General features: G+C 47.2%; 1 long non-coding RNA gene and 1 pseudogene across 1 annotated transcript; both read left to right on the top strand.

Annotated features, from left to right (window-relative positions):
* The first annotated feature begins 51,326 nt into the window (after positions 1-51,326).
* Positions 51,327-54,243, top strand: LOC125757242 (uncharacterized). Its single transcript, XR_007415165.1, has 2 exons — positions 51,327-51,438; positions 54,011-54,243. It is a non-coding gene; the product is annotated as an uncharacterized LOC125757242 (long non-coding RNA).
* Positions 54,244-63,101: 8,858 nt separating this feature from the next.
* Positions 63,102-121,181, top strand: LOC119383806 (uncharacterized; annotated as a pseudogene).
* Positions 121,182-144,179: the final 22,998 nt, after the last annotated feature.

Here is a 144,179-nt window from a genome sequence, read left to right as displayed (position 1 = left end):
CAGTGTGTAAAATATGGAGAACATGGCAAAAATACAAGTTTACGACGGCTTTAAACATATGATATTACGAAGATTCGTCTTAGTGCCCTTCGGAGGTTCGCGTTCCGGCGACCAAATATAAATCCAATGCGAAAATTTGCGGTTGTTTATTGGTAAAGGAACTTGGAGAGCCCATATGTATTGAGCGGAATACTGTTTTTTTATGCTTTATTGATATTTTCAGCTTTTTTTCCTAGTTATGTTTCAGTTCTTAATTATCATTTATTTACAGTTACTTGTGTACGGTAACAGCCACTGCTGTTGTTGACGTACAAACAGTTGCAATTTTTTCCTCTGCATATCCTCTTCAGACCCCGCGTGCATTAAAATGCACATTTGTTTTTTTCCAGTTTTCCAAATTTGCGCCACTATTAGAGCCAACAATCTTGGTGCAATCGCATTCTCTATCATGTGGTGCCGTCTGGTCAGAAATACAGGAAGCACACTACAGTGGAAGCCCCGTTTTCCCTCTTTGAAACATGGCGTCATTCTGGTTTTCGACGTTCTCCTCACGGCGTCCAAGTAATTCACAAATTGCTCAATAATGATTGTGCGATATTTCTTAATTGTTGTTTAAATCGCCTTAGGAAGGGTTTAGGGATAATTTCCGCACGTCATGTAACCCAAAGGGCGAGTATTTTTGTTATCACAAGCTGTTTTCTTCAAATGTGCATTATAATGCACACTCGGTTTCAATGAGTGCTTTTTCCTGTGTATGTTAGCCAATCTCATGTGGTTCGTTACTCTTTGGCAGTAAGCTTTGGCGTTTGTTTCACCTAGGAATCAGTGATAAAGAAACGTGTTCTTGATTCAATGACCAGCAACGACACTTCGGACCTAGAATTCTCATACGATGAGGCTGTCCTCCTAATTACCTGTTGCCGGAAGACAGGTGTGGTGCAGAATTTGACAATAGGCAGTTTTCGAATAGCGCTCGCTAAGTTACCATAAGCGTTTGCGGCCCGCTATTTCCGTCACTTAACGGGAGCCCGCAAGCGGAAGCGTACGACGCATGCGCGGTTGCGCGAAAAATCAATGCAAAGCTTTGTGTACGCTACTCGAAAGCTCCCTAATGAGTCACCACGGAAGCTGCTAAAAGCCAATGTCGGGCCCATGCCTTCTGAGCCAAGAACTGTGCAAGCAAGCCACATTTGAGAGCTTGGGAACTACAAATCCTGCTCGAGGTGCCGAAACCCAGGATATTCTCAGCGCAGTAGGCGTGCTCACGGAGGGGGGGTTGCAGGGAGTCGGGCGCCCCCTGTGGTTATCTAAGAGGGGGGGGGGGCGCAAAATCTGCCCCATACGTTGACACCCCTAGTCACCTAAGAGGGGGGGGGGGCGCAAAATCTGCCTCGTACATTGACTTAGTTGGGGGGGGGGCACTGCGATGAGCCTTCACACCCCCCCCCCCCTGATGAGGAACTCTGCGCACGCCTGTGCTCAGCGCACAAAGTTACGGTGTATCACGTGCAACATAGTTATTTGCATCACATCTGCGCGAAACTTCTCCAGGCAGTTTCACAAGAAATAGGCGTGCTTTTCGCGAGCAAATGTAAAATTTCGTTATAGGCGAGTGTCGTTCGTTTTCCGTGCATTGAGACCCAGTGTGCATTACAATGCACGCACTGCTGTGCAAAAACTGTTTGCCGTACAGACGCAATCTTTTTCTGGTTTAATACAGCATGTGTGGGCATTCCAAAAATGTGTTCTGATTTCACCTCTGTGGCCACAAATTCGCTCAGGTCTCAGGAGGTTATTGCTAATAATAAATCAGTCAATTATTAGGCATTATTAAAAGTAAGTGCTTGATGAGCAATAACCAGTGTTGTATGCGTTACCTTAAAAAAGTAACTGAATACGTTACTCGTTACGATAAAGAAAAAGGAACGCCGGACCACCCTGGGTTACCCACAAACAAACTTAACGCGTTACCGTTACAGTTACCGTAAAAAAAGTAACGGACGTTACTTGTGACGTTACCACTTATTCAGAAAACCTAATCAGTATGTCTTCGGCACAAGAACCTACGATAGTAACCTTATGAAACCCACATTTATATGTCAAATTAAATTGGTCGCCTAAACAAAAATTTTATCCGAAATACTGAATTAACGAGGACAATTGGCACAAACATGCCGTATCATCGCAGCACCATGGTGGCCTAAAGTTGCTTATATAGTGGCATGTGGCGGCTTCTAACTCTGGAGCACATAGAGAAGTTATTTTTTGGAATGGGTCAATAAACACAAAAGGATCGATTTCATCATCAAGGCTCTCCACAATGAAAACATCACAGAACAAGGAAAGGAGGAAAAGAAAAAAACAGCGGGACAGGGAGGTTAGACAGTTCTCAGACCAACTGGCTACCCTGTGCTGGGGAAAGGGGAAGGGGGAGTGAAAGATTATAGAAAAGAGATGACGGCGTGCTTCTACTACTAAAATAAATGTGCGAATTTTGTAGCAAGAAATGAATGCTTAAATGGAATAAATCTGTGGAAAATCATTTGCGCATAAAAACAAGTCGTTTCTCTTTTTATCAATTTGACCTGTGTAATTGCCGCAAACATTGCAACTGCGTATGTGAAAGTGTTCAAGGCTGCCTCGCTTGCTTAGGAGTTCAATAATCAGAAACGTAGGCGCAATTGCAAATAGCAAAAGGCAGAACTAATTTTGAATATGAAATTTAAAAACAGTGCTAGAGTAGTGCAGGAACAGTATCCTAATGTAGGAACAAGCTACTGAATCTAAGCGACAGCTGCGTTTCAAAGCTTTTATCAGACAGCTTCACTCGCTGCTTAGCGAGTACGTCCGCACCTACGCTAAACATGAACTCGACGTATGCACTATATGGTACTCCTGTATTCACTTTAAGGCTGGTGAACGCGCTGAAAGTTTTCCTTGAGCCCGCTCATGGCGATGACATACGGATATCAAAGGTACCGAGACAGTCGCTCATCTTCAGTTGGCGATTACGTTCAGAAGGCCTTTCCGAAGCAGTGATCCTCCTTATAGCTGGAGCTCACACCGAGTCTTGATGTCCACAAGACGAGCAGGTCTGGACAGCTGGCTTTTGAGGGTTGCGAGGACCGCATCACATTGCGATTGATCGACAATGAACTACAACTTGAACCTCGATAGCCAGGTAGCCGAAACTATAGCAGATTCATTTAATAAATTTAGCAACTTGCCCCCATTGCAATTTCCCCCGCGCAAAAAAGGACCCCGTGCGGGGCGCTTTGTCAACGCTTGGCGGGCCGACAGCTGTCGGCCGCAGCGACAAAATAACGTCGGGGCGAGCTCTGAGAAAGGCGCTCCTACAATAAGAATGAATTTTGTCTAAGACTGCGAGGACAATTGGAATTAAAAGTAAACAGTAACGACACACCTCACGTTACTGAAAAATGGTAAAGAAAGTACGTTACCCGTTACAGTTCCAAAATAGTAACGAGTACGTTACTAAGTTACTGAAAAAAAGTAACGCGTTACCGCTAACGCCGTTACTTCTAACGCGTTACCGCCAACACTGCCAATAACTTGCCATATTTATCGTTTGTGTTACGATGATCTAGATACTTTACAGGAAATGTTTCTTGGTTGAGCCCTCGACGTTATTACAACTTCGAAAGTGCACTTTCATAACGAACGAAATAACAAAGGCGACCGTATTTAAGAAACATTCTTTTCATTCCACTATCTTACTTTTTTTTTTCTCAGGAAGCGAAATGGACGTCATCCTCAACATGATAGCCACTGGTTATCATTTTGAAGTGTGGAAACTTGATGCTTTAAGCGAAAAGCCAGAAGAAAGGTCCTGGAACGAAGCCGTTGTGGAAATCGGGCGCTATCCATCGGAAAGCAGCGTACGAAACGTTTTTTCTTTTCGATTCGATTGTTGCCGCTGCTTCTTTCGAGTACCGAAAGTGTGACACTAGAGATTTATTTTATGGCAAACACTACAAGGGTTAGTATTTAAAACTCTCCAGACTTTTACAGCCCGTGTCACGGCTGTCTACAGTACGTGAGCGGACCGTGATGATGATGAAGTTCTTATTGGAAGCGCGCTCATAACGGGGCGACGACAGACAAATAACAACTTAGACTATCTCTTGTTTCTTGAACACTAAGGAGCTGCTTCATCTGTTGGAGTCCAGCTTGCTTGCTACTTTTTTTTCTTCGTACCAGCGTCTATATATAATGTGCAGTTACCCGCACCTTAAATGTCTGCCTCTATGCACCTCTTTTCTGCGTAATTATGAACCTAGCCGCTAGGGGCTTAAGGTTATAGCGCAGAGGTTCATCTCTGATGACACACACACACACACAAACATTTACCGTTTCGCCGCAAGGGCGAAACAAAGAACGCGATAGTAACATTGTAATGTTATTCAAAGTAAGGCTAGCGGCCATGCTAGCGGCTAACTCTTTTGGATCCAAACTCGCGTAACTCAGCAAAACACTGGTATAAGTGAAGGCGGCCTCTCCAGGGAAAGATGTGGTTTTCACGCTGTCTCTTCTCTCAACGTCAGGTAACCGGTGAGAGAACAGCCCGTACAAGGGCATGCGAGCCATCTGCTGATGTCTGTCGAGGTAGCTCACGCGCCAGTGCCTTTTGCATTATGGTACGCAGTCAGTGCTGTAGCCCTATGCCCCCCTTACGCCGCCTATACTGTTTCACCCGGCGAAAGACAGGCGGGGCGTTCATCTCTGCTTGTGGAGCCATGGGTGGCATGCTTTGCAAGCGGGGCGATTTATATGCGCCCTCCTTGCGACGGAGATGGCAGTTGAGGCAAAAACCAGTCAAAAAAAGACGCCGGACAAGGGGAAGAAGTGACACACACAAGGACTGGACTAGCAACTGTGCTTTATTAGCTGACAGCACCTCCCAGAAGAACCACGGCGCATGCGCTAATCACGTAAAACCATGACGCCAAAACCCAAAACAAGAAAAAGCAAAAGCAGAAATTGGCCTACATAACGGCCGAGAATCTACCGCCAGAGTGAGTACAATGTGTTAGTAGACGCAAATACTCAAGCAATTTTATTCCGCGAAATTGAGCTGGTATTGATCTTTTTTTTTCCTTGCCAGATACAGGCCACATTATATTTTAGACAGCAGCAGCAACTGTTAATAAGGTTTATATTAATATATATGATCCATCCAGATATAATGTTCCACACAGATATCATGTTCTATGTTTACACAAGAGCACTACAAGACAGCAATGTTTTATTTACTCGCGTCATATCTGCTTCAGCCGCATTAGTCGCCAACACTCGCGTGAGTAGAGCCTACGGAACGCGGCGCAATGTTGTCGATTTAGACTTTATACGGAACATGACGGCGACGACGACGGCAAAACCCCGTCGAAAATGTCCGTACAACTGCTATTGCAATAAGAGTTGAAACGAAAGTCGGAAAATAAGAACGCTATAAAGAAACGGCGCCTCCAAATCTTGCCTCCTGCCTGATGCGTTCCTTCTTCAACCACTGACATTCTTGTGAGGTAGTACAACTGTCACTGTAACCTTCAACATTGTCCACCATACAGAGCAGTAAACAAAACATTACTTTCTTGTAGTGCTGTTGTATAAACATAAAACATGATATCTGTGTGGAACATTATATCTGGATGAATCATATATATTAATATAAACCTTATTAACAGTCTCTGCTGCTGTCTAAAATATGATGTGGCCTTTATCTGGCAAGGAAAAAAATGATTAATACCAGCTCAATTTCGCGGAATAAAATTGCTTGAGTATTTGCGTCTACTAACACATTGTACTCATTCAGGCACCTTATCAGAAATCAAACAACTAGTCCACACCAAAAATTAGACACATATCTGGAATAATGTTCGCGGTACATGCTATAACAATAAGCACCAATTTGTGCATGTGTCAATAAAAAAAGCAGCTGTTGTTTTTGTAAATTGAGGGGAAGAGAGAAACAAGTTCATTTTGAATTCGGCAAGTTTGGGTCGTGAGCCGAAACAGGCCTAGGCGTCGGCCAGAAGCGCTTGGGTCCTGGCGGCATCTTTGGCCTGTTGGACAGGCAATAGTTCGTCGTCGGGATCCGAACTTAGGAGCTTGCGGTCCCTCGCTGCTCCCGGTCCGGGTTGCGACACGGCTAGGACTCCGTGGAAATGCCCATAGAATGCGGTAGCTACTGTAAGCATGCCATATCATAGAATGCGGTATAGGTCAATGCTACAATTAAAATTTTGCATTTGTCTGAATGGCCTGGGTAGTAGATACTGCAGGTCATTGGGCTGAGGGATGTACCGGTTTGTAACCGACGCCATACGACAGCCTGGCGTTCATTAGGTTACTTATGCAGGGGAGGGTAGGTTCTGCTTTCTAATCCGTAATGTTGAGTGATGTATCTGTGGCTACCCAAGCGACCCCCCCACCCACCTCCACTCGGGCCCGCCTACGCCAGAGTTGCGTACGAGATGGTTCGAGGTTTTGTCAGATCGTGAAACTACAGTTTTAAAAATGTTTCCCTTTTTCAGTTTTACTTCATCAGTGGTCAGTACCCAGGGTCACGATCTGTGTTCGCCTTGGACGAAATCAGCTACAACTATTGCGCATTGCCAGGTGAGTCTCGCGAGATAAAGTATGCAGAGACTTTGTGCAAAGCCTGGGGGAAAAGATGAGACTAACCAGGCAGGTAAAGTGACCTGTTTCTCAATCAAAGAGCGAAGTCGGCATGTAAGAAACTCATGGGCGATGGACTTGAAACACATAGAAGGATTGCAAATATTGCAATCCTGGTATAAGCCAAGCTTTGCGCGAATTAGTTCAAAGTGGCCGCATTTTTTTTTCCCAGAGTGAAATAAAAAATGAAACAAACTCGATATTTATTCCTTGCAATTTCTCTGCTTTTACTCTTTGCAGCTCACGGGAACAATTGCTCTGATACGGATTTCCACTGTTCCAACGGAGCCTGCGTAATGAAGGATGAGGTGTGCAATTATGTCGACGACTGCGGGGACAACAGCGATGAAGAACACTGCCGTGAGTTGGCAAACATTTGCGTTGTGCTTCTTTCCATTAAAAGCTTTAAGTGTATCGTTGTGCGGCCCCATCATCAAAATACGGTATGCGAACAAAGTGGTATGAAAATCCACGTGGCAGACGTCACTAATACCGTCATGCTTCGACGTCATCGTTTGTTTTCCTTGTCAGTGTCGTATAATGCTGTGTACCCTTAAAATGCATCCAAGCAACTAGCCTAGAAACATGTACTTTTAGTCATCCAGGCGGCACAGATCTTCGGAATTTGTGGCGTCATAGTGATTTCTACGCATGACGTCATATGATATCAGGCGTTGTCATCAGTTGACTTCGTCCCTTGGCTAGAGGTAGGCCAACCGCGGAAGAAGTCTAACAAGCGAGAAGTCTAACAAACAAGGCTTCAAGGGTGGGGGGGGGGGGGGCAATGCAATTGACTGAGAGATGAAGTGTGAAGCTGGGTTTCGCATTCCAATGCTTCGGAGAATGTAGCAGTCTAGAGAACGTCTGTTTCTGTAGTGGTGAGTCCTTTAAAATAGCAATCGCTCTCATTACCACTGCTCATGCCTCATGGGATCGACTTTGGGAACTTTTATGGACGGAATATACCGCGATGTAATACACTTTAAAGCAAACGGTCCTATTTTTATTTGAAACAACGCCGACAATTTCCGCGAGAACTTTAATTTTTGTATGCAAGTTCACGCACTGGCGTGAAGAATACTTTGCGACGTCACTTGAAGGTTTCAGATAAGTGGAACTACTGCTCATGATTGTTGCTCGTATTATATAGACAACGTATAGCCATGTATATAACAGCAAAGCTGCTGTTCACACAAGTGGAGCAGCGTGCTGCTTACAACGCGGGACGTGTTTTCCTTTTCCTTACTATAGAAAGCTTCCTGTTTGATTCGCTCAGCATAAAGTTTTTATGTCCATGACTGCGGGCACACGAAAACGCTCCGTGTTCTGAATGGGTGCGGCAATATAGGAAGTTGAAAAGCAGAACAAAAACAATATCGGTGCAGCAGCGATAGGCCTCACCGGATTGTTTTGTGCCTGCTGTTAAAAAGAAGCGATTTTCGCCGGTTATCGCGCACGCGCCCTTCAGCTTTGGTCTCTGCGCTTTCGGTGGGGGCGCTCGTTTACCGAAATGTTTTAACACCTACGTTTGTTCCCGGCGGTGTAGAAAACTGTCGGGAAACTATCACTAATTAAGGTGTCTAGCCTTCCGACGCGCAGCAAGGCAATCACCGGAGAGAGCGTACGACGAGGGACAGCGCCATTGAATAATGCGAAAGCCTTAAATGTCTCATAAGCGAAGGGACCTTAGCGCGAGACCCGGCGATACTTCGCGAGAATACAAGAATGGTGAAAAAAGAGTGTTAGGTAATTAAGGTGGATCAAATGTCACGCGATACTCATGCGAATGTAGGTGTGCCGTCGGTGCACCGAAATTTACAGGACCTCAATGTCACATGAGCCCACCAGTGTTTTTTTGTTCTGCTACGTCATGATGACGTCACTGAGACGTCACTAAATATAACGTTACATGACGCCATCACATGACATAGCCCGTCGGTCAAGGGTGGGCTGATCCAGGAGGAAGTGGGACACCACGTGAGGTGCAGAGAGCTTGAGGGTGTTGCGGAGGGTGGCCAGGATAAATTTACGAGAAAAGGAAGATGGCTTGTGCCTTCGAGTCTTGTTAGGAGAATGCATAAGGGACTTGTGACTTTTTTCATTCTAAGGGAGAGAGTAGAAAAGAAACAACTGGCCTACTTGCAGGATCACTCCATTGACCAGTAATGTGCATTGTGTCGAAAAAAATGTTGAAAGCATTAACGTTACGAATGTCGCCAGATTTCTGGCCCCAGAGGCCTCACAGGACCAAATCCAAGTGAACCTTTGCAACACATATGTACCTTTACTTTGACGATAGCAGGCGTTACTAATTGTTGAAGAGCTTTATTTGGCTACACGGACAGGACTACGAACGTTGGGCCAGCACGAACACAAACTTAAGGCTCTACATGAAAACACGTCAAGAAACAGGTTTCAATACGCTTAGTGGGTGGTACTGTGTTTCTGAAGACTGTGTGGTCATCACACTACGATAACACAACTGCACCTCAAATCAGCTTAATGACACCACGTAGATGTTGTAAGTTGAGAACTTTGTTAAACACTTTGGTGGGACTAAATTATGCGACGTAAATGTAATGCTCTAGTACTTACTAAAAATAACATATTACTGAATGTTCTTCTAGTCCTCTTCTGTCGTTTAATATTTTTATAGTCATGTTTCTGTTTTTTGTTGATTAAACAAAGGAGTCCCAAGATTGGCTACTCGCTCTATCACCGACGAGTTCGGTGCGTTGATGTCGACGTATTATTAGATGCGAGGCAGCTTTTGCGCTGGGCTTTGTCCGTAGATCCATTGGAGACCGTCCGCTTTCTGAAACCTACCATAGCCATCTGTAACATACTGAGCGCGCGCTCGTGCCAAGAAGTCTTCGTCTTCTTCTTCGACCGCCTTGATGATGATACGTGCACAGCACTTTAAGGGCCCAGGCTGCCGTATGGTGTCCTAGCTTGGCGTAACGCAGACAAAACCACGTGTGCTGGCACGCTCAAGCGCGTTCGGGCCTGTGTAATGGGCTGGGTAAGACGCTATGACCTCTTCCCCTTACACTCTCTCAGCAATCACGGGATGGCGTCGGGGAACGAGATTCTGCAGACGCGCGATGAACCAGCGTGGCGTGCTCCAACAAGAGTTCGGGACGAGTAACAGCAACAGCAACTACAGTAATTTCCATATGCAAGCACGCGTTAACATCGGACAAGGTGCCCGGGATGAACGGAACATTAAGTCGACCCATGCGCTCCTTCGCATCCCTACATGGTTCCCTTTAGATAGAGATGGGGTATTTTTTTAGTATTCTTGCACTTGCCGTTACAAGCGCCGTTAATAATTGCGACTGAAGGTGCGCGTAGACGTGACTAACTTGAACGAGAAAATTCAACGTAGTAAACTGTCAATTGGCAAGAGCACCGCGAAAAAATACCTGCTCAACTTTCAGACGACTACAGACTGAGCTGCAACTTCGACCACTCCTTCTGCGACTGGATGCCGCAGCCCTCACCTGGTGGAACAGCAAATGGCAACTGGCGTTTGGATCATCCGTCCAGTTCTCTGATACACTCACCAACGAGAGATCATACCACAGGGTTGCCTACAGGTACGTAACTCGTGCGCATATCTTAGTGTTCGCATCAATTTGCGGGCAATATTTGCGATCTCTGAAGCTATTACGGGAGCGTCCCATATTGCCAAAGTTTCACATGACCTAAACAGGAGGAGAAGGAAAAAAGTGAAAGGAACGGTGGAGATGTAAGCAAAGCATACGTAGGATTTGCTATGCTACTCTGGGGGAAGGAGCAACAAAAGAGTGTTCGCACGTACCAGCTCTACCAGAGCGCAGCACGTGCGGGTGTCCAATAATCATAAAAATGACCATTTCTGCTTTTTAGAAATCAACTGACCTCAGCGAAATATCGTACTCAGGAAAGGACGCATGAGCGGCCATTTAAAAGAAGTTTGCAGAGTAGAATAAAGCGGCCACATTGTAATATGTTAGGAAGAAGGTTAGGAAGGTTTCGTTATTTGGCCTTTGGTACCGAAACCCGCTGTTCCAACAAGTAGGCCATAGGCGCGTGCCTCGTGAAGTGGAATAAAACGCATAAAATGCAGTATAGGCAAATAGATACTTCCTGGCTGTTTCGCACGAAACCGATTCCCACAACGAGTGAGATCAGCGGAAGTTTTTTTAATGCAACAGCAATTTTTTAGCTAAAACTGGCCGACAGCGTCGTCGTCGCCATGGTGGCCGCATTTGTATGCCAAACAGCTCAAAGCAGTGGATTGTGTAAAACGGTAAATGCACAATTAGAGACATTAACTCTAAACACGGTTGCTTTGCTGATAGCACTTTGTTCTAGATTCCTCTTCAGACATTGCCCAAATTCCCAAATCTATAGGACGGTCGACAGGGCAGGAAATGTGCAAAGCACTACAAATATAACCAGCAAACATAATGTTCACAGATGTTTCGGCAACGGCATAAGAAAGCTTAAATGTTAAATATGAGCCACAGATAAAACGAATGCTGTATAGCCGCGATCCAAGGGAATCGAACAATATCTAGTTGTAAAGCTCAAATGAGAAATTAGAAGTTTCAGGATGATTCAAAGTGCCGAGCCGTAGTGCATGCTCGAGCCAATCTAAGGGTGTCTTATTATTGGTATAAGTTGTTAAAGTAGAAAATGCGCCGATGATGCCTATTTGTGTACAACAGTTGCAGATGGCGCAGAAAATATTCGCCACGTTTTCTTATCATGCCAAACCGCCCGTGCAGCTTTAACAATGACCTAATTACCCTGTGTAAGGTGCCGTGGTTTAAAAGTAGTGAAATGAGAAAAGAAACCTGCCGATATAAAATTTATGTTGAAGCTAATGCATAGTCAATTGGCCGAAAGCCATCATGATTGTTAATTGTCTAAAATATTAAAATGCCTAAAATTGGAAAATGTTTCAAATCAGGTAAAGGCAGGCACTTCCCTTCCTTTGCCTCAGTGACTCAAAGCGAGACCCGGGCCGGGCCCGGTGACTCAAAGCGAGACCCGGGCCCGGCCCGATCTCGAAAAAAGTTTCACCTACCCCACCCGGCCCGGACCGACCGCAGATCACGCCCGACATGGGCCCGACCCAATAATCTAGGTCGTGTTGACCAAACATGGAATCGACAGCAACGCATTTTAATTAGCAAATATTTACGTTTTCTTGGCGCATGCTACGCTAACAAGCATGCTTTAATCTATAGCAATTCCTTCTACGAAAGGGCGTGACTGTGGTAACAGCTGACCGGACATGCCGGATATGATGAGCGGTTATTCGGCAGTGGTATATTCCCATTGTATATTTCTTGCAAATACAATGGGAACCGTCAAGAGCGTTTGGTAGCTAGCAGATCTTGTAGCAAGAAAAATAATTTGCAGCATGACTTCAGTTTCAACTGGGGAGCGCAATAAGAACAGAGGAGAGAGGGAACTGAACGCTCTCTTCATTTTGCTTTTATTGCACTCTCTACTGAAATTTACAGCATGCTCTAACGACAAATGTAATCGTGCACCCTTCTGGATATGTGGAAAAAAGTCAAAATTTATTACCTGTGTTGTGAATACGCTAATGTAAACAAAAATTATAATGAGCTCCGTGCATCACGTGTACTTTTCGATGATATCTGGGGTTTAACGCCCTAAAACCACGATATGATTATGAGAGACGGCGTAGTGGAGGGCTCCGGAAATTTCTACCAGTTGGGGTTCTTTAACGTGCACCTAAATCTAAGTACACGGGCCTCAAACATTTTCGCCTCCATCGAAAATGCAGCCGCCGCAGTCGGGATTCGATCCCGCGACCTTCGGGTCAGCAGTCGAGTGCCATAACCACTAGACCACCGTAGCGGGGCCATCACGTGTACTTTTTAAAATGCCTATAAACAACCGAAAGGAAGAAAAAGCGATTTTCATAGCGTTTTTTCCATATATCGCTCCCCTGCTAGTATACACATTCTGTAAGTTCTGGCATAGTTTAGAGTTCATTTCTTCACGTGTTATTGGGCGAAAAGTGAAATTATCAAGAGATTGTGGCAGTAAGCACACCATGCGCTGTTACGTCAGATATCCTGCCGCGCTAAAGTTTCCCGAACTGCTTGCGCTAGCCACAGGGGCGCACAAAATCTCCCTTGCAAATTGCGAAGGCGTCGGCAGTCGCTGTTCTCAGATTTCCACAACTGGAGCAAATTTCGGACCTCTGTTCAGACGTATGCGAAGTGAACATAAATGTCCAGCTCTTCCTTCATTTCTCTGGTTCCCGAACGTCGTGCTATTTTTCAATATAATAATCAATAAAACTCCTCTCTGAGGGCTTCTCCTTGCAGGTTTCAGCAGTGTATGTTATGCACGGTTTGTACTATGCTCTTTTTTCATATTACAATGGTTTATGGCTTGCTAACGATATTGGATAACGCGGGTAGGACTGGCAGAGTAGGCGAAGAGATTTCGATCTATTTTCGGGGTTCGTTCCAGTTTGGTAATAAAGGCGCGAATAAGCTTCCCGATAATTACTCATTAGCTGCATATGGTTCGAGGTAAAGGGACACCTCCCGACACGCAATTTTCTTTTTTCAAGCGAATGTAGTTTTGCTCCTGCCTTGTTTAATGGGCCTATGCTATTCTTGCCCATTCCAACGCTGTTGCAGCAGTATCATGTAGCTCTCGCCCCATTTAGCGGTACAAGACGAAGGCTCTTGCTGTCGACAAACAAAATAGGTTGTGCATGTCCATGTCGCGTTACTTGACCACTGGGAGCCGTGACAGAGCTACGGAAAAAGAATGTGTCTTTATAATGATTCTATGTAACGGAACTGCGCGCAGACCTTTCGATTTAGTGGACTACTAAAACTTTCAAGAGCGTTGCCACGCTTTGGAGTTCTGTGATCGCTCTTCCGATAAGTTGTAGAAGTCAATTTATTATAGCACATTTATTACTGCGATTACAAAATAGCATTTGGGACACAAAATAATGGCAAATATAATTAATAAAGCACAGGAAAGTCAGATGCTAACTTTATGAACGCCTAGTCTGCTTACTTTCAGCTCGCCCATTTCAGATAATAAAGTAGACCCATGAGCAAGAAGCAGAAGTACTTCAGTACTTATTTGTGCATCACAAAATTTCTCCAGCTAGCTTGACCCTGTTAACAACAGAAAACACAGCGCGCGCTAGAAGAAGAGAGAGACGAGAAACAGCAGCGTTGGGGACGTGCTGCTCTATCTCTTCAGGCGGTTCATATTAAACGAAATGTTCGGATTTTACAGACCCCACATAAAAAATTGTTTTTTTCGAGATAAGATATGTAGAACATATATGCATGCACAACGTATATGGAACAATCTTAAGAATTGAGCAAAGTCCAAGCCCGGTCCGACCCGAGCCCGCCACCTCAAACCCGGGCCCGACCCGAAGCCCGGAGCTTCAGGTCCGAGCCCGACCCGGGGCCGCCATGAAAACTACTTTAGCCGGCCGGGCCCGGCCCACGGGCCGGGCCGGGCCGCGTTTTCGGGTAGGCCCGAGCTCGTGCAGTTCTCTGCAGTAGACTCCTCTAGAGAGAAGCAGAGGAGCAGCGGCAGAAGATGAGGACTTTGTTCTTTCCAAGGCCTCACCCAATCCAGTGTTTTAGCGGTGATCCTTCTATAGAAACGCCTCACGCCTAGGCACAATGTTAGATGACAGCACCTTAGTTTTTGAACAGTCATCAGCTGTGGACAAAGGAGATTGGTGCCCGTCAAAACAAACATCAGCTGGCGAAGAAACGATTTAGAATGTTGCTACATTATAGAAACTACCATGAATATACATTTGAAGAAATGACATGCTGTACCAGCAATTCGTCCTGTATGGACATTCAGCTCTGTTAAGTATTGCATGCCATAGTTTCAACAAGCAAGGGTACGTTACAGAGGATTTATATTTGCTGGTCGTCCTCAGCGATGGTATTAAGCGTGAGGAAATAGCACATGATATGTTTCGTAACTACTTGGCTTTTCACTAAACATATAGCAGTGCATTCACAGAACGTTCGAGCAAGTATCTGTTGAAGCTAGCTAATGAATTGTTTTCATATTCATGAATAATCTCATAACGCGCTATAGTTGAATCCCACATAGAGGCTTCAACTTTCCGCTCCATCTGAAACCTTTGTGTTGTGTATTAAATGCGAAGCATTTCTTAGCGAACTTCTGCGACTTTGAGCGTATCTATCTATCTATCTATCTATCTATCTATCTATCTATCTATCTATCTATCTATCTATCTATCTATCTATCTATCTATCTATCTATCTATCTATCTATCTATCTATCTATCTATCTATCTATCTATCTATCTATCTATCTATCTATCTATCTATCTATCTATCTAGCCGCCTACGACTTTGTGCTCTCCTGGCCGTTTCATTAATCGAATGTATACCAAAATTGGTGCGTCATAACATGGCCTTATTGCGAACATAAATGACAGGTCATATCATGAAAATCATGACACGCATGTCATGAGCAGCATGATTTACATTCCATGACCTTAGGCTCTTGCGGCCGTTCCGTTAATTTCATGTGCACCAAAATTGGTACAACATGACAAAAATTCAGGACGAACATAATGACTGGTCCTAATATGCAAATCATGACGCGCATGTCATGTGCAGCATGATTTACATGACATGGTCTCTGGGCGCTCGCGGCCGTATAAATGAAGGGATATATGCGGAAACTGGTATGACGAGACATTTCTGTATGACGAACATAACTGACACGTGGTAACATGAAAATCATGACATGCATGTCATGTATGACATGATTTACATGCCACGCTCATGGCGCACTCGCGGTCGTTTCGCTATATTGATATATACCAAAATTGGTAGGTATTGTGCTATGTGACTGTATGAAGAACATGAATAACAGGTCGTAGCATGAAAACCATGACATCCATGACATGTATGTCATGATTTACACGCCACGCTCATGGTGCAGTTGCGGCCGTTTCGCTTGCATGATATACACCAAAATTGGTATTGCGCGACACGACCGTATGACGAACGTAAGTGAGAGGTGGTAACATGAAAATCATGACGTGCAAGTCATGTACAACCTGATTTACATGCCACGCTCATGGTGCGCTAGCGGCCGTTTCAGTAGATTGATATATACCAAAATTGGTATTGCGCGAAGTGACTGTATGAAGGACATGAATAACAGGTGGTAACATGAAAACCGTGACATAATGTTATGTATGTCATGATTTACATGCCACGCTCATGATGCATTCGCGGCCGCTTCGCTAGCTTGATGTACACCAAAATTGGTATTGCGCGCAGCGACTGCATGACGAACGTAAATGAGAGGTGGTAACATGGAAACATGACATGCAGGTCATGTACGACATGATTTGCAAGCCACACTCATGATACATTCGCGGCCGTTTTCCTAGCTTGATATATACCAAAATTGGTATTGCGCGACGCGACTGTATGACGAACATGAATAACAGGTGGTAACATGAAAACCGTGAGATAATGTCATGTATGTCATGATTTACATGCCGCGCTCATGGGGCATTTGCGGCCGTTTCGCTACCTTGATATACACGAAAATTGGTATTGCGCGAAGCGACTGTACGACGAACGTAAATGAAAGGTGTTAACATGAAAATCATGACATGCATGTCATGTATGGCATGATTTACATGCTATACTCGTGGTGCACTCGCGGCAATTTCGATCGTTTGATATACACCAAAATTGATATTGCGCGATGTGACTGTATGACGAAAATAAATGAGAGGTCTTCACATGCGAATCAGGTTATGCATGTCATGTACGGTATGATTTACATGCCACTGTCATGGTGTGCTTCCGGCCGTTTTGTTAACTGCATATATACCAAAATTGGTATGGCACGACACGAGTGCGTGATGAACATATGCGACAGGTCATGCAGTGTATATACCAGAATATGCGTTTCATTGGCATGGTTTATACTAGATTGTACATGCATGCGTGCATGGCAAACATGCGATATATGGTGGACTAGATGCCATGGCATGAATGATTTCATTTGGCTCAAAGACCAACAAGGCGATGTATGCAGCTTTTGCTGGCTGCTTCGCATTACATCGATTCCCACAGTGCGTGGGATCTGCCGAATTTTTTAACCGAAGAGCTCCGTACGACTTAATTCAAATGTTTTAATGTGAGGTATAATTAAAAGCCAGAATTATTGTTCCTGCCTTTCAGGAAAGTTTATCATCTTCGAGGCTACCTCGAAAGTTGCGAACGCCACCATCATAGGTCCAACTCTCGACAACTCCTCACATTGTGCCGTGAGTATGAACATGTCTATGAACGTCCTCCTCTCATTGCCGCGATTGATGGTATTCCCGACCAAGATTTTCAAACGACCGTCATCGGGATCGCGCACCGTATTGTCGCCCAACTTTTCCCGATGTCCACTTCTGGAGGCCTCCACGTTGCCGTAAATATCCGCCTTCCAAACTGTTATACACTGATGTGGTCGCCGAGAGAAACTTGCCCAGCCACTTGCCGTCACCTCAGGGCGTTGGTCGGCAAAAAGTACGGAGCTCACTCACAGAATATATTTCGCAGTCAGGGCTCACTTGGACTCAGAATCACAAAAATTTTCCTCAGCTGGACTCACTCATACTCAGACTCACTAAAATTCTTCTCACCCGAACTCACCATACTCCTACTCACACAAATATTGCTCACTCAGACTCAGACTCCGGACTCAATCTCAGTCTTAGTGAGTCGACTCATGAGTGCCTTAACTTATTATTTTTATTTATTTATGAATACTGCGACCCTAACATAGGGTTTTGGCAGGGTGGATATACATTTGCTAAATTTACAAATCGGCAAACAAATAAATATAGAACAGGTAAGGTATGTACACGCTTTCAGAAGAAAAGAAAAGAAACAAGGAAAAAACAGTGGTTTGCAATAAGAAGAGCTTGGGTGGGGGCTAGTTGGAACATACTGTACAAAAATTTTTTTAGCGCTGCAAAGTTGAGGACGAAAAAACTGATAACTCGTCTGTGTTGTCCATGTTTTTTCGTCCTCAACTTTGTAGCGCTAAAAAAATTTTTGTACAGCTAGCAATAAACCGGCATAGTTAGCTTTTTGGACTAATGTCAATGCTCGTTAACGCCAATATCTCGCATAATCAGTGCTCTACTTGGCGCCTTTTGATCTCGTATTTTCAATTACTAGTTATCAGTGGTTGCAATCCAGTGAGCACATTTTTATTAAAGAGATGACTTACAGGAGATATTTCTATCAAGAGCTCTCCCTGAAAAAGTTGGCTGGGGGAGAGGGAGGTCAACCAGGGCGGAGGAGGTCAAGCTACCTCCCTCTCCGCCTCCGTAGCTCACGCCTCTGATGATTAGAGATTGAGCTGGAGTATGAACGCTTTGTGTAATATGTGCGAGTCCACGTGAGTACAAACGTGAGCCGACATAAGGCTGGTAGTAGTGTTGAAGTTGAGTAGATAGGACCTAGGGCAGCAAGAAAGTTGAGCTCACTCAGACTCACTGATGAAATATACTTTGCACTTGGGGCTCACTCGGACTCCGACTCACCAAAACTTTCCTCAGCCGGAATCACTCGGACTCAGACTCAATAATTTTTTCTCAGCCGGACTCACTCGGACTCAAACTCACCAAAATATTGTTCACCCGGATTCAGTCATAATCAGAGCTCAGTCTGAGGCTGAGTGAGTCGACTCATGAGTGAGTTTGCTGGCCTATGCCTCAGCGTCACCGGTACCACTCCCCTCAAAGCCGCCTCTCACCGTGTCCCGCTCATTCTTGACAGCTCCGGATGACTAACGACTGCAGCTAGTGGAGGTGGCGTTGCACAGACGAGTAACTCCAGGCTAAATTTACTTGGTGTCCTCGTCGACGGCCTGACCGGTAATGCTCTAGTGGACACTGACGCTACATATCTGTTAGGCGCTTTACGTGTCGATCCCTCTTACAAGACGCGCTTACACCTGCTGTATTACCTAAAGCATTGGAGCAGCCAGTGGGAGGGGGTTCAAAGAAGACTCCTCCCCCCAGACTTTTTTCAGTTTTGCATATCTTTATATAGACGCACGCACGAACAACCATACAGCGTGGTTGAACAGCCCTCCCCCTCGTCCCCCAAAAATGTCTGGCTACGCACCTGACCTATAGTGCGAATAGCTGACGGAAGCTAAAGATCAGTTCAACCCCGCGCCTCCACGAAAATGTTCCTACGGGTATTATTTATTCGGCAGTCGCCGTGCCGTACTGGTAGAACTAACACTTCACTAGGCGCACAGGTTTGCAGGCAAACAGGGCAGCTCCATACTCAGCCCTACAATAATCTCACCGTCGTCTTCCGCCATTGAGCGGCATTTCAATGCGTATGAAGGAGCCACGTTTCGATACAGGTAGCAATACTAAAAGGAGTCGGAAAATTTTTTCGTTTCCAAAGTGTAAACGCAAGTACGTCTGTGCAGATTATGCTATTCCCTTTGGCAGCTTTCACTAGTGGTTGCATTCCAGGTGTTCTTGCATTCCGAGATTGCTTTATCTGGAGCACCAATATTGTAAAAGTGCACATACATTCCCAATTCGCTATTCTTCCTTACCACTCTTCAAGTTCGATGCGGTTAGTTCGCCAGAACTGCTTTGTATTGACGTGCACGGTTTCACATTTGCACATGTCGTAACAGGTGCTTCTTCAGTAAGGTAACGATTCGAAATAGTAACGCGTATGTCCCAACTTCATGCTACCTTTAGTTCCGAGGTATAATTGATTCCTCCTTATTAGTGTTTATAGTGATACGAGCAACATCAAATGACATCATTACTACCACTGTACGTCGGAATACATAGCGTAAAGAGAACAGTAGACACCAATACGAAAAAGAAGCGTGGAGTGTACAAAGGCGTAATGCTATTGAAGCACCTTTCCGTATTGGTGTGAAGGTTCGCTTAAACTCTCCATTCCGTGGGTGTAGCAGGACGAATAATGAATCCAAGCAAACACCCTGAATAGAGCAGTGCGTAAGAAGAGTGCAACACTCATCATGACTAGTTTTCTTTTGTAAATGAGATACGTACACATGAAATAAATCACCAACACCTCCGGGCTAAATTATTTTTTTGTGTGCTCACTGAATGAAAGCACAAGCGAAAATATTTTAGTGTAGCTTTCGTGTCACTACGACATTTTTTGACCGTGTAGGGTGCCAAACGTTGCCATGCCTTCAAGACCTCCCCATGGCATTCGTTGTATGCCATGCTAAATTTTGTTTCTCGGTTTTCTTTTACATCTGCCACAGGTGACGTTTTTCTTTGCGATGCAAGGAAAGAGCAGGCCAAAGCTTTCGCTTGCCATCCGTTCAACTAAGGATGGCCCCTGGAAGACAGTGTGGAAGGAGTCAAGTCCAAACAACATCTTTCACTTCGTCGGCGTTAGCAAGGAATTAAAGAGTGCCTCTCCTTATCAGGTGAGCACAACAACGTGACCTCAGCAGACATAAGGATCCGTTTGCGCGGCAACATTAGACATTTTGGTTATGCAAAAAATGATGATCGTTACCTTTATTGGCAGGCCCTGGTAAATAGCGCGTCGTCTGTGGTAGAGCATGTTTGTTATAATCAAGTTTTATTGCATCTATTGTGCTCTAGCATTCTTGACTCTTTCCGTCGGATATTTTGCTTGTCCGTTCAAGCCTTTATGTCTATATTTATACTGTCGTCCACGCCTGTCACCTTACGCTTCTCTCTCATCTGCATGTTTTCCTTATCTCAATTACCGTCTAGTGAATACTCCCACTCACTTCCAAACCCAGCGACCCCGAAAGCTCGGTATCTACTACAAGAATTGCTCGGTAGATATTGTGACATTTGGTTACAATGTGCTGAGAAGTTGCCGGATTCTTCTTGAAGCAGGCATACGTCTCATATTACTGCAAGCACTTTCTCGGGGGTATGTTTGTCCTCGGGCAGCTGGTTCGGGTTTCAGATTGCACACCTAGCTCTTCCCTGTGTGTCACTGGACAGGGCTTTTTTATTATCTTTATGTCGATTTAAATTTCGGTGATCCTTACTTTCATCTTCCACCACCTTTGAAATTCCAGTATCTTTAGTTCTCTAACAAACCAATATGAATGTTGTTTCAATATACCACTCTAAAAAGGCCTTATGCCACTTCAATTTAAAAAAAATCATAGCGGAAAAAATATTCGCATAACATTGTCAGAATAACGCTAGATTAGGTTATTGTCTTTCAATATACTCACTTTAGCATTTCGCAGTTTGCTGGCTACGAAGTACCGTCATCTTTAAAACAGCGAGCTGCTGCGTTGAAGTCCGTAGAATACAGTTTTATTCCTTTTGACTTTTCTTCTGACCATTCTGTACATTTTACTTCGATTGTATGTATTTAAATAAATACGGAAATAAGTACGGTGAATGACTAGGAAAAGCACTTGAACGACTTAACGTATGTCTTGCGCTATGTCAGGTGGCTTTCGTTGGAGAACACACAACCCCTGAAGAGCACGGCTACATTGCTATTGATGACGTTCATTTCTGGGAGAGCTGCAATGCAACAAACGCGGGTGAGTTAAAGTTATTACAATGTTGGTGTTTACTAAACCCACACACAAACGAAGACAGCGTTTCAGAATTGATTATATCTCGAGAAGTTTCATCTGAATGACTGCGAACGCAGAAATGTTTTTCCTGCTGACTAGTGCACCCGTACTGATGAGGAAATGACGACAGCGTATCGTAAATGTATCGAACCTTTTAGCTGGGCCATGTATATATATATATATATATATATATATATATATATATATATATATATATATATATATATATATATATATACAGGGTGTCCCAGCTATCACGCAGCACGATTTAAAAAAAGAGGAACGGCGTTACGCGAATCAAACCTACAGCATATTGTTCCTAGTATACTAGAGTAGCCACTGCTATTTTTTTCGTTAATTAGGTTTAATTATATAGTCATAATTATTTTTCTAACTCGACAAGTACTCGCCTATTGTCAAAATGTCAATGAGGCGTATGTAGGCATGTTCAAATGGCATCTAACTGCGCTACTTTCAACAACGTGCTAATTGCGCGCTCATTTTTTCCGGCTGATAAAAAAAGCCCGCTAAGTATGAAAAATAACACGTGACTACGCTCCCACCCGCAAAGGAAACCAGCGCCCTCAAATAAGCTTACTGCAAACAACCGCTTTGCCTGTTGCCTGTTGCGAAAGACAGCGTTCCGCATTTTGGCAAGGGTACAGGTCGGGCGCCAGCGATATGCGTGCAATTTCACTGGAATTCAATCCGTTCGATAGTACGCCGCAATCATCCATATCTCACGGCCGACTGTTCCCACTGATAACGCGGCAGGTGTTCCGATTATGGCCTGACTCTGTAAAACCAAGCGGTGCGTTTCTAGGCCGGGGAGCGGCAGATAGGGCGATACGTTTTTTTTTTTTCTTTCTGCATTTTTTCCTTGATACTGTCTGCCTCATAGGGAGCCTGTTTGAGGGCGCTGGTTCCCGACGCGCGCAACACTATAGTCACGTGTCACTTTTCATATCTCGCGGGCTTTCTTGATCAGGCGGGAAAAATGAGCGCGCAATTAGCACGTTGTTGAAAGCAGCGCAGTTAGATGCCATTTGAACATGCCTACATACGACTCATTGACATTTTGACAATTAGGCGAGTACTTGTCGAGTTAGAAATATAATTATGACTAATTAATTAAACCTCATTAACGAAAAAAATAGCAGTGGGTACTCTAGTGTACTAGGAACAATATGCTGTAGGTTTGATTCGCGTAACGCCGTTCCTCTTTTTTTTAAATCGTGCTGCGTGATAGCTGGGACACCCTGTGTGTGTGTGTGTGTGTGTGTGTGTGTGTGTGTGTGTGTGTGTGTGTGTGTGTGTGTGTGTGTGTGTGTGTGTGTGTGTGTGTGTGTGTGTGTGTGTGTGTGTGTGTGTGTGTGTGTGTGTGTGTGTGTGTGTGTGTGTGTGTGTGTGTGTGTGTGTGTGTGTGTGTGTGTGTGTGTGTGTGTGTGTGTGTGTGTGTGTGTGTGTGTGTGTGTGTGTGTGTGTGTGTGTGTGTGTGTTAAGGTTCACTGTAGTGAAGTGAAAAAAATCAACTGCAGTACTTTCTAGCTCGAAACTCAGCTGAAAGTGCTCTTAATTCTACGATAGAAATATTAATGGACCCGATCCGATGAAACTTCAGGATTCTGGCGCAGTTGCATACATATCATTTTTGAAGCACGGATAATAAAATAAAGTTTTGTTAATCTTTCAGCTATCTGAGATGCGCTGCGGATTTCTTACGCATTTCTCGCTTTATTAAGCTCTGAAAGACGCGGTTCACAACAAAACTTCTGTGCATGTGTTTTAGTGCACACATGAATGAGTAAACTTTAAGCGTCAGAATATTTTCCGTTACCAGTTTTGTCTGTTTTCATGAAAAGTTTGGGTTTCCAAATACCTATGTGGTTTCAATTCGTCAGATCAAAGGTTAAAATTTTCTAATCGGTTTCCTTAAGTTGATTTCGTTCATGAGCGGCTTTATTGAAATTCAGTGTTTTTTTCTAGTCAATGTATCGAGCATTTCCCTGAAGATTAGCTTTTCAAAGAAATACATTTCATTGAGAAATCTGGAGCGGTTGAATTAGATAACAGAGTGATGAAGAGAAACATGCAAAGATGCATATTTTCGAAGAGAATTTAGTTCCCTTACAACTTCCAGATTTCATGTACCAATATTGCGATTTAACATTAAAATAAAGGTCTTCATATTATATTTCTAATCAATTTCGGCCACCTGAGAATCTTTGAATTGGCCAGCAAATCTAACTATGAATTGATTTTGTGTTTCGGCTCCAATCAAATGTGCTCGTCGCAACTTAAACATGCCTTTTTTAAGGTTTTAACAATCATTAGAGATGCAGACAGTTTCCTATCTCACAAGGCTTTGCCGTGAAGTAGTATGAAAACAAGAAGGTAATGAAAGAGAGACTGCTTTACCAGTGGAGCTATCTTAGTTGCCATACGGCGAGCCGCTATAGTCGGGGTCTTCATATGAGTCACGAAGCAGGAACCTCCGACATAGATTGTAAACAGAAGAAATTCGAAGTTCACGGTATTTAACTCGATACCACAGTGTTTCCTCTGTGTGCATTAGACACAGTGTCATCGAATGACTTTAGTTGTGTGCGTTTTGAAGTAACCGTAAATATAGAAAAAATGCATGGAGCCCACAAAGTAAGACGAAAGAAAAACACGAATGCGACGGCAGTCGGTATTCTCGACTCGCACTGCGCTTGGTATAGATTAGTCGTTAAGAATTGACAGTGGCTCTATTTTAACGCCACAGCGTTGAAGACGTCGCTTCGCAGAAATTTCAGCGTCGTTGGTTGAGAGCGAAAAATCAGCGTTGTTCGTCAGGGAAACTTGCGGAAGATGCAAATAAATAAGTAAGCATCCTCACTGATATCATCTACAAAGTGAGCAGATGCGAATGTTTGCGTGTTGCCTTACCGACGCGTAGTGGGTACTTCACTGATTCGGAAAAAGAATAACCGCGTAGTGGGCACTTCGCAACTGTACTTGCAGTACGCATTCTAGGATACTTTGAAACGACTAATCTTACGCGCGCTGACGTTCCTTTGCTCGCGGCACGGTTGAGGTGTCCACCGAGAGCCGAAGCCAGGCTAACCATTCAGAAAGCGATGCGAACGGGGCCCGATTACGCTATCGCGTTCTACCCTTGAGGCGAAGCTCAAGTGTCCTCCAAATTTTTTTAATATGTTTCGGCTACTCAAATAGTTGCGCTTGGGTATACATCATTCAAATTTTGTTGTTTAAGATACGGCCAGCCCTGAACAGTGCCTGAGAAATTAAAGATATCATAGAAATCGATTTCGTTGGCAAAGAGGGTTCTCATAAAAGAATGGTGGTGTTCCTTTGCATAAGACTGACTTCAAAGTCGCGGGTTCGATCCCGGCCACGGCAGTCACTTTTTGATGGAGGCGGCATGCTACATGCTCGTGTACTTGTATTTAGGTGCACATTAACGAAGATAGCCTTGCTGGTCGAAATTTCCGGAGCTCTCCACTGTGGTATGTCTCATTAACATTTCGTGGATTTGGCACGTAAATCCTCAGATATTATTATTCATTTGCATAAGCGCCGAAGTTAAGTGTGAATTTCGCATTTCTTCCTCTTATCACCGCTTCGATCAGATCTGCCAGTGGCATCTGCCCCAATCGCCCCTTCTTTCAAGTGTGGTGAGAACGAGTTTCAATGCGGTGCTCTCAACGAGTGCATCCAGAAGTCTCAGCTGTGCGATTTCAAGACGGACTGCTCTAATGGAGTCGACGAGTCTAGATGCGGTGAGTGATTTTTTCAGCAAGGTACGGTTAACCAATATTACATGCAGCTGGCATAGAAAGTGATATGGTGCTATTCTACTTGTATGATTTATGGCGGTATGGTGAAGGTAAAAACCTCGAGGCACTGCGCCGACCAAAATGAAAGTTAAAACACACAGCAAAGACGTTTCGGCTCCCACACGGGAGCCTTGTTCACAAGTGAAATGAAACACGTGTCAAGCAGTTCGCCTTATGTACGCTTGAATACGTCACGCAGGCAGCGCGCATAAACTGGCGGCAGATTACCATCGCCCCTGTTGAGAGTGCGCGGTGTGGTCTGTATCACGAGCGACTCAAGATGAAGACGCCGTGACAGTCCTTTTTCTCTAGCGAGAACACGTGCCCTCCCCCAGTCGATTGTGTGTCCACCTGACGCATGCTCAGCCAAAGCACTGGATTTCACGTTTCCCTTCTTCACGTCATAATTGTGCTGCTTGAGACGCCGTTCAAAGTCACCAGTCTCACCAATATATACGTCGTCACAATCCGCGCATGGGACCCACATGTATCATCCCGACCAGACGGGCTTCCGTCAAACATTAAACTTCATTTATGGCGGTATTTAAAGCAGAAGACAAGGCCTAATCGGACGCTCTTCGCTTGATTTAGTTCAGAAGAAATGAACAATAATTTCCTAGTAAGGTAATACATTCGCGTTTATAGTGGCTTTTCCTCTTTGGACACTCCAGCTTAAACAACATATCGTCATGCTTTTCTACCGCTACCCTCAAATTATACAAAATTGAGCACTTTCCAACCCACAGTCACAGCTGTATGATCACCTGCTATTCGTATAGGTGCTATTTGAAAATCGGCGCTATTGTTCATCCAATAGGAGAAGACTCAAAACTGCTTGTCTGCTCTTGAGAGCTACTAACCACGTGCTAACGTATATGACAGCATTAGCCGTTCACGCGAATGCACACGTTGGTAGTGTCTATCCATAACTTGTGGTTTACGTTGTTACCGCAACACAGCCTTACATGGTAGTGCCAGGCAGCCAACTAGACGCAGTTGCGCTTAACATTCTTGTCTTTTCCCACTAGTTTCCGTTATAGTAGAGCAAGTCCACTATGTTGACAATGTTTGCTAATAGTTGTTTTCTTTAGAAGACTGTCCGGCTACTTTACGTTTGCGAGCACACGTTTTTTGAGCCTGGGTACACTACACCACGTCACTTGCTACCACTCAGGATTCTGCGGCTTCACTGCGGACTTGTGCGGCTTGGAGAATTCTGATGCCAGTGCGCGTTATGGCTGGAAGTGGACGACGGTCCGAGAGGGCAAAAAGAATAAGGGCTTCCCTGCGACAGACAGCCACTCAGATGAACAAGGGACCTATGCTGCCTATTCGTTGCTTAATCCAGGTAAGCGACCCGTTTTGCTCACCTGACTCACGTTATGCCTCGAAGAATAAGGGTCATTTATTCCGCTTATGTACAGGGTGTTTTTTAGACACTAGATCTTTTTTTTTAAATTGTATGAGAGTGACGCTTTTGTCGTTTTCGAACATGAACTCTACGTCGAGGCGGAAATACTTTCCCACAGATTAATTGATGTAGGCGAGACTAATTAACAAAAACTCGCTAATTAGCTATTTAATTTTTCACTTCATGGCAGGTATTAATCTTACAAAGTTGTAGAGCGTGCCGATTTACGGCATACCTATTTTTTAGAAATAAGAAAAGTTTCACGCAGTTAGATATTCATCAACTAATTTCAAGGGTGAATTTGAAACTTATCGTGGCAGGCGCGCAGAAAGCGTGGCCGAACACCGGAACGGCATGTGGCGGGGAATTCAATGAAGGCGCGCCAAAGCAGAATCTGGTAGGAAAAATCTGCAACTATTCTGAAATACACAAGTAGACAGGTTAATGTTTGCGTACAATGGGTGGTGCCTATCTCTTTATTTCTTAAACTATAAAGGAGCGCGAAAAGCTATTTTGCCTGTCTTCAAGGAAAAGCGCTGCAGTGGCGGCCTCTGAGTTTTATGCTTCCCGGAAAAAGGAGAAGTCCCAGACAAATAAAAGGCCGATATTGCAGTTTCCTTATGAAAAATTGGAATAAAACAGGTAAGCACCAAACACTAGTAGGCGCAAAAGTAAGGTGATGCGCGGGCACCAGTGAGATGTTTTGAAGTTTTTTTATGGAAACATACGGCCGCAGCGCACTCTCATTCTAACTGCGTCACTCCAGTGTGATGGGTAGTTCCGCTCTGACGTAGCAGAACGGTCGCGATTCTTGCACGCCCGGCGCGATCAGTTTCCATTTCGCGCCTGAAATTCGATGATGAATGTCTCGAACTACGAGCAACTTTTGTGGTTTCTAAAAAGTAGGTATGCCATAAATTGGTACGCACTACAACATTGTAATATTGTCACGTGGTCGTGACGTCGACGAAGACAGCAGTCGGCGTTTTCAAAATGAAACTTTATTTGGCCGAACTTGTGGCCGGGAAACGGAAAGTTAGTTTACAGCAATACACACGTTATGCACTGATATCGGCGAACAGAGCGTCGACCGTCGATCAACTGAAAAGCGGTGAAGCGCGTCGGCTTTTATACAGGCGCTATCGAACTTTCCAGCGATATCTCTGGTGGCGGCGTTGTCTCTCGGCAAAGATGGAACATTCGAGTGCGGTGCGAAATCTTAACAAAACGATCTACTACAATCGCGAAGACTCTGGAACACTGCTTCGCGGACAGCGTCGAGCGTTGATAACCATGCTTGCTGGTCAAACCCGAATACATCAAAATAAAACAAGTGGGCGTGACAATATAAACGCCTGCCCCAAGTGAATAATTTCAAAATTAATTAACGAGTTTTGGTAATTTAGTTGCAATAGTGTCATTTTAACTGTGGCAAAGTATTTCCATCTAGACGTCGAGTTCGTGTGCGAAAAGGGCAGGAGCCTTACTGTCATATGATTTTTATAAAATTTGGTATTGTCTAAATGAAACACCCTGTATACTACCTTGCTCAGTTACGAAGTCCATGTCTGGCTGGCGGTGACGCCGTTTTTGTGACCGCTCGTACGCGGCGTTGTACACAAGAAGACGGACAACAAAACTTTTGTAACTCTTGGATAAGCGCTGACTGATGTAAAGCGTTTTCACGGTGCTTGTGAATTTTAGTCGCTTGCTTCACGCAGTGGGTTAATCTGCGCCTTAGTGTTATTTGATATCTCTATCTAACCTGTTCATCCGTTGCCTTGATCATTGTGTTGCAGACGACGTTCAGACTAAATGATGGAGGTTGAAATGCAATCTTGGTCGCTACGCCTGTACACATGTTAGCTCGGTGCTAACCACCACAGTAGGAAATTTTCATACACTTCTGATATCACCTTAAATGAGGTGCCAAAAGTATCGAAAACAAGTGCTAACAGCGCAATAAAGGCTCTCAAGCCAAATTTAATAAACGGCTCTGTGACGTCAGACAGTATTCGGTGCATGAAGAAAACGTTGAATTCGATCGCGGAACGTTTTCACGCAGAACGTCCACTTAGTAGACCCAGAGGTTCATTAGACCTCTCGTAACAGCGTTTTCAAATAAACGACATCAAAACAAACACTGATGTTAACGCGTTCATCACCCTTAAAGACTATGCATACTCAAACGAAAACAATGCAAAATAATACTTTGGAAAGCATAAATAAATGTTTTGACAGAGTAAATTCATGGTTAAGTTGTTCATGCATCCGAATGTGACAAACGTGACTGGCCCCCACGCATTTTACAGATTTTGTTGACGGAACCCGTCTGATCAGACCTAGCGCCGATACCAAATAAAGTATTGCCTTTTGAGCAAAGCTAAGAAATGAATGAAACTATTTGGAAGCTCCAGAAATACGCGGCGCTCTTGATTCTCACAACAATTGTCTAAAAAAGCATATTTGATTGCTGTCAAGTGCGATCGAATGCATGGCGAATCCTGGACGCAGCACAAGTGCATGAACGACATTGACATTAATTCAATGGAAGTTGTTAAGCTTGCATAAGTGTTTTTTTCTGTGGCCATGAAGAATACTGTCCAAACGCGTCGTGCGCGAGCAACATTGTTTCCTCTTGCCTTCCAACCAACCATGGCTAGCGCTAGTCTTAGCTTGATGAAGCTGCAGCTCTCTTGACTTCAGCAAAGCATGAAAAAAAAGAGAGAGAGCTTCATTTCCATGATTTTTGCCAAGAATAAATATTAAGGATTAACCTATTAAATGACTGAAATATCGGTTGGTTTGGTTTATATAACGCAATAATTTTAACAGCGAACACGATTTTACTTTTTTCTGTTATGGACCGCTTATGTCTGGCAGATTCAAGGCGCTAACTCATAAGAAGGCCGGTCGCGCCATTGGAAACTAGCGAAATGCATAGATTGTGTTGGATAAAATATTATTACTCTACAGACTGCCCAATGGTGCGTGCAGGAAAAAGATGCACAAAATACTGCGGATTCTCCTTCTGTTAATTACCACTCGTCATCGGTAGGAATATTTTTCAGTCCTTATCGTGAAACGTGAAAGTCGGCAACTGGTAAAACCAAAGAAGCCTATTAATTACCAACCCTCATCTCTTTAAAGCCTTTCGGTTTCTAGTGCATGAAAAACAACTTACAATTGGTGATGATATCTAGGTTAAAATGATCAAGTAGGCACGCAAATAAGTGCAACGAAATGGAAATAAAGTTTCCTGTGGTTTCGTTGGTGTTTTCACTGCAGTGGTTTTTGCCATAGAAAAAGAGTAATTTCCGGAAACAAAAAGAGCGAGGCCAGTAGGCAAAATGACTTGGCGCATGGAGCTTTGAAAGAAGCTGCAATATTGCAAATGGGAGGAAAACATCTTCGATTTGTTTTTCAATGCAGCTAACAGAAAGTACCAGAAGATTTTTAATTAAAATTATTATCGGCTTTTTTGTGATTTTGCCTGAGTCATACTCTCATTAAAAAGACTTCGTTGCGTCATTCTGGATGTCGATCATGTGCAGTCTAAATTATCTGTTTGGGTATACAAAGCACGCTGCACAACAGAACGCTCCTCAGCCTAATCGCAAGCGATATGAAACTTTGCAGCCCATACATATTAGGTTGGCTGGCTTTCTGAGAAACAGAAATGCAATATACCTATGGCATTGAACAGGTCGCCTAACCCGTGATTGGCATTCATGTCAATGACAGGTCGTTGTAATGTACTGTCATTAATTTGCGGGGGAATATATACGAACGATCTCACTGGGTTTTAGTAACATCTTTTGTTGCCGAGAATAAAGCAATAAACAAATATGGCCAAAACCACAGTAGCGGTTGAAATTGTAATGACTTCCATAGGTACGGGATTTCATGTAGGCGCTTCCATTCACAGTAGACACAGGCGCACCACATGATAAACTACAACGCTCTGCTTCGTAGCAGTTATACTTGACCACCATTAGCGTCATCACCACAGATTTTTTGCGCAACACATTTTATTTTTCGGTACGCTCTTTCTGTTCCGTTGTGGAATTTTCTGTGCAAAGTTAATTTTTTTAGTGTAATGTGTATCACACGTGTGGCGTTGAAAAGAAGCGTCTTTAATCACTATTGTATTACACATTATTTAACATTATTTTCCTATTGCATATGTTTTGTAATATTGCAGAAGCACCCGAGGGCACCGTCACAGCTCTGGTTTCGCCAGAAATTGGAGAAGTTGCGCACTCCTGTGTTGTAACATTTCACGCGTACGTTCCCCGGAAACGTGAGTAAATGGTTTTATGCTACGAATATTTTATGACCTACATATTTGATGTAAAATGTCGACGCGAAGACGGAATAGCATAATTCTATTAACACAATTTCAATCATTGCGAGAGCGCTTTTGTGTAACCTTGAGAAATAAAAAGGTAGTAATTAGGTGCCTCATTTAGTAGAAGCAGCTGCCTAATGACAAAGGCAGATCCTAGCTTGCATAAACAGAACAAAATAGCACAAATGAACAAGAACGTATTTTCTTGCCCTTTTGTGATTGGTAGGACGCTCTTGCGAACGAGTTCTGTCATCCTGTCGGCGATATTTTTACTGGTTAACGCTGCGCTTTTTTTTTTTTTCGTTACTCGCTGATACGTTTCTGGGTGTGTCCAGATAAGATCGAACACGAGGTCCCGGTCACCCTTCACGATTTTGATGAAATTTGCTGTATGTCTAGGCATTACATCCAGAACAACGGTTTCGAAGTTAGTCTTGCGAAAAAAAATTTTGTTTGCTTTAAAAAATATATACAAATTTTGGCCACAAAAAACACTTTTTCGCCAATTTCGCGATTTCTGTATTTCGAGCGCACCCAGGGAAAGAAACGGTGCACTTCTCGGTCACAATATTTTATTCCCCTCAAAGAACAAGATAAATACAATCTTATGAGTCTATTATTTTCCTTGTTTGTCGAAGCACTTTTGAAGAAAAAAATCACAAACTTGGCATGTCGCACAAAATACCTGTATTTGAGGAATTTATTGCTGCAAACAAGTTAGAGCGAGGATAATAAAAATCGGTACATATTAACTTTGATACCTTCGCTCTCTTTTACAATAATTTTCGTGGTTTTATCACACTTGATTTTACTCGATATTTGGGCTGAAAACATAAGTAATTTACTAAAAACGCCGAACTTTGAAAATAGTTTTCTCAAAAAGGCCATTTTTAATTTTTTTTAAATCCCTCTGATTGAAGTCAAGGACGTCATCTATCATTCTGCCTAAAAAAACGTTGCATTATTTTGGTTGCTAACAAGTTATACTGCGTCAAATGTGACCAAGTCAACCTAGCGGCCGCGTCGTTCCTTATGTGCTGAAACTCAGATGTACGGTGTTCAAAATACTTATACGTGACATAACCACAAATAAGTAGCTCCACACCAACAAATGCGCAGCCAGGTGTCATGGTTCAGCAAGCTTTGTCTTGCGATCAGCCACTTGACAAACCCGCAGTAACGGCCGCTCGATGCTGCGGGCGCTCACCTTACGTGAGTGCCGCCTCGACTGCGGATGAGCTGCGCTTGCGCACCGAACTACGCTCAGAGGACGAAAGAGAGAAGCAATGCATCACTGTGAAAGATAACGGCTGTTAAGTGCCAACAAATGTCATAATATGCAACGAAAACTCTGCCGGCAATTTCGCAGTGCGCGCCTTCAATACAGCATGCATGTATTTTTTTCCCTCCTGTTATGCCCGCAGCCGCAAAATATCGTGAAAAACGCTCGGCTTGCGTTGAAACTATCTGCGGACGCACAACAATACAGTATTGTAAAAGCGGTTCTTTAATGAAGCAAAGGACTTGCACTCACTTCTTTTCACAGCCGGCTCACACAAGTGTTCTGGCAAGAGAGATAGAACAACTGCAATTTGAGTTGTTCGACCATCGGAAGCACGTATCAGATATTTTTTTTAGATGTCAATGGCTTGCTTTCGTGTCATATATTGCTGATAGAGTGAACCTAATTATCTGTTTCTGGTTCCATTATTATAATGCAAACTCAATTTCTCTATTTTCCTAAGCGGTAAGCACAATGTTTTGTACTGTATGCTCAAGCACGTCCACATAATTATATATTTGTTTTCAAAATCGCTTTGGCAACGTGTAAAGCAGTAGTAGAAATAAAGCAGACAGAAGAATAAAGCAGAGATCTTATTTTGGGAGCGCATTACAAAAGACCTACTGCAGTGACCAGACCGGACAAACAGTACAGAGACCTAGGTAATGTATGGGATGCAAAATGACAGCTAAGAAAGCACTTGTGCAAATAATGACATTATGATTTCATAAATCCTTTGAACAAATGTAGCAGGAAGTGAAAAATACGTTATGCCAAGATATTTTCACTTAGATAAACGCTTGCTCTTTTAGATGTAGCTTCAGTACCAGCGGCGCTAATCTTATTTGCATATAAGTTAATTCACTGCATGCAAGTCAAGCTTACATCCACGAGATCCTTCCAATCGCTGATATGTAAAATTCACACGATGCAAACTAACCCCATTCTTGCACGCATCACATTTCGATACGGAGAAAGACGCAAGACGCAAGAGAATCTTTAATAACGACACTGTAGCAATATCAAAATTTGCGTGATAGACGCAGCGCGCAGTGGAGTACGCGGCGAAGGACAGTTGCTAAGAGCAAGTGTCGCGGCACTGCGCAACTCAAAAGAAAAAGAGATCGAGAAAACAAAAGGTACGTGGGCTAGGCGTAGACGTCCGCGCGCTTGTCGTCCTTATCTTCTGCCCTCACTGGAGGACTCTGTCGGAAAAATAAAATTGCGTCATTTCCCCAAGACTTATTCAGACGGCTTAGTGGCACCAGTACCAGCTTGAGAAGCGGATATTGGCCAGCGATAATTGTTTCGCACGGTTGTGTTGCGATAGAAGTATCTTGTATCTTAAGATACACGATACATTATCGAATGTATGGAAAATACAGATACAGATACTCGTCTTTCGAGACGTATCGCGATACAGATACAAGATACCCACAGAGTATCTAAGATAGTATCTAAGACACATGTATCTTCGATACTGCCCAGCACTGGCGCTAACACTCCACGGTTTAAATGCACATATATACCCCATAAAGTGGACGGGAGGATGACCGCCGCCGTGACTCAGTGGTAGAGCATCGGACGCGTTATTCGAAGGTCGCAGGTTCGGTCCTTGCCGGCGGCAAGTTGTCCTTTCGTCCACTTTACTTTCTTCACATTTATATTGTAAATACTACAGATAACACCCCCTATACTTTCCTTGGCGCCATTGTCTGTTAGTTCTCATTAATATTGTGTCTAAGCAAGAAAACGAGCCCTTAAGAGTCATCTTCTTTCCTTCATTCATAGCAAGGGTCTTGTTCTGGCAGACTTGATGCCTTCAGGTAGTATGCGAGGTATTATTGGTAAGCTGCCAGCTCGTAAAAATATGACGTGCTACGTGACGCCAGAAAGGCAGAAAAAGAGTGTTCCGCACTCGCCGCCATGGCTGCGATTGGCGCTAACTAACACTCCAAGGTTTAAACGCACATATATACCCCATAAAGTGGACGGAAGGATTGGCGCTGGGAGGATTGACGCTGACAGCATGACTTACGTGCCACGCTCATGGTGCGCTCGCGGCCGTTTCGCTAGCTTGATATATACCAAAATTTGTATCTCGCGACGTGACTGTGTGACGAACAATAATAACCGGATTTCATGTGAAAATCGTGACACGCATGATATGTACAGCATGACTTACGTGCCACACTCATGGTGCGCTCACAGCCGTTTCGCTAGCTTGATACAGAAATAACAGGTGGTAACATGAAAATCCTGACACGCATGTCATGCACAGCATGACTTACGTGCCACGCTCATGGTGCGCTAGCGGCCGTTTCGATAGCTTGATATACACTAAAATTGGTATCTCGGGACGTGACTGTGTGACGCACACAAATAACACGAATTCACATGAAAATCAAGATATCCATGTCATATACAGCATGACTTACGTGCCACACTCATGGTGCGCTGGCACCGTTTCGCTAGCTCGATATGTACCAAAATTGTTATTGAGCGACATGACTGTGTGGCGAACATAAGGAACAGGTGGCAATACGAGAATCATGACATGCATGTCATGTAGCGTATAATTTAGACGCCACGCTCATGGCGCACTGGCGGCCATTTTATTAACTGGATATATAACTAAATTTTATGGCATGACAGGAGTGCGTGACGAACATGTATAGCAGGTCACGCATCGTATATATGTAGCAGAATATATGTTTCATTAGCATGGCATATACCAGATTGTACACGCATGCATGCATGGCAATCTCGCGACATATAGCGAACTAGATGTTACGACATGAATGACTTCATTAGCCTCAATGACAAACAAGACAATGTATGCAGCTCTTTGCTGGCTGCTTCGCACAACATCGATTCCCACATTGCGTGGGATCTGCCGATTTTTTTTCTGCACCTAAATACTGCACGTTAAAATAGACTTTTTAGCCATACATACGACAACAAAACATCTATTATTGCTCTTTAAAACTCGCTGCTCAAAATTTCATGCTCGGGCCTCGGTCGGGCCGGCTTGGGTCAGGTAGGTGAAACTTTATCGCGGGCTCGGGCCGGGTGCAGGCCTCATTTTGTGTCGCCGGGCCGGGCTCGTGCCGGTAAACTTCAGCGAGTGGCGGGCCCAGGCCGAATATCACGGCCCGTGCAGTGCTCTAGCTAGAAGTCATTCCCTCTTTTCTCGAGAAATGAAGGCATACGCTCAAATGACCGCGCCATATACCCAATTTCACGGCCATTGGCTGATTTGAGCAAAGTGACTGCCTCATTACTGATATGTGTCCGCTATGTGTCCACGCGCGCGCTAGCGATCACACTCAAAGTAAGCCGCACGTTCGAAGAAAAAAGAAAGAAAAAGTGCACAAGGCGGCTCAAGGTCATGACGTGCTCAAGGTCATGACCTTCATTTCGCCGCGCCATTCCTCCCTGCTTAGCTTCCAGCGCACTCGTCGAGGCTAGAGAAGAGAGAAAAACAATTATGGCGAGCGAAAAATCTCTGTAACTCCGTCGTACTTGATGGATTCTCAAAATTATTGAGGCAATACACTCCGTTAACGATTCGTGAGGACACTCCTTTAATGAGGCCATTCCGTGATAAGTAAATGTGCTGCAGGGCCTCTTTACTTACAACCGCTGGACAGCTGGCGGACCTAGTTATTTATTGTTGGCACTCCATACGGATGACTTGAACAGTGACTTGCAGAGCTTTGACCACTGCGAAGTATTTTGCATTTATGTTCGCACTTGCCTCACACCAAATGCGCATATCTATTAATATGTTAAATTCGTGCTGCAAGCGAAATGTGCTCCGCTCTGCGCTGCACTCGTTGCAGCGTTCTACCTCTTCTAACGTCTATAATGAATTCTATAGAAACTTAGAAGTGACGGCTAGTGTTTCTTCGTTATCTCTTTTGCAACTAATAGGCACTACAACTGTTTTAATTGTATGAGCAGGTCATTCCGGAAGTAGCAGGCGTTTTACTGCCATGTGACCATGTCCAACTTAGCCACTAATGTCCTATGCTCGGCCTATTGGTGCTGCATCATAACACCCAATCGTATATCGCATCCACGGCGGCTGAAGAAGAAGGCCACATGAAAACGCGCACTAGCGCTTTGTTTGTGTTCCTATGTCGCCCGTTATGCCCCGCCCCCCTGGATGCGGTATACCGCCAGCCAATGTAACGAATTTGTCTCAATGTCCACTCACAGTGAGAAACATGTTCGAAATTGATATCTTCATAGCAGAGGTCATAAATTACGTTTTTCACATTCCTGTTCACAGGGGGAGCGGAGCTAAAGTTTGGTTTTCAGTATCGTCCGGTTAACCGCACCAGAAGACGTGCTATAAAAGTTCTGGCCACACTCAGCGCAGCGGAAGGTGCAGGGAAATGGGTCAAGCTTCAAGTAAAAACAGGAAACTGGAAAGCCGGTGTCCGGGTAAGCGCAGCGCAAAAACCCGCGTTTCGGGTAGTTCGGTCGCTGCGCTCTGGTCGACTATAATAAAAGAGAGTTTTGATCAGATGGTCCTGTCAAATATAATTCACTTGTTGAATGCAACTTTGTACGCGTTGTTAAATTATTTGGCTGCGGTAAAAAGAAACTTTATTTTTACTGCCAGCAACTTTCATGTTACGTGTGCCATGAGTCAGTGTTAAGTTTTATTGCAATATGTTTTTCTCTACTTTTACATTCACTTGCTTGAGATAGCAGCACATTCAATGTTGTGCCAGTAACGGCAACTTTTTTTATTGATTCAAGACATTCCTACAGCCTGTTCAGCTTTCTTTAAGTATACTCATATGTATGTTATTATCTCCAGTTACTCAACACCATGTGGCTCTCTGCGTATTATTAGAGAACAATTTTAAATTGCGTTATTTGTAATAATTCGAAGTATACCGGGTGGATTTAAAAAGTTTAGAACTATATTTCCCACCAAAAGCAGTTAATTGCTGAAGGCTTCCTTTGGTGGAGATAAAAAGGGCATATGCACTTTCTTTTCTACTGCAATACCCATGTGTATGCGTGAATTATTTCAGCCCGCATGGCGCGTTAGCTGTTGGCACGCGGTCTATGAATGAAGGCGGGGGACGTAACCGAGTGATTCATTTTTTTCGGAAATGCACTAGAGCACAAAAATGGAAAATGTCTAATACAAATATCCGAAAAATCTGCGTTTTATTCACATCCGAAATGGCAGTGGCCTCTTTGCAATGATGAAATGTTGAGACCCTTAAATGCTACCTCAATTATATATGTAACTTTGCTTAATATTCTGGAGGTACTATTATTCTCTGCTTGTGTGCACATTATCACTTCGAGAATACCAGCACTTTCTGAGTATGCAAGATTCGCTGTTTTAAAGCTAAATCAATTTTCTCTGCCTTCCTTATTCTGTCTGAAGTCAACGCCTTGAAATAGTTCAGAAGCTATGAAAATATCTTTCAGTTAACTGGTATGACATTTCGGTATCGAACAGCTGCCTAAGTGTATGATGCGTGTTTGTCTGATTCAACAATGACAGGACTGTCGTTATATTGCAGTTCCTGTACGCGGCAAATGCTGCTGGCGTGAGTATAGACAACACAGAGAACAAGATGTGCCACCCCGATACTCAAAGTGACGGATGTGAGTGCATTTATTATTCTGTGTCACTATTGCCAGGGTTGCGTATTTTTTGGCTGGGAGTGGGAAAATATTACTTTAAAACAAATTATTATTTTTTCCTAACATTACCGGTTGAGCAGTCATGCATGTACAGTCGTATCTGTGAGGCGAGTTCACGTGTGGCGAAAGCTGCAAGACAAAGCCAGTTTTGACAGTGATTCCCTGACGGCCATGGCATGACGCCCTCTTGGATTTTACATGTACGTGCACACACACACACACACACACACACACACACACACACACACACACACACACACACACACACACACACACACACACACACACACACACACACACACACACCACCTGTACCCCCCACACGCATATATAAATATATATACATATATGTATCACGCGAACATAGTTACGCGAGGCGCACCTTTTGCACACTGTTCCCAGCATTCTGTAGTAGCCACTACTAATTTTTTGTTAATGAGGTTTTGTTAATTAGTCCTAATAATGTTTCGAAATCGACAAATACTCACCTACTCATTAAAATATCAATGAAGCATATGCAGGCATGCTCACATGATATCAAATTTTCTATATCTTATTTTATGGACAATGTGTTCATTGTAAGCCCAGATGCATAGGATTAACAAAACTTGAAATTCGGCGAGATGGTGCATAGCTGATGGGAAACTTTGTGTGCAAAGACCAGATAATTCACTCGACGAGATAGACAGGAAGCGCCCGTCTTATCTATCTGGTCTTGTGAATTGTCTTGTTTTTGCTCACAAAGTTTCCCATCAGCGATGCATAGGAACCCGCGCGTTCAGCAGGTTGCTAGTCTGCGCACGAACAAGTCAACGAACGCTGGTTTTAGACTTCGTTTCCATAAAAATGACGTCTGCTCTGTAACACGAGCGCCGACGTCACGTCGGACCATTAGCTACCTTTCAGACGCCAGTGCAGTCGACCTGCCTGGTAAGCTCACGGTGTGCTCACAACTACTAAGTTCACACAAACAGGTTGATCCACCTCGTAAGACCAGGCGCAAAGCCAATCCACGAAGTGAACGCATATCCACGGAGTGAATGATGAAGAGTGGGACGAAGCTTGGATTGTTCGGCAACCGTGAATCTCTCGTGACATTGCCCACCCTTCATCGTGTAAATAAACGACAACGCGTGTATGAAGTATATGCATTTATTGGCCATAATTAGTATGTCGTGTTGAGTTCTGGATTTGGTTTTCATTTTATTATCACCGCTTTATGGTCCGTGAAATGTAGAGCCAATGGTTCTTCGATAGAATCTAACCTGAAGTTATCAAAGACAAGGTCTACGCACGTGCCCCTCATGGTTGTTGGCTGTTTACAGTCATGCGAAATGCATCGTAGAACCTATCTAGATGTCACGTACTGCAGAAAACTGTCATTGTGGGTGATGTCGATGTTTAAGTCACCGAGTAGCACGAAAGTATTGTTCGTGCACTTTGTTTTGGAATCGCTCATTGCTAGATTGATGTACCTTTCTACGTTGCCTCGTGAGAGATTCGGAAGCAGGCATAGTGTCATGACGAAGGTTCCGTTGGATAGCTTTATTGCAGCGTGTTCTCCGTCGTGAGAGGGCGTGCACCGCAGCGCCCTCGCGTGTATATTTTTTCACAGATGTTTTATTTTTTATTCAGTTTTGATATTTGCTCAGTGTTCGGTGCACCCTGTCGTGTATTTTTTTTTCGCAGATATGTTTTTGTTTCGATTTTTCGATGTGCCCTCTCATGTATTTATTTTTCTTTTCAGATATATCTTTTTCGCTTTCGGTTTCGTGTGCCGCGACTGACGCGGACGGCGGGCAACACTAGGTCTTAAGGAGCTTTGTCCCTAAAAAATCAGCTCAGATTTACCTTTTATAAATCTGCTTATAACGAACGAAATGTATGTTTGGCTTGAATTTGCAAAGACTATACACACAGGCGGTAGCTGCAGTAGCTTCAATCCTGGCTCGCTTCCGCGCTTAGCAAACTTGTCTATAACGTGCTAATGTGAGCTATCTTCTTCTCCGGTGTTTTAGCCGGTAACTGAGCCGTTGCTCGATATTTCGCAGCCTGCCGTGTAGCTATATCTACTGGTTCATTGGGTTCAGCCTGTCGCTTGCTCTCAAGCAGACGGCCCATCCGACGCGCCTTCCACGGCGAGACTGAGTGACCAAGCGCCGGCGAAGGAGCCTTTAAAGGGGTGCAGACAAAAAAACTTTGGTTTGACGCTTTTTGATTGTGATACGTTGCTGGGGCCCTGTTAGTACTAACATAGCGCTTCCCTTGCTGCAGGGCGCGGCGGACAGCCAATCACAGTCTGTTTATTACCGACCAGCCTCAGTTTCAGTTTGGCAGAGCTCCGAGAAAGAGCCATTGGGTGCAACTAACGCTATTTAGCGTGTGAAACGGGATACAGGAATGTTTTCGCAGTTTCGAGCTGCCTGCATCATCTGCAGGCTTTTTTTCGACGGCCGCATGTGTTGCGCCGTCATTGTCGTCTACGTCGTCTGGTGGCAACGACCTTCTTGAGGCTTCCACACTTTCCGAACGATGGCCGCGGGCAAGGATTCGCGAGCTGCCGCTGAATAGCAGCCTGCTGCGCAAGCGCGCCAAGAACGCACTGAAGACCATTGTAACTGCACTGCTCGGAGCTCAGCCGCAGTGATGCCGTCTCGGAAGACGGGGGTCACCTTCACGCCACCTTAGATGATGCCAATGTCACGAGGTGCGGCATACAACGCTCTTTCGCGCACGTGAGCTTCAAATTTCACATGAATTACCTCTTAAGCTGCGTTCGCTGTTGAGGTTTGGTAGACGATATAGGCTTGTTGACGGGAATCGATCCCGCAGGCTGTCACGGCCGAGAGATTTGGCGTCAGTAGCCCTTCAAAACCGTCGCCTAGTGAAGCGGTAATACAGCGGCCAGGCTCCGAACGAACGCAGCTGCTACGCCTCTCGGCAGCGGATCACGCGCTGCGATCTTGTGCGAGAGAGATGCAGGAACGACAGAGTGGCAGCTGCGGCAGCGGCGTCCGAGCTGGACGAGAACCAAGAGCGTGCTCCTATATCTATGGCTTCAGCATCGAGCCATGCGACTCCTCTTGTTTTACAACGACGGGCCAGACGTGCCTTGCTCTCCGGTGATTCAAGGTCATCGCGATGGTATGAATGACCTTGAGAGACGCACCACTACAGCTACTGCCCTAAAGATACACACATATCTGCTTGCTGACTGCTTTGCCGAAATTGTGGGACCTGCTGGAATCTTTTCAAGCGAAATACTTAAATGTCGATGTTTCAAGGTCATCATAGCTGTCTTAGCTCTCATAGAGTCGCTAATTATGACATCCCAATCAGGTAGCCCCGATGCGAGGGCGAGGACAGCTTCTTCGGCGTCGCCCGCCGAGGTGGTCTTGATTGATGCTCAATGATCAATGTTGCCCTTATTTTCATGACCACTAGAGCGTGTCGAAGTTTATTGGTGTAGGCGGCGTTCACGTAGTTGACTCCTCTTCTTTTACAACGACAGGCCGGACATGCCTTGCTGTCGGGTGGTTCAAGGTCATCGCGATGTCATGAATGACCTTGCGAGACCCCCTTGAAAAAAGAAATAGGCGTAGGTGTAGATGGAGAACCTCTTCTTCCTGCGGCGCTAACTAGGCGTTTGCTTTCACCTTTGCAAAAAGTTCGAAGCATACCCCGTAATTTTTTACTTCCCATTCGCGTTGTATAACAAAAAATAGAAGTTTACAACTAAAAGATTGAGAACTGATATAAAGACACATCTTTTCACTTTTATTAGGGGAGGCTGCTTTTCACGTAAGCTGCGACTTTTCGAATTTCATGGACTGCGGCTGGTTCCCAGAGCACCTTGAAGACGGCACAAAATGGCTTTCCCATACTGGAGATCGCAGGTATCCTGGGCTCCCATGGTGGCCTACGGACAGCGAATCCGAAAGAGGTGCTTAACAGTGTTCCTCACATATATGCTATTTTGTTATGAGAATTTCACTTTAGACTCCTTCTGTTGATATGATGTTGTTTTGTGTATTAGGAACATAGATGCACGGTCACGCTGGTGCGTGTTTAGGTTGGTATACAACTACTACGAAACATTGATGAGTGCGCAGTAGAGAGAAGGGGAGGGGGTGCGTCCGCTTTCCTCTGAACAACTTAAAGGGACACTAGGTTTTCCCCATACTATTAGGCATAACCGTAGCAACGTAATTTTTGGATTGCATAACACAGCTGACTGTGCTTAAATAAAGGTATGAATATCAAACCACTATTTTCTGTGCCCATACTTAAGTAATTGTCATGAAATAGTTTTCTGCAGGCTACTAAAGAGGCGAAGTTTTTAGGAATTACTAGTCTATTATGTTCTTGCTATTGTAGCACTATGCAACGAACGCGCGCAATTAATTAGTGAGACATTCCTCGTGTTTTGACTGCGGCTGTATAAATTGTTCAGACGGTGTTAATGTTGGTAGCTCGGGATTTATTTCTCATTTTAGAGTAATTAAGCGCTTCAACAGTATAGACCTGGTTCAAAAAGTTTCATTCTCAGCAGCATAACATATCCCCTTCGGAAAATCGTCATCGTGAGAAAAGCAATAATTCTATAGTGTCAGTTTTAATGTTCTCTCAAAGAAAGCGTGCAATTCTTATAAAACAGACTTCACGCGAGAAAGTAACTCTCGGTTCTTTTCAATTATTACAGTTGTGCGCTCTTCCTCAGTGTGTTAGCCTGCGATCGTGCAGTTTCAAAGCGATAGCATTAAAGAGCCCGTGTCCAAGAAATTCTGGTTTCGGCGCTTGTGGTGGTGTTCGCGAGCCAACAGTACGTGAGCGAAGAATCTCGATGGATGCAATCAATAAAAATAACAGAACAGGTGGAGTCGAACCCGGCCTTCTGGGTAGCAATCAGGTGTTCTGCTTAGGAGCCACACCTGTCTTTTTTTAACCCGAAAATGTTGTATGCCGGGGTCCACCACGGCTCCGCTGACGCATTTCTGTCACGGATATGACGTTGTAAAGTATAAAGACTAACATATGGCAAAGAAAAACTTTAAGAAAAAGTTCCGTCACCGGGAGTCGAACTTACGACCTCTCAATCGCCAGCGCGCAGCGCGAAACGACTCCGCCACAGACGGCATGTTCTCTGCTATGCTAACGGCGAGCTGTTTATGTACACCATTCGCCGGTGGCGGTACTCGGAGATCGGTGGTATAGCGTGTTTTCGTTATCACTAGCGAGATGGCGCGAAAGGCTCGAAGAGCGCGCTTTAAAAGTCGTCCCCCACGCGAATTAGCGCGCGCCTCGACAGGGCGTGGTCGCTCGTGCGGGCGCTTGTCTCGTGATCTCGGTTGTTAGTACGTCTTGCGCTCTGCCTGCAAGTTTCCGTTGAGACGACGAAGGTCACCTCGCTCACTCCAGCGGCCGATTTTGCGGAAGGAGCGCGCTGCTCACACAGAAATAAGTTACAACTGTGACAGTTCGCGCTCATCCTGCCTATGTTCGTTCCGCGCGTCGTTTCTGCTTGAGCAGCGCATTGCAAGTTTCGAGCGGCTTGCCGTTCTTCGCGTAACGTTATAATTTGATGCTGTAGCATCCATTCCTTCGCGCTTGGGGCGAAAAAACGCACAACAAACGCTCAACTACGTCTGTGAAGACACGTTTCACTTTCGTGTTATACCAATTCCTATGACAGAGGGATCAGCCTTGTTTTTTTCATCTCGTGGTGTTTATTCGAAACAGAAATAGCCCTTGCAGTAAATTATATACAAACAGAGAAATCATATGTGAGTGTGTCGCGATGTGAACATAACCACGCCTGTGCTTGAAATCGCTTCGGAAATAACTCTATACAGGCCTAATGTAGATGGAGGAGTCGCGTGAATGAATGTAATATTGCGTGGCAGAAGCGTAGTATCGCACCAGGGGTCACATGTTCCGAACTTCGCTAGGAGTTGGCGGTTAAAAGGCCCACCCGTTACAAACAGTTCAGGCATGATTAAACATGAGCAGCAGCAGCAACAGCATCCATAAAGTGCGCAGAGGCGTAAGTGCGTGTATTGCCTTACGTCGACGTAGTGGGTACTTCGCTAATTCACAAAACGATGACGAAATGGACGTGTAGGACACTTCGCAACTGTACCTGTTGTGGGCATGCATTCCGGGAGGTTTGAAAACGGCCACTGATACGCGCACAGACGTTTCTTTACTAAGGGCCCTGTTGTGTCCACCGAAAAGCAAAGGCTGCCTAGCTAATTAAAAGACAATCCGAACGGGCTCGAATTAGGCTGTCGCATTCTACTCTTCAGGGCAAAGGTCAAGCGAACTACAACTTTTTGCCTTGTCTTTTTCTGTTGCTTGTCGCTCATCACTGGAATTTCATTGGTATCAGTTTATCGTGTAGCGCGAGACGTAGCTACTGTGCGTAATTATTACAAATGAGCTTTACGGTTGCCATCTAAGTACGACGTTTTACTCCAATGGCGGATTCAATGCTCGCCCTAATGACGACAATTTTTTAAAGGCAGAGGAAATAAATACCCGTTGAAAGGGCATCCGCTGCACGTTAATGTGCTGAAACATAGTCTAAAGTTTACAGCTAGCTTTTATCCATTGAGTAATTATAAGGCATTATAACAGTTTGCTGCGCCTCTTTGTATAACACCATTGAAACGGTCTGTACGGCATTCGAATAATCCCGCACGCTGCATTACGGAAACCATCCATCTTCACATGTTTGCATTATTTCCATAAGGATCCTGCGGAAAAATAAGAAATTATTTGAATGACGTGCGGACCGTTTCAGTAGCAAAGGATACTCATTATTATTTTTCAATGATCCGAGGTGGTCATGAAGTTTCGTTATTCCATACTCTACGCTGATTGATGTTAGCATGCGCTCGATATTGTTTTTCGCAACATTGAAAATGACGCAGCCTCCCTGATCCGTCCATGCATCCCTGAGCTTTTCCAGCTTAACGTACTATTGAGAAGTAAGTGAAAACGTGCTTTGAAACGTTTATGAAACGATGCTTTGGAATCTGCCTGATTTCGTTGCGCAGGAGCCTACCTCTACGCCATGAACACAGCACCGATGGCAAGAACTGCCCGAGTTGTTTCCGTCAGAATGAGTCCAACTCCAGTCCCCGGCCGCTGCTTCTCATTTTGGCAAGTCTATGTTCGATGTATTCATCATTCCGTGGAAAAAAATCAAGGAAAAGCTGTCCAGCACTGATCCACCAAGTGTCAGTAATTATCAACCGTACGGCTTTCATGAAAGCTCAAGTGATATCGGAGCTACCCATGAGTATTTTTTTTTCTCTTCCCATAGTTTCAGGGGCGAAGCTCCTTAAGGCGGCACCCGTTCGTCCCTCGTAGTCGTAGTAGTCGTAGTGCGTAACCAGTCGTAACGCTAGTACCAGATCTTGACCTCCAAGGTGGTGCCGGTGGGAGATTTTTCCTGTGCGTTGTTGAACAATAAAAAATTCGCAGCGTGCGCGTTAACTAAAAGCCGAATTCTTCTGTCTCTCATTCCCCATTAGCAGCCATTGGCATGTTCCAGTAGGAAACGTTAGTACAAGTAGAAGTGTAAGTGTTAGCTAAAAGCCGACTTCTTCTGTCTCTCATTCCCATTAGCAGCTATTGTTTACCTCCAAGGTAGTGCCTGGTGAGATTTCTCCTGTGCGTGATTAAACAATAAAAATTTTGTTCAAAACGCCGTTGATTGATGAAATAAACCAACGAAAGACGCCAGATGGTTTCTAAAAGCAAAACGAAAGAACGCCAGATGTTTCTAAAGCAAAACGAAAAGACGCCAGCTGCTTAACGAAAGACGCCAGATGTTTTCTAAAGCAATGGTTTTCTAAACAATGAAAATTCACAGCGTACATGTAAAATTAAAGTGCGCTGCAAGTCGTCATAACTCATCGAACCTTTAGTATAAACGCGCCCGATCTCACGTCGGTGATGATGTACTGGGCAGAATTCACGGAAGATTCACGGTTTACCGATGAACCTCCGCAGCTTCGCCCACTCATCATCATTCACTCCGTGGATATGCTGTGATTTTTTTTGGTTAATTAGTACTGGTGGCTAGGACACATATACGAGAAAGAAGTGCAGGATTCAATAAAATATTCGTATATATACTTGGGCCTGCAGTTTTAGATAAACTGAACTTATAAAACACTTAGTTCCCGCACCGAGGCCCTTGCAGGATACAACGGTCCCCAACCGGCTCTTTCCATGGCTTTCTTACCATCTCAGTCTACCACTGACGTAGCCAGGGGGGGGGGGTAAATTTCCCAGAATTTTTAAATATCGCTTATGTACATATACACGCACACACATAAACGCACGCCCGAACATACATAAAGTGCGGTCGAGCCTTGCTCCCCCTCCCCACCGAAAACAATTTCTCGCTAAGCTACTACAATCTACCTCCCCTTACTATATATTGCCGGCAACTGTACTAGCCGATCTTATACTCGTGGCATATATATATGGGTCATTCCATGCCAAGTGTCCCAGACGTGGCGCTCGCACAGCGCAGATTTTGCTAATAAAATTTGTGCCTTTTTCCTGTGCCACATAGAGTATGGTGGCAAAACATTTTTGCTTGAAAAAAATTTGGCGATCATGGCGCCCCCTCGAAGTTCGCTAGTTTTTATAAAATGTGCCTAAAAGAAAAAAATGTGTATAAAATCTATTTTTGTGTGTTCAGCTTCTAAACCACGCTTGCGTTATCGCAGAGGCTCTGTTTATTTGTCCTGTTCACTAATTCCGAAATTTCTGTGTTTCACTACCAGCTACGTATCTTCAAAAACTCCAAAAATATTCAAAGGTCGGCATTTTTTCTTGAGCTATCTGGAACCCTCCCTAACCAATATTAATAATGGTACACTTTTCAGGAAAGTGTAGTTTAGTAAAAAGAACGTTCAGGGGTAAAATAGACTTCAAACCTCCCCGAAAAAAATTGTGAAATTAGAGAAAATAAGCGATTTGCCGCATGTTTGAGCGTATTTTTCATACTTATGTTGTCCAATTAAAAATCCTCCTCATGCGGCGTTGATAGAAGACTTCATTGTTAAATAATAGATAAAGTCCGATCAAATCATGTTTTTTGTTTTTGTTTTAAGGAAGAAAATCATTTTTGAATTTGGCCCTCCGAACGCGCCCTGCATTTTTTTTGTTGCCATTTTGCCGCAAAGCACGTGGTCGCCCTTGCAGCTGACCCTCGTCACAGGCGGCGGCAAGATGCGAGATGTATGTCAGTGGCTCCTGAGTGCTCGAAAGTCTTGCCGTGTTGATTTCAGGGCGACGAGTAATGAATTCGCGTTACAATGTGAGCTTGCTTGGCGGGCCCAATGCGAAGTATGGACGCCCGAGAGCAGCCTATGGCGTCGTTGGCACAATGTACTAGAGGGCCGTCTGCACAAGTAGCATACACATACTGAAACAAATAATGCTCATTGTATACATTTGTTTCTCTGGGTATACGTGTTGTGCCACGCCTACTAAAGTGCCACGCCTACTCGATCACAATTACGTGTCATTTAGTTGTGCGGTATACAACCATATTCAACCAGTTTATATCTATGTTTGCTCTTCAAATATGCAAGGCTAGAAAAAGTACGCTCGCGTATATATGTCATATAAAACTGCCACAAAAGCTTTACAAGCATCTCATGGAGGATGAAGATAAAAGACGTGTCATCTCCCCCGCAAGGCAAAATATTATGGGGTGAAGCATACCAAAAATCAGAAGGGGCCGGTGTCACTGGACATAGTGTGCCTCCGAAAAGCGCGTTTTTGATTTTTTTTAATATTTTATGGATGGATATCGCGGACCCCCAAAAACGGCTTCGCGGAGTCCCTGGGGTACCATGGAACCCCATTTTAGAACCACTGGTCTGGCGCACCAGAGCCGTCGTTGTTTTCACACCTCTTGGCGAGCTTTGGAGTGAAATATTGGTTAATGTTTGCATTTCTTGTTTATCTCACGGACTGAAGTCATAACGAATATTCAGCCTGCCGAATATCGACCGCAAGTTGCAGCGACAATCCCATGCTCCCGCTGGCACTATTGCACATAAATGTAGGCATCACAAAAACACTAATATATAGGCCAGGCATAATGTCGCTGAGAAAAACTATTATTGAGTAACTGAGATATGTTTTCTTCGCACGCTAGTTTCGTATGTCTTTATTTTGCAATGCCTGTGCTCAATGGCATGCTCAAATTGGCTCATGACCATATTTATTGATGTTTTCGTTCGTATAAGCTCCGCATTTTCATTAGCCACTATTCAATGCGGCACTTGCGAATTTATTCTCGAATGTTCCGGCCGTCTCTCGGAAAGACCAACACGTACCGCATAATGCTTGAACTAGAATAACCATCTACAACACACTATACTCTGACGAATCTGGACCAAAACCTCGTCGTCTTTGATTCCTTGTACGTTGCGCTTTAGCCGGTTGTTCACATAAAATTATGCCCCGTTTGTCCAAGCTTTGAACATTGCAGTACCCTTAATAGAGCTATAAGGTGGGCTAGTTCGTGTTCATTCACGAAAAAATAAACGAAAAAATAAAGGACACACGACTTCGAGCTCGACGTCACGTATCCTTTATTTTTTTTCGTCCTGCGCTATGGCTCCCTTTACTTAGCGCACCTTTTAAGGTGATTGCTGTGCCCAACTGGATCAAGCCATCCCCATCTTTGAGAACAGCGCTAAGCGACAGAAGACGTTTAGTTATAAAAGGCTACAGAAACACAGCGAAGACTAGTGACCTGTTTTCGACTCAGCGCAGTCTTTCCTATTGTATTGAACACCACCGATATGACCAGCGAATTGTTATATAAAACTGAAGCGATCATTTTCTTTCCAGGTACAACATTTGGCACCCGAACGTTGGCACTCTAAATCTTTTGCGACGCGTGGATAACGTGTCCACTGATCTGCTGTGGACGCGTCAGTCACCGCAGGGTAGAGATTGGAAGCAAGGTCGGGTACAACTCCAATCCGAATATCCTCATCAGGTAAGCCGCTTGATTTTGTTTACTGTGATTAACAACTTTGCATAGTTTAATGAAAGAACAATTAGCCGGGGCGTTATTTGAAACGCGATAGCTGTGCCGCAAAACAAACTGCATTCTGCCGTTATTCAAACGTACCGTGATTTTCGCGATGGCAATTGTTTCAGCCTTCTATAAAACATTTAATGCCTGCAGGTCTGACAATAATGATTTGTGAAGTTCGCTGATTTGATTTAACTTGCTTGACTTAAGCGGTCTCCGTTGCACGTTATGTACTCAATAACACGCCGTAGGCCACGAGCAGTGGTTACCTAAAAGCGCTTAGCGTAATTGGAACGGGTGTTTGCATTCAGGTAATTATTTTCTAATGGGGCCTGACTTATCAGTGTACGTACGGCTAGTACTTGTGATAAATGGCTGCTGTGATAGGAAGGCAATTACTGCCTCCGCTGACGATCTCGGACGAATGTCATAAGTTTTAAAAAAGTTAGCATTATGGGTACATATACGCACAATTTCGCAGTATGTGCTATCGTCAAGTGTGATAACTTTATGGTCGTAATGAATTCTTACCTCTCTTGTTCTATGATTAAGTTCTCACTGGTTTAATCGTCTCATGCATACTTCATGCAGCTTGTCTTTGAAGCCCGGTTGAATTCCGGAACACCCGGTGTGATTGCCGTGGACGACTTCATCCTAAGGGATGGCCGCTGTGACAACGAATTATGTACGCCATGAGCTTTTTTAACATTATGAAAACACGCGTCTGTGCTGATTTAGTCTAATAATTTAAGCTTTCAAAACACTAAGCCGCCTGCAGAAGCAACAATATTGCTCGCATCTACAAGCTATGAAGCGACTACGTGTATACCAAATGTTTCACGTAAGAAGAACCGAACATTTTAAAAAGGCTTGTTAAGTTCAACTGAATGAATCCAACTACACATGGTTTACCGTCATGCGACACTCGTTAAGGTATTTTGATATTATGCCTAATTAGTTAATAATTCAGATAATTTGTTTCAAGATCTGTAATATTCATTCTTGGGCAAAGTGCGTTTCGTTATGTTGTAGAGGGCATTCCAATGTGACAGATTCATTAGTTTTCTTAGAAACGTCCATGCTCCGTAGCGGTTTTTTCTGGCGCTTAAAGAAAGCAATAAAATATAAAATAAAACTACGTGACTTCGCTGATGCGCTGCCATACTGAAGCGCTCTAAATCGTGCTTCGAGCAAAACAACCACACGCAAAAGAGTTCTTTTCATCAACCATCACGCAATATTTCAGGAGAGGCTACATAGGAAGTGTTCTCCTTTAGGTTCGTTTTTTTTTTTCTTTTTCAAAGTCGGAGGATCGCCTTCACTATTAATGCTTTCAGAGAAGGAAGAGCAATATTTTCGTTTTGTAAGCGTGTGTGCTAGGACCAGCGGTTAGGACAGTTCTCTTCTGAACGTGAGGCCATATGTTCAAACGTCACCGCCACGATAAAACCTATTTTGTTTTACACATTTATTTCTTTATAGTAATCGTTTTGCGTCATGGAGGGACGGTCAGTCTTGGCGCTAATTATGGCGCAATCCAGCCGCGGCGGTTAGCGGTAAGACTCGCCCAGTCGCGAGGAATGCGTTGCGTAACTCGATCGTAACGTCCAAAGAGACGACTGCGTCCAGTGACATGGGGAAGTTCAGGGCCGATACACTGCGTGGAAAAATCGTTTAGAGGGATAAGCGACACTTGAGAAATTTTGCGTATTTCTACATCAGACGTGTTGAAGTAGACATACACGCATTAGAAACAGTCTCTAGAAAAGCATGATGTATTTGTCGAAAACCAGAGCTACTAACGCGGTAATCGCGGCGGAGAGATTTACGCGGATAGCGAGGATGCGTTGCTGGTATTTGGGTGTAGATATCATTGCGTATTCGGAATTTCCTGTGGTGTTCAGCAACATATATTTGGCAAAAAATAGCAACACAAATTTTACGAGCAAATTACCAACATGATATTGCGCAGGTATCAGAGACGTCTGTACAGAAGCTCCAATATAAGTAGATGTAAGTTGAAGAACCACTGCTCTCAGCAACCACTCTAGCAGGTTTAGTTACACATATATACGCGCGCCGTACACACATTTGCAGATACGCACGGATACACATGAGCGCTGTCACGTTTTCATGATGAATACTTCACTTTACCAGCCTACTTACATTTAAGCGTTGTTTATGGGGTGAAGTTTACTTATCATTTACTTTTAAGAAGAAAACATCGTTTGTTGAAATTGTACTGCCTGTGTCTTCGCTAAAGCCTATCGTTCCTCCTGTGTTTAGATCGAACGTGCAATTTCGAATACGACACGTGCGGATGGCAGTTGCACAACTGGGAACGTGTGACGCCACAAAGCGTAAGCCTGCCTAGTGCTGATCACAGCACTAGGTCACCCTCAGGTAAGCTTCATGACATTTACCGTACACCGATACGCGTCGTGCAAGCTGTGATAAATCAGTGTACAATACACAATCGACTCCTCTTGTAAAGACCTGGTTCACTTTCGTGGTGTCCGTCAAAGGAATCAGCATAGTTCGAAAGTGAACCAGGTCTTTACAAGAGTAGTCGATTGTTTATTGCACAGTGATGTGTCAGAGCTACGTCACCGGTATATAGCTATAGCTATAGGTGCACCCATGCAAAGCCTTAAAAGCTATAGGTCCACGCATAGCGTAGTTGACTTGCCTTGTACGGCTGCGTCACACGCTCTTTTACTTCATTTACACAGAGACGTCAATCCGCCTCGTAACGCTTAGCTGAAAGTTAAACAATGGGGGATTAGCCATCTCTAAGTGACTGCTTAGCACCGCATAGATCCCCACAGTGCGTGGTTTGTGCCGCAATTTATCACTGCTGAATTGGCATGAAGCATGGCTATAGTATTCGACGCTGCTTGCTTTCCGTGAAAAGAATGAACGCACCGGAAATCGCCCCACGTGTGCTCTTCGTGGGACAAGAGTCATACCACCATGTTAGTCAACAATATTGTGGGTGTTGGACTCAATTGTATGAAAGACTTGGCGAAAGCTAATGTTTATTCCGCAAAGATATATCCACACATGTACAAAGAAGACAATCGAACCAGTTCCACACCTTGAAAACTGCACAAACTGCAATGCTCAGCTGACGATTCCCCTGCCTCTGTTGACGCTTGGCTTGTGCTTGTCTGAGTCGAAGATGCGGGTTCGCCTGTCTTTGTTGGTATTCTGACTGTGTCATTATCACCCGAAGCAGAGGGTGACCTCGTATTCGCTGGCGCTTCGCTTCCGCTCCACTCCTCCGTAAATCTGCGTCTTACTCCTGGCGGTGGCGTTTCGCTATCTTTTCGCTGCCTCGGAAACACTAATTAACGTTTCGGCGACACAGGCCTTCGTGGGAAAGCGCCACTGGCGTTGCAAATGTGCAGCCTGGTCGTCCTTCATTGCGGGAAAGGGAATCCTTATTTGTGATGCATAGGCGCCCTCTCTTGATCTCATTCGATAATGAGTTGACCTGTAACGCCATATTATGACCTATTTAAGTACTTTGAGCGTGACGCCAAGCGACAGTATGAGACGAGAGCCCGGGCTCCTCAAGTGATACTCATGTAAAAGCGGAAATAGGGAGGGAACAGACCAATCTCTGCACCGGGTGATAGTGAGCATGCACGGAGGCACCCACAACGCCTGCCTGGTCTTTCGCGAAGGGGAATAAAAAATGGTTGAAGGTAGAAAAAATTACACCATTTCCCGCTAAAGGGGACCATGAGGCGATGCGAAGCCGTAGCACTTGCAAGATCGCGTTCCGTTGGCGTTCTTTGGGCACGCTACCGACCTCGCGTCGTGGAGCGCGAAGAGGAACGCTACGCGCGTCTTGTCTTCCCTCTAGCCTGGCCGTTAATTCTCACAGGGCGAGCGGGGAACGCAGTCGGCAGGCGTGCGAGGAAGAGGGTGTTTCAGAGGAAGAGTGGAAAGGGGAGGGGAGAGGAGAAGTGGAGAGGGGAGAGGGAAAGTGGAGAAGGGGAAATGGGAGAGGGGAAGGGAAGAGGGGGGAAGGAACGTGGAGAAGGCGAAAAGGGAGAGGGGAAGTGAAGGGGGAGGGGAGTGGGTGAGTGGAGAGGGTATCCGCATGCGCAGTAAGGGTGGTCACGCCGCACACCACCACCACCACCGGATTGAACTCCGCCATAAGATACTTCGCATCTAAAAGAAAGATAGAAAATAAAACGAATCAGCAGGAAGCACAGCGAGAACATGCAAAGAATCACTAAGGTGCGTCTGCAGAGGGTAGGCCCTTGCTGAGGTCAATTTCCTGAAGAACCAGAGACAATGAGCGTGGTCACACTTAGTGGACAACCTATCCAGCATTATGCAATCGGCGGGCGTCGTAAGCCGCACAACAAGAATACTCAACTCGCTTAATAGTAATGCACCCTGCGGTATGAATGTGTGACACTGCGATATAAGGTAATGAAGCGTCACTTGGGAGCCACATGCAACATACGACTAAAGCTTTGTGCGTGTATTGGTGTGAGACAGCCAATAATCTCTTATGCAGCAAATGTGACAAGCGGTCGCATTCTATTCTAAGCTGCGATTTTTAGTACGAGCCCATTTTTTTTAGAGCGGTCATTTTTTGAACCCCCGTAAAAAGCACTTCCGCGTGCTGTTCATGCCCACTGGGACTTCATATTCTTGTTCCGAGTTTACCGCCACAGAATTTAACGCTAAAAACCGCTCTATGGAAAACCTACCCAGCTGTAAACATTAAAAACTTAGTTGCCATATGTATTAGGGAGAGAATTAGTTTCTATATGCATCAAACAATTTTAGATTTGAGTCTATGTAAGTAAGTTAGTATTTATTAATACGAATAATTGATTAGTCCTTAGAAGCAAGTAAATCATAATGGAAAATGTTATCGATGATGTAACAATCGCCTTCTGGGTACTGATAATTGTTCGTTACCGTCACCTGATACCCGCACTCTTAGGAAACTTCGCCCTGCTAAAGGCTCCCGGTGGCCGCATGGTTAGCCCCCTGAATTGGTACGACGTCACTAAGCACAAGTGTCTCCGATTCTGGTTCTTTATCTCGGGCACATCGAGGGAAACACTGAACGTCACCAGTGTGGTGGACGAAGATCAGGAGGAGTCTCTTTGGTACGGCACCACATCTGATGCTTTGAAGCAGCAGTGGTTCTCAGCCTCAGTTAACCTGCCTGCTGCCACAAAAACACCCACGGTAAGTGATTCCTGGTGTATTCGACGTCCTCAAAGCGGCTGCTTATGTTTGTAGTTATATTGTCGCCCGAAAGGAGAACCACTTATACCGATAGAAATGTGTCTTAGACAAGCAATCACATGGTTCGTAGTTATGTTGACCCCGTTTACCCACTGCACACGCGGAACTGAAGGGGTTATCGATGAGCTCCCTCACAAAATCTCGCGGTACCACCGGGGAAGCGTTGTGACGGCGAGGCGTCGCGCGAGCTTCACTTGCCCGGCCGTCGTCAGCGACATTGGCTCGACGGCGACGCGCACACTTGCGTTTCTTGGCGCGCTGACGTTCCTCGTATTGTCATTGTGCCTCTTTGGAACGTATGACAGACGTCCGATCCATTGCGACTCAAAAGATCAACTGAACGTGTCGCTAGCGTGATCTCTTACGGGACGATCCAACGCATAAACGCGACTAGTTGACGAGACGCATTGAATAAAGACTATGAGGTGTTATTGTTTGGTTTTTGTTATTGTTATGTTATTTTTATGTCAGAAGAAAAAGCTAAGTTCCTGCGAAAAGCTCAGTGTAATGTACGGCGTTTACAGCCGCAAATTTCAAAACGCCGCTTACCCAGCATAGCCACATGTGGCACCTCCGGGCTACGACACTGGCTTCGACAAAGTCTAGTGGTTCTGTCGGGCGTGTTGCCACCTTAAGAAAGAAGGAAGGAAGAAACAAGCGGAAAGAATATAAGGTTAGTCAGTTCTTAGACCGGCTTGCTACCGTGTGCGGGGGGAAGGGGTAATGTGAATAAATGATGATAGGAAAGACATGTTACAAAAAGAAGGAGAGAAAGAAAAGGAAAGGATAATACGACATTCCTTAGAGTTCCTACCAGAAGTTTCGTCTGCATCAGTATGCTGTGATTCTAACACTAGACAGCTTCCCTGAAAAAGAGAGCAAGCGCATTGCTACTCGATCTCCTTTTTTATTTTATTTTTTGAGATGGCGCGAGCTGTAACATTAGGCGCGCAGATATCTGAAGATGACGGCGCAGACATCCACCAGAGGGCACGCCGTCCCACTTCGCTTCACCTTTTGTTGCACCGCAGATTATTTACAAAACAAGTGGCCCGCACCACACTTCACGTCGTTTGGAGTGTGGAGCAAAGACCTTACCGCCTCAGGCCGGGCTGATTTAGGAAAACTCAAGTGATGAACCTGTAACCGCCTCTCTAGTGCGTGTTAAGAGGGCACGCACTCTCAAATTCTTGCTCTCTATTCCACAGCATACCACCCACCTCATATCATCCTGGTTTGGGCACGTAATACCTCAGAAATTATTATGTCTCTATTTACCTTGTACTACACATGGACAAAGCTAATAGCGGAACACCGAGCTTTGCTGACGAGTTTTGAGAGATCTGCGGACGAAATTTTACTGGTATGGGAGCAATTTGCCAATCGCTTTCTTCTTCCGCCACACAGATCGTATTCGACGCGGCGACCTCTGGCGACCTAGGCAGCGCAAGTAGCAGTGGACGATATCAGCCTGAGCCACACGCCGTGTCCTCCCCCGGCAAGCTGCTCCTTCGAGGAGGACATGTGTAACTGGTACAATGCAGGGGACCGCAACAATGCGCAATGGTATCGACACCGAGGGGCAACCGTTTCCAATTTGACTGGCGTCGAGAAGGATCACACGCTAGGGCTCAAAAGATGGTAATGAAACCATTTTATATATAGGCTTTAGTCTTACAGGTATTTGAGGTTTTGGTTTACGCAGCCCGCAGAAAACGAAGTCGAATAGCTTACGGTATTGCATGCAATCACGTGTTTTATATGCCAGGCCGTCTATTAGAGTACCACGCCGCAATATTGGAGTGGTGATATTGAGGCCAACCACATTACTCGCATAATAGCAACACTACCTAGCACTGGCTGACATTGGCTACTACTGGCTAAATTATGGCTAATGGCGACTAGTGTTGCAGATTATTGTCTAAATATCACCAATGGCGGCTGATGCCGGATACAATTGTCTGATGTAGGAGGAATGATTATGTATGGCTTTGTGAGTGCTAATGTATACTAGGGTTGGCCTATTAGGTAAAATATGCATGATTCTGGCTACTGTCGGCTGTTCTGGCAGCTATATTTTCAGCATTCAGTCTCAATGCAATGATTTAGTTGTTGGCTGTTGCACTTGCACAGAAAGAACATCAGTTGGGTCTACTTGAACTTTAATAATTTTTCATCTCGCAAATATAATTGGAGCGACGCAACGTGACAGGTAATTGGTAATTGTTTTTCAGCTCTTCCTTGAAGCATTCATTCTTCAGTAAATTGATCTTCAAAAGCGCTTTGTTACGTTCTTTATTATACTTTGTTAGTGAGTTAAAATATCCTTATGATCACCGTACACGTTCCGCAGGCACTGTCGGGATATTTTTGGATGCATTCCTCGAGCTGCAGGCATCATTGAATATTTACGTTTCATGATCACAAACTTCTATTTGCAACAGTGAAGCGCACTAGGGAATCAAGGACACTACGGCCAGCAGCATCCTTGGTAGAATACCTTAACGCGTGATAGGATAAATCAATACATCGCATTGTAACTTTCATGCTCGCAATGCACTCGCATGGTTCGCTCGCTCAGGACATGTATTTTCAAGGCACCGGATGTAATGTTGAATCTGCGCGATTCACGATAAACGTTCCCATTCTTCTTACGATATTAGGATCACGAGAGTGTCAGAAGTAATTACCGACATTGAGTTGTGCAATTACATTTGACGAGTTCAGTGGAAAAGCTTAGATGTATGCTCTTTAAAAAATGGTGAATACAATGTTCAACAGACACTGCTCGGCGTTGCTTCTTCCTACTACTACTGACGAAACAATTCTGAAAGGTTTTCATTGGCACAATAGGAATAACCAGCTGAAATCACTAGACTGACGCTGAAATGTATCGTCAATTCTGTAAATATTTGTGAAACATACGAGGTAGCTTTCCAGTATCTAGCTCCACGGGGATAGTTTGGTGTGTGGGCAGCGTCTACAAGCACAATCTGATGGCTGGAGCTTGCCCGTAAGCTAGTATCTGGTCAAGCTTGTGAGACAAGTTCTGCCCAGAAGCACCTTCCTTTGGCCGCGAGTCGAGCCTTTTGGGACTGTGGAACACCTCGCTGAAAATGTAAAAAAATGCAAAAGTGCTCTCCGAATTCGCACTTTCTTCCCAACGAACACCTCTGACGAGTTCAATGACAAAGGTCTCTCCCGAGCACAAAGAGGGCTAGCTTCGCTGTGTTTCACTAGTATTTATACAACGCAAACTGCTAATAAGACAAAGATGAACTCGAAGATGTAAAACTCGAACTACTGCCACTCAGGAAATTTCTAGATTGTCTCGTCGGTCATTTGCTGAACTTTAGCAAACACTTGTGCGAAGGGCAATCTATAACGTAAAGAAATTTCACATCTTCAAATAAAAATACCTGCCTGAGCTTCAACAAGTTCCACCTGACAAGGTCAAGGTGTTGCTTTCTCCCGATAGCCTATATATTTACGGCGCTAACTCGTAATTGTCTTGATGCGCTCACTGAAGGTTTTGGGATGAACCAAACACTGCCTTAATGAAGCAGGAAGACTACGCAAATATACACATGCTCTGCTTCGACATTGTCATCGTCCAAATCGGTGGTACTGTGGCTACGGCGCTCGGCTGCTGACCGGAAACTCTCGGATTCGATTCCAGCCGCGGCAATCGCATTTCGGTGGAGGTAAAATGCTAGAAACCCGTATACTATGCGATCCCAGTGCAGCTTAAAAACACCAGATGGTCGAAATTTGCTGAGCAGTCCACTACGATGGGCCTCATATTTATAAGGTGGTTTTGGCACGTAAAAGCCCGGGTATTATTATTATTATTATTATTATTATTATTATTATTATTATTATTATTATTATTATTATTATTATGCACCCACCACTCAAACTAACACTCTGTATTTCACCAGAAAAACCAAGCTTTCCCAGAAAAATTGACAAAACGCCCAGATTTGCCGTCAAGCGAGGTGAATACGTTGGCTTGTACCATGACTTGTCGACGACAGATTGGTCACTGGTAACTGACACCCAATGTTGATGATCAAGTCGATCAGTTTACGGAACTTATCTTGATCAGCTTGCGCAAGTTCATTCCCCAGTATACACCTAATCATTGTAAATATCCCTCCTGGTTCTCATCAGAACTTATAAGTGCACTCAAACATAAAGATCGTGCACACAGCAAGTATAAATGTTCTCCATCAACTCATTTGAAGGAAGAATGCTGTCGTTTTCGTACTCTTTGCAAACACCTTTATAAACGGGATCACAGTCTATATCTTTCATTTTTAGATAAAAAGCGCGTCTGACAGACCGGCTGAGTTTTGGAAGTATGTGCGCAAACGGTCGAGCAAAAGTGGCGAGTCCTTCAGGATACTGGACCCAAATGTAGTAGAAGTTCAAGCAGTTGCAGACTGTTTTGCCATGCATTTCTCATCTGTTTATAAGTCTCCAGCCTCTGTAGCTAGTAACGGTCGACAGGTTAAGGCAGTTGGCACAGCTGATGCTGTGTCGCTAGATGAAGATTCCATTTCAGAATGCATTGAGCGCCTGAAACCATCCTTTTCAGCTGGCCCAGATGGCATCCCCTCTGCCATACTAAAAGCCTATGGCAGTATACTTGTACCAGTATTGACTACCATATTTAATAAGTGTCTGCATGCTTCAACTTCTCCTAGCATGTGGAAAACTGCTCGTGTTTTCCTAGTATTTAAGTCTGGCTCTAGAAGTGACGTCTCGAACTACCGCCCTATTTCCCTTCTTTGTGCCGCATCCAGAATCTCTGAGCTTGCTCTTCACAAAATATTGTCTTTTGATGTAAAAAATTCAGTGATTGTGAATCAGCATGGGTTTCTCGCTGGCCGCTCAACTGTCACTAATCTTGCCAGTTTCATGATGGAAGTCTCCACGCCTATTTCGCAGAGAGGACAGGTTGACGCTATTTACTGTGACCTCAGCAAAGCTTTTCACGCTGTCAGCCATTCGCTGCTTGTGGATAAATTTGCACACTTTGATGTTTATCCTTCAATTGTCAATCTCCTTCATAGCTATCTTCTTGATAGGTCATGTTATCTTGCCGTTAATGGCCAAACGTCCTCTTTGTATAAAGCTACTAGTGGGGTTCCTCGAGGGTCGATACTGGGCCCACTCCTCTTTTTAATTTATGTAAATCATGTTTATTCTGTCATTCGGAATTCTTCTTTCCTTTTGTATGCCGATGACTTAAAGATATTTAAGGAAATTCATTCAGTTATCAATTGTCGCTTGCAGCAATCTGATTTGTGTCCTTTTTCTAAATGGTGCAGGAGCATTAACCTCTCCCTAAATATTTCAAAAGCCAAGGTAATGAGTTTCACCCGAAAAACATCTAGTGTGCCATTTTTATATTCTGTCAATTCTGTGTCGTTGTGTAAGGTATGTGAGATCAATGACCTAGATGTTCTTTTTGATAGCACCTTGCACTTTTCTGCTCACGCTAAGCATGTTGCTTTGCGGGGTCTTCGCACCCTAGGCTGTGTTTGCAGAATGTCTAGAGAATTCCGTTCTCCTATGCCTTTCCGAAAATAGTACACCGTGCTATGTCTTCCTCAACTTGAGTATGAATCTGTGATCTGGAATGGCATTCCTAATTACAGCAGCAACGCCATTGAGCGAGTCCAGAAAAAATTCCAAAGCATTTACTACCATCGTTTCGCTAGAAATGACTCTGGATCTCGTTCTAAAGCGGCTGGATTATTATCATTGCCATCACTTTGCTGCCGACGAAATCGCGCTGATCTGTTATTTCTTCACAAGCTTGTGTATGGTATCATATCCTGCCCTGTACTGCTCAACTGTCTTAATTTCCAAATTCCACGTAACCTGACCAGAGAGAATAGACCTTTTCATGTAACCACCTGCCTCCGTGAACATTCGGCCATTGGCAGGATACAACGTCTTTACAATGCTAACTTTTTGGAGCTCGATGTTTTTCACAGCTCCCAGTCGTTGTTCTGCTCCGAGCTTTGCACTGTACTTACATAGCCTCGTACACTGTTGTCTTTTTTTTCCTGCGCATAGTTGTATATGTGCAATTTTATAACGTTTCTTATCCCTGATATTTTATTATTAATGTTGGCCTTTTGATTTTTGTTTTGTTTTACAGCGAAAGCTGTTATGAGATCATTTCACTGGCCGTTTTCCGCGCCGTAGTTGTCCGCCGCCGCCGGTGTCCGTAAGCAGTATTGCTCGAAATAAGAAAAAAAAAAAGGAAACAAGAAAAAATTCCAGGATGGAACGAGGTTCGAACCAGGGCCCTCTGCGTGGGAGCCCAGTATTCAACCTCTGAGCCATGCCGGTGCTTGAAACTGCTTTGCAAAAAGGTTCTATACAGGCTTCATGTCGGGAAGGAACCACATTAGCATATGCAATATAGCGTGGTAGAAGTGTGAAATAAGCACCAAGCGTCGCGCAACGTGAATTCTGTCACCAGGCGTCACACAATGCGAATTGCGCAACGAGTACGTTGTTGAATGCTTCCAACCCATTACAAATTAAGGGATCTGCCATAATTCTTCGTCGTCATCAGGCACAGCATCAACAAAGTGCGCATAATTGCTTACATGCCTTTAGCAGGTACCACGGCTCTCCGCAGAATGATGAAAAAGGGCACAGTTCCTGCTGCCTTACTTCTCAAAAATTACAATGATTTATAGCGCAGTGGGTTCCTCGCAAGTGCACTTGTATTGGTTGCCAAGGAAGCCCATAAGCGCATGATCCATTTCCTCGGACTCTCAGTAAAATTACAATGATTTATAGCGTAGTGGGTTCCTCGCAAATGCACTTGTATTGGTTGCCAAGGAAGCCCATAAGCGCATGATCCATTTCCTTGGGGTCTCAGTAAAGTTCTTGGCGCCCCCCCCCCGTCTCTCTCCCACGTCAACGTATGGTATACAGCATGACGGGAGAGGGAAATAGCGACCGGGCGTCACCCAATGCAAAAAACATAACTGGTGGGCGGTTTAAAACTTCCAACCCATTACAAAGGGCTGAGCCATAATTCTTCATTGTCATCAGTCGTCGCCTCAACAAAGTGCACCTAATGCCTTGCAGACGTGTAGCTGGTGCCTCGCTTCTCCGCAGAATAACGAATAATGGCTTAGTAGGTGCTTCCCAACTTCACAAAAATTGTGATTTATGGCGTAGTGGGTACCTTTCTAGTGTACTTGTATTGTAGCCCCAAGAGAGCTTACAACGGGCTCTAGAAACGCCGCTCTTCGAGCTTTCGCTGTGACTGTGCTACGGTTTCAGCGCAGGCCTGGCGTTTCTTTCGTGCGCGAGTACAGACCTTGCGGTTGTTCCTGAGCACGTTAAATAAACGTTTGATTGAATGATTGATCATTATTATTATTATTATTATTATTATTATTATTATTATTATTATTATTATTATTATTATGTTCATAATAGAATTGAATATAGTCATACAGAGAGAGCGAAAGGGAGAAAGCTCTTTAATGACAAGCAGAGGATTCTGCCGGCATATATGCAGGCGCCTACATGCTACTCCGTATTGGGGAGGGGATTGAGGACAGAAAGGCCCTAGGAGGAGTAGGGCAGGAAAGGAGGAGATATTATGATTGTGGTAAAGAAAAAATAAGGCCTTGCGGTTCCATGCCGCCAATTTCCCACAGAATGGGTGCTCTCACAAGCGACTATGAACTTCGTTCGCCTAGCACCAGGCCGGAAGTGCCATCGTCCCTATTTTACCGGTAGGTACCCGGCGGCAGCAATTCTCGGCCTCCCACAGCAGCGGCGGAGGCTACACCGCTGCGGTGGCTACATGACTGAGCATCCGCTTCCAATGCGGGAGGTACCGGGTTCGATTCCCATTGCCGACCGGGAACCCACCGGTTTTTCCAAAGGGGTAGAGGAGTACGCCTACCTGGCGCTCGGTTGTTAATACGTACCCACCTCGAAAGGTCGCCCCATAAGGTTATGTAAAAAGGCCCCTGGGCGCACCATAACCCACCATAGCCTTGGAGAAATAGTTGAGCATCCGCCGCTGCTGCGGGAGGCAGAGATTTGCTGCCGCCGGGTACCTACCAGTAATAGGGACAAGCGCACTTCCGGCCTGGTGCTCGGCAGAACGAAGTTCATAGTCGCTTGGGAGGGCACCCACCCTGTGGGAAATTGGCGGCATGGGACCACCAGACCTGAAAACAAGGGCATCTTTTTTTTTTTCTTTTTACATCAGCACCAGCGTAATGGTGCTGATGTAGGTTACGTTACAGTTTATCAATTCGGTTAATGTCATCCAGCAATCCGAACAGAAATTTTAAAATCTGACGTTGCTGAGAAGAAAAAGACGCAGGTTCAAGTATTTTTCCTAGATCTAGAAGTGCTTGGCAAGTTGAGCATATACTACTTTGCAGACAAGTTCCGTCTTCTCTGTATGCCTGGCTGGCAACCTAGCAAAATATGTTCTATTCATTATAAAGCACCACAGTTGTCACAGAATGGTATCGGTGTGATCAGCTACTGGACGCGTTGCATTGTAAGAAAACAAAAGTTAAAAGTGAAATGGGACTTAATTATACTGCTCCCATCCCGCCCAAGTAGAAATTGATGTTCCATTCTTGATATGTCACTACAAATTCGCGCCTGCCCGAGTGTCTATAAATTAAGTGCGGCTGCCTATTCTTTGTATCGTTGCTACTGTCTTCCATTTAGAGCCGTCAATATTGCTTCTTTTTTATTTTGCAGGATACTACCTCCTCCTCGACGCTGAAGACACGTCAGCAAGATCACTTGGAAGTGTGCAGAGTCAGGCTCTCACCTTAGGCCCTGCTGTGTGTTTAAGGATGTACTACATTATGAGGCAGAACTGTGAGTCTTCTTGCCAAGTGCTTTTTTTTCATTTTTTAGCATTTTCGTTATTCATTTATTTTGTTTCTAATTTGCCACTGATGTTGTGTAGCACGCCGCGTCTATTTTTGTTCATATCGGTTTTAGTTCTCTTCATCCTGATTGTGTTTCGTTCTGCAGTTGTAATGCATCATCATTATTTTACATTACCGCTCACTTTATCATCTCAGTGTTTTTTTATAATAATGAGAACTAACAGACAAATGTCATCTGTTTTTTTTTTTTACATGTCACACACTCCCCTCTCCAGTGTTTCAGTGATTATGAATAAGCAAAGGGAATAATAAATAAGAATAAATGCGTGTCAGTTTCTCCGCTCAAATTGTGAATTATATTTACACTATTTTGTTGTGTTGAACCTTGCCAGCTTCACTAAATTTCTAAAATATACGGAGTCTGGTTATTAGAAAAATACTGATCAAAACTTTTATGAATGATTTCTTAGCTAAAGAGGCGAGATGTCCTATTGATCCTGATAGGAATTTTGAAGGTACTTGTGAAGGTGAAGGCGTATTATTTTGATATTTGCAATTTTGTATGAAATCAATACTTACATCATGTCTACACTTGCAGCGGGAGCGTCGTTGAGTGTTGGATTTCTGGATGAGCGTCACTACTTGGACGGGCGAGCAACGACAGTGAAAGCCACCACACCGAACCAGTGGACTTTATTCCAAGTGGAAAGAACCGATCTCCCTCCCGTGTTCACAGTAAGCGGCGTAGTTGCCTAAGCACTGCATTTAGTGAACGTGAACCGGTCAACAGAATTCATCCGCGAAACCTCATAGCATGCAGTTAGTCGTGGTCGTTCGAAAAGGGTAAAAATTGTTCTATCGTTTCAATAAAGTTGCCGCCTCCGTTCATACTGGCACTACTACTACTGCTACTACCAATAATAATAATAATAATAATAATAATAATAATAATAATAATAATAAGAAGAAGAAGAAGAAGAAGAAGAAGAAGAAGAAGAAGAAATCGACATAATGAATACAATTAACACTTTTAGTAAGTAGCAATTTGTATCACGTATTCATTACATTTGTCCATGAACGATCCACTGTGGGACAGAAGCGCTTCTTGAACCTGACAACAAAAGCATTTCGAGGATGAGCCCAGTGTTCACAAAAGCGATTACGGACCTTCGGCTTGGCAGCGATTTCTGTTTATGCAAATCTGTTCGCGCAAAGCCGTAGTAAAAGTACATTTTTGGCGCGTTGTGCCATTGCACAACGTCAATATTGCGCAGTCACACTGTTCGCTCTTAATGTGATTTAGGTGGTTGCCACGCAAGAAACCTATGCGTTATTGTGAGTCACCATCCCGCAAACGTTTCCAAATCATACATGATTGGTGCATGTCCGTGTTAATATTTTTAAACAGCACCTGACCAGCTGTCTCTTCCCAACCTTCGCACGATAAAAATAGTATTTTGGCAGGTAAACGTTTTAAGTCACTTTTTTTTACTTAATCGTGAATGCATAATATACACTTGACTGCCATGGCAAACTAATATTAAGCATTGCCTTTGAGTTCATAACATGAACTGCCAGAAAGCATACGAGTTTTTAAACTATTCTTTACATTCCTATTTATGTCCAATCAGAATGCCGCTCTTCATACGGAGATTGCGCTGCAGAAATATTCCAGACCACGCTCAGTTTCATTTACGCATGCGAAAACAGTGCTCCATCTGCTAGGCGTTGAATTGTTTGCACTGTATGGACTACAGCGAATAGACCGTATTTCATCGTAATAAAGGTTTATTCACGGAGGATTGTCCTAAAGCACTGGTGTTTTTCGTGCACGAAACTATGGATTTTTAGTGACCCCATTCATATATAATATGGTGAAGTTGTCTGACGTGCTATACCACCGACGCTTTTTGAAAGATGACCAGCCAAACGTTATATACAGTGTTTTTAAAAGTATCGATTGTTACAACCAGCGTGCTTCCGAACGAGAAAAGATTATGCAGGACTTGGAGGCCAGGTCAACAGCTGCGCTGTTTTTATCTGTAAGCGACATTACCCATCCGCAGTGCGCTCGCACTGCTATGGCTTTAGAAAGAAAGGATACACTTTTTATGCGTCATGCATGAATCGCAAATGTAGAATTCATGCAATATAATTATGATGTGTTTATGCCTGTGTTGTTTGGGCGTAAGTTCATCGAAAGGAACTTAAAATTTTTCACATACGAAGCTAACGTCGCTTTGCCAGCCTACAGTACACTTGTCATCCCCACTAGCCTCTTTTTTAGTTTACGGCTAGACGAAAACCTCCCCTGATGATCGCCAGTTAAACATGCCTTGCGCGAGCTGATTCAATTTTACGACCGTAAAATTGCTGTTTTCCTCACTTGTTATCGAGAACAGAAAATTTCTATCACTGAGGTAGACCTGGCCGTTCTCATAACAGCAAGTATAGGCTTGAGCGATGTCAAGTATTTACGTTAGAAAATCTCACATTGGATGTCATATCAAGCTTAGTCGCTATGGAGTCAATTTCTGAAGGAACAACGAATATGCCTCTCACCTTTTTTTCTGAAAACTTTTTGCTGCTGCGACTGACGACGAAATTCAGCCTCTTTTTTTTTCGTTTGCAATGGGGCACCCATGAACGTGTGCTTCAACGAGCCCTTCTGTTGCACAGGTTATAATTACTGGCCGGACCCAAGATGGTAGCAGTGATGTCGTCATTGATGACATCAACGTGCGCCCCGGCAAGTGCGAAAAGGCCCAGCCTGACACAGAAGCCCCCACACATGGTACGTGGGCAATTCCACGGAGCACAGTGACTGCAAGCGTAGTTTTTTTAAGTAGGAGGCTAGCTATTTCTGAATTCATAATGCGGAATCGTACTAAAATTGCAATGCGAGCTAGTTCACAGATGTTTGTCTTGCTCACTGTGCAGCATTAAGAGAAATAGAGACAAAGAACAAAATGCACAGGACAGCGCATGTGTAGTTCTTCAATTCAGTGTTGCGTGTTTCTGTAAGCGGTGCAGGATCGAGAAAGGAGAAATCGTGTGGAGCTGAAGAACGGAAAGATGAACATTCGAAAACATTGCATTTCAGTGAAAACAATAATTTAGTTTTTTGTCACAAAACGAAACGATGAGCAACTTCTTACATCTTCCGTGTTACGAGTTAGCCCTTTCTTTGCAGCTCCATCACCCTTGTGCTTTTAACGCTGCGCCCGTCTGACACTGTTAATCTGACCGAATCTCACTGCTTGCCTTAGTTGACAAACTAAGCATGTGCATGAACGTGCAAGTGCAGAAATCTGATATATGCAAAATCAGTCAATCTCAACTCTAATAACCCGCACTTATGTGTTATTACACGAAGTAAATGTGGCATGTATACTACGATCACAAGTGTTGATCACACCTCTATTCTTTTTCCTGACCAATGTTCCATATTTAGCGAAGCAGGGCAGCTGGGAGGGGACTTGAGCAGCAGTCTGAGACAAACCTTTCTCCGGCTCTGCTGGTTTCAGTCATCTAGAAGCCGAAAAATGGGGTTCATAATTTTTGCCTCATATTTGATGGTGCCTTAAGTGAAAACAGTGAGTTCGGATGGTAGTTTTGCACATCGAGCAGACTGTCGGTATAGTCTCATGCCTCTAATATTTCTGAGACAACTACAAGGAAATGCATTGAACGGAAGGCCTGCATGAAACGTTGATTTCGTTTTTGGTATGGGCACGGGCAAAATTTCCAATATATCGATCTCATATATGCAAGCATGAAGCCTCTTTTTTTCTGAGTAAAGCAGCGATGTGCAGCAACTGTGTGTACCCTGGAAGCTTGCATCAAGCATGTGGCCAGATAAGACCTAGCACTTTCAGGAAACTCATTTTTACTTCCGCAATTTCTTTTTTTCAGCAACCACCACTCTAGATAACCCTGCTACGTTGCCAGCCTCCGAGCGAATGCCGTCAACGCAAGCAGCTCCATCAGGTAATAAAAATGTTTACCGGTCCTTTATCTGGCGTGTTACAGCATGCAATAAAATAAGACGTGCATGCTGTTATCGTTCCAGATGAGCAGCTTCATTTTCTACAGTCTCTTTCATGACGTCGCTACCACACCCGTGTAGGCATGTAATCGCATGACACTCTTTACAAATTGTCGTGTCCCTCTTTACGGAAAAAAGAATAACCCCGCGCGATGTGCACAGTGGCCCAAACGCGCTATTTGTGTTTCATGTATCAAAAACGCGGTGATCTCTTTATAAAACTACCATCTATTTGGGGCACTTAGCTCAATGGATTGGTGAACCCGCTTCATAATGAATATTTGTACATTACCCACCAAGCACGGACAATCGGAGTTTTTATTTAGAGGAGCGATGGATTGGGCTAGTTGGCGGCTGTCCGTTGTTTTTTCTTGTGCGGCGTACCTAGAGGAGAAAGGGGACAGAGACACGAGAACAAAGATTAGTACAGAAGTACACGTTGCTGGGATAGTCGGTTCAAGCACAAACCACAAAAGTATGGCTGTTTGCGCTAGGAAATAACAAGGGACCTCTTGACCCCTCACTCGTTATTTCCTTGCGCAAAAACAGCCATACTTTTGTGCCTTGTAATTGAAAAGAATAGTACGCATGAAGAAACATTTTTAAATCTACAGCATTTCTTGGTGAACCATAGGCGTTTTGATCGTTTCCGTCCGTCCGTCCATCGATCCACCCATCCATCTATCCATCCATCTATCCACTATCCATCAATCCAGCCTTCCATCCATCGACGTCTTGGTTCTCTCGTTGTCGCTTCATTGACTTGGCAAACAGAATAATAAGCGACGCTGTTATTAGCATGCCATGCACGACATGCCCGCCATGAAATACTTGGCAAGATGAGGTAGTGGTAGTTTCACTACCTTGTAATGCAACGGAGTATGGATCACACTACGTGCATGCATCACAACAACGAACGACTGGCCCGGATATGAACGGCATGACATGCATGTTATATGTACACGTCTGACACACATGGTATGATGCGCATGTCGTGAAGCCGTCGTGATCGCTTTTAGCGTAACAAAGTATACGAAAATGCACGTGCATACGCGATAGACTTCTGTGGATGTATGGCACAACGTTAATGGCATACTAGAATAGACGTAACTGCACTCATCTCTTTGGCAGGGTTATATCAATTTACAGTGCAGACAGATTAAAACGCGAAATGTTAGGGCTAAGCAATGCACGCGATTTCGTTAACACCCTGTTCAATTCGGGTCGCATCGGCATAATTTCGACTCCAACATTTACACGAGAACCAAAATTACATTCAGCGACCAAATTCATTCTAACTACATGTTGCGCTAATCGCGAGCACTTGCGCACACTAATCGTTATAACAAATGCTTTAATGTCACGTTTCAATCCGTGGCGAACTGTACGTCACATAGCATAAGTGGCATACCATTAATGACATTACACAAATTCATTGCTTGTTCATTTGGCTGATACTGGCTAACCGCTAGCGAAGTTGGCTAGCGCTTGATAACGTTTAACTGTTAGTCTTAACTAGAGCTAGCTAATGTTGGTTAGTGTTAACTACCGACGTTAACGCTGGCTAAGTGCAGCCTAGTGTACTTATGCTGGCTACTGCTCGCTGATCGCACACTATCGGCTAGTTTATGCTTATTTTGGCTAGAGGTGGCTGGTTGAACTTCCGGGGGAGCACTTATTGCCGCTTTACGGAATGCTCAGAAAATGTGCTTAAAAATAGAACTAGAAGGAAATTCATGTTTCTGGATCAAGCTGAAAGTTATATATATTACATGGCCATATATTTAACTTAAAACAATGGTAAATTAATGTTAGGACAATTAATGAAAATTGATTGAATAAATTCACAGAAAGAACACATGCTTTTCTTGTAAGTAGCTGGGATCCTTGCGGCACCTGACGGAGCAGATCTCAACCACGCGCCTATTTCTGCGTGCGCTCTGAGATCCGCTTCGGCAGCGCGACGAAAAACAATGTTAAAGACGAATGCCGATGTGTGGGAGCCACTACCAGACATCTAAGTGAAGGATTAGCGCGGCTCCCAGTTTTTAACTACGGGCTAGTGCTGGCTAGCGTTTGCTAGCTTTGGGCAACTGCTAGTTACAGTTGCCATTGCTGGACACTACATAAGCAGAACTGTTAGCCACAAGGCTAGCTGGCGTACTCAAGAGCACAAATTTGGATATTGTGTATGATCTGTTCGTTCACACTGAACTCACGATATTACAGAAAGATCTACTGCACCCACAGAAGAGGTTACCTGGGAATCGACAACGAGTGAAGGTCCGGCTACTTCACAGCCGATACCTGCAATGGTGTGCAAACGTGGCGAGTATAAATGCCGGGCCGAAGACACTTGCATTCCAGGGTCACTGCTTTGCGATGGGGTTAATGACTGTCTGGACGGACTGGACGAGAAGTGCGGTAAGGTTTTTTCTGAAGTCCTTTTCTACGGTGGTTTCTCTCAGCATATTGTGCCGGAAATGTCACGCTATAAAATTGTTATTCGTTCAAATTAAGACATGGGTAATGAAGAGCGTACAAATTAAGCTCCGTTTATTCAGATCCTGCTAATCAAGCTTTGCTTTTTTAAGGTGTTGCGAATGACAACATAGCTAATTAGGAGTTCTTTAAATTAAGACATGCTAATTAAGCCTTTGCTTATTGATACCCTGCTACTAATACCTTGTTAATTGAGAACTTCTTATTGAGATCTTGCTAATTAAGACCCCGCTAATTAAGACATTTCTCTCTCCTGTTTGGGCCAACTGCGCTGTTCTTTCAGGCTTAGCGCCACTAATGCGAAGCAGCCTTATTTTTTCTGTTACTGAAAGGAACAGTACAACCATCGATTCATTGATCGTAAACTATAACCATCGAAACATAAATTCAGCTCAAAGAATATATGTAGTTTGTCATTTCGATATCTCTGCTGTCGCATTACGTTTGCCTCGATTTTCACGTACACTGTTCCGTCGACACGAACAAGGAAATCGCTCGTGAAACACACTTTGAATACCCCGAGTGGGCTTAAGGAAGCAGCATTAGCATTCAACCGTGCCCCAACAACGCACAGTCCTACCTTCCTCCGCATGTACTCAGGGTACTGGGAACGGTATTCTGATACAAAATATGAAGGTACTGTTAAATGGATAAACCAGCGGGAAACACGAACGACAGAGAAGTAATACGACGAAGTAGGCTGGTTTTTATCCAATTCGACATGTACGAACTAGCCCAGTCCATCGCCTTGATGTACTGTTAATATCTCCACTTATATTGGGGCGCAGAGAATAACCATTGTGTTTTAACACAGGTCGACTTTCTCGCGGTCTTAAGATTCCAGTCTCTAATGATGAGGAACTAGAAGAGCAATTAGATTTTTAACAGCATAGCTAGGTGAGCTAGTTAGTATGAAGTTAAACTCTCGTCTTAGAGCCAACCATTCACTTATGGCCTTGCTTTTCAGACTTGTACACCCTTTCGTATTTTCAGTAGAAAAATTTGTTCTCCCTGTGTTTTTTTCTTAACATACAGGAAGCGAAGCACAGTGCAAAGAAAACGATTTTTTCTGTGTTACTCGCTCTCCAAGTGCATGCCTGCCACGTTCTATGCTCTGCGATGGTCAGGAAGACTGCGTTGGTGGTTCAGATGAGGCTTTGTGCGGAGGTAAGCAAGCAAAAAAAAAGAGGGAGTTTAAAAAACGGAAATATGCAGAAGAGAAATTAGTTTTTCTGTATGTGCGTGTCGAAGTCCTGAAATTACAAAAGAAATAAATAAATCGGCTTCACGGCTGCTAATAATGTTATCGACGTTATCCTGCAAGCAACGTATTAGCACATTATATTGCTAAACGCATCGTTACTAACCATTTTCAACTGTAAAATTGATAGTAATATTGATTCGGACTGTTCACAACTGTACATGTAAATAAACCTGGGGAAAGTTGCGTCTTATCGCATTTGTAGAGTTATTCAGTTCGTTTATCAGCATGCACAGCTTTGATTGCTCTCGCTTGGGCTGTAAGTACCAAATCATGCAATGACATCGCCATAACAACTTCTCGCGTAATAACGTACGAAAAGAGCCCATTAGCAGGTTCACATGCATAAGTGTTTTGATGTTGCGTGTTTTAGGTTAGCAACAACTCGGCACTATATATACGGGGCGACTTTACTGAAAGAACAGTCGACACATAAGGACATTCACTCAACGTAGATACCCTTGATACATGCGACAATTTTTTTTCGCAGGCATGTTGTAACCAATGTACCCTGCATTAAACAAGAATAAAGGCGCATAAAGAGAGGACCAAGTATGTCGGGTCACATGACCTATGCTCCATGCGATATCTATGTTTACGTGGCTGGAGGCCTCTAACAAAATTAATTTTTGTGTACCTGCACCCGCATTTTGTTCTCGCCGTACGGTGGTCACAGTGAGATTGACATTTGAAAAACTAATATTAACTTCGACAGATACAGATGTATTTAGCTGTAATAAGTTTTACATCAAGAAATATTCATGCTTCCTATCGGCGAAAAATATATGAGAAAGCTTTGGTATAGTGGGCAAATAACTCCTCTTCGCAACGAATTGCACTTTTTAGACAAGTTTTGATAACTCAAATAGGTTGTCATTCTGTTACTGTGATTGTCAATGTGACTCGCGCATGCGCGTGAAGCTACCTGGAATGCAATGTTCTTTCCAATAAAACAGTTGTTAGTTTGGCACCAGTCCTGTCATTTCTTGTCCTTGTTCCTTTGTGCCTCCAAATTTTTGTCAGACCATGCTCCAGAAATGTGGCCGTGTCAAAGAATTGAACAGCAAAAGAGTGAACTTGATGCCTCAACACAATATACTTGCACGAGTCAAGCAGTGTGGATAATTATCAGAGCTTATGCTGCAGATCGTGGCGCGTATCAAGATGTTCTTGATATTATTCTTTTTGCAAGCACTTTTAGAAATTCGTATGTATTGCATTGTAGAGCTTCAACGAGTATAAGGGGCCACTGCATTGGAAACCTTGTGAGTTGTAAGAGACAGTAAGTCGCTTTGAAGTTCATATGCACAATTTTGTTTTAGTTTCAATATCTTTTCGCTTTTCTTTTATCTGTAATCCTGCATTCACTATGAAATTGAGAATATTGCTTGCGCACTGTCTTTTGCATGTCCGTTCATTTGGAACTACTGTCTCTTGGCTATGATTCGTTACCCATGGACGACAGATGGTGGACTTCAACAGTAATGCCGACCTCGCTTACAGATACTTTTGATTGAGTAATGTTTTTCCGTGAGTCGAAGGCAGTGCTCCTCGATTGTGGCGACCCTAATATTCGTGCACATCTGTGACTTCACTTCGCTTTCTTTGCTCCTATTTACGCAGCATGCCCGGCGTATTTCTGCCAGAATGCTGGTACATGCCAATGGACGGCATTAGCTCGAAGTCCCAAGTGTGAATGTCGACGCGGCTACAAGGGCGTTCGCTGTCAGACGACAGCCAAGATCGATGCAGAGAACAACCTGACAGGAAAAGGTATGTTTGCAAGAAAATAATAAACACACAATATTCGCGTTCCCTAGCACAATTGAATGCATAGCTCGGATAAGTCTGATTACGTAGCTTTCGAACCACGAATACCTGAACGAAGAAGAGCTGTAACCAGTTATTTTTTTTTGTGAGACTCCTAAGTGTTCCCAGAAGCACGTATGAAAATTCAGAGAGGTGTCGAAAGCGGTTGACGCATACAGCCCATGTCCCATATCTTTCGTTCCAGTCTCTTCAGACGTCACGCATTTCGACCATAAACAAACTAAGAGAACTCTCTTAAGGTTTATTGTATTCCGAAACTGCAATAACACTTTCTCAAAAACAAATTATTTTATATAAAAAGAAAACCACGAGTACATTTCGTACAGCAGTGGAGTTCAGTGAAAGATGGAGGGTTGAAATATTGAGAATTCATTAAACAGGAAATTTCGCTGGAGCCAAAGTTTCGAAATGGGTGTTTGTCCTGACGAAGAGAAGCCCTCTTAGAAACTTTGGCTCCCGCGACATCTCCTATTCAATAACTTCTCATCGTAGAGAGCTTTCTTTGCAACATGTGACCCGACCTAAACACTTTCACTGAAGTTCTCGCACAAAAATTCAGGAGAGCGTAGTTTCGCTCTCTCGAATCCTAACGTAAATTGCCCTGTCATTTTACAGAAACTAGTTTAGCAGCAGCTTATGCTATTATTTGTTGCTCCTTATTGGGTCGTTATGTAAGCAGCAGGGTAGTGCAAGCACTTTTGCCTATAACCAAAGGAAACACATAGAAGAATTTGTGGCTAATGTGCGCCCGTTTGGCAAGGTTAAAATGGGCAATACCTTTTTGTGCAAAGTGCACTTAGCGCTGCCACCATTAATCATATATTTCCCAATGAAATCCTACAGAAGCACTACCGTGATAAAGAAATGTTTTATAATATAAGCTTAAGCGTCCTGTCCTTTCGCTTTGTCATTCCAGCGTCCGGATCTGCTGGAGCTGTTGCCACTGGCGTTATAGTAGCCTTTGCTATTATTATCATAGCCGTAGTGGCCGCAATCATCGTAATGAGAAGGCGACGAATGGTGAGGTGAGTAACGTTTTACAGCGGAGCTGCTAGAACACCGTTGAAATGATCGCGGCGTTCGCAGCTTCGCCTAGCGGGTGTGTGCCGCAGAAATTGGGCAAGGTCCTGTGCCCCTCCAGTCCACTAAAAATGATGAAGCTGTCAACAACTAGCCTATTTGGTATAGACTCTTTGCTTGCCTGTAAGATCCCGTCTTTGAGCGTGAGTAACGGCTACAAGTACGACCCACTTCCGCCGTCTTTGCCTTGCCCAACCACAATGAGGTTGACGAACGACTCATTTATGCTCGCCTATACCCTTTTGAGTAAACGTAGGCTGACTCATTGAAGTGGACAATATAGGATACGGGGACAAAATGTGAATGTGCCCATAAACTTTGAGTATACTGCGAACTGCCTTCCCAGACATTTGACTTCCTGCCATGAATATTTTTTTTCTAAAAAGAAAATAACCTGTCAATTTGCAGCCACACTGCAGTGTCTGAACTTTTATTGTAGAACATAACTTTGGTTTTTTGGTTTTTATGCTATTTTATTTTCGTTCTTTCTCCTACTTATCCGCTACAAATCCTCGAACCGTCTCTTACTGAGCTCTGTTGCATACATGTATCCTAAAACTAAACGTTTCATGTAGGCTAGTGCCGAAAGATACACACAGGTTGATATATTCACATTCAATTACAACTTTCTCATTTTCTTGACTTTCTCACAGCAAGTGCACTCGTCTACTTTACTGAATTTTGCTTTATAAATACGCATTTTAAGGCTACCTGGCCTTGTATCTATACGTAAAGCACTTCGGATTTTCATAAAATGCCTCTGTCCTGATTTCTCTGGAGCATCCGCGGTGATTACTCTGACATGAATAGCGGGAAGAACGGCAGGGCGTACTTAAGAAGGCGCACACAGTGTGTGTCGTCTACTATGCGTCCTGTCGTTTTTTTTTCGCGCTATTTGCTTTCCCATGTATAACTAACAACTATCCGCGCTTTTTTTGGTTACGCAGAGCAATTAATTTTTTTTCCATCGCTGCCACCCAATAAACCTGCTCTGCCTCTGGCTTTACGCTTATAATATAGCTCTCTTTGTTGCCTTATTGGCTAGACTGTCAGCTGCATATTGGCAAGTGAGCCTTCTGGTCGTTTCACCACTGTGATTCAACGCTCTTCCTATGCAAAGACATGTACACTCTTTTTTCTGTCCATATCATCTTTTTCATCTTCCTTAGTTTCTTTTTTCACCTAATTTTGTTCTGAACTCCTCTCACATCAAAGCCTGCCCAGTCCATATCGCCTTGTGTAATCTCAATTATAGCCTTCTCGTGAGCGCCCAATGCGAGGCGTGGTGGAGTCATTTGATTCAATGTCAGTGCAGACTGCATGTACCTTTTACTTCTAACGAACCAGTGATTTTTATAACAAAAGTTCTAAAACCGTCACATCTTTCCTCACGCCTCTAATCACTTCGTACCAAATATCAGCGTCATAGCACTGTGTTTCAATGCTTCAGCTTTCTCATTTCCCTTTGGAGCCATGGACTATTCCCTTACATTCATATCTATTGCCCTGGTTCACACATACGCCGGAATACTTATACTTGCGTACTCTAGGTATTTCGTGCAGCTTAATGATACCGCCTGTTCATAGCTGTCGTTAAAACACATCAATCACCTATGCTGGCGTGCATCATAACATCGTTGTTGTGGCTTGTTGCACGATGAAATTAATAAACACTTATGAAATAATGAAATAATATTTTAATAGAAATTAACTTATTTAGTTATTCACTTATTTATTAGCTCATTGCCCTACCTTATTGTCGAATTTAATCGTCTATCTGAAAACGCTTGCCCTAAGGCAGATTTTCTTCAAGAACACCTGTTTTCTAGCACCAGCCGTAATGGCAATGCACGTCTTCGTTTTGTTGACTTGCGCAACTCCATTCAACTGCCTCCTGAGATTGCTAGGAAAAGAACACCTATTACTATTCAGATTATGCTATGCTAGTGACGATCTGCGTATCTTATAAGCAGATCAATTGCGAGCCATTGTTTCTGTAGTGAAAGCTTTTCATGCCACTGTTTTAGCAATAGTTTATCAACGTACAGTTGGAGATAACGTATGACTTAGCGGTCAGTTTGTTTAGTGATTGTACATTGGAACCTTCTTTTTTCAGAAACTCCCCAGTCTGCATCGACAATCCATCGTACGATGCTTCCGCTGATGAAACAAGTAAGCAGCGTTTTATTTTTTTTTCTGTCACTAACAGCTACATCGGAACTTTTAATGATCTTTCCCCCCAATGCGTTGCATGAGTAGTCTGCGTCTATATTACATATACATGAAACTATCGGCTTGCACAATAGAGTGGCGCCACTTTAGCGCCATGTAGGCGTAGTGAGACTTTGTGAATACACCTACATCTAATTATTGACGTGTCGGCAAGGAACGTAGCTCCAATATTTGTGCAAAAATATTGCTTATTACAATTGCTACTGATTCTGTCTGATACAATATCACGCTTTACGCCACATTATTTTCAGTATGTTTTCATTCGCTATGGCTAACCCAACTCTTCCTCATCTCTTTCTTCAACACAGGACTCGTCAACTGATAGGCCACGTGACAGCGCCAAATACAGCGCCGAATTGACGCAATCAACTTGCATGTCTGTATAAAATAGGCTGCGGATATTCAGCATTTGGACTGTTCATACTGTGTTTTCGCGAGTTTCTTCATGCTGAGAATAAAATAAAACTGACTGTGAAACCCATCGTTTCTGACATGCACACATTCGCTACCTGCATAGTATAATAAGGAACCTATAGACATAGGAGGTGGCAGTAAAGACATTCCTTCTAAACGTGTGCGGTTGGAGGGAAATGTGGTCATCAATAGGTAACATATCATTTCAGCTTGCGAAGTTATTTTCTTACTGGGAAAAACAGTCTTCATGAGGCAACTACCGCTACCGCGTGAAAAACATATTCAAAAACATATTGAAAGCATTCAGCAACAATGTATATTTTGTTGGGGTGCTCACACCCGCTGTAACATTGTTTTTACATCATGGCACTCGCGAGTCCTGCGAGCCGGCTTAACCGCGGGATAGATTGGCGTAGTTAGCGTAGTCGCCGCCCCGCGAGGGATGGCGCTGCGGTGGCGCCGCCTGGCGGCAGGGTTACGTGGTCCCATACGGAATAGCGTTCGTTCTCTTAGCCCTGGGTGCTGCTTGTGGACGGTCGGCACGCGTGTGAGGACCGCGGGGCGCTTCCGCGGCTCGTCACAACAGACTCCCTTGCTGTGGTGAGTCGAACGTCGGCGATGCCGCACTCGAGTCACATTGTGTGTTACGTTGTGTGTGTGTGTGTATGTGTGTGCGTGTGTGTGTGTGTGTGTGCGTGTTTTAATGACATTTTATTATCTTTATTTGTCGCGTTACCATAGTTTCTATGATTCTGCTGGCGGGCTCGGTGCTGTGTAAAAGGTGATAATAAATGTCCATATTGCCACGGTGGAGTCTGCGACTTCAAGAATTCGACATTACTGTCGTTTACAAGTCCGGAAGAAAACACCCTCACGCCGACTGCTTGTATCGCGCCCCCGTTGACCCGCCGCCGCAGGAGGACCAGGACGATGACTGCTTCTTGGGAACCAAAAGTGCCGACGACTACGCTCACCGACAGCGAGCCGACCCGGAACTCAGGGACCATGTGGAGTACCTCGAGGGAGGGACCGACGTTGTTCCGAAGGTATTCAAGCGTGGACTGCGAAACGGCGCTGTCCTGAAGAAGAATTTCTTGCCCCTTCGAGCCCACTACCTTCTCGTGGTGCCTTCAGCATTGCGACCAGATGTCCTCCAGGCCCTACATGACGACCCGACGGCTGGGCACCTCGGTGTTTCTCGACGATGGCAAGAATACAGGAAAAGTACTACTGGCCGCGCCTTGCCGCCGACGTCGCTCGTTACGTAAGGACATGCCGAGACTGCCAGCGACGCAAACACCGCCAACAAGACCTGCAGGCTTTCTTCAGCCGATCGAACCACCTCGCCGACCGTTCCAGCAAATCGGGATCCGTTCCCGACGTCGACGTGCGGAAATAAGTGGATAATTGTAGCTACCGACTACTTCACCCACTACGCCGAAACGAGGGCCCTACCTCGAGGCAGTGCCGCCGAGATGGCGAAGTTCTTCGCTGAGGACATCGTCCTGCGTCATGGCGCACCAGATGTCCTCATCATCGACAGAGGTACGGCCTTTACTGCCGAGCTAACGCAAGCGATCTTGAGATAAAGTCAGACAAGCTACCGCCGGACCACCGCCTACCACCCACAGACCAATGGCCTCACGGTGCGTCTAAACATGCTGGCCATGTACGTCGACGTCGAGCACAAGACGTGGTATTGCATCCTTCCGTACGTGACCTTCGCATACAACCAAGAAACGATGCAGATGACGCCATACAAGTTCGTCTACGGAAGGAGCCCGACAACGACGCCGCTCGACGCAATGGTACCAACCGCCACCGACGAAGACGAACTCGACGTCGCCGCTTACTTGCAACGCGCCGAAGAATTTCGACAGCTTGCCCGCCTGCGCATCAAGAACCAGCAGCGGGCCGACAGCCGTCACTATAATATTCGACGACGCCAAATGAAGTACCAACCCGGTGACCGTGTGTGGCTCTGGACGCCTATACGCCGACGGGGACTCAGCGAGAAGCTTCTTCGACAATACGTCGGACCATACAAGGTGCTTCGACGTCTCCGCGCCGTAGACTACGAGGTTATCCCGGACGGCACTTCACTCTCAGCGGCGCCGCACACGTCCTGAAGTCGTCCAGGTCGTGCGCCTTAGGCCGTTTTTTGCAGTTAGCAAACATGAGGACTGTGTTTTTGCCTTAATATTCCACTTTATTTTTGTATGCACTTGTTTACTTTCCCCTTCTATGTTATGTCACAAGCATCGGGACGATGCTTTTTCAGAGGGGGACAATGCCACGCCCGGTTCTTGTTTTATTTTTTCGGGATTGACAAGCAAGGACAGTTAGCAACGCTAGACGCTGACTTCCTCCATGAGCGAAGAGGGCCAAGTGAAGCATGTCCTCAAAGGCATCGAGGACGACGCATTCCACATGCTCCTTGCGCGAAACCCTACTTCTGTCGCGGCCATCGTTACGCTCTGCCAGAGCTTCGATGAGTTGCGTCGACAAAGGGTTCTTTCGCGCAGCGCTATTACACTTGCCAACTCGCTCTCGGGTCTCACGCTTGCCGCCAACCCGGCGTCTGATATGCCACTATCCAGCCAGATTACGGACTTCATTCGTGAAGAGGTGGCGCGCCAACTGTCCATGCTTCCGCTATACGATCGCCCTGTACAGCCTGCCACACCTCTGGCTGATCCCATCAGAAGGGCCATCCGCGAAGAGCTTGCCGAGTAGCTGCCTTTGGCTCAACCATTCGCTCCCGCAACAGCACCTCTGATTTAGGCTGCAGTCGCAGCGCGACCTGCGCATCAAACCGTCGCGTTTCCTGCCGCGATGCGACGACGAACCTCTCCACCTCCCTTGTCGCCCCAAGTTCCACCTCGAAGCCATTTTCAGAACCCCTGGCGCACACGTGACAACCGGCCCATATGCTTCGCTTGCGGTTTCGCCAGCCACGTCGCACGGTTCTGCAATCGTCGAATGCCTTCTGGTAATCCAACTGTGGCAGTACCTGGATACGGCTATTCGCATAATGATACCGGTAATAGCATACGTTCCAACCCACACTTTTCGCCGCTACCTCGACGTCCTTTCGCTAACCATCGACAACCCTCCCCACGTCGTCGCTCGCCTTCGTCCTTACGTCGTCGCCAGTCGCCAAGCGAGGGAAACTAGCAGCTGCAGTTCCGCAGGCACGAACTGCAAGCTTCGCGACTTCAAGGCCTGCACAGTCGCCGCGCAATTTACTGGACGTTATCGTTGAAGGAACTGCCGTAGTAGCGCTTATTGATGCTGGGGCTGCCGTTTCTGTCATAGACGAGAAGCTTTGTAGAAAACTGCATAAGGTCACCACCCCGCTATCTGGCATGCTACTGCGCACTGCAAGCACGCAGCATGTAGCACCGCATGCTGCGTGCCGATATTGGCAGGACGGCAGCAAACAAGGCCCAATATTGTGATGGAAACCTAATACCAGATGAACGGCGGCAAAACGGGCCCTATTGCTGGCCCAATTCAACGGCTCAGCCTATAATGACTCGCTACCGGCAACATTTGAGTGACATTGAGCCTCGTATAGCCGCCGTAAAATCAATATTGGCCCGACGTTGCCTGCTGCCTGCGTAGCTTTCTGCTCAGGTGCTCGTGAAAAATTATGGTGTGCGAAAAGCTTAGTCGACCAGGGTGGTGACCCGTCGCGTAAAATGTCTCGAGAAAACGCAGGCAGCAGTGTGACGATAACTGTTTTCCTGTTTTGCTCGTGCCACATCAACCGAATAATTCCAATTGAATCATTACTCAGAACTTGGAGAGTTACAATCTGCCTGCACAAGACACTACTGCTGAAAAATTACACCATCTCCCGCTAAAGGGGACCATGAGGCGATGCGAAGCCGGAGCACTTGCACGATCGCGTTCCGTTGGCATTCGTTGGTCATGCTACCGCCCATGCTACCGACCTCGCGTCGTGGAACGCGAAGAAAGACGCTACGCGCGTCGTATCTTCCATCTAGCCTGGCCGTTAATTCTCGTACGGCGAGCGCGGAACGCGTTCGACAGGCGGGCGAGAGGGGGGCAGCGCAGGAGAGGAGAGAGAACGGGAGGGGACGCGCATGCGCTCGAGCTCATCGCGGCGTTGCGCAGGAGAGAATTTCGGCATGTCTAGCCCGCGCTTCAGGGGAAGAGTGGAAAGGGGGAGGGTAAGTGGAGAGGAGGAGGGGAGAGGAAAAGTAGAGAGGGGGGAAGTAGAGATAGTGAGTGGAAAGGGAAGAGGTGTGTGGAGAGGGTATGCGCATGCGCAGTAAGGGTGGTCACGCCGCACACCACCACCACCCTCACCGGATTGAGCTCCACCTTAAGATACTTCGCATCTAAAAGTCAACTACAGCACGTGTGGAATAGGTGCTGCAGTGCTAGTTGACCAGCTTAGGGGGAAGCCCTTCCTGCCGCTGCCTCACGGAGTGGTATACGTTCTCAGCTAGTGGCGCCAGTATCGTGTCGGCGGTTCCTCGGCCGCGATGAGCGAGGGGTTCGTTCTTCACGGGCGCTTGGAGTCTCTATGGGAGAGTGTGGGGGCCCACACCATGTCGACCACGATCAAAAACGACAGCAGCATATACGCCTGCCTTATGGCCACATATTAGGAAAGCAACTCTCAGGAGCACGACGTCGTGTGCTTGCGGGTATACCCTAGAGAGGTGGGCGAGTTGGAACTGATGCATTCTTGAAAACTTTTCAGCGCGAACTGGACAGAGCACGAAGAAGAGGACAGAAGACGAGCTCTGGGTATACCGTATTCAGCCGTGTACATTCCTGCATGCGGAGTGCCAGTTGACGAAGGTAATTAACGCGCTCGGTTTCGTGTTGAGAAGGGAAGCAGGGCCAGTGCCGGACTACTACCTAGGCGACGGACGTCTTGTATTGGCAAGTGCCTCTGTGAAATAGCGTGACCTCAGTATGCAGTTTGAAGCAGGTCAACGTAAAACAGAAAAAGAGACAGAAGAAGAAGGGCCTGACCGAGGTAATTCGCCACAATGTTTTAGGATAGATTTCTTTGACGAGGCACCAGTGGTGCCAAGCCTGAAGAGCATGTCGGGAAGGCTGCTTCAGCTCCACTAACGTCGTCGGAAAACTACGTCGGAATGCAGCTTACCCTAAGGTGCTTCTTCTTCTCTCATCGCCCATTAGCAGGGATTTCGCGTTAAGTTGTGCTCGTGTTACACACCGCAACATGCTAAGAAGTATGCTTTACAGGAGACAACATGGCATTTGAAAGCTATATTGAGACGGAATTTAACAATTTTCCGTTAATTAATATCTGATGAAGAAGAGTGGCGTCAGCGGCATTTCTGTGCACCTCAGCGGCATTGCCATCGGCATGAGGTTGTGGTTGCTGCGCTTGGCTAGAGTGTACTCAGATGTTCTGAGTGGGAGGAGCAGCCGGCTCTGCTCCTGCATCGTATCGAAGTGCACATTGTTGACACTTGGTGTGGGGGCGCTGCGCTCGCAGTGGATTGGTGGAGTTCGCTTACCTTCGATCGTCGTATGCAGTCGTTAGCACCGTTGGCTCATAATCTGTGCGTGACAGCTGCTGCAATAAGCATTTGTGTAGTGATGTGTTGTGGGAGCCTTGAATGCCCAATCAGTGAGTGCCAACGACTTTGGCATGTCTAAGGCTAGCCTTCGCCATTGCTACGCGCTGAGCTGCCGCACAGGCTATGCCGACGTCAAAGCAGAACGGAAGCTGTCGCTCTTCAGCGTTCCATAGATGAAGCTTGAAGAAAAGCCTGGGAAAGGAACCTTCATCGCAGCAACAAATTTCTGGAAGAGAACTGTGCGGTGTACGAGCTCTACTACGATGACCGCTACATACAACATGACTACGTCCACGTTATTGACGGCAAAGAAGTGCGAATCGCCCGCGATGTACCCGTACTGACGCCGGACGCAGTGCCTACAATCTTGCCCAACTCTCCAGAATATTTGATTACGAATGTCCCTTCTAAACGCACCCATAGGCGTACGCAGGGTTGCCCATCGGGGGGGCAAAGGCTCATCGCAGCGCCCCCCCCCACCTACTAAATCAATGTATGGAGCAGATATTGCGCCCCCCCTCTTAGGTGATTAGAGGGGCGGCCTCCCACCCTGCCCCCCCCCCCCTGTGCGCACGCCTATGAACGCACCCCTCGTAAGCGGGAAGCACCTACTGTGCGTGCCGGTTACCCAGAATACCAGAAAGCCTTCACGAACGCACCCGTCGACGATGACTTCGAACGTCAAGACGACGTTAACGACGTAACAGTATCGGTGGGACTAGAAAACTTGCGCCAACTGAAGACACCGTGTAAATATTGGTCGGTGCGCCAGTCCCCTGGCAATGAAGGCTCTGTTTACACACTCTCGAATTTAGAAACGTGCCCTGGTCCTGTCACGTCAAAGAGGGTACATTTTGTAGGGCCGAAGCACCTTAGTGACCCGGCTTGTCAGCGTGCATCGTCGTCTGCTGTCAATTTGCTTGAGTGCAAGAAAGGCGCCATCTGCTCCACACTGTTACCCGGCCTTTTTAGATTGCTTGTTTTTCAAGTGTGGTCGATCAGAATAAGAATAAAGGTTACAGCACACTTTCGAATTTATTCGCTTGTTCACATACACACGCTAATTATAAATGAGCGGGCTGCAACGCCATACAGAATGAACGCCAAGTACAATAAAAAGTACAATACAGAATGAAGTGAAATAAAAAAAAATGTCAAGTACAATATAATAAAACACTTGAACAAAGTTCGTAAGATCCGCAGTGAAAATCCATAGAGAAAACGCTACATTAAATGCAGGTTATGATTATTAAACAGAGTTTTGCTCACTTTATGTGAAGTCAAAAAGCTCCTCTTTTCGGTACAAATTTGGCCTGCTCTAGAAAACATTCCTTCACAAGGAACACTTGTCCCGGTAATACGTAGCATTTTTAAAGCGATCGCATACAAGTTAGGGTATATGAACTTCCTACTTTCCCGCCACTTCAGTGGATCGTAGTGCGATTTAAGTACGGCTCGTTGAGATACTTACCTATCTCAACTACGGCCCAAGTTGTAGGGTCTCGTTTTTCGTCGCTTTTCGTTTGAGACGTAGATGCGGGATGTGCTTACAAGCAAAAGGACTATCCCGAAAGCAGCACTTGCGTGCTTCGATCACTGTCTTGTGTCTGTACTTGTCTTATATCAAGCACTTATTTTGTCGTGTGTCACTGAGTGGATGCCTTTCTAGAAGACGTCCCTTTACCCACTGAAAGAAACAAAAACATTGAAAAATGTATGTAAGGCCCATTCAAACAGATTAAAACTAAACGTAGTTTCATGCCATGATAATGTGTCATCATGCACCAGGTCGAAATAAAACGAAGCTCTGTTTCAGCACAACATAATGTTTTATTGACGTGCTAATACTGAACGCTAAGAAATGCACTGGTGTGGATTATATGGGTGACGTTATCATCAATTCTTGTCCCCTCCCACCATATTCATTGTTTCATTCATTGGCTTTATTCGCCGGACAAGGGCGAATGAAAACAGTGGATCCATGCGTATTTACTGAAGCATTGCATTAGAAGCACAGGTGTGCATTCGTTATTTTTGGCGACTCTTCTGGCGCCATATTGAATTTTATTCCATGACCGAGCAAGCGCCCCCCCCTACAAATGTTGTCGGATTAACCTTCACCATAGGGGGGGGGGTTGCTTGCTCGGGATTCCACGGTACACAAATAAAAACCAAACGTAAACTAAGTTCATTTGTTCGTCTTGGAGGAGTTGCACCAGCTCACGATGAAGTGCCACGCGCACCGCAGCAGCGAGCGAGTAGTGCAAGTCTGCCCGCAGCGGCCAACACTCGCCGGCCAGTAACCAAAAAAGTCACAGTTTCGCCGCAAGGGCGAAGCAATGAATGCGATAGCAAGAAATTAATGCTATACGAAGTGAGGCTCGCCAATGGATACTCTCAGTTTGAACAGCGCTCCTGTTGCAAAGGCGGCCAAAGCAGCGAAGGAAACTAGCGTTCTTCAAGTGTCGAGCTGTGACACTTCATAGTTCGCGCTCATCTTTGTTCGTTTAGCAGCGTCCCGTGAGCTCGAGTGACTTTCGTACGCTCCGTAACATGAGCGCGAACATCACGGTGAAAGCTCGAAACATCCCTCTTCCCCTCACCACGAGAAAACCGCGCGAGCAGACAGCGGAAGGGCGAAGTTCTCCCTGCGCAAATATAAGAAGCGAGCGAGCTCGCCGACGCGCTCCTCGCGCCATCTCGCTGGTAATGAAGAAATGCTTACAAGCGCCTGCCGTCTTTGAATCCCGCCATCGGTAAATGGTATGTATATAACGCTCGCCGTTAGCCACCAGAAGGATCTGCGCTTTATGGCGTAGTGGTTAGCTCCACGCGCTGCGGAAGGATAGGTCGCTGGTTCGATTCCGCGCTTCGGAAGCATTTTTCTGAATTCTTTTTCTTTGAGACTGATATATATATATATATATATATATATATATATATATATATATATATATATATATATATCGTGAGCGCTGACAGTGTCGGTCATCATCTTCACTTGTGCATACAAATCATCGTGATCATCATCATCGTGTTGGATCGCCGGTGTTCGGTTTTTGGTTCGCGCGCCTTTGCTGTCAATACAACAATCGTTCCGTCGTACCTGACGTCGTCTCACAAGTGGTGGAGGTGCTGTGATTCCCACGTCCTCTTGCTCTACCAGTCACCCCTGGAGCTCCGGTCTGGTCGACGACTTTGCTTGCCAACAACATCCATGGCACAAAACGACGCACCTCCTACCGTCCCTGCCGCGGCCGCTCAGCCTGCTGGGCCACGGTACACCGTGAGTACATCCCCGCGAGACGCTCCAGTATTTTCCGGCCTTCGCGGTGAGGACGTAGAAGGATGGCTGGACAACTACGACAGAACCAATGCTTGTAACTATTGGGACGAGGCACACAAGCTGCGCTATGTTCCCTTTTACCTCAAAGAGGTCGCAAAGACGTGGCACCATAACCACGAAAGCGACTTTCCTGATTGGTCAGCATTCACGGTGCAGCTGCGTCAGATCTTCGGCACGTCTGCAGGACGCTCTGAGGTAGCGAAACAGAAGCTCGCTACTCGCATCTAGGGACCCGACGAATCGTATACGTCGTACATTGAAGACGTTCTGGCTCTCTGCCGCCGTGCCCAAAGTGACATGCCCGAGGCCGATCGCATTCGTCATGTACTGGAAGGCATCAACTCTATCGCCTTCAATGCTCTTGTCATCCAGAACCCAACTTCGGTTCAGGACATCATTACGACGTGCCAACGCCTGGACGCACTCCACTCAATGCGCCTTCCACACGCCTCCTGTGACTCTCGCCTTACTGGGGAACATGAACTGCGCGCCCTCATCCGCACCATCGTGAGAGAGGAAATTCACAGCATTGTTCCTGGCAGCCCAGCTACTTCATCCGCCCGCTCTCCTCCTTCTAATCTGCGGGATATCATCAAGGATGAACGGGCGTTAATTACGAGCGTCGCACGTGCCCCATCTCCTGCGGCTTTCCATGCGCCTTCATATGCCGAAGTTCTATCACGGCCTCCGGTACCAACTCCACCTGCGCCTGCGGACGTCGTATACGACCATTTGGCCGCGATGGCAGCCAAGGCACCAGCACAACAGCACTCCGCTCCTTGGCGCCCTGCACGCCCCATCTATAGGCCATATCTCCCGCTTTTGCCGCCGGCGCCAGCAAGATGAACGACGAGGATATTCTTCCTACGAGAGAGATTTTACTCCGAGGTCCGATCCCTACGTTCCGGGACCCTACGTTGCCTCGTCACAACGCTCGCCTTCTCCTCCTTTGTCCCACGGCGACCCTCGTCCTTACCGCTCACCCCGCCGTCGTTCACCGTCGCCCTTCCGCCGTACTTATTCGCCCTTACGTTCTGCCCCGACACCTCTTGACAGCCACTCGGAAAACTAGAAGCTGCAGTTTTTGGAGGGGAAACTGCTCGTCGTCTAAACGCAATAATTCCTCCTGCGCGCCCTGCAAATTTACTGACTGTATGTGTGGAAGGTATTTTGGTGGACGCCCTTGTCGACACTGGAGCCGCTATCTCGGTCATTCCTCGCAAATTATGCCGTCGTCTACGAAAAGTGCAAACTCCATATGTTGGTCCGGTAGTATGTGGCGCCAATGACAATCCCATTTACCCTATTGGACAGTGCACTGTTCGTGTTCTGATCGACGGAATGCGCCATCATATTCAGCTTGCTGTACTTTCTTCGTGTGCTCACCAGATTACATTAGGCTGGGACTTCCTGTCAGCTGCTTCCGCTGTCATTTCGTGTGGTCCGCCCATTATTCACATTACGGACACCGAGCATTCTAGTGCTTACGATTTCTCGTCGCCTCACCTTGTCGCAGCTGCGGATTTTGTACTGCCTCCAGCCCAAGAACGAATTGTCACAATCAAATCAAGAGATACTATAGACGGTGACGCAGTGGTTGTCCCTGATCAGCGGTGTATTTTTCGAGGAATCGTATTCGCCTGTTGTCTAGTGCGGTTTTCACGTGGTCATGCCAGTCTCACCGCCTACAACACGACAACAGAGACGCAACTCCTGTCTGAGGGGTCCACTGTTGCCAGCCTTATCGACACAGCACCGGTATGTGTCGTCACTGTATCGCCTTCCTCGTCAAACGCAAAGTGTACGCCCGCTGGAGGTTCATCTAATGCTCTCAAGGCCACTTTGAGTACCGACCTGACTCCAACCCAAACCCATGACTTATTGGCCATTTTAACGAAACACGAAGCTTCTTTTGGCGTTTGTTCGGATGGCTTGGATCAAACTACGGCGGCCTCTCATCGTATCGACACAGATGGGTCTCGTATCATTCGCCGTCGCCCTTACCGTGTCTCGTCTTCAGAACGCAAGGTTATCGAGGAACAAGTCAATGACATGCTCGACGCAACGTTATCAGGCCTTCAGCAAGCCCTTGGTCTTCTGCTGTTGTCCTAGTTAAGAAAAAGGACGGGTCCGTACGATTTTGCGTTGATTACAGGGCACTAAACAAAATTACCCGGAAGGATGTATATCCTATGCCTCGGATTGACGATGCCCTTGACCCCTTACAGGGCGCTGAATACTTTTCAAGCCTCGACTTGCGATCTGGCTATTGGAAGATCCCGACGCACGAGTCTGATAAAGAGAAGACCGCATTTGCTACACCTGATGGCCTCTTCGAATTTAATGTGATGCCTTTTGGGCTCTGCAATGCTCCAGCCACATTTTAGCGAATGATCGACACGGTACTGCGGGGCTTAAAATGGAAGACCTGTCTTTGTTACCTGGACGACATCGTCATCTTTTCGTCCAGCTTCTCACAACACCTAGAACGTCTAGACGAGGTACTAACGTGTCTAGCCAAAGCCGGTCTCCAGCTAAATACCAAGAAGTGTCGGTTTGCGAGCCGCAGCATCAAAGTGTTGGGTCACGTCGTCAGCAAGCTTGGTATTGAACCTGATCCTGACAAGGTGGCCACTGTGTTGCACTTTCCTAAACCCACTACGCTTAAGGACCTTCGCAGCTTCATCGGCTTAGCGTCGTACTTCCGCCGGTTTGTCAGTGATTTCGCCACTATCGCAGCACCTCTTCACAAACTACTGACCACAAGTGCATCCTTCGTTTGGACGGATGACTGTGAAGCTGCTTTCCTGACCCTCAAGCGATGCCTCACGTCAGGGCCAGTTCTTCGCCATTTCGATCCCAGAGCACCTACTATCTTACACACTGACGCAAGTGGGCATGGAATCGACGCTGTCCTGCTGCAGCTTGACCAGATTTCGCAAGAGCAAGTAGTGGCTTACGCGAGTCGCACTCTCTCTCCAGCTGAACGGAATTACACCATCACTGAACAAGAATGTCTGGCCATCGTGTGGTCTGTGCAAAAGTTTCGCCCTTATTTGTACGGCCGCCGTTTTACGACCGTGACAGACCATCATGCGCTCTGTTGGTTGTCCTCTCTGAAGAACTTGTCAGTCAGTCCTGGAGTCAGTCATACTCCTGGAGTCAGTCCGACTCCAGGAGTATGACTACATTGTCACATACAGGTCGGGTAAGAAACACCAAGATGCCGACGCTTTGTCGCGTTGTCCGCTGTCGCAAAATAACCATGACGCACCTACCTCCTGTGTCGCACCTCTCAGCGAAGCGACCACGCCGATGACCAGCCTTAGTCCGATCAAGTCCACTGCGCCGGTTGACTTGCTTCAGTCCGCAGACCTCGCCGCGCTCCAACGTGCAGACACATACTGCCGTACAATCATCGATCGGCTTACTGGCTCGTCCCCTGCTCCCAACAGCCGCTTACGACGACAGCTCGCGCGTTTCAAACTTCACGATGGAGTGCTCCTTCGGTACATTTACCATCCTCTCAGTAACCGATGGGTCCCAGTCATCCCTCGCTCACTTCGACTCCAGTTTTAGAAGCCTTTGACGACGACCCGACAGCTGGCCATTTAGGTTTTCACAAAACCTACGATCGCATCAAGGCTCGCTGCTTCTGGCCTGGCCTTTCCACTAGTGTTTCCAAGTACGTCGAGTCCTGTTCGTCATGCCAGCACCGAAAACGTTCGACATCTCTTCCCGCCGGCCCTTTACAGCCTCTACCGTGCCCGTCCGCTCCCTTCGAGTTCGTGGGCATAAACTTATATGGGCCTCTTCCGCTTACACCCGCCGGTCATCGCTGGATCGTTACTGCCGTAGATCACTTGACTCGCTACGCTGAGACGGCAGCTCTTCCTTCTGGTGCTGCCTCCGAAGTCGCCGACTTTGTCCTGCGTGCCATTATCTTACGCCACGGCGCTCCTCGAGTTCTCCTTAGTGACCGTGGCAAGACGTTTCTTTCTCATGTCCTCGCTGAAGTCCTACAGGCCTCTGACGCCATCCATAAGACCACCTCGGCATATCACCCGCAGACAAATGGTCTCATCGAGCGTTTTCACCGAACTTTGCCCGACATGATCTCTATGTATGTTCAGCCCGATCACAAGAACTGGGACACAATACTGCCTTTTGTCACGTTTGCCTACAATACGGCCATACAACGCACTACAAGCTACAGCCCGTTTTTCCTCGTGTATGGCCGTGCACCGTGTTTTGTTCAGGACACCAGCTTCTTCTCCGCGCTCTCTGTCCATCAGCGTCCCTTCCAGAAGAGTTCGCTGCCCGCGTCGCCCGCTGCCATGAAATTGCCCGCGCCAACACCTCTGCCATTCAGGCCAAGAGGAATGTTCGTTGTGACGAGACACGTAGAGTTGTGTCTTTCCACCCAGGCGACGAAGTGCTCCTCTGGACACCTGTCCGCACACCGGGGCTCTGTGAAAAATTCGTTCACAGATACCTGCGCCCTTACGCCGTGCTTGAACGAACGTCTGCGGTGAATTATCGCGTCGCTCCTGTTAGTTCGGCTTCAGACCGCCGCCGTCGCAGTACCGAGATCACCCATGTGTCTCGCCTGAAGCCCTATATCCGGCGTTCGTACCCTTACTAAATGGACGTCTTGCTGACCGCTTTCGTGAAGGGGGAAAATAGTGTGAGCGCTGACTGTGTCGGTCATCATCTTCACTTGTGCACACAAATCATCGTGATCATTATCATCGTGTTGGATCGCCGGTGTTCGGTTTTTGGTTCGCGCGCCTGTGCTGTAAATACAACAATCGTTCCGTCGTACCTGACGTCGTCTCACAAATATATATATATAGGTCGCTGGTTCGATTCCGCGCTTCGGAAGCATTTTTCTGAATTCTTTTTCTTTGGGACTTTGATATATATATATATATATATATATATATATATATATATATATATATATATATATTGTTAAGGTGTTTAATAGACAGCGCTCAACGAAAACGAGTAATGGCGACAGTCACGGCAAGGATGAACTCGACGTCGTACAGAACGTCCTGAATGACGACGCGAGCAGTGCATACTGCTGTGGGATGAATACTCTGGGAGCTCGCGGTACGAAGGGACATCCCAGAAAGTGGCGTCATCACTTTTCGAAGTAAGCGGCAAAGTTTTGCGTCCATAACGGATACAGCGGCTCCAGTATCGATAAGGGCCGATGCGCGAACACCGTCCACAAGCACGTCGATTACATTCGATGGACTTCGCTGAGGGCTTTCACAGTTCGATAGCGTCGCAGCCCTTGCCTCCTGGACTGCGGCGACTAGTTTTCCTGCTCTCGTGCGACCGAACGAGGCCGCATGGGTGACAGTGACCGACGTCGGGGAGACGGAGAGCGGCGAGTAGCTGGAGGTGGGCGTGACGTCGGCGACATAGGTGGAGGTGGGTCGTAGAATGCACGGCTTGACTGGCTGGTGACAGGTGACGCGACTCGAGGCGGCTGCACGCGTTGACAATAACGTGCCACGTGACCGGCGTAACCGCAAGCAAAGCGGATGGGCCGGTTGTCGGGGTGCGCCATCGGTTCGCCGGGGTAGGTCGAGTCGGCTGCTGAAATGACTGCATAGTGGGCTGCAGTCGGGGCCGAGGGATGGCGTCAGCATATCTAGCCGGCACACCCGCCTCAAAGAACGGAGGTCTAGCGGCGGCTTCGGCGTAACTCATTGGGGCAGCCGCAGGAATTACTTGGGGCGTCCTGGCGACAACTTGAGCGTAACTCTGAGGCGCAGGAGCCGGAGGTTTCGGGTGGTACTCAGGCATGACCTCCGCAATTTCCTGCTCAATCGCTCGGCGGAGAGGATGAAGAAGGGTGGTCGACGACTGTTGAACGTGCGGCGGGTGGGCGAAGGCGAGGAGGGAGATCTGGCGTGCAATTTCCTCGCGCACGAATGACTTGACTTCTGCCAGCAACGCGGCCTGGTCAGATATTGCCGCCAAGCCAGCAAGCTCTGCGTCGCGTGATGGGGAGCGACGGGTCATCGAACGCTGCCGGCGGAGCTCCTCGTAGCTCTGGCACAGCGTTATGACCTCGGCCACTGTGCCAGGGTTTTTGGCGAGCAGCATGGTGAAGGCGTCGTCGTCAATGCCTTTCATTACGTTCCGGATCTTGTCAGACTCAGACATGGTTCCGTTGGCCTTCTTACACAAGTCGAGGACGTCTTCGATATAACTTGTGAACGATTCACCGGCCTGCTGAGATCGCTCACGTAAGCGCTGTTCGGCTTGCAGCTTACGAACTGCTGGGCGGCCAAAAACGCTGATGACGGCGGTCTTGAAATCGGCCCAAGTCGCAAAATCGGATGCGTGGTTGTTGTACCACAAGCTTGCTACGCCCGCGAGGTAGAACACCAAGTTGCTTAACTTGCCTTCTTCGTCCCATTTGTTGGGGATGCTGACGCGCTCGTAAATCGCGAGCCAGTCCTCCACGTCGGTGCTATCGGCGCCAGTGAAGATAGGTGGGTCGCGTATACGGGGGACACCGGGACATGTGCTCGTTGCGAGAGGAGGCGTTTGCTGGGCGGCGTCTGAACTCAGACACAGAGACAGCACCCGTTCCTGGGCCGGCTGTTCTATTCTGACCCTCCTCTTCCTCTGCTTCGATCAGCTAGCTCCCCGTGCGCCAGAGCCTCGGTGCCGCTCTTCGTCATCACACTCGGCCATGACTGCGAGCGCGCGGAACAGTCGACAATGTCTCTGGTGGGCGGTGTTGGCTGCATCGCGGTGGTCGGTCCCGACCACGCTGCAAGTTGGTTGGGAGACCTGCCAGAAGTGCCTCTGGTGGGCGACACTGGCTGCATGGCGGTGGTCGGTCCAGGCCACGCGACGACTTGGCTTGAGAGGGCGCCTCAGCCTGCTCTAGCGGGCGACCCTGGTAGATATAATGTGGTCGTATGTAGCCCGCACGTTTATGTCGTCGCAGTTGGGAGAACAGGGAAGGAAGTGGTGGGTCCTGTAACGCCACTTGCTGTACCGAACTAGGCCATCTGCGCTTTTTGCAATAGTCCGAGGGGCGTTTAGGTATCTTATTAAACGTCTGTGGCAACTTGAAGCTGTGTTCACGCGCTGACCTTCGACGCTGACCTTTTCTTGAAGCGATGCTGCGAGCAGCCGAGACATCCTCGTCAGAAGCCACTCCAAGAGATTTGTGCTGCACTGGCAGGTCTTCGATCAAAACGATCTCAGCCGTGTCAAACACCTTGGCGGCTTCTGGGTAGACGTCTCGTAGCAAGTTGCAAACTTTCTCACGTTCTGCCATTGCATGCTGTGCGGTACGCTCATCCGCTTTCGTCTGTTCAGAGGGGGTCTTGCTGGAATCCACGGACAGGTACGGCGCGTTGCATGGTAGACCGTCCAGTTGCATGGCAGAACGTGCCGGTGCCTCCAAGGGCTCAAGCGACGACGAGCATGGGGGCAGCGTTTCCGACAGATGTGGACGGAAAACGATCTCGGCCACCAGCAGATTTGTTCTGGCGTTGGATACTGACGCCGAGTCCGTGACCTGAGGTGGTATGCCTGGTCTCAGTTGTGTGTTTGTCCCAGGGCAGGTTGAGACACAGTCTGCTGGTGAGCTGCAGCGCGCAGTTGCAGCCTCGAGGTGGTGCCCCTTCAGAGCTCCATCCTCGGTAGCGGTGAGGTTGGACTGGGTGGTGGTAGCGAGGTGGTGGTCAATCGGTCCAAAGGCAGCTATGAGCCTAGTGCTCCACTCGGCCCAGGATTGCTGCCTCACGCCGTCGTACCTGTGCCACGCCGCGGCACCTTCCCGAAGGCGGTCTACCGCCGTGGACCATTTCTGCGCCTCCGTCCAGGCTTCGCGATCTCCCAGGGCGTTGACGGTCGCCACCCATTTTTCTACGTCGTCCTGGAAGCCGTGGAATTCGGGTAGTACGATGGTAGCCTGGGGTGGTGATACGGCAGGCGCGAAACGGTACAGTGTGTGCGCGAAGTCACCAAGTTGGACAGAGACCTGGCTGAGGGTAGACCGGAGCTCTCTACGTTGCTCAGGTGAGCTGGCCTCGAGGTCTAGCGAGGTGGCAACATCCAACATGGCGTTGATGGCTGTCAGTGCCGGAATGATGGGAGGAAACAGCGCAGAGCTCGACGCTGTCAATGCGTTGGCCGTGACGCGAAGTCGCGCAATGGTACGCCGCAGGTGCGCGGCGCTCTCCGATGGCTCGCGTACGGAGCCAGTGATGCCCGACCAGTAGGCGGTGGTGGTTGTCGTGGCGGCGCCGACGTAAGCGTGCCCTTGAGCCACCGAGGAGGCCTGGACGCCGTCCTGGGATGGTTTGATGGGTAGCTGTAGCAGTGGTCGGGCCATGGCGTCCATGACCGAGGAAGCGTGGACGGCGTTCCTAGGATGGAGAGCCACCCTGCCGACGACGCGCGATGACAGGTGGCTTCAGGTGCAAGGTTCGGCTTGCGTTGTAGGCTGCGCCATTGTCGTGAACTCAGACACAGAGACAGCACCCGTTCCTGGGCCGGCTGTTCTATTCTGACCCTCCTCTTCCTCTGCTTCGATCAGCTAGCTCCCCGTGCGCCAGAGCCTCGGTGCCGCTCTTATATATATATATATACATATATATATATACATACGCTGTATATATATATATATACATACTTATACATATATGGTGCATGACGGCGGCGACGGCAAAATAAAGCCGAGACTGTCCATATAATTGCTATCGCAATAAAATGAATCCACGAGACTTTTGTACATGCCTCTAGATAAAAACATAGCTGCCGGTGGGCTCCCGCGGAGGAAGCCGAAGGCGAGGAGGTTGCGACACTTGCGAGCAACATGCGAGCAAGCTGGAAAAAGCAGTTCTTGCTTTCATCGCCAATAGATGGCGGGAAAGCCACACGGACTCAAACGGAGCGGTTCAATCGCTTCAACCAATGGTGCAGCAGGGCTCACTGAGCGAGAGCGAACAGCCGCTGAGTGAGCGAGAGAGAACCGCCTATTAGGGAGCGAGAAAAAACCGCCGCCGCCGCGGCTCAGCGAGCGAAATGGGTTGCTCGCTGGATTTCACGAAGAACGGTCGCATCGTCCGCGACGCCCTGGATCTCTCCTCGTGCCTGTCGCTGATCGACGCCCCGTGAAGGCTGCCTCGACTGCCATGCCGTGCGCCTCTCATCGACGGGGCCTTCGCCGCCTCGTCACCGATGGGTATCGTGCCCCTGGCTGAATCGTGGTCCCGTCCGTGAACTCTTGTGACTGGCTCCGCATCTTTCCTGTCTTCTCTCTTCGTCGTTCTTTCCGACCACCTATCACTTTCTATTTTCTCTCTACTTTTCTTTTTATCCCCATCCCCTTACCGCTACAGGGCGCTTAGCCGTGTCGCCTATAGGCAGACAAATTAGCGCCCTTTTCCTTCCCCCGCCCCCAAGAACCACTCAAAAGAGATCCGGAGAACCGTCGCCGCCGTCGCTCAGTTGCCTTACTCGGCTGAGTGAGCAAAAGATAACCTGAGAACCGTCGCCGCCGTCGCTCAGTGAGCCGTCTCCCAAAGAACCGCCGCTCACTTTCACTGAGCCGTGGATCACCTGTTCTTTTAAAAGAGGTGCACAAAATATCCGGCTCGCTCCTGAGCGACCCATCTCTGTATCAGACATGCGAACGTCGGCAAAGGTGGCGGCGCTGTTGGCTAGCGAGCTGGCTCGCGGACATTGTCAATCCTTTGCGCTCGCGACCAAGGTTGGTCCGTGAGCGCGTGCATGCATACACTAAAGTGTCCTAGGTAGCAAGGCTCGGGGACGGCGGTTTGAGCAGTAAACTGCGCTGCTGACAAGGAAAAGGCACCGAGCGGAGACGACGCATAGGAGGGGCCCGTAAGCGCGTGCGTCTCGAACAGATGAGAAAGCCCGCAACTGGCTTGGCTACGACTGTAGTCCACATTCGAGCGGTTAACATCACGATAGGAGGCCCCGATGAAGGGACATCTCCCGGTGACGGAAACCAGAGGGCTGCCGTGGCGACCGTATCTCGCGCTGTCGGGTTCGTCCACATCGAACGAGATCAAGCCCGTCACCACGGGATCGGGCAGGAACGAGCGCATCGAGGGGTCCGCTCTGAAGCCATGCCCAAACCAAGTTGGGCGCCAGTTATGTGGAGATAGGTTTGAGAGATGCTTACCCTATGAGGCGACCGGGAAGGGACGCCACGTTCACAGCCGCATCGAACAAAGGCGCTACAGCCGGGTTGTCGACTATCCAACACGGAGAAGAAAAGGCACTCGAGGCAGGTTGTTAACAACCACGGGCTTATTAGGGAGCTTTCGAATAGCATACGCTAAGTTAGCGTTTGCGGCACGCTATTTGAGTCACTTAACAGGAGCCCGCATGCGGTTAGCGTACGAAGCTTGCGCAGTTGCGGGAAAAACAAACGCAAAGCTTTGCGTACGCTATTCGAGAACTGCCTCTTACCCCAACATGCAGCGCAGTGCAACAGACACGGGCTTGCAGGCCGTAAACGAAACTCCGCCAGCGGCGCTACGACTATCACACAAAGGGCAGCAGCCGAGTGCACGGACGACAAGCCACCTGACAGAGCAGCGCAGCGCATCAACCCCCCATTCGGGCCTGAGCGCATCTGGTGGTGGTGGTAGTGGCGTAGTGGTTTGAAGAGGAAAAGGCGCCTAATATCTGCAGCCCGGTCGCATCTGACGCGGCAAGCCAGCGCTAGACAGAAGCGAGATCATGGGAAAGGGGGTTGTCACTGGCGACCAATGAGGACAGTCGGAGCGCAGTGACGTGGGCTAGAAAAAGCCCCTTGATCTTGAAAGGAGCGACACTCTCCTCCGCGCGCGCGTTTTCCTCCTCAATTCCTCTCGGATTTATCCCCTCCCCTGGCCGGCGCGGTGCGCACGGCACAAGACGCTGCGCCGTGCTCCCTATAGGGCTGCAGAAATTAGGCGTCTTATTCTTCCTCTAATCACACAATCAATCAATCACGGCATGCTGAGCACTGGCTGGCTGCAGCTGCATCAGAATCACTGCGCGCTTTTCTTTATTGGCCCCTTGAAGCATTCGATGAGAACCTGTCTCTTAAGCAATAGTCGCGATGAAAGTGGGCTTCCGATGGAACAAAGTGACAAATATACTTTAAAGCACTTCGATAAATGCAAACGGAAGCGCCTCGAAAAACTGAGTATACCAACTGGCGGCTGAGCGATTTAGCTCTCCGTCGCCGCTTCGGCTGTCCGTAACGCGGAGGTTTATCAAGCGCATATAATATAACCAGCATAAAGTATAGGCGAGGATGTCTTTCATATTCGCGGTCTTGATGAGCTCAAAGAAGGCAGCCAAGAGGGAATATGGTGGTTTACTTGAAATGGGCCAAATAAGTGGACCCAAAGCCTTTTTGTGTCAATGCCGCTGCCAGACGTGCAAGCACACGATGCAGGCACGCCGGCACACACACACGCTCACACACACACGTGATAAAGACACGCACGCACATACATGCACACGCGACACAGACACGCACGCACATAGATACACACGATTGCACGCATGCGATACAGGTACGCACGCACATACACACGCGATATAGCTACGCACACACGCGCGTACACACGTAATACAGACACACATACGTACACACGCGAACAGACACGCACGCACTTGCGCATACACACGTGATACAGGCACGAAGGCTCATAGAGAAGCGGTACAGAGGCTCGCGCACATACAAGCAGACGCGATACCGACACGCACGCACATTCCTACATACACGCGCGATGCAGACGCGCACGCACATGCATACATAAACGCACACGCGCATATACAAGCATGCACATACCTACACACGCGATGCACACACGCACATACACAGCGATACAGTTACACACGTGCACACACAAGATACAGACACGCACGCACATACATGCATACCTGCGTGCACACGCAATACAGACACGCACGCACATACTTCACACACCCGAATACACACAAACGCGCGCAGGCGCGCACACACATACACACATACGTACGTACACGCGTGCCGATACAGACATGCAGAAACGCGCGCAGGTGCATACATGCACACAACACACACGTACGAGCGCGCACACACAGGCGCACACATTCACTCACACGTTACCACGTGTGCGCGCCCGCGCGCCGTGTTAACGTGTGAGTGAAGTGTATTGGCTTCCGGACGTCGAAGTGTGTAACGTGGAAGTGTATTGGCTTCCGGACGCGCGCCCGCGCGCCGGGAAGCCAACGCATGGCTCGCAATAGTGCCGATTAACGGCTGTTTCCGGCACTCGAGCCGCGCGGGGCCAACACACGCGCTAGTAGGGAACGAAGCGCCAAACGGGAGGGCGTGCTCGATTCCCACGCAATGTATATACGAGAACTGAAACACGAAGTGTCAAGAAGTGCGGGACGCGGTATACGGACAGAGATCGTATAACTTGTAGGTAAATGTGCAGGAGCTGAGGGGGGAGGGTGGTTTCAATGCAAAATAAACAGAGAGCAATTCAAACGCAGCTGAATGACGAAGCCATTAGTGTGCACGCTTCTCCTGAATGAAGAACATCGTCGCGGAAGAGCCACCTCTTATTGACACTCTGTATTTGAAGGATAAAATAATGTAGCTGTAGGGTAAACAGATTTTGTTATCATATGATTACATCAACATGTGAAAAATATATTTAAGTGCTTACAAGCACTATGGTCATCTATGGTAAGGCAACGCATCTGATGAAGTATGTGCACAATGAGTGCGAAATTTCAGTTTGTGCAGCTAGTTTCATTGTTGGGACTTGGTAAGCGGCCATCCTAAGAAGAATGATGCATAACCTTTAAGCAACTGGCCTCACGTAACATGACAAAAAGCAGGCACACGTTTTGATTTTGGCAGATTTTTTTATTATTTAAGATTACTGATGGTAAACTGATGGCAACTGAACGCTCCTACCAGTTACAGGACTGCCAATACCATGTCAAAACGGAGATATCTTCATGCGAGTTTAAAAATTCCTGCACAATAAAAACTTTCGTACCAACATTTCATCATTTTGTTCTGTCACATATTCAGAGCCATCCATAGGAACTAACGAAATCGCAAAACTACTCACGGTTACTAAAACAAAAGTATATACATGATTGCGTTTGTGTAGAATCACGAGGAGACATTCATGACTTCGTCTTCTAACGCTCTTGATGTGCCGACTTGGCAGGATGGAGTCAACACTGTACGCCTCAGTGATAATGTAGAAGTGTCCTTCTCCACATGATTCTCTCGAACGGAATATTCTTTCTGCCGTTGCATAAGTGCCATCTGGTAGGACAACAGCAGTAGTGTTGGTTCTCACGTGCTTGTTGTACCTTTCTGAGGCAATTACAGCTCACCGAACCTTCACCATACGAAACTCAACCACCTCTTTTTCCAGCAGTTGCGTACGCGCAGGAACATCACGTACCACTTCAGGGTTGCCTAGAGGAGTAATGATGTCCAAGCATTCTTTTGCAGAGCTTTCTTGTATTAACGAAATTCCTTGACTGCTTGCGCGCGCCTTCAGAACTAACAAACTGCTACGTAGCAGAAGCCCGGTAACAACATGCAAGGCCACTTCATTGGCGGATGTAATTAGCAGCAAAAGACTGCTCATGCTTGTTTCAAAAGTGAAACAAAAATGTGGCAATAAAGGGCCAAACAAAAGAGCGCACTTTGATAAATGCAACACCTAGTGAACGTTGTATGTTCTTCCGGCCACGCAAAAATGCAACTCCAACAACAAACTCTGTCAGCAGCTGTGTGCAGAGGCCTACATCTGCAGTTCAAATCGAATCCTTCAGAAGGAGAAACACACCTGACACAAGATGGCACCAGGGAGTAAAGTACTTCTCCACAAGCCCGTTAGTCAGACAAGGGACACTGCAATCAAGAAGCCCATATTACCATTCTGAGGCCTTCCAATACTCTCTCACCTGCAGCCACCTTGGCTGACTGCTTACACATACAAGCATTCGTATTTCACAAAGCCTTTCATTTATAAGCCTCATGGCAGACGCCATACAGCAGTAATATTCTGTCCCTGTGTCCGAAAACCACAATTTAGCTGTCTCGAGACGCCCAGAAAGATGCAATGCATGTAACCGGGACCCCAGGACCAAGAAGGACTAAAGTCTGGCAAGTTAAAAAGAGGAGAGGGGCTCTTTACTACATGTACAATGGTGCCAGTACGTCAAGCAGCCCTCATGTCGGCCAGGATCTGTTCGTTGGTGCGATCAGGGTAGAGTTGATCCATGCAGTATTTGGTAGTACTTCATAAAAATTAAAAGAGTACACATAATATGTTTAAATTTGCGGCAACTGCTTAGTAAAGCAATCAAAGGGACTAGTTGGTGCATGTTGATGGTGAACAGTATAACTTGAACAGGTGAACTATAACTGAACAGTATAACTCATGATGAACTTAGTATAACAGGCAATAAAGGACTAAAGGACGATGGAGAAAGAACAAGTGGACGTGCGTGGTGCAATACATGAATGTGGCAGCTGAATTCAATTTGATTTTACAGTCATCTGTAATGGAGGTAAGTTGTGACAATTATTCAACCACACAGATTGTTACATTCTGTCGCAATGGCAGTATTTCTCTTAGCTCGCTGACCTTTCTAACCTCCAAAAAACAGCGGTTAAAGATGCTAAGTATTTTATGGGACTTGTCTTCTACGTTGGTCACTGGATGGTAGCACCAGCTACAGGCGAAGTACCCGTTGATTGTACCATCTGCTGCATCGTAGCTCTGGCAGGTGCATCTGCACAGCAGCATATACAGAAGACCTGCAGAATTTTGGAAAATGATGAAAATATACATAGGAGAGTTGTGTGGTACGTGTGCTCAAATATTCTGCAGAAGGCAATTTACCTTAGAGCACACGTTTGTGCCAAAAAGTGTCCATGTGATGCCACTCGCATTTAACTTCTCTAGTTGTTGCACAAATTCCTGCAGAAGCATTGCCATATGTGGATGTTGTTCGCCACACCACAAAAGTGGTGCCATAACGTTGCTGCAGCGGAGCCTGGGTGGCAGTTCGTTTACAATAACTTGAACAGGCCATATGTTAAAGTTGGACGATTTGTAAACAGGACATCTGTCACTGTTCACAGTCAGCGTCAAATCATGTGGAGCCATGGCAACGTTTTCGCGAGCACTGCGGTACTGGCTTTCTGCCAATGATGTGCTGACTAGAATAGACATAAAGAATAGAGAATAGACATAAACTGCCTTTCAATCGGCAAAATTACGAAAAAGTTGCCTGCAAGCATAACATCTTGGCCGACATGTTTTTTTTTTTTTTTTTGCATACTGCGCATTCGACACGAAGCTCTTGGCGTTCCTCTAGGCTGCCCTTTGTTTCAGCAAGCAGAAACTTGCAATCTGCGCGGTAAAAATTGAAAATGACTTCGGTCACATACGTTCCACAAAATTTCTTGAAGAGGTTTTTGCTTTCCGGACATTTCCTCCCCAGAAGGTTGTTGAAAAGTCTCTGAATGTCGTCAATTGCAGCCCTGGACAGACCAAATTTAAGAGACATATCTAAGAGCAGTATATAAGCGTCACCTCGGGTGACTGTCCCACCATCAATGAACGAATCGCAGACATCGTTAGCGTCTGTATCTCTCAGATCACAGCTTGGTCCCGCGCTGTCATCAGCCGCCAAGTAATCTTCTTCCGCGGAAAATGGCCACGCTGGTGGCGTGACAGATGAATGTGAAGTTGTGCATTGACTGTGAGTGAAGTCGCTGCAGTCCCTATCGCTGTTTTCCTCCGAGGTTGAGTTCAAGTGCACAGATTCATTGCACATTCCGTCTAAGTGAGAGTTTGCTGGCGATGTTGGCGAAGATGTCGTTGATGCCATAGACGACGAAACATGATCGGCCAGGGCTCGCGCAGCACCGTCTCTACAGGATGGCAACGGAGCCATTTCGTGAACTTGGGCATGCCGATGTCTGATCACGGGTCTAGATAGACCTTACACCTTTTACGTGGAGCCATTTCATGTCCAAAAATCCAGCTGTGTATGTCCACGTAAATAATAAACAGCTCTAGTTCAACGGAGACACGACGCACTACAAGAGCGCGGGGTAGGCTTAAGTGTTCCGAACAGCGTGCTATGGATTGAAACGTACAGCAAACCTAACGTGCAGCAGTACTACCCTGCACTAAATGCTCCATAATCGCAGTTTTTTTCATAACAAAATCTCATATCTCTTAATGGTGCACCATAAAAATATGATAAAAGTGTCAGCAAATTTTGTTAAAGAACTAATAAATACTGTCTTATTTTACGTACATGCAAGAACTACATTTCGGCGCTCGAAGACAAGGCAGAGTCGCCTGAGCGTGAGAAGGCCGATTATAATCTCTCTGCGCGTTCCATGTGCTCGAACAACAAGTGGAAGTGTTCTGTCTATCATCTCCCGCATGTTTTGTGTTCACGCGTTGATGCAGGATGTTTGCTCTCGTGAGATTTGTAGAAGAGCAAACGAACAACCGCTATGTCGTTTCAGTAGCTGACGTCGCGATCTATGAACCAGAAAATGACCTCGACTTTGACAACACGGTGCCCTACGATGCGTATTCGCATGGCGAGGACGAAGATGAAAACAGCGGCTTGTACGCCGTACAGATGCTCAAGCTCGCAGGTAAATATATTGTTAAAGTGCGCATGCAATTACAAAACGCGCTTTCTGATCGATTTTGCTGCTCTCCGAGGCCGCGTGCAGTGGATTTGGGTATGCACCTGTGCAATAGAAAATATTGCATGAACTTTATTATCTGAGATGCTCCTCGTTTTACTAACGCTGAATTATAACTCGTAACAGACTACTGAACAGCTGCACCCCTAGGCGGGCAGCTGAACGTGCTGACCGCGTACTATTTCCGATAACTACATGTTTAAATGACGTGTATCAAACCACTGAAAACGATCCGACTTGACATGATGTTAGCATGAAGTCCGACAACGATGAAAGGCTGAGCACCTGCTGAACGTATAAGCCCAGATGCAATGTCGTTATATGACCAGAAAAAGACAATTGGCCGCGAAAAATTAGGTATATATATATATATATATATATATATATATATAGTTTTACGATTATCCTGCAGTCAAGCGTATGTAATGTTTCATAACCTGTGCAGCGACATGGGAGGAAATGAATAGGTAGACCAAAACTAACAGTATGCCGATTCTGCCTATGAGGTATTCGGACGTGGACGACCTGCCCGTGCCTGCAGGGGATGTCACCAAAAGGAAGAAAGGCATCAGACAAGTAGATTCATAGTTTTCTTGTTTAAGTACGCTGTAAACAACGAAGTGCTTAGTTTTCAAGAATTTTACTAATGTACCATTGTCATCTATAATAGCAGGAAAAAGCAAAGCAACAAAATCAGGCAACAGCAAGGAAGCAGCAGTATGAGTCTGTGCTGCGACAATACACAAAAATGCACTGGGGGAGAATCGCGATGTTGACGAGATTGTACACGACGCAAAGGCGCACCGGCATAGTGGAGCTCCACCAAAGCATCGCGAGGATCCCAGGTACGTTGACAAGAAATGTGTAGTTTGAAATGTGTGCAAGGGTGAAACATTATTGCAGCTGACTAACCGCTCGTTTAGTTCTCATTGCAATCTTCATTTATTCTGCGTTCTTAACAGCGAAGCTGTTTAATCAATCGGTAACTTGTACTCTGTCGAGCAAAACTCCACAGGTGGGTATGCGCCACAGGAATTGGGCAACTCCCACTGCCGAGTACAGCAGGTGGGAGCTTTTAGGAAAAACTGTGCTCTGAGAAGTCGAGCACGTGAAACACGTGAAAGAAAGAAATAGAAAGAAAACGAAAAAATAGAGAGAGAAGGACAGCAATAGAATGAAACAGACATGAAAAAGAGATAGAAAAAAACAGCAAGACAGAAATAAACAAAGAAAGAGAAATAAAAACAGTGAGAAATAGAATGAAAGGAATACAAAATAGAAATGGAAAAAACAGAGAGAAGAAAAAACGAAGAAAAATTAAGGTAGACAAAGAATACCACCCAGCTGCACACTTCCTCCAGGCTTGGTACGACTACTGCGAAGCTGCCATATTTTTCTCACACAGCATTGACGTATAGTATAGCATTGACGACGTACTTGTAAGCAACTCACAATAAGATGCTACAGGAAGTGGCCACGCAGACTTCTACAATGCTTCGTGGCCCTTATTTTACAGCGAAAGCTGTTATGAGATCATTTCACCGGCCGTTTTTGGCGCCGTAGTTGTCCGCCGCCGCCGCCGCCGCCGGTGTCCGTAACCAGTATCGCTCGAAATAAGAAAAAAAAAACGAAATAAGAAAAAATTCCAGGATGGAACGAGGTTCGAACCTGGGACCCCTGCGTGGGAGCCCAGTATTCAACCTCTGAGCCATGCCGGTGCTTGAAACTGCCTTGCAAAAAGGTCCTATACAGGCTTCATGTCGGGAAGGAACCACATTAGCATATGCAATATAGCGTGGTAGAAGAGTAAAATAAGCACCAAGCGTCGCACAACGCGAATTCTGTAACCAGGCGTCACACAATGCCAATTGCGCAACGAGTAGGTTGTTGAATGCTTCCAACCCATTACAAAGGACTCCGCCATAATTCTTCATCGTCATCAGGCACAGCATCAACAAAGTGCGCATAATGCCTTACATGCGTTTAGCAGGTACCAATGCTCTCCGTAGAATGACGAAAAATGGCACAGCGCCTGCTGCCCTACTTCTCAAAAATTACAATGATATATAGCGTAGTGGGTTCCTCGCAAGTGCACTTGTATTGGTTGCCAAGGAAGCCCATAAGCGCATGATCCATTTCCTCATGGTCTCAGTAAAGTTCTTCGCCCCCCCCCCGTCTCTCTCCCACGTCAACGTATGGTATACAGCATGACGGGAGAGGGAAATAGCGACCGGGCGTCACCCAATGCAAATTACATAACTGGTGGGCCGTTTAAAGCTTCCAACCCATTACAAAGGGCTGAGCCATAATTCTTCATCGTCATCAGTCGTCGCGTCAACAAAGTGCACATAATGCCTTACAAACGTGTAGCTGGTGCCTCGCTTCTCCGCAGAATGAAGAATAATGGCTTAGAAGGTGCTTCCCAACTTCACCAAAATTGTGATTTATGGCGTAGTGGGTACCGTTCTAGTGTACTTGTATTGTAGCCCCAAGAGAGCTTACAACGGGCTCTAGAAACGCCGCTTTTCCAGCTTTCGCTGTGACTGTGCTGCGGTTTCAGCGCAGGCCTGGCGTTTTTTTAGTTATTTTTGCTCTATTGTGAGCAGTCTTTCTTTACCCAACAAAAAATGAACTCGAAAAGTAGCCTGCCCCATTCTTTGCTTAATATTGATTGTGTTTGCACAAGCTGCATCTCTGTACCAAAGCTCCATGATGGCAGATGTACGTGCAAGTGTATTATTTTATTGCGATAGCAATTATATGGACAGTCTCAACGGGTTTTCGCTATCACCGTCGCTGTTATGTCCTTCCAGTATGAAGTCTAAATCGATAAGATCCTCCCGCGTATTGTATGTTCTACCGCGGGTGAAAGCACGCGAGTAAGGGCGACGAACGCGGCCGAAGCAACGTTCAAACGAGCCGACCCATTTCCCTCGCTCAGAGGGTGCATGCGATGCCATCACCCCGCTCGGGAGGCCTGACGTCAAGGCAGACAGGAAACGCCGCGCCCGTCTTTAACGAGCCTTAAAAGATGCGAAGGCGCCGGAGGGGGTAGTGTCGCGCGAGGAGCAACTTTGAACTTTGAATCTAAGGGCGCGGAAGCCGTACCCTCTTACACACGCGTTTTGTAGTTACGCGAGATCGGATACAAAACAATTAGCTGCCAGGCTCACTTCGTGTAACACTACATTTTGTTGCTATCGCATTCATTGCTTCGCCCTTGCGGTGAAACTCACTTTTTGTGTACACACTGCAATATATTGGTTAAAGGGCATCAGCAGGCAGTGAAATGATTAGGTGATGGCTTTTGACAGCTGACACATCAAAAATGTATGGGTAGTTGGGCTAGCAGAAAGCTTGCATAAGCCACAGTATAAGCCACAACATAAGCCACAGTATAAGGCGGTGCTGTATTCAATATATAGTGAAACCTCGGAGATACGAATTTCACGGGACCACCAAAAATATTCGTATCATCCGAAATTGGTATCACCAGAAAGCATGGAAAATTAGCGTGCAACAAAAGAAAGCTGGCGTATATTTTCATTTATTGTTTCTCAGGGCCGCAGCAACGTCAGGAAGAACCCTGAATGATTGTCAGTTAAGTTCTTAGATGTCGGCAGTCATACCAGCACTCGTAAATATACGGCCCGTACTCGTGTATTTATTTAATGAACCAGGTGCGTTGTGACCCGCGACAGCATTAGCCCCTTCAAAATTTCAGTATGTTTTCTTGCACGACAATGGAGTACTGCAGCAAAAGTAACAAAAAGAGCTCTTTGACGCGGTGAATCAAGCCCACAATATTGGAGAACCATGGTCCTGTGTTATGATTCTGTTATCCCGGAGGTGTTGGGGATGTTTTTTCAGCGATTTACGGCCGTGCCCACACAAGTGCGACCTCAACGGTCGCGCATGTTGACGTTGTGAGGCCTGACTCCTTCGCCAAGACCTTCCTCGCCTTCTTTCGGTCCTCGTCCACCTTTCATAGGATGTCTGTCTGATGCCCAAGGCAGACACGTGTAAACACAGTACAACGACAGCAGCTCGCGTCGACGCGTTAGAAAAAAAAAGCATGGCGCTAATGTCATCAGTAATCTAAACGCGAAGGCACACGGAGGCACTAAGAGCCTCAAAGATTCGCGCACACAATCTCGGAGGCCGTGACGCTTCTCTGAAGGTTTATTTTGACCGTAAAAAAAGTGTTTTTCTTACACCGTGATTCTGATGATTTGGCGGTGCGACGCGCATGCCCACGCTTGCGTTCCCGCGCTCGCACGTGCTTGGCGCGTCTTCCGCGACAGCGCGGACAGCACCTCTTCGTACCTGGGCGGTAGCGTACGTTCGTGTCAAACGTCGCTGCGTGAAAATCGGTTCGCAACAACCGTACTCCAGTACATTGCAGGCCAATTGGCCTCGGCCGGAACTAACGAAAAATTCGTATCACCCCGAAATTCGTACGAGCTATGATCGTTTCACCAAGGATTATAGTACAATGCTGTACACTCAATTGACGTCTTATTTATCTCTGCTGTAGCAAACTCTTGGGAACAGAGGAAATGACCAGTAAATGACTGTTCTTGTCTACTTAATAATTTTACGTGCCCGCTGTCATTAGTGTCTTGAAGAAATTTGTGATGGGTACTTGGTACGTGACTATAATTGCTAAGTAAATTTTGCACTCCGTAATGCACCACCTTTGAATATGTTTATAATGACTTCAAGCTTACCAATATCTTTTTCTGCACTCTGAACATTATCTAACCATGTCGTGCACGTGCTATCCTGTTTCCTCTTGCTTTCTACTTTGGCTTGCACTAGTTTATGCCGCTTTATCCAACAGTCAGTATGACATGACCATATTAAGAGACATTTTGTTTGAGGACCTTTACCTGGAAACAACATTTGGAATTGATCTTCCTTATCACCAACAGATTAGTTCACATAATCACAGCTTTTCACCAGTCCCAGAGTACAAAAGAATTTGACGAGCAGTAGTTCAATACTGTAGAATGCAAGTTTAGATAGTCGTTACAATTATTTAGCAGTACACGAGATTTTACTGTTACAGATTACGTCTGCGCATTGTTTTAGACACTACCAATCGGTTGCGAATACATATTCTCTATTTTCTTTTTTGTCACCCAATTTTTTTCTAGCGAATTTTTTCCAGTTCATTGGACCCAGCGCACATAACAAGATGGTTACTGCGCCGCTGGCGGTGTTTTTGTGATCGGTTCGGCTGCCATTTTCACTCGTTAAGCGAACCATCTGCTTCGTTTTGTAAACGTAAGGTCATGGCAGAACCCACAGAAGCGACTCAAGCTATATTTAGAGCGTGACAGATACTTTAATGGGCCACAGTCTACGCGCCGCAGGCACGACAAGGCACACGCCAATGCTGTCGGTGTGACAGCTCAGACTGCGAAAGCTGTCACTGGAGCGGCCCATCCGTGAAACGCCGTACCGGCTTCTAGCAATTGTGACGCTTCAGATGATGGTAATGCCGACGACTTATCCACGGAAGAGTCTGTAGCGGCATCTTCATCACCGCTCACGATCATCATCACCATTTTACCATACGCGCCGCGCCTCTCGCGCAGCTGATGCCTAGCGCTCGAGGCGCGAGCAGTGAAGAACGAGCTCACGCTCCTGGGGGCTGGACGCCGGCAGCCGCTGCCGCTCTGCTTATACCAGGGCCTTCTAATAAAGTGGCGAGACTTCGGCACGGCCACGGCGGCCGCCTTCACGTCTCCCTCACGCTACAATTGGTGACCCGGCCTTCGACCACGCCCTTCGACGAGCGGCGCTGCCATGTTGCCGTCACTCTGCCCGCCAGTGAAGCCGTTCCACCCGGCCTACCACCGAGCGTGGTTTATGCAGCTCGATGCCATTCTTGCTCTGAATGGCATCACGGCACAGCCGATGATGCACGCAGTCCTGCTCCAAGCGCTGCCGGTTGAGCTACATCATCTGTCCGCCGCGTCGTCATCCAGCCCGCAGCCATACGACGACCTCTGCGCTGCGGTGCTGGCCCGCTACGGCGAGACGTACCGCCCGCTACCGGGGACCCGTGAGTTCCAGGTTTCCCCTCCAACGCGAGCGGTACCACCCGGCCTGCAGCCCTCCCATGACGGCGAGCTACCTTCCCCGGCCATGTCTCTTTCTCGCTCTCGTCCGGCCACTAGCGCAGCAGTTGCTGCGCCCGACCACCCACCCGACGAGATTCCGAACGTTGCTGCTGCCTTCGACCAGTCCGCCACGAGGTGCATTCCTTCGCCACCCTCGGCCGACGGTCCATCAGGCAGGCCCTGGAGTCGGACATCGACATCGCACCGTCCGCTATTCGCTCCCCAATTGTGGCGGATTCGCCGTCCTCGTCCATCGACCATCACCACGTTTCAACAACCTCGACACTATGTGCGTCTTGCCAGCAGCGACCAGCATTGACCTCGCAGTCCGCCGCAGCTGAAGTTCGAGCACCGAACCAACACCGGCCGAACTTGCGAGACGCTGCTACGATGACGGAAGCGTCTGAGGACGAATTGCCTGGTTCGCCGATGGCAGAGCAGCCCGCACATGCCACGCCTGCCGCAAAGGCAGACATCCAACACGCCGACCTACGCACCAGCCCTCGTGTGCCGGGCACAGGCGCGGGCACAGGCGCGCTGTCACAACCTCTGGCAGAGCCTCCGACTGCGGTGTTCCATGACATCACTCCTCCGGCGTTCTTAACGGGGGACGCGAAACATCAGCGGTGTACCTTGAATGCAGGCATGCCCTTCGACACGGCGAAAGCGTCTTCTACCGCTGCCCGACGCGCTTACCTACCACGTGCCGTGCACCTATTTCCTACTCGCATTGCGCGTGGCATGGTTCTGCAACCACGACGTTCCCGCGTCCGTCGACTTGTATACCAGTGCCAGCACGTCCGCCGCAATGCAAAGCTGAGGTCGGCGTTGCGCCGCCACCGACATCCGCGTCAACGCTGTGCCCGCACAGGAAAGACCCATCGCATCAGCTACTCGTCGATGGTTGCTCGTCGTGGCTTCACTGTGCCATGTCGCATAGTTTTGCGCGCATCGCCCGCACCGGCCCATGTGCACCCGCCCTCAACTCCATCTGCAGGCACCTCTGCCAGCCGCGCTGACTCGCGCTACCGAAAGGCACCATCAAGTCGCCGTGGGACCCGCCTGGCCACGACCCCAGCGTACTTTCGCCCAGTTCTCCGCCCGCTGCGCTTCTCCCAGAGCCGTCCGCCAGAGACATAATGGTTTCCGATAGTCCTTCACCGTTGACGACCTGGACTGCCCACGGACATTCTGTCTCGCGTCACCAGCCTTGTATTACGCCCCCATAGTTTTTCATTTCGGCTTCATTTCTGCGGGGGGGAGTAATCTGTAGCGGCATCTTCATCACCGCTCACGATCATCATCACCACTTTACCATACGCGCCGCGCCTCTCGCGCAGCTGATGCCTAGCGCTCGAGGCGCGAGCAGTGAAGAACGAGCTCACGCTCCTGGGGGCTGGACGCCGGCAGCCGCTGCCGCTCTGCTTATACCAGGGCCTTCTAATAAAGTGGCGAGACTTCGGCACGGCCACGGCGGCCGCCTTCACGTCTCTCTCTCGCTACAAGTCTTAGAATCACAACTGCAGTGGTACCTCCCAACTTGACAGCGGCGAAGCAGTCACTGCTGATGGCGACGAAAGTGGCACTTCAGACTAATATTTCAGTGAAGACGACGATCATGATTTTGAGGGTCCCCCCTATTGCAAAACCCAGCGCCACTGGGTACCAGCGTCCAGTGCCATGCCTGATTATGGGCCCAGCGTCGCGCTGGATACTGGGCCGCTGGGGCGGCGTTTTACTGGCAGGCGCTGGGTACTCAAGCGCAAAACGGCTCTACAGCGTTGAAACGGCGATGCCTAGGTGCCCTACATAAATATATTAGTAAAGAAAGTAATATAGAAAGCATTAGTGCAATAAAAAAAAGCCGTTTGAAAAAAAAAAAAAAAACCTTCCACCACGAGGATTCGAACTCGCCACCTCTCATTCTCCAAGCGAGTACTCTACCACTGCGCCACGCTGAAACATGTCGGCTGTTCCGTAAAAGGGCTAGTCAATACAGTAAGACAGCGTTTCCTTTCATATTTTGATGTCGCGTATTCACGGAAGACGCGATATTCCTTTCAAAATCAAGCTTGCTTCTTTATTAGACACACACAAAGGGTTGGCGGCAACGAATGAAATGCCCAAAATGGGAAGCGTGCTAAGTGTCTTTCAGAATTCCCGTCTTAACTCCGAAAAATATCAAATGGACCGAGGAGCAGGGTACAGTTTGACGGCTGTTACTGTCGATTTTTAATAGCCGTTTCTCGCCCTTGCTAATGATCAACACGTACAGAAGCTTTACGATGACTCGTTCGATAAACACGCGCCTACATGAATTCATACGGGGTAGTTTTCTCGCGCGAGTGACATTATTACTGCGGAGCGGGCGTGCCTGTATTCTGATTTGCAGTTCTATCGATCACTACAACTAGAAAACCGCTCAGCAAAAACAAATGCAATTTGTTGAAAAAAGATGCCGGTGTGTTCACTAACGCGTGCCAGTTGACACGTATGTGTTTTGACGTATGAGTCAGAGAAGTGCCGGCGAGTGCGGCCGGCTGCTTTCGGTGAGCCTGCGTTCGTTGCTGAAAGCGAGTCGCATCGATGGTCATCGCTCCTTGTGCGGACACCGTACACAAGAAAAAATGGTTATTTTAAATTAACGGATGTCCAGACTATACTTTACAGTAATTCTTACACGTTGGAATTGCGTGTGCTTAAACCAAGAAGCGCCGGTGGCATGCAGACGGACTCGGCCGGTACGCTAGGCCTAACGCTCGCTGGGAGCCGCACTGGGTAGGACCAACGCCTCCTAGGAGGCGTTGGTAGGACCGATCTCGGCGCAGATGAGTTGCGATGGTTCAAGTTTTTGCATTTTGGCCTCGGAACGTTTTTAACTGTTACCTAACGTGTAGGTGAAGTAAGTGGAAGTGCAAGAATTGCCCGAGATGCGTTTCCGGTGTGGCGATATCGAACGACGGCTGTTTTCTGGCCTCCGTTGGGAGGGTTCGCGAAGCCAGAGCTCGTTTACTTCTTGCCAACTGCGCGGCGATGTAACGATTTGCTCTGTATGTTCAGACCGACGCCTCGAGACTTATAAACGTTACAATATGAAGTCATTACCGCAACTCATCACGGATGCAAAACTAATATATATGCGCGGCATGCACGAAATGTGTATTCATTGCTGCTACGTGCTCCGCAAAAATTAACGACGCTATTGGCACTGCATGAATAAAAAAAAGCGTGCTAGAAAGCAAAATGATCAGCGTTGGATGCTCTAGGTTATTAACATATTTTTCTGCACATTCGACAGGGAAACATTAAAAGTGACCGTGATTTCACTTATCACGTATATCATGAAAATAGTGCGCATCTCATCGTCTTTCTCTGCCGCTAGAATTTGTGACACATGTTTGGGACCCGTTAGGATAGCAATTGGCGGTACCATCGAATCAAACATTCGATATTGAATGATACCAAAGGATTTCGCCGCGCACAATACTGAAAGCAGCGCGCGGCACTGGCAGAAACAGTACAGGTTCCAGTATGTGCCAGCACACGCCAGTGAGAATTCAGCGTCTCCAGCGCTTCCCAGTGAGCGCCAGCGTCACAGCGGCAAAGCCAGTGCCGATACCAGTGCGACCCAGCTCTTTCCCAGTGCGTTCACTGGAGTCCCAGTGAATCCGAGCGTATACCAGTGTTCCCAGTGCAATCCAGTGCCAAAAAACGTACTGGTATCACGCTGGGGGTACTGGAACGACGCTGGTTTTTGCAATAGGGCCTTTAATGAAGACGAGGCGTTACCAGCTTGGTTTACACAGGATGGCTACGAAAAACTGGCAAACTCCAACGTCACTAAGGCGGGCACGCTAGCGTCACTCATTTCGTTCGCAGTATCACGTTGTCAAACGTGGTCTGCTCTGAAAGATTTGATCAAACTAGTAAATTTGCTTCTGCGCGCAGACGCTTTGCGGCGGAGCAAATTTATGCTAAGCAACTCTGGGCGAAGAAAGTGGAAGGTACTGTACAGCACCACTTCTGTGAACACTGCAAGTGCATCATGACAGAGCATGATGGTTCTGCTCAATGCACGAACTGTCACATGGTCAAGACAGTGTAAGCTTTAAAAGATGAAGGCTCTTTCTTGGTAATTTTAAACCTCAAAGCACAACTCGAGTTTGTCATCGACCAGACAAAAGAGCAGCTTCATGACAATCTTGATGCCCTGCAGCAGCCCTCTACAACAATTCATGAAATTACAAGAGCCCAGTGCTATGAGAATTTGAAAGAAGAACAGCACGTTGGTCCAGGTGACCTGACTCTCACAATAAATACTAATGGCAGTCCAGTTTGGAAGTCATGCAAGACTTCAGTGTAGCATTTGCAATTCGTAATAAACGAGCTGCCACCAAACATTCCATTTAAGAACACTGTTCTTAAATCGGATGCCTTAAATGTTCTTAAATCGGAAGCCTCTCGTTCGGAAGAACGCATCCACTGATGCAGTTATTCCTGGAAATATTTGTGGAGGAATTCAATAGCACAGGGGCAGTTCCCTGGCAGCAAAAATGAGAACCTCGTGCGTCAAAATCTCTCGTGTTGTCGGTGTCTGCTGATGCACAAGCAAGAGCATCAGTCCAAGACATGAAGACGTTTAATGGGCACTTTGGCTGAACATGGCGCCTGATGCGAGGAGAGCACAAGGACGGTGAGTATCACTTTGAAGTTCAGACTTTCATAAGCATCATGTTAACATTGTATCAAACATAGTCATGTGAACATTTCACGTATGTTACAATATAAACACGTACACACCATGAATTTGTGAACACCTTCGCTGCACTGTTAATGTCATTGTTTTCGGCTTTATTAGGTTCCTTGCGCTAAACCACGAAATTTCCAGCAGAAGCACGACAGTCAAGCAGGGTCAAGGAGGAGATGGAAGCGGCTACAGTAACAAATGATACTGTAAATGGCTTGAAGAGACCAGCTGGACTGATGAACCTGAAAGGTCAGTGAAGGGGCATTGTGCGATCGGGGAGCCAGCCTGCCGCAACAGTGCTATGCAATATTTGCTCCGGGTAATTTGCACGTGGCTGTGAGTGCTGGGTGCACACAGGGAGTGGACACCGGCAGCTGTGTCCGTGTAGCATTTAACACAGTGAGGTAGGTGATGAACACTCGTGTGCCCACATGTTTTTTAAAGGCCAACTCCGGCGATTTTTCGAGGTCGATGGATCTCAATGAAATTCGCTGGGTACGTTCCTTTGCACGTTTCCGTCATTTATGCAAAATTACAGGCTTGAGACATGTGCAGATTGTTTGCAAACGAATTTTCAAGATTGTCTGCAAACGCCCTCCTGGCTTCCCACAATTATTGGCAACATTGCGTCTGTGACGTCAGTATTGGGAAGGCGGCGCAAGTGACGCAGCCGAGGGCACCGCTAATTTCGACGCTTCAGCCGCTACAGCGAGCGTCTGCTGTGCACAAGGTGACGGACAGCGTTGGTTTGGCCGGCGCTTCGCTGGTCCTCCCGGCTGTCAGTTTTCATACTCGGCGCCGTTGTGACCGGCATGCCTTGCACGACTTCCGGTTCGTTCGTAACAACGCCTACGTCATACGTAGACAGCACACTTGGTTGGGTTTCGGTTTCGGTGTTGCGCTTTTTTGCTTATTTAAAATTATTCTCCAATTTGCCGAGTATTTCTGCTATCGGGCCCGTAACAGGAGCGTCTCAGGAACACAAAAGCACCATTATTTTGACATGGCCAAAAATTCGCCGGAGTTGGCCTTTAAGGATTCTGTCCGCTTTTAGAACTGCGCCATGCTGCAGTACTTTTGTTTAAAGATGCATCACTTATTGAAGATTGCTGTTTGTTTTTATCTCACTAACGTATACACACTGCACAGTGTATAATGAAAATAAAAGGGGTTTACTTGAAGTAGCTGAGCAGGGAGCACGTGCTCTCTTCTTCATATTTCCTATGTTTTTTGCTGCTTTGTAGATGTTGTCACTCATGCTCCTTCACTAGCTTTCACTCACTGCGAAAATATGCTTCAAACATGGTATGCAGTACTGTGACACTGTTAGACTATTCTATAATGTTTATGGCACAGGGAGGTTGTGGCATTATGTAGTGATGCAGTGTGTAACTTCATTGCTGTCAAGACGTTTATTAGCGGGCACTCGGCGACGACGACAGTCAAAGCGGGGCCGACTCTCTGCACGAGGGGGCGTGCTCTCAGAGAGGAGGCGACCCACTAGAAGGCGCTCGAGAGGACGACCCATTACCGACTACGAACGCTTCGCTACAATCACCCCGGGTACGAAAAGGGAGCCGCCTGGCGACCTAGCAGCTTGTCAGTATGAGCGGGTCATGATAGGGCTTCAGGCGCTCCACATTGACAATGTCGCGCCCTCGACGGCGCATGTCCGAAGACGGTTCGACGGGTTCGATCAGGTAGTTGACCGGGGATGTGCGTTCCACGACACGGTAGGGGCCTTCGTATTTGGGCAGTAGTTTGGAAGAGAGGCCAGTTGCAGTGGTCGGGACCGAGAGCCACACGAGCGCTCCAGGGAGGAACGTGGACTCAGAAGTGGTGGTTCCACCGCGAATGCTCTTCTGCCGCTCTTGTTCGTGCGTTGTAAAGGTCTTCGCAAGCTCGCGACATTCTTCAGCAAGCCTGGCTGTGTCCGAAATAGGCGCACATTCAGATTGATCTGGCTTGTAGGGAAGGATGGTGTCGATTGTGTGCGACGGGTGCCTGCCGTACAATAAGAAAAATGGTGAGAAACCAGTAGTGCTCTGAGAGGCGGTATTGTAGGCGTACGTGACGAAGGGCAGAATGGCATCCCAATTTGTGTGGTCGGCGGCGACGTACATCGAGAGCATGTCGCCGAGCGTGCGGTTAAAGCGTTCGGTGAGGCCATTCGTCTGCGGGTGGTAAGCAGTAGTTTTGCGGTGAACAACGTTGCACTCTTTGAGAATGGCTTCCACGACTTCCGACAAGAAGACACGGCCTCGATCGCTGAGAAGCTCTTGGGGTGGTCCGTGACGCAGTATGAATCGGTGTAGTAGGAAGGATGCAACATCGCGCGCTGTAGCCGCCGGGAGGGCGGCGGTTTCGGCGTATCGCGTTAGATGGTCAACAGCGACGATGGCCCAGCGGTTACCAGCCGAAGTCAGAGGGAGTGGTCCGTACAAATCAATGCCTACGCGCCCAAACGGACGGTTAGGGCAAGGTAATGGTTGTAGACCTGCTGGCGACACGTGCGTTGCAGGTTTTCGGCGTTGGCAATCGAGGCAGGAGCGAACGAACTTCTGCACGTAGCGGTACATCCCTCGCCAGAAGTATCGTTGTCGAATGCGGTGGTAAGTTTTGGATACCCCAGAGTGCGCGCATTGCGGGTCAGAGTGGAAGGCCTCGCATATTTCAGAACGCAGACTGCGGGGTATCACTAGTAGCCACTGGCGGCCGTCGGCGTCGTAATTGCGTCGGTGCAGTAGGTCGTCGCGAATGGCGAAATGGTGGGCTTGACGACGCAACGCGCGAGTGGATGGTGTTGCGGACGGATCAGTGAGCAAGTCGATCAGCGAGGTGATCCATTTATCCTTGCGCTGTTCGGTAGCGATGGTGTGAACGTCGATTGAAGCAACAGCTATGTGAGATAGTGAGCAGGCGGCATCGTCGTCAGGCAAGGGAGAGCGCGAGAGGGCGTCGGCGTCAGCATGCTGGCGTCCGTTGCGGTACAGCACGCGGATGTCGTAGTCTTGCAGGCGAAGTGCCCAGCGGGCGAGACGGCCTGAGGGATCCTTCAGGGACGACAGCCAGCATAGTGCATGATGGTCGGTGACGACATCAAATGGGCGACCATACAAATAAGGTCGAAACTTTGTAAGGGCCCAGATGATCGCCAGGCACTCTTTTTCTGTGACCGTGTAGTTGGTCTCGGCTCTGGTAAGCGTACGGCTTGCGTATGCCACGACATACTCGGGGAACCCTGGTTTGCGCTGCGCAAGGACAGCGCCGAGGCCTACACCGCTGGCATCCGTGTGTACCTCCGTTGGGGCCGTAGGATCGTAGTGGCGTAGTATGGGAGGAGACGTCAACAGACGACGGAGCTTTGCGAACGCGTCGTCACACTCGGACGACCACGAACTTAGGGGTCCGTTACCTCCAAGGAGCTTCGTCAGCGGCGATATGATAGTCGCGAAGTTTCGGATAAAGCGCCGAAAGTAGGAGCATAATCCTACAAAACTGCGCAGTTCCTTGACGGACGTAGGTTTGGGGAACTCTGTCACGGCCCGAAGCTTGGCTGGATCAGGGAGAATTCCGTCCTTGGACACGACGTATCCTAGTATCGTCAGCTGCCGTGCTGCAAATCGGCACTTCTTTAGATTCAGTTGTAGCCCGGCCTCGCTCAAACGCGTCAAAACATGCCGCAGGCGTAGAAGATGCGTGGAGAAGTCCGGGGCAAAAACGACGACGTCGTCGAGGTAGCACAGACACGTGTGCCATTTCAAGTTGCGCAGAACGGTATCCATCATGCGCTCAAAGGTCGCGGGCGCATTGCACAGCCCAAACGGCATGACGTTAAATTCGTACAAGCCGTCGGGTGTGACAAACGCTGTCTTCGGTCGAGCGTCATCAGCCATGGGGACTTGCCAGTACCCTGAGCGCAAATCGAGCGATGAAAAAAATTCTGCTCCTTGCAGGCTGTCGATGGCGTCGTCTATTCGAGGTAGGGGATAAACGTCCTTACGGGTGATCTTATTGAGTCGTCGGTAGTCCACACAGAACCGCACAGAGCCGTCCTTCTTCGCAACGAGAACGACAGGAGAAGCCCACGGGCTGTTGGAGGGTCGAATAACATCGCGGCGAAGCATGTCTTCGACTTGCTCGTTAATTACACGACGCTCTGCTGGCGATACGCGATATGGACGTTGCCGCAGTGGTGGTTGGGTGCCAGTGTCGATGTGATGCGTGACAGCAGACGTGCGGCCGAGAGAAGTTTGCGCGACATCGAACGAAGAACGAAATTCTTCCAACAGGCATAGAAGCTGGGAACGCTCGACCGATGTAAGGTTGTCAGCAATCGAGGAACCAAATACATCAGCGGGTGACGAATCAGTTGTCGAAACCGCACTGAGCGGACGGGAGCTGGCGCAGTGCGTGTCACCCGGTGCGTCCATAACTTGTGCGTCTTCGAGGGCTTCCGCTCTACCGAGACATTCCCCTCGCACCAACGTAACAATGTACGGGGATGGGTTCGTAACAAAAATATCGGTGTCGCCCTTAGTGACTTGCACGGTCGCAAATGGCACCAGCAAGCCTTTCTTATTGAAAACGCGGTCCGAGGGAGAAAGGAGTGCAACGGTGTCAGCGAGACCGGTGCAGTACACTGACACAGCCGTTGACGAGTTTGCAGGAAGTGTGGTGTCGTCTTTGACGAATACCTTGGTCGCAGCCTGTAGGCTGTCCGCCGGCGTCAAATCTGGGAATGGTGAGAGCTCTATTTCGGCTGGTGCGCACCGAATTACGGCGTCGTGACGTGCGAGAAAATCCCATCCCAGGATGACGTCGTGGGAGCATGAACAAATTATGATGAATTCGACGGCGTACAGAGCGTCCTGAATCATGACACGGGCTGTGCACACCGCTGTCGGGTGAATACTTTGGGCGCTGGCTGTACGGAGGGAGAGCCCGGAAAGTGGCGTCGTCACTTTTCGTAGTAGTCGGCTAAATTTAGCGTCCATAACGGATACGGCAGCTCCAGTGTCTACAAGGGCCGATGTGCGCACACCATCTACAAACACGTCTACTACGTTTGATGGGCTTTGCTGAGGGCTTTGGCAGTTCGATAGCGTCGCAGCCCTTGCCACTTGGACTGCGACGACTAGTTTTCCTGGTCTCGTGCGACCGGACGAGGCCGCATCGGCGACAGTGATCGGCGTCGTGGGGATGGTGAACGGCGGGTAGACGAAGTTGGGCGTGACGTCGGTGACATAGGCGGCGGCGGGTCGTAATACGGGCGGCTGGACTGGTTGGTGGCGGTTGATCCGACTCGAGGCGGCTGCATGCGGTTGCAATAGCGGGCGACGTGACCGGCGCAACCGCACGCAAAGCAGATTGGGCGGTTGTCGGCAGTGCGCCATCGGCTGGCCGGGCTAGGTCCCATCCATGTCGCAGGACGCGAGGGAAACCAATGGAAACCGAGGGGAAACCGCAATGGAAACCGCGAGGGAAACCGAGGGGCGGCGGCTGATATGACTGCATGGTGGTCTGCATTCGGGGCGTATGGATGACGTCGGCGTACGCAGCCGGCACACTCGCTTCGAAGGCCTGAGGCCTGGCGACGGCTCCGGCGTAAGTTAGCGGGGGCACCACAGGGAGCGCTGGGGGCGGCCTGGCTACTACTTGCGCGTAACTGAGAGGCGCAGGCGCCGGAGAGGGCTGGTGGTATTCCGGCATGACCTCCGCGATTTCCTGCTCGATTGCCCGGCGTAGGGGAGGCAGCAGTGTGGTCGACGGCTGTTCAACGTGCTGCGGGTGAGCGAAGGCCAGTAGAGAAAACTGGCGGGCAATTTCCTCGCGCACGAAGGACTTGATCTCAGCGAGCAAGATGGAGTGGTCCGACGTGGCCGACAAGCCAGCGAGATCGGCGTCGCGTGATGGAGGTCGACGCGTCATCAGCCGCTGCCGGCGCAGCTCCTCGTAGCTTTGGCACAGTGTGATGACCTCTGCCACAGTGCGAGGGTTTTTGGCGAGCAGCATGGTGAAGGCATCGTCGTCGATGCCTTTCATAACGTTCCGGATCTTGTCGGACTCAGACATTGTCGCATTGGCTTTCTTGCACAAGTCGAGCACGTCTTCAATGTAGCTCGTGAAAGACTCGCCGGCTTGCTGGGCTCGTTCACGTAAACGCTGTTCGGCTTGCAGTTTGCGAACGGCAGGGCGGCCAAACACGTCGATGATGGCGGTCTTGAAATCCGACCACGTAGCGAAATCGGATGCGTGGTTGTTGTACCATAGGCTTGCCACACCCGCGAGGTAAAACACGAGGTTGCTCAGTTTGCCTGCCTCGTCCCATTTATTGGGGACGCTCACACGCTCGTAGATCGCGAGCCAGTCCTCGACGTCGGTGCCATCCGCGCCGGTGAAGACAGGAGGGTCGCGGATGCGGGGGACACCTGGACATGGCGTCGGTGCAAGAGGAGGCGTTTGCTGGGTGGCGTCTTGAGTCATGGTAGCAGGCACGGTACGGGATCGAAGCTCCAAGGGCATCGAATGCGGACCGTAGTTGTTGAAAGGGCACAGCACTCTCCACCAAATTGTCAAGACGTTTATTAGCGGGCACTCGGCGACGACGACAGTCAAAGCGGGGCCGACTCTCTGCACGAGGGGGCGTGCTCTCAGAGAGGAGGCGACCCACTAGAAGGCGCTCGAGAGGACGACCCATTACCGACTACGAACACTTCGCTACATTGCTAACATATTTACATGAGGTGCATCTCTTTCTTCAGGTCTGGACCTTGCGACTGGCAACAACGTGGAGTATATGCATTATGTACTCCAAGGTGTTTCAAGGCAGCTCACTGAAACAGTCTTGTCAAGTTCAAACTCTGGCCAGCGCTTCTATTGTGGTAATGTAGTCCTGTCCACTTGGTCTATCTCTTTTGCTTACATATAGATATTATAAGTAACTTCATTTGTGATCTTAAATGGAACACTTGCATGAAACAACACGAAGGCACAAAGGGATGATAGGCACGGGGTTTCCTCTGGCTGAATTTTATAGCAAACAATATATAAATTCGACATGGGCATATAAGTATATATATATTCGCCAGGCTATGAAGCACTAGACTCATGGTTTATTGAAATACCTCTAGCGCAGATGAAATGCAGAAGGGCAGATGGAGAAATTGGCATCTTAGAAACTGAAGAAAAACTGCACATCTTGAAAGTGCTCTCATCAAGTGGTGTCTGATGATAGGCAGACTTCGCATCAAGGCAGCTTAAGTATGTAGCATTGGTTGAATTGGTTTCCAAATCCTCACACCTAGCGCAAAGGAAAGTGCTATCACTTCACACATAGGCAAAGGAAAGTGATGTTACCGCCAACAATGGCTGTCCCAGAGCAAGCCTTTTATGAAACCACATTAGTGAGCATCTGTATTGTGCACATCTAATTGGCTTCCGTGTCGTTTCACTTAGCGTGATGTTCAGAGGGGTACTTTATAATTACACATTAAAGATGAATTAGCAATGTTGCTGTTAAAGCTGACAACCACTTTTTTGGCTGCTCTTTCATACTGAATGTGTTTGGTAAATTAAAATATTTCTAGTCGAGTCAAGATTCAAGCTTATTCTGTAAAGAGGTGAATTCCGTTTGCATTTGATTAATGTGCAGTGCCATTCTATCAAGGTTGATTTCTCATAACCCTACACTTTTCAGGCTATATATACATGGTCACAATATTGAAAGTAATCCAACTATTGTGCATTCCTTGCAGGTGCATCATCGACACTGGCAAAAAAGACGTCAGGCTACTATCCATAAAGCCACCTCACTGCATCACAAGGTTGCCGACATCCATTCAAGAGAGAAGCCATTGGAAGGCGTCCGAATGGAAACAGCGGCTCCTCTTTTATTGGCTGCCTTGCCTGTCCGGTATTCTTCATCAGGACTATTGGTGGCACCTTGCCAAGCTTTGTCAGGGAGTGCATACACTGCAGTAAAAGGAACGCACACTCCATGAAATTGACAAAGCAAGAGGTGCCGAAGCATCAAAGTGTAAGCCAAAACGCTGAATTGTAAGCAGGTGGTGATGCATGAAAATGCTGCCAGCAGGGATTAATTCTGCTAGTCTTTTTTTACCCCATTGCATTAATTTCATTTAAGAAAAGGAAGCGTTGTTCCTATGTGCAGTAAAATGAATGTTCAATTCTGGTTGCAAAATGAGTACATTAGCATCAGTGAAAGCTTCTTGACACAGCTCTTTATGCTTAGTGAAGTTATACTCAACGACCTGAAGGATTTGATATGCTGTAAAATCTCGAGCGAGCGCCCCCTCCCCTACACAGAAGGATAACTCGACAAGATTTCGAAGAATATTTTAGCCGTCCAATTATGTTGCATATCACACGTCCTTTTTGCCTATAAAGCTGCCATGAAGAGTCCCATTTTAGCATGTTTTTGTAGCACGTAGCTTTTTGAAACCTGTTTTAAAACACGTTGCTACCTAGGGTTTAGGCTCTGTCGAAGAACTCCGTGATGCTGTGTGAGACATTGTATGGGGTCACCTTCATGACCTACAATGTCCATGCTCTGCTCCACCAAGGAAACTGTGCCGGTGCTCTCGGACCCCTTTGGGGGCACTCCGCGTTAATCCTGGACGGTTTAAAATGGAGCCATTATACACCATGTGTCTGCTGCAAAAGGGCTCCCGAATTAAATTCTGGAACGCGTGGTGATGCTTCAGCCACTGAAAGGACTGCTTCGGTCGCCACTCCTTCATTCAGCAAAAAAAAATAAAATAAAATAAAACAAGGACGACGCTCCGACACAAGTGGGACATATCTACTCTGAAGAAGGCACAGAGAGAATAAAGTTTTATTAGTGAATGCACAGAAAATCTTCCTTGGGTGGGACCTCCATTGCCTTGCGCGACACTGCGAGCCTGCTGGAGCAGCTGCTGCTGTTCCTGCCGGTGTAAGTTGAGCAGTGCAGACTCCCAAGAGGAAGGGGTCGGAATGGGAGTGGAAGGAATGCCCCATGGACCGGGCATTCCCACGTGGAGTGGTACACTGTTGATACGGATCCACAGAAGGGGCACTAGGACGGTTATAAAGTTGGATGAAAGAGATTTCGCATGTAGAGGCGAAGAAGTGAGTTAGCCTGCAGTTGGCACCAAGCGACAGCATCTGCTCTGTTAAGTGAGGGATGAGTAGGAGACTATGTGTAACTGCTCTGCTGGTAGTGCTCCAGCGTCGCGTTGTAGTTTAGTGGTTCTGTTGGTGCATCGTCTGGGTTGAACAGCTCTTCCGATGGTGCCCTGCCAGTCGGACCTCGGGCAACCGCATGAACGCGTTCATTACCATGGAGAGAGGCGTGTCCAGGAGTCCAGACGATACGCACCCGACGTAATGTGGATGGTGAGACAGAAGAAAGATAATGTATGTACAACCATAAGTCCTTGAGCGAAGGCACATCAAGGAGCCTGTGGGTCTATCACTGTGGTGACAGATGCATCATGTGACAGTGTTCTGGCGTGGCCAATGGCTAGTGCGAGAGTTCTTTCCTCTGCCGAAGCACTTTAGCCAGTTTAGCCATAGCCACGTTGAACAAAGTGGGCGAAAGGACTGATCCCTGCGGAGTTCCTCTGCTTGAGAGACTAATGACGTCCGACCGGAGGTCTCTAATCCCAATAGTGGCCGTGCGGTCAGAAAGGCCCTGACATTATTGTGGAAAAGCGCGCCTCACTGCGAGGAAGCGAAATTGTCAAGAATTAAAGAATTAGGCCGTGAGAGACGTTGTGAAAAGTGCCCTTGAGATCCATGGTCAGAATTGTCCGGACCAGGTTTGAAGTGAGGCTATCCAACACGTTTTCTTTAAGCGGTAGTAAAAGGTCCCGTGTAGAAATACCAGGGCAGTAGCCAAAGAGTGTATCCTCAAAAAAGTAAAGAGGACACAACAAGAACAAGCAGAAAGCAAGAAAATTTTCGGGAGAGGCGAAGCGTGTAGGGAAGCGGATTTGAGCTCCACTAACGTGAAACCGATGGAGGGGCGAAGCATGCAGCGTGCACCGGTGTTTCCAACAAAAAATCACTGCTAATGGGCGATGAGGGACAGAAGAAAGGTTAGACACAGAAACCCGCAGTCCGCTTTTCGTTAACGTGCACGTTGCGAATCTTTACTGTTGAACTATGCACAAGAGAAATGCCCCACCGGCACTACATTGCAGGTCAAGATCCAGTGCCTATATATACCGGGTGTCCGGTGAATTGTTGTGCAGCGGGAGCAGTCGGTTTTTAACACGAAAGTGCTTTATGCCGGGGTCCACCAAGAATTCAGTGACGTATTTCCGTCACGGAAATGACGTCGAAAAAATTTAAACGTTCAGATGGCAAAGAAAAAAATTCTGTCAACGGGCATCGAATCCACGACCGCTCGGTTCGTAACATCAGATGCCCGGCACTATGCGCTGCTCTACGCTCACAGACTCTAGATGCTTTCCAAACGCGCCTTTTATATCTACCACTCAGCCTGTCGGCGGGGTGGTAGTGCCCTCTGGGAGCGGCAAAATAAAGTAATTCATCATTACTGTGGCCTCCGCGATTAACACTTGCAACGCGTTACACGTCCGTCCCATTCAGCGCGTTTTCAATAGAAGTTCAATTTTGTCAATGTCTTAACACACCGTGAGGTGGCGATCTCAGCCTAAGTGTCGTAAAAGCGTCGACCTCGCTCACAGCATCATAGCTCTGTGACGTGCGCTTGCCTCACGTGGTTGTAACACCGCGTTCCCCGCTCACGTGCTCGCCCCGACAAAAATCGCGGCCGGTGGGCGGCACGACGCGCTTTGCGTTTCCCTCTAGTCCGGCCTTGGTGTTTAATCACATTTTAGCATGCCGCGGGATGGCGACCAAGTTCTGCGTCCAGCATGCGACGCTCTTCTGGCTATCACACCTCGTTCTCTCATTACGCTTTCACCGTTAACTTCTATAGCTACCACAAGGTATTGTTAATAATTTAACATGGACGTTAGCCGTTGGGATGGAGATGTACCACCAATCATCAAAGCGGGCGCATCCACGTTAAACGGTGCTGTAGGTACCAGACATCAATATATATTGTGCAAACTCTCTTATATCAATGTACTGTAAACATTCAGTTACTTCTGTAAGGGCACACTTTACTTTCGTGTTATTCCGATTCCTATGACGGAGGGATCAACCTTCTTTTTTCAAGAAACTCGCTAGCAGACGCTGCCTGCGTCGGCGTTGTCTCTCGCGGGCAAGGGTGCGTTCTCGTTCCTTGCGAGCTTGTAGTTCAGCGTTCATCGCAGAAAGAGTGTTTCCATAGTCAATGCGCTCCGTTCACTCTCTCTCACCATACGGCGAGCGCTGAGGCGGTGGCGCCCTCTTTTGCGCCCAAGCAAATGGACCGTCCTGACACTGACGACGATGCACGCCGCGACAGCCGAGGACGACGCACGATGCACGCCGAGACCCTAAGGTGCTTCGCCGAAAAAAAAATGTGCGATTGCTTCATGGGCCATCGACCTCTACAGCATGCTCTGTGTGTAAATAGCCTGTCTCTCCTTGTTAAAGGAAGGCACAGTTAGCTCAGTGCTGAAGAGCAGGCAGCTGTGCATCGCCGTTGTAGAGTGACTGTACGCAGTGTAGTAAAGCTCGAGCGTTTTGTACAGGACAGGCAGGTGTTCCACAGCACTGCTTACAGAAAGCCGTCAAAATCAGACACATTTTCGTTTACAGACACTGGCTGTTATACACGCACAGAGAAGATTGGTCTGCTGAAGGAAATGAACAGCTGTGTTATCATATGCAGACTTGTTATAATTGCAGATGTTGCTGCCGCACCTCCTCATATCAAGGAGTGGTTTCCGTCTCATGTTGGAACAATAGCCGCATTTCTTCGAGCTGAAATCATTGATAACTGTTTGTTTATTGATTTTATGCACGAAGACAAGGCATTCATCTGCAACCTCCCAAACACAATCGACTAGGATTAATGGAAATATCATCGCCAACTAAAGGGATCCTAAAAGTTTTTTTTATTTTTGTTAGCGTTTAGGCTACAGTATCATCAAATATTCGCACGATAAATGAAATCACGCCTTTTAAATGAAAACAGGTACAAGAAATTATATGCGACTCCTTTTCTCAGCAAAGCACTGACTCGCGCTCAATGGGGACGAAGCACATCACGGAATGGTTGAGCTCTGCTCCGCCAGGTGTTGCAACACTGCCAGGCATTTCCATTTTATTCTCCTATACTCCGACAATCTGGAAATTCCATGTATGCGGACAAACGATTCTTTTTCTTTTTTATCTGAAGCTTTACATGCCAAAACCATAATATGATCATGAAGCATGCCGTAGTGAAGGTCTGAGTGGAAATTTCGACCATTCGGTGTTCTACAGCGCGCGTTGACATTGCATTGTAAAACAAAGAATATTTCAGAACGATCACCGAGAAGCGTAAACTTAGGCAACGTGGTTTTGCCTTCAGGGGTAAGTTATAGCAACAGACGCGTGGGTTCTGGCGTTCGGATAACAAGAGCCCGATTCTAACTGCACCAACGAACTAAAGAAACACGCGGTGGCTGCATTTTCGGTGGAGGCGAAAATGTTTGAGGCCCATGTACTTAGATTTAAATGCACGTTCAAGAACCTCAGGTGGTCAAAATTTCCGGAGCCCTCCACTACGGCGTCTCTCATAATCATATCGTGGTTTCGGGGCGTTATACCCCAGATGTTATTGAACTAAACACTGCTCGTCAATTTCCTTACATGCTTTACCCAATGTCACGGCTTTGCAAGTTACCAATCGCTAGATTTGCATCGCACAACTCAGCTAAGTTTATTTTGTGGTGTCTGAGAAGATAAATCCTGTCGCGCAGCTCATGTAAACACGAAGCACATTGTAACTTAGGCTTATCACATTTGCTTTCCACCGGAGGTTCAGTGACGTACTAAACCGAGTTTCATGCGGAACATATCAACTTAGATCAGTTGCTGGTGGTATGTGTATTGCAAAATTGCTTGAAAAAGTGAAAGCGGGAAATTGACAACTCAGCCGAAATCTGCTTTGATTCGCATGTTCAAACTCCTGTGTGAGGGCGTTACCTGTGATGGTTTTCCAGGGCGTAAGGGTGATATTATAAGATCATGATAAGCTGATGTGCAGGATTAGCACAATAAATTCATCCCGAAGACAATTCTTCTAAGGGAATTAGTGTTTAATCTAACCTTGCACATGCCATGCCATTAAGTAGTAGTGGGCATGCCTTTTCTGTGCCCTTGCCACCTCCCTCCAATTCTCCTTGTTTGCATAGTGTAGTTTTCTATGCTGGGTCTACCGCATTTCAGTTCATTTGGGACATTTCATTTTGCTTTGTTAATTCTTGACTTGCGCCATTGTAGTTCACATGAAGCTTTTCATTTGGCTGTGGTAATTATTTACTTGTGCCACTTTAGTAAATTTGGAACTTTTAATTTGGTGGTCAGTTTTTTTTTACTTGTGCCATTTGACTTTAAACACAACCAATTACTATAGGTTGCAAGTAAACTTTTTGTTCCACACTTTCACTTATTTGGAACTTAGTGCTGCGCTGTGTTTTTTTCCTTTTTTCTGTGAGCTTTAGGTATACTAGGAGCCGGTTTTCATTTACTTTACAGTGAACTGGATTAGTTTAGATACATGCATAAGCTCCTCTTTCTTCCATTTTTGGCGCTGCGTGATGTATTGCCCGAGCGGCACTGTTGGGAAAATTTCGCGATAGACCTGTGTAGTAGAATACTTTGTGGTTGATGCTTCTAGGCCTAATGTTGCGAATGAACCACGATTTCAGGTGTTTCCTTTTCCCCACTTTCGTTCCCGAGACACAAATGCCCCATTCTTCAGGTAGAAGCCATTTCCTGTCATCTAGCTGTGGTCAACAACTCCCGTCATAGAACGCGTTGAATAGATGGCATTAGTAACATCCCCTTTGTGCTTCTGAAGCCCCTATGAGCTTTTCCTCGCAAGTCGCGTCGAAATCAACGCATCGTACTTGTTAGATGACCCAGGTCTCACCGCCCGCAGGTGTGCCGTCTTCGTGTTTCGCGAACATATGTCCCCACATATAATGGGACTTAAAAACCGTTTATATGCCAAGCGGACGCATAGCTCTCCGAACAGAGTCTGACATACCTTGAACGTATGCAATACACAACGGACGTCGTCTTCACTCGAAACGCACTCCCCGTTCCTTTGTGCAAGCGCTTCTGGGTGTCGCTAATACACGTTCTAGGATAATGCCTCCGTTACATTGCATCAACCACGTTTTCCACTTCTAGCCGCAACTGCTAAATAGAGCGGACTCCATCATCACGTGACGAGAAACCCTTTCAACGGGCCGTTAGGGTTTGGTCGGGTGATGTCAGTGAAATGAGAAAAAGTTCCCGCTCTCACATTGCTTACGGTACGCTATTGTTTCCATAATGCCATTAACAGCCCTCTAATTCTGGCGTGAAGTCGGAGTAACCCTTCTACAATCATGAATTGAGCCCCCGCCCCCATGGCAATTGGAACATTTTTGCAAAACATTGTCGTCCACCTGTTTTGCAGCACAAAGCTACTAACGACAATGCCTTGTTAGACGGAAAATCACCGCTGAAAGACAATGACGGGATTACTGTTTTAACTGACAACCTCGGATAGCTTTCTGCGTGCCGCTTACAATGAAAGCCTCGGCGTCAAGGACACGGTCATCAAGAAATTAGTCAGCCTTTGAGCAGAGGCTCCTTAGCAGAAGTGCAGGGACAAACGGCCATGTGGATTACAGACGTAACACCAAGCTGGAGGCGGGGCTTCGTGGCTCACCCATAGGAACCCCCGACAGATGTTCGTTGGCTGACTGGACGTGCGATGGGACATAGCCTACTATCATCGCACCGGCAGCACCACACCGTCCTTGATACTCAGCAAGCTACCGCGATGTCGTCGTATGCTGCCGAGAGTCTGTGCTGCACGCTGTTCTGCATGCCATTTGAAGAGCTTCACGCCTTGGAGATCCATAACTTTCTGTGGCTCGTGCCGTTGAGAGGACTGAGTTTGGTGCAGTCTGTGGACGACGTCAATTCCAGTCTCATGGCCATCAGAGATGAGCAGCAGCGCCTCAACTACGTAGCCACACTGCATGCTTGGATTCTACCACTACGCGCGTACCGACCGAGGTTCCTCTACCACCTCAATGAAGTACTGGCACAGATGAACGGGAACCAGATTTGTTCACGTTTGGTACAAGTCTTGCGTCCTAGATCCGCTAAAGGGCGCCGAGCAGTGCAGTCTAGCTGCCGTTGCGCTCCACATATTTGAGTGATTTCGATGTGAAATCTTATTTTAAACCACGGAGAGTGACACTATTCGATTTGTAAAGACGAGAGGAATCGGAACATACCTGCCACTCAGACCCGGAACGTCTCAACAACAAGCAGCGTATGTAAACAAGTCGGTCCATGCGGTGCACTCGCTAGGCCCAATGGCTCTAGGTGTTTCAGCACCCACTGCAAGGCGGCGCGGAGTCTGGCAGAGAGCTGGGCTAACCATGGCTACGTAAACTGGATTTTTCAAGAGCACCGAGATTCAACACCGGCAGGAATCGAATAACGACGACGGAATGGACCTCACCGGTCCCGGCACATCGACCGAGTATTCAACCAGCCAAATGGAGGTGAGTGGACCAACTCTACCTTCCACCAACAGCGCCGATACCGATACAGACCGCCAAAACTGCGTTAACGCTATGCCAGCGGAAGAAACAAGCGTCGGAACGGAAGCGCGGGAACGCGCCGGCTAAACACGATGAGGAAACGAAAACAGACCCCAAGAACCCAACTTCTCTGAAAAGAAAGAAACCACCCAAACTCTCACCTCTGCCAAAGGACGATTTCAAGATTATTTACGACCACATCCAGCCTTACTCCTGCGTAACATCACACCAGCAGTGGCAACAGCCATTATTGAATCCTGCAACCATCAACTCCCTGAAGAACACTTTCTCCAGCGAATCAAGCCGGGCTCAAACATTTCCATACTGTCTACTCCGCTCCAAGAGGTAGCCATGAAAGCACGGGGAATTCGCCTCCTGGCCATTAACAGCACCACACACGCCAACAAAAAATATGCCGACACCAGAGAAGATGCCCTGAGAGGAGTGGTGCACGGAAACACTCCGTCAGAGACCATGCTTGGCAACATGCGGTTTCGCACGCGAAGACTCGAGCTGCTCCGTGCCATAATAATTGGAGGTGCTCAAACTGCCACCCTCACGCTCAGCGGGCCCATACTACCGAAAACCGTGTACTATTATGGAGGTGAACTCTTGTGCCACCCCTTTCGCGCCACTTTCCAAGTCTGCAAAATCTGCCGCGACAGGCGGCACAGCGCGGACGTTTGCCCTAATGCTTTGCGACTATTTTTCAAAGTGTGTGGCCTCGAGAACGCGAGCGAGAACGTCCCTGTGAACCGATCTGTGCCTCATGCAGGGTCCCATCTTACCAGGGATAAGAGCAGCTCAAAGCGCCTAAAGCGACCACGACAGCCACGAACATCGCGGGCATCGCGTTCGCAGGCTACTAGGCAGTTTACTGAAGCAAGGTGAAGCAAGTTTGATTAGGTTTTTCGCCTTGTGCGTTGACTGATATCGTTGTAATCACATGTGAAAGTTATATATGTGTGTGTTACTTTAATAAACGACAGTTGGAAGTTAGAGCTCGTCGTCGTCGTTTCTTTGTCCGCTGTGCACTTTTAGCGCTAAAGATTTAGCAATAGGCAATTTAGGTGGTTTTCCTCCGAAGGCGAGCAAGAGGACTACAGGGCCCGTCGAAGCACGAGAAGCAAAAGTGTCAGCACGGAAAAATCACATTCCCCATCTGCGCACCACCCAGCCACCACCACTTCCACAAGCACCCAGAAACGAGAAGCCTGATCCCGGACACTGGCGAGGAGAACACCTGCGGAAAACCTAAAGCACAACAAGGATCAAAACCAACTCTCAAAATGCTCCTGTAGAGGTCAACCGGGTGTGGTAGGGGCGTGTCCGCCACGCCCAAACTCATCACGCAGAGTGAGGAACGCCAGCGAGCCATCTCAGAGGCCACAAAACTTAAGACCAGCTGAGATAGCAAAATGCAAGAAGTGAAAACACTCATTCGGCAGGTAGCTATGATCATGGCTCAGGTGAAGACACAAAGGTTAGGTCACAACACAACACCGACTCCACTGCCGCAACAGCCGCAATGGAGTGGGTGTCGTGTTGTGACCTTTGTCAAAGACGTGAGGGAGTCACCTGGAGCGATTTCAACAACACCGTAGGCAGTGACTATTATATTATCAGTGTAGCCTGCAACACGGTAAAAGTACGCCTATTCATGTGGACGGCCAAGCTCACCTACTGGAAAATGCACAGTGCAAAACAACAGACAGCATTTTCAACAGCAGCCTCGGCAGGAGAATGGAGTGTTTTCCTTAAATACACATACAACGCCACTACCAAAGAGTATCACACTATACCGGGAACTGCGGCAGTAGACAACGACCTGGCACACCTCTGGGAGGCCCGTAGAAGTCTAGTAAAGCGTTGGAAGCACCAAAGACACAGCCGCAAACTACGCCGCCGGATAGCCCATTTGGCAGAAGACGCAAACGCTTATGCCAGAGAGCTCAATAACAAAAACCGGAGAAATTTCTGCGACTCCCTTCCAGACACCCTTAGCACCAAAAACACAAGGGCTCTTCTTCCTTGCATGCTAGACCCAACCAACACGCGCACGGAAACAAATAACATCATGAGGATACTCGTCGGAGAATACCCAGGTGCGGAAGACGAGCTCATCCAACTTCTAAAGGATACTTACACCGGAGAAGCACAAACGCCCTCAACCGGTCCTAGAGACGGTCACGGAGAACAAAACGGGGATCTTGATGTCCCCGTTACTTTCGCAGTACTATATCCCGCTACTCAGACGCTCAAGAAAAACACGGCAGCAGGCCCCAATCCGGTTACCAGCGCGATGCTTAGAAACCGGAGTGATGCAACCGTCTAACAGCGAACCGACTGCTTTAACGACATGGTATGGAAACCCAATGGTTGACTACCCTCCGAATGGAAAACGGCGAACATATTTCTAATACCGAAGCCGGGTAAACTGCGTGTACTACGACATCTACCGCCCATATCGCTCACAACAGATTAGATACCTACATAGATCAAAACGACCTGCTTCTGTACAAAGTGGTCGACTTCAGGAGAGGAGTATTGGCCAAAGGCGTTTTCCTACCGCTAAAAGACGAAGTGCTTAACCCACCACCGGGAAGTCCCGATAAATCGTGCTCGCAATCGACATTCAAAAAGCCTTTGACTCTATCTCACACTCCACCATTCTTTAGGGCTCGAGGACGTCGGGTGTGGAGATAGAAATATTGCTACGTGCAAGATTTCTTGAGCAACCGTGCCGCCTGTGTTGCAATCAGCACGACACGCTCACTCCCGTACGACCTACCGGGAAGAGGCACCCCTCAATGCTCGATACTATCACCGCTACTATTCAATATCGGCCTACACAAGCTGGCGCTACAACTGATGAAACAAGAAGACCTCGGATGTGCAAAATACGCGGATGTCATCAAGCTTTGGGCCACTCGAGGCTCATACGACGACCGGCAAGACACTGTCCAAAGGGCCATTGACACGGTGCAGGCCTTCACGAAAGAAGCAGGCATGAAATGCGCCCCTTCCAAGTCGGACTACCTGCACGTCAGACCAAAGAACACACAGGCGAATAGAGCACCAACCCTACAACTCTTTCTTGATAGCGAACCCATCAAAACGACAACAAAAATCCTGGTTCTCGGGATGCACGTACAAGAAACGAGCAGCGGCTGTATCACACTCTCCAAACTCAAGCGCGCGGTAAGCAGCATCACCGCACTCAACAGAATCTCGCGTGTCAAACAAGGAATGACGGAGGCGCACACCTTGCGACTGGTGCAAGTCTTCGTCTCGCATAACTTACGCGCTACCCTTTCAAGCCACGCGCCGCAACGAGACCGACCAGGTGTGCAAGTTGATTCGATTCGCGTGTAAGGCGGCGCTCGGCCTTCCGGAGAGCACCCGAACGGAACGCCTAATCGAGCCAGGAATGCATATCACCTATGAAGAACTCGCCGCAGCCACGATCATCGCTCAGTGAGAACGCCTCAACGCGAGGTCCCAGGAATGTTGTCGGTTGAGACGACTGCACTACCCCCTGGCGCCGCAGTTCTGCGGGGACGAGACTGAAATACTACCACACGCAATGCGAGCACGGCTACTTGTAGATCCCATTGCACGTAACATGCACCCTATATACCACGCAAGGCGAAGACAAGCCAGGGCGACAGATCTGTTAAGGATGCAGGACGACCCGGATACGTACATCGCAGAAGAAAGCCTGTACATGCGCATAGCAACACCAAGCCCCACTTTCTCCGTGGTCGCGACAAATAAGAAGCACACGATCGCTGGTGCAGAATTATGCACTTCACCCATAGCAACGGCGGAAGCCGCGGCTGTCGCGCTGGCAATACGAGCCGCCGAAGCCAAGGAACAATCGCATATACGCTCACAGACTCACAGGAAGCATTCCGCCTATTGGGGGAGAGGAGTTACGGAGTCGCGCTCTATCGAACGCGCCTCCATTGCGTGCAAGGTAGGATACCGCCGGCGAGCTCCCCATAGGTTTTGCTGTCCGCGCTCTACCAAAAAAAAACCTCGCGGAAGCCCTCCAGGGAATTTCTGTAAGGACTTTCGAAAGGAACTGTGTTCTTTACTGTCAAAATGATTATTTTCGATGAACAGAAAGAACGAGATAGTCTACAGTCGCTGTCTCTTCGTAGAAAACCGAGCACCCGCTTCAAGCGGTCACCGCGTTGGAGACCTCTGAACCGGCTTCTTGCGTGAAAGGTAGTCAATCGCTGAGCGCAAACTTTGTGAAATATCTCGTTAGAGTAGACTACCTGTACAACCAAAAGGAGCATAACAGAAAGAAGCCTCAAGCCAGCGATCGCACGGGTTCGCGACCACTGACGGTGCCTCTGCATCTATGAGCGTCTGCATGTATGTTCGTACCGATGGTTTTGCTTTTGCTACGAGCGCGTTTTGGCACCGCGCTGTGAACGTTAGGCCACAAAATATGAGAATTTGTGAGTGCACAAACAACTGCTGTGGCGCGGACGCTATGCAGAGCCATTCAAAAACAATTTCGTTACAACTACGGCTTCGGTGCGCATGGCAACCTTGTGATGTGCCGTCCCGACGATTCAGTGTTGTTTTTTTTCGGTCTAAATTCGTGTACGTTTCAATGTAATTTGACAAGTTGTCTCGCACTGCGTATTGATCGGTTTTCTCAGCGGGCAAATGCCGCTGCTTCTATTTCTTTATTCAGTGCATTCGTTTCGTTTGGTGCTCACACAAAACGTGAACAAATGCGACACCTTTTTTAATGCTCCTTAATTATCGTTCAATTTGCATTCCAGTGAACTTGCCGCTCTTTGTCATCAACAAATTCATAAGACCAAAGTTTCACCACTTCGAGATTGCCGGTGAAAGTTTACGAGAACGAGCATGTAGTAGCATGCACCGCCAAGGAAACGAAAATACAGTAACGTTCGCCGGACTTCTTCTGCAAACGTCGGCTGTGAACTAGGGCTCACATGAACTTGAAATAGCGGTGAATAAAATAGAAGGTATTGCAGCAACCAGCAGCCGCAAAACAGGATAGTAATTATTTGGCGAGTACCCCAGCACTTTTGGCAGCATTGTCGTGTCTAACGCCAGAAGGGTGACGTTTTTCCCACGTAAATAAATGAGACTCCAAGAAAATACACGGGGTTGGAGAGGCCCAACGTGTTTGAGAGTGGCACAAATAAGTTTTGGCTTTTTAGCACGTTGTGTTTGCGTCAGGGGAGCGCAAGCGCGACTGAAAAAATGTTATTGCCAACATAAATGCAGCACACAGCCGCAACATTTGGCTCTCTCGCTATCCAGGCAGCACGCCGGCATTGGACCGATCTCGGCCCAAGGTTGGCAAAAATTGGCTAAAAAATTTGGCCCTATATTGGTTTTTGGGGGTTTGTTACACCTAAATGTGCATTGGTCCAATATTGGAAGCCAATGATGGCCCAATGTTTGCAAAGATGGCTCTAGCCAACATTGTTCGTCCAACATATCGCCAATAATGGCAAGGACGGCTGTAGCCAACATTGTCCGTCGTACGTATCGCGAACATTGTTTAAATATTGGCAGCTCCAAAATTTTTTGCCAGCCTTTTCGCTGGCTATGTCAATATCTTTACGATATTTTTCACTGAATGTGTAGTTTAACATGAGGTAGATTTTTGTGCACGAAAATAAATGCATGTTGCCCACGCTTTTGCTTTTTGGCAAGCAGCAGGGATAATCAGCGTAGAAATGGTGAGAGTAGACACAACTTTATTCTGCATGTATACATATCGCAAAGATACTGCAAGTGTTGAAAATAATTTCGCATTTCGCGCTTTGTTCTGCTGACCGCTTGCACAGAACCTACACAAATTACCTTGAATAACGCTCTTATATTAGAAATCGCGGAAACGGGACCACTCACAAAAACACACAGCCTCCCTGTTAGCGCTTATTTAAGTTGTCAGTTCACCGAATATTCAAAAGGAAGTGAGTGAAAAGCGAAGCGTAATGCAAAATGAAATAAATGAACACGTGAACAGACATTCGATACAGCCGAAATCCATAACCATCTTGAACTACCAGAAAGTTCATCGCCTAATTGTTAATTAAAAGGTAACTGCGGCAAGAGCATGAAAGACTGCAACAACTTCAAAACTAATGAAAATTTGTGTGTTACAGATCCATCATTTCTTTGCGCGAAACGAGCGGCGAAGGGCAAATCAAAAACGGATGTTTGGCTGGCCCACGACAACGCGAGAAAATAACACATTAACAAACGCAGATGCTGACAACATCGCTAAGGGCGAGGACGTAACTAACCTGCTTCGACGCGCACAGGAAAGCCCACCACATGGGTATTCACAAAGTAAAAATTTTAGAGAAAATACGCGGTAATGTAGACGTTAATAAACGCAGCACATATTTCACGTACGAAAAACACGGAAAGTAACATGCGACTAAGGAAAGAAACGACTTACTGAACTCGATACGAACACGAAAATCCGGCGGAAAGTTTGCGAGTTGTCAGAACACATCGGCGCTCATCTGCGGATCGCTCTTCAAAAGTCGACACAATCAGGTCCCATGAAGAACAGGACACATGCCTTCTCACTGTGGCATCGCCGTTGAATCTCGGTATCCATAGCATCGCGGCATCTTGTCTCGGTATCCAACTCCGTTTTTTCCCGATGACGCTTGAGTGAATACTGAGGGGCGCGCGCCCGCCGATGCCGGGAGCCCGAACGAGGGAAAGTAACCGCCACTGGCTGACGAAGAATAGCCGCCAGCCAGAAGGGGCCGAAACGTGTGCGCGTCTTCCGAGGTGCCGTCGTTTCCCGCCATCTTCCCCCCCCCCCTTCTCGTTTTCAAAGGCATTGAAAGCGCGGAGCCAAGTTTGAACCGTCGTGGGCGGAGCAGCCGTCAAGTGACAAGTGTTTTATGAACAGCCACCACCGCGCTACCCCACTGCCGGGAGGAGCGGACGTAAAATTCCTGTGCAAAACATGGCGTCGCGCTGCTTCTCCGGCCTCCCGATCACCAAAAACATTTATTCGAAGTGGGCACGTGTAGTGGCGTGAAGCGTTGAGAGTGCAAACATAACTCATCGCTCATTTGGAGATTCCGCGGGTGATGCCGTAGTCTTGGACAGCACGTCGCTGTAGCGCGCACACAAAGAAGTTACAATCCTGTAATCCAACGACTCGTGTAGCAAACACAAAAATACGTGCTGTGGTTGAAGTCACATGATTTTTTTTATTCTTCGCTGCTAATAAAGCAGTCAGAATAATTTCGCTGCGCGTGCGCAAAAGGCGCACCAGCGCAGATTCCCATTGCGAAGCAGACTAGAATTCTATTCTACTCTATTAACTCATAAACGCTATACAGGCTGTCCCACATAATTGAGCCAAGACTTTCAAAATGAAAGGCACTTGAGAGGCCAAACGTGTACTACTTGCAGTAGTCTGTAGATACTCAGGCTATTTTTGTTTTCCCCTAATTAGTTAATTATTTTTAATTACCTAATTTTTCAATTACTGGCTGAAAACCCGGAATATGAACACTGAGCTGTAGAGCACTTTTAGAAACCACGGACTGAATTGTTTACTGTACGATACGTCTCGCGGTGTTATTTTTTCCGCGTTGTAAAGAAAGACCGCGAAATGTGAAAAGAGGCCACGTGACGGACCGCGAGCGCACTGCTATAGTGCTGCTCTCAAGCGTGAAACCGGTGAACGAGGTCGCCCGCGGCTGCCACGGGGAAGCGACAGGGTGCTTCGAAAGTGGCCAATGTTTCGGCGCCCGTCTTTCGTTCAATGACGGTGCAAATGCACGCTGCTGGCCGAGCGCTGCCGCGGTGATAAAGCGGTCACGACTGCAAGGAAAAAAAAATCACAGCATATCCACGGGGTGAATGATGATGAGTGGGGCGAAGCTACGGAGGGAATCATCTGTAAACCGTGAAACTCTTCCGTGAAATGCGCCCAGTACATAATATAAAGAGTGTGAAACATCGTGTATATATTAAACATCAAACTTTTATTGTACTGTTGGTTTACGTGGTCCCTTCATTATCACTTGTGATCGGTGAAATGCAAGGAAGAAGTCCGCTCCCGAGCGAAAGAGCGCCAAGAGCGACCGCATTCCCCGCTCGCTTTGTGCGAATTAAAGGCAAGGCTAGAGGGAAGACAGGACGCGCGTTCCACGACGCGAGGTCGGTAGCATGCCCAAGGAAAGCCAACGGAACGCGATCGTGCAAGTGCTCCGGCTTCGCATCGCCTCATGGTTCCATTTAGCGTCCCAAAACCAAATATATTGCTCAAGGTGTGCCTTGCGTTTTTCGTAGAAATAATTTCTTTATCATGTACATTAAGACGAAAAGTTGAAAGCTCACTAGAGTGTATCGCCCGCAAAGTATGTCTTTTAGTGTGATTTAACTCTCGTACGGCAGGGTCCTCGCGCCGTTGCCGGTCCACCTCGCCCGTTGACGATCGGGCGAGGTGGCTACATACAACTACTACTACTACACTTTAAGAAAAACATCTGGCGTTCTTTCGTTCTGCTTTTACAAAACATCTGGCGTCTTTCGTTGGTTTATTTCATCAATCAACGGCGTTTTGAACAAAATTTTTATTGTTTAATCACGCACAGGAGAAATCTCACCAGGCACTACCTTGGAGGTAAACAATGGCTGCTAATGGGAATGAGAGACAGAAGAAGTAGGCTTTTAGCTAACACTTACACTTCTACTAACGTTTCCTACTGGAACATGCCAATGGCTGCTAATGGGGAATGAGAGACAGAAGAATTCGGCTTTTAGTTAACGCGCACGCTGCGAATTTTTTATTGTTCAACAACGCACAGGAGAAATCTCCCACCGGCACCACCTTGGAGGTCAAAGCGTAAGACTTGTTACGCACTACTACGATGATGACGACTACGAGGGACGAACGGGTGCCGCCTTAAGGAGCTTCGCCCCTAAAATAACAGCAGTTTGATTCAGATTCATGGAGAAAGGGTGAAACGCGACAGAACGATGAAAGGCCTCGACGGCTGCTGCAATTTCGCAGTTGGAACGAAAAGAGACCCCACAAAGCGTCTGCGTCGTAGGAACCATTTCTGACGAGTTGTCTTTGTTCAGGTGCTCCTCAGACACCCGTAACGCTTCGTGTTCTGCACAGCAACGTTACACGGTTTTATTCTGTCTAAGCAGCTGACATGCCGTACTCGAATGAGCAGCGAGCGGATATGGTTCTGGCCCTGGGTGCATCACGCGGACACAGAAGGCAGGCAATTAAGCTGTTTCAACGCTACCATGCAGGTACGTGGCCAAGCTCAATGACCATTGTGCGTACATATGAAACGCTGAAAGATAATGGGACATTTACCGCGAAACGGCACAAATCTTCAGTTTTGGGCGAGGATGCGGAGAGGGATATCCTGTCCAAGCTTTCTGCAGACCCCCAGGCAAGTGTCCGTAGTCTGGGTGCTGGAGCTGGCGTCTCGAAACCTTCGGTGTGGAGAATACTACAGAAGAGACAACTTCATCCCTACCACGTGCAGCTGCACCAAGCATTACAGCCTCGCGACTTCCAGAATCGCACAGACTTTGCAAACTGGATCCTAATCAAGACAGAAGACCCAAGCTTCGTGAACAAGGTACTTTGGACCGACGAAGCTATGTACGTCCACCAGCAAACGTCGCGTAGCTTATGAAGGCGAAAGTCAAACGGGAAGATTGACCGTCGGCGGCGTCAAGACGAGTGGCGCAAAAAATGATCGTCACGTGATGACGTCACCATAAGACGTCATCATGACGTCACAGATCTCCTAAATTTGTGACTTCATTATGACTTCACCATGACGTGACATAACGTGATGTCACAGGATGACGTAATCACACGACAAGGTCGCTTTGCATTGCTTCGGTGATCGGTCACGGAGGCCGTGCAAAACCGCAATAGGTGCGGAACGCTTTTGGAGAGGGACGCGGGAGAATATATTCATCAACTAAGAAGAAGAAGATGTCTTTCGTCTTCTAGTCATCTTTGGCGAATGCATAAGGGACCCTGTGACTTTTTTTTAATTCAACGTATCTAAACAATGGCTTGCGCATCTGCAGCCGATTTTGTGGACGCTGAGCACGGGGCCGACGATCAAGAGGTCGCACGGGAGGGTTCTGAGATGGTATCGCACGTGGTAAAAGGTAGCGCTTTTTCCACCCTGCGGCAGATAAGCATCAATTGCCGGCGGGAAGCGCACGCAAGCCATCGTCTGCTACTCACCGAACATCGCAGGCCCGACGCAGTAAAGAAAGTTTTCGTCGCGGAAGTGCTTGTTGCACACAAGACTCGCAGCCGATGGCTACTTGCCGGTTCTTAGCGTCAAAATCCATGCTTCACGCAGTTTCTTGTCCCACAGTTACCGGTGCAGGCTGGCACTGGGCTCGGCTCAGTTACGTAAGCCCGGCACTGCGGCACCGAGGGGCAGAGCCCCATGGTCGTCGCCTTCGGAGGCAGACTCTCTATTACGATGGTTTTAATTCAGTAGACAATGCGATAAAACTTCCGTATTTGAACAGACCGCAGCGCATGCAGAATTTGAAACTCGTTTTCAAAGCACGCGGCAGCACTCCACGAGCAGCCGACGCGGCTGCTGAGACCACGTGATCCTGCCAAGCACGTCACGCCGGCGGTGGCGCCGGCGTTTCCACTGATGGGCCTCGCGCCTAATACCCGCGTGGAGTCTTGCCGGCCAGCGTCCTGCGCATCTTGCGACCGACCCTCACACATGACCATGGAGTGACATGGTGCCCAGCACATGCCGGAGGGGACGGCAACGAGCGGGTGGATCGCCTGGCTCGAGACAAGACAGGCCGGGCCGCGGAGCACTCCGCCCCAACGAACGCCCAAACATCCGGCAAGCAACGAGGAATTCTAGAGGTCCAGAGGCTCAGACGAAGATCCAGGGCTCTTGCCTATCACAAGCTCAAAAGGGGCTTCAGGTTAGGGAATGGCGCCGACTACAGACAAACACATTTCCTCACTTGCAAACACTACCCAAGATGTACCCCGACAGACACCAAAACAAATAACTTCGGCGTGAAGACACACCAATACTCCAACAGATCATATACGAAGCCAGATGCGCCCAGCAGGCGTCGTCTCGCGGCTAGTCTAAGACTCGCTCGCAAACTGGTCGTGGGAGGTGCGACTCTCCGACTTGCGAAGCCAGCTGGCAAGCCTCGACGAGGCCCGGCGAGCCTCTGAAGCCCATTGCGCTATCCATGTGCAAGTGTTTGTTCTTCTTGCGTTCTACTGGCGACATAGCGGGAGACGGTATTGTTGACACCGGAAGTGCTCTGTGCTTGGCTGTTACGATGGTAGACGAGACCTGCCGTCTTCCCAAGTGCCGGCGAGTATGCATTTATCCGTTTAGCGCGGACGGCGCTTTGTGGCCGTCCATTGTGTGGGAATGACTCGGGAGGAAGCCACTGAATGGCCTGTCGTGGCACCTTTTATGGAGGACTTGGAAAAGAGCCTGAGCGGCTGTTTCCAGGATCTGGACTCTGCACAAAGAGAGACAAGTCGCTTCAACTGATCCTGCCTTTCTCGCTTAGATACGTAGAAACAAATGGCTCAAGCCCACCTGTGATTGGTGTAATAGGGCCTTTCTTTTTTTCTGTTGTGAAAGTTGGCCATGGCCCGACTGTATGCTATAATAAGTAGTAATAAAAAAGGGGGAAACCTGAAAAATAAACATCCCCTGTACGTATACATATTTCTTCGTCTCCTATTTTGATGTCATACTCCTCTGTATACGTGCTTTCGAATAGAAGTACGCTCACGCTACATCCGCACCCAATGAACATTACACAAAAAGCGGTGTTGCGATCGTTACTATTCAATCATAACATTCTTTGAACGTCGAAGACCTAGTTGGAGCAGCCCAGTTTCTATGCATCGTGTACACAAACACCTAGGCGAGCGAAGCAGCCGTATAAATACGTCCTCGCAATATTTTTTTAGATCTTATCACACCAGCATCGACCCCAGAATACGGTAGCTTCTAATATCTGTTAGAAGCAACGAGGTCAGCGATATGCCTATCAGCATCACACCGGCTTTCCCAACACATGATCGCACAGATAAGGCTAACAATGCGTGTTAATCTCTAAGCAAACAGCGTATAAGACTGTGCTCGCACGCGAGCTTGCTCTCTGCGCTTCTATATCATGTAAAACAATGCCGTTACTTATTCCCTATACATAGCGTACACGTGCGTTACGCAGCGCCCGTTCATCACTTTTGGAATGTGCAAACGACGTACCTGGGTACCTGCTGATGCTTTCGCCGACCGCTGCCTTGTTGTTTCCTCGTGCTTGCACCCGATCAGTTCGGCATCACGATGCAACTTGTGGCTGCGAAGCAAGGCGATTTTGCCGCCCACGAAGAGGGCGCAAAGCGTCGGGGTGTTATCCTTGCCGAAAGTTATTACCCGGCATGGTGAACGCATATTGCAACTTTCTGAAGGGCACCGGTGCGTTTGGCTGGCACGGATTAACAGAAACGACTAGAAGAGCCTCGATAATAGTTGCATCTTCAGACGTAAGTTCATTACAGATAAATGATATCTAAGCACTTACCCGTAAACAGAGATAGCTTACCGTGAGTATTGTGCCTGTAACAAACTTTGCCACGACCACTGCGTGCATAGTCAGTGGGTAAGAAAGGCTGTTGAAATTATGATGGCAATCGCGGAGGTTTGGCGGTTGCATTGAAACAAGCTGTGACAACGGATGTTAAACTTCATTCACTGGCGGTTTGACGTATAGGGCAAATATGCCCTGTATCCCTTCCGATCTGACCGGAACACCTTCCGATCGGTTCGAGTGGGGGGTAAGGTAAACCGTCCATTCTTTTCAACCGTTGGTTAATTCCCTAAAACAGTCTCCATCATTTTCAGGGGCTCCACTGCACATTAGCGCACAACAATGAATCAAAATACAAGGTAAAAAAGCGGCAAAAACATACGAACGGGAAAAAGGGACAGGCATTACCGGTACGCACCACGCGAAGTCTCTACGTCGCATTAGCACAATTTCTATCCCCGGCTATTCTACGAATGCTGATCAAAGAGCCTCAGCATCATCACAGTTTAAAACACGTCTAAGTGTCGATTTCGCGTTGCATGAACTACTTTGGTTGTGTGGGCCGCATCTCCTGCAAACTTGCCTCACTCTGCACGACGACTCGTTTTCGATGAGAGCTGCTTCGGTTCACTCATCCGCTCGTAAAATATAGTGGGCCTCAAGGGATTTTTGGCTATCACTTGTTCTTGGGCCACGTAATTTGTAGTGAAAACGAGGTAGATAAATATGCCCACGGAGGTCGTGGCGGGCAACAAGCCGGAGTCCACGGTGGCATCTCTGTCGATGGAAATCCGGTAAAGGCCGACGTGTCACACATCTTGATCCTATAGTCTCGTATCGAGCGAACAATCGAGGTCAACCTAGGCGGATGAGTTCGTGAAAGTGGGGCCACAAAAGAACACACTGGGGATCTTAGATTTTCGGACTTCTGGCAGTTCGCTGGCAGCAACAGCTAGCCAGAGGGTCAGCCAGCTGGTTCCGGTGGGGACAGGAAATATCGTCCTGGTCACGTGTGTGGGAAGCCCGAGACAACCCGAAGCTGCCCGAAGATTGCAAGATCAAACGCTGGAACAGCCAGCGTAAACGTAAACAAACACTACCGCCTACCGCTGTGGCAGCAAACGAAACTTTTGCGCCGCGTGCGCGTTGGTTTTTTTTCTGGAAGCCCGCGTGGAAATATGTGGCTAGGTTTGCTGAAGTGATATTCTGGAGCATACGCATTTGGAATACGATCACGTACGTTCGCAAGATCACGCCCAACTCGCCCCGTCCGCAAACATAAGTGCTAGCTGGCGCACGGCTCGCACGCCGTTCACGACCAACGAGCTTCACACAAAAAACAATGTCGCGATCGCTATTATTTAATCAGCGCATTTTATCAACATTGAAGACCTGGATGAAATAGTTAAGCTCTGACGGAGTTCACACACGCAAACATACGACGTAACGAAATGGCTAGTTCGATCACAATCGTCTTCGCAACACAATCGTCTTCGCAATCAAAAAAAAAAAAAAATTTGCGAAGCTTGCACTAAGCCGCGCAAGGCTTGAAAATGCGGAACTAGACGATTCTGAAGACTAATCTGGTTGCCTCTAGGTTGTTTCTAGGCCTTAGATGTTTCTAGGTTGCTTTTAGGTCGTTGCTAGGCTTTAGCTCGGTGATGCTAGGTTGTTTCTACGCTGATTCTTAGCGCATAGAGGTTCGAGTTTAACCACAGACAGTCACAGACACAACACGGTTTTCCAAATTCCAGAGACAGAAAATCGCACTGAAATCAAGCGTTCGCACCTCTCATAGATCTACGGGCACGTTGTCGTTGGCGTAGGCCTTCCATCGCTTCGGGGCCGCCGTCGCTTCGCAGCCATTTGTTGGGCTAACTGTTGCCTTCTTCATTTTTAGTGGAGCAGTGATAAGTAGTGGGGCTTACCCAATTACTGTGGCACATGCCCGCTAATGATAGTTTTTTGGATCGCCGGTTAAGGAACGATTTGCTAAACAGCTTCGCTGTTAATGAACTACTAAGGAATCTCCATGCGTGCGTGCGAACGTGTACATAACTTTTGGGACATGTGCGCGACGCAGTTAGAACGCGACAGTTCGCCGCGTTGTTCACGGAAGGAAACTTCACGGAACACATAAAAAAGCAATCAACGTTAGCTCAACATGGTCGCCGCCACACGTAATTGAGCCACCTCGCACGGCGGAACGGCGCCGAGCGTAAAGACATGCGAAGGTGTAGTCCACAAGCGTCCTCATTGCAATCTGTCGAGTCCTCACAAAGATGGCGGCCAGCGAGCATCGTCGCTTTTCGGCGGCTGCTAGCCCGAAAGCAGCCCGAAACCTTCCAGAAAGCTTTCGCAACCGAATTGTCCTGCAAACTTCTGGCGACCCGCGGGGAGCACCGCCCAGCCCGAGAAAAACGAACGCCGACCGGAAGTGCCCCGCGCGGGGGGCGGAGCAACCCGAGAAAAACGAACGCGCTGTCGCTGGCTCTGGCAGCCCACGGGTAGCCAGAAGCGGAACATTGAAGAGCCCCATGCTTGGTTTTCAACATCGCGCACAGAAACAGCTGACAGCACGTCAACACCTCGCGCTGCA

Source organism: Rhipicephalus sanguineus, chromosome 2 (genome assembly GCF_013339695.2).
Source record: "Rhipicephalus sanguineus isolate Rsan-2018 chromosome 2, BIME_Rsan_1.4, whole genome shotgun sequence".
Lineage (NCBI taxonomy): Eukaryota > Metazoa > Arthropoda > Arachnida > Ixodida > Ixodidae > Rhipicephalus > Rhipicephalus sanguineus.
The sequence above is the reverse complement of the archived record's forward strand: the minus strand, read 5'-3'. Positions and strand labels throughout refer to the sequence as shown.